The sequence below is a fragment of the Pelodiscus sinensis genome, chromosome 4 (assembly GCF_049634645.1).
Source record: "Pelodiscus sinensis isolate JC-2024 chromosome 4, ASM4963464v1, whole genome shotgun sequence".
In the NCBI taxonomy this organism is placed as follows: Eukaryota; Metazoa; Chordata; order Testudines; family Trionychidae; genus Pelodiscus; species Pelodiscus sinensis.
The window spans coordinates 108,217,100-108,361,278 of record NC_134714.1 but is presented as its reverse complement, the minus strand read 5'-3'; the positions used below and the strand labels follow the sequence as shown (position 1 = coordinate 108,361,278).

Below are 144,179 nucleotides of genomic sequence, written 5' to 3'. Positions count from 1 at the left end.
TTATTGGCAATACCACAAAAGGAGGGAAAACAATAGTTTTGGTTCCAACCCAAACAGATTAAAAAAATTCATTGATTCCAAAGAAATTTGAGTTTGAATAAAACCTTTTGTTTGACAAGCCGGAAACATTCTGTTTAGAGGTTGACTTTTAAAATACTCCTTTTCAATAAGCAATGGGAAATTTTGAAACAAAAAGTTTTGAATCAAAATATTTTGCTTCAAAACTGTCAGAATAAATGAAATGCTTTGATTTTTTCCCCATCTGAAACAATTCTGCAAAATGAACATGAAACTGTGAAACATCTCCAATGTAATCAAATCTCACTTTTTCTTCAAAAAACAGTTTTAGCTAAAAAATAATTCTCACCCCTATTTAGGAGCACACAACCCATGGAAAGTTATCAGCGAGGAGCTGCTAGTTCCTTAGCTCTTTTGAAGATCTAGCCTTGGTTCTCAGCTCTATTTTGCAATCTGGTCCAAAACCTTTCAATAAAATTTATGTTAAAGGCAGGGAAACCACACACAAAATGTAATAGTAACCAAGAAAAATCCCATACTGATGAGTTAATGTAAGAACAGAACTCTAATCCAATTGCAGTATTTTAAAATTATGAATCCCCACTGTGATTTTATGATGGATTTGGATAATATAATATATTACGGTATAAAATTACCAGTGGCACTAATGTGTGTTCCAGTTACATTATGGTATGTGTTACAGTGGCAAATAGTTTCAATACATCCAGAGTTAGTCAAAAACCAAACCACTTTATCAGAAATGACGATATACTGCTGTAGAACAACATCAACAATGAAATTAAATATAAATCTTCCTTCAACAGCAATTCAATTTTCATGGCTTTAAGTCAGATGTGAATGTTAATTTGAAGGCATTCTTTATGTTAACTAATAGACTGGTTGGAAAGAAATGTTAAAAACAGGTATAATATTCTCCTCATACAATACTTGTGCCATTGGACAATAGAAATCTATGGACAAGCACAGTCAATCGGCAGACTTTTGCCAGAAAGGATTACTGTTTCAAAATCGGCACAAGGGGAATACAAAGGAACAAGCAAGAAACAACCATAGAGACACCTAGCTATACACTAAAATGTCTGGCTTTTCTTTGGAGGTGGGGGCTAGATATTTCTTGTCTTTAACTAAAGCAAAATGGAAAGGATTGTGGTTCTTGTATGAGTGAGTGGCCAATAGCCTTGTCAGAGGAAAGGCATTGCATAGGCATGTGTTGCACAGTTCAGAGAGGACAGTGAAAGAATAGACAAGTTATCTTTAGTTCCTTGGAATGTTCAAGGCGCTAGTAGGGTCTGATCCAAATGCCACTCATGTCAAGGGAAGTTTTCCCATTGACTTCAATAGGCACAGGAACAGATTCTAATCTGGGCCCCATTCAGCGAAGTATTTAAGCACATGAGCCATTCACTGTAGTAAAGAGACCTATCCACATGCTTAAAGTTAAGAATGTACTTAAGGTTTTGTTGGATTGGGCCAGCATACTCAGCCCTTTGAGGAACAAGATGGTACAGAACAAGAATGGGAAACCACGACATTGCTTCACGTATCCATAAAACCTGGTTGTTGTATGATCAGAGGACAGATGACAAACTGGTAAAAGAAAAGAGTTGAGGGCCAGATAGGTGGCCCCAGTATTTCAAAGGGACTCACATTCATGACCGCTTGAGGTTCCTTCCTCTTCTAGATTGCACGACACTTACACCCATAACCATTAAGATCAGTGAAACTTCAGTCAGCTGTAACGATTTATCTATATCGCACCTCTGGCTAAATCAGGCCTTACTTCTTTAAGGAAGTAGCTTATAATAGTTATGATGATCTCACAATGTTTTCTAACATGTGTGGTGACAATTCAACCCCTGGCCATCTAGCTACTTACATGTGTCCATCACCACAGGAACTAAGCACCTGCCAAGTACATAAAAATCTCAATAAAAATAACAGTCATTTTTCTTGTTTCCTTTTTGGCATGTAAGAAAATAGCTGGATTACTGTATATTTTTTCTCTTTGTTTGGCATGTGTGTAGGAGTGTTGTATGTCTGGTCTCTGTATGTAGAGAAATTACTGAGGCATAGCTGAAAAAGAAATTAATTTGCATTTACTTCTGAAAGTGGATAGTTCCATGAATATCTTACCTCCTGTAGCTATGAGTTCCATAGAATAGGTGAAAGTTCTTGTGAAAATTCTATCGGCTACAACCCCTATTGGGTCAGCAGCTTTGTTTTTATCTCTGAGGAATATAATTGCTCTTGGTGGCCATGGAGAGGGAAGCAAACTCTTGGGCAGTCAGGGCCAGTCCCCGTAAGGGCTTTGAATTTTAGGCCAAGGACTTTGAATTGTGTATTGTCATTCTGCAGTGGGGACTGGCACAGAGTACCAGGGTGACATGTCCCCAGCAGCATGCTAAGCTATGGCCTTCTGCTGTTTTGTACCAGTTGAGCTTTGTCAGCATTTGTAGCTTTACTCTGATATACAAAGAGTTGAAATAAGCCTGAACCGGTCACAAATGCATGTATCACAATGGTTAGAGGTACCTGATAAAATTGGGTGTAATAATCTGGAATGGAAATGGAAGGTGTTTTTGATTTTTAGATGCCATTGCTATTTGGACTCTTGCTTCCTGCTGGATGCATTCTCCTAGTGCAGGCCAGGTTATATACATAAACATACACACTTCCATATTTAAAGAGATGCTTTGTTGCTTCATTTAAGATAGCTTCATCCTCTCTTTTGTGTTGTTGCTGCTGGAAGGAAGAAAATGACATTTCAGAGCCTGTATAACCAGTCTTGCTTGGCCCAATCAGAGTTTGAAGCTGGAGCCTGACAGTGCTAAAAGTGGGAACTGCTGTTGGTTGAGATAAGACCTAAGCCCGTTTGCTAAAAATAGTAGCAGATTCATAACCATCTAACATGAACAGCTGCTATTTGGCAACAAAGATCCACAATGGTCTTAGCAACGGTTCACCTGCATGGACTCTTAGGATCTGCTCAGGATATGGTGATGCTTTCTCTGTTTCTCTGTTTCTGGGGGAAGGGCCTTTCCTATCTGTGATTGCGGCCTGAAGCAAAGATAATTAGATCCCCTGTGACAGAATGTGCAGAGAAAAAAAAAGGAGGTGATGTAATGGAATAAATTCCCCAACTGCTTCACTGTTTGCTGGTTTTTCCTATCAATGGACCATAACTGAAGCAATGGACTGGCATGTTACATTGCAGAGTGAAATCCTGTACCTAAATGATTCTGTGTCTGTTTTACAAAACTGTTGTAATTTTATCAGATTTCTACTGAGACAGAGGGACGCCTGAGTAAAAACACACAAACTTTTATCTGAAAGAATTAAAATGAGCACACCTATCTAATAAAAAAAAGAAAGTTACTCATCTTGTGCAGTTATGACGGTTCTTCAAGATGTGTGTCCTGTTACCCCTGGGGCCTGGATAACACTCAAATATAGCCTGTTAGTGAACTCCCATTCAATACACCTCCCCCAAGGTCTATCTCCTATTAATTAGGCTGATAAAGAAAAACAGAGTCAAATTAAGAGTGAAAACAAAAGGAAACTGTATTAGGGATTGTTATACACTATCAAGGGGTAAACAGGGAAGAAATCTGATGCAAACTAATAATCTTTAACCAAACAGTGGAAGTGAACAGTAAAACCCTTAATGTCCCAACTGGACCGCGTGAAAAAAAATGGTAAGTTATACTCCAAATACAAATGGTTATTTTACTCTTCTGACCGGTGTGACTGAGCCAGAGGTGTGTTGCCCAGGACCTGCACTCTTTGGGCTGATTGAGAGCCCACAGGGAGGAACACTGGGGAGTCCCTCGCAGATGGTACAGGAACCCTGGAGAGGACCTCAGACAGATGACACTGGAACTGATGGCAAGCAGCAGATGGGATGTCCTCTTCTCTCCCTCTGGCTGGTTTGCAGCTGGATTGGATCCCTTCATGGTTTCAGGAGAGAGCTGACGACCTGCACAACCACTGCCACTCAGATAGACAGCATCCCTTATGGGCTGTGTCTGGACTTATCAAGCCTCAAGGGCAGAAAACCCCTGAGGTGATTTTTACCATGTGTCCCTTCAGTGGGGACTGGTTCTGAGGTAAATGGAGAAAGGCAGGGAACTCCAGTCTATGCCGGTTCTTGTTTAACATTCTGAGAAGGAGAACCCCTCCCTGCTCTGAGGTAACCAGGTATACAGACTCCATTTTGTTTTTCATGAACTGCCCAGAAATGTCGTTTAACATCAAATAAACATAAAATTTTTATAATTAACATATTCATATGACTGAATATGAGGTCAGATTGCAGTCCCCATGGGTGTTCCACTGTTGGTGTCGGACTTGTCCTGGTGCCGCAGATTGGAGTCTTTTTTTCTAGCAGTATCCAGTTGGGCTGTGCATGCATGGGGGAGGGATTGAGTGCCATTCGCACCTTTGCAGATCGTGTGTGTGGCCTGACTCTCCTCGGTTACTTCATGTACGCCCTCTACCACAGTCAACAGAAAAACAGAGTAGGAGGGACGGTCGTGGGACACCCACAGGGACGCACATCTTGAAGAACCATCATTACTGCACAGGGTGAGTAACTTTCTTTTCTTCTTCAAGTGATGTCTACATGCGTGCTCCACTGTTGGTGACTACACAGCAGTACTCCAAGATGGCAGGTGGGCTTCAGCTATGTCTTGAACACAGATGAATGGACTGCATCTGCTATGGCAGAACTAGTGTCTGCTCATGTGGCAATTGCATAGTGCCTCATAAAAGTTAGTTTGGAAGACTAGGTAGTAACTCAGTAGACATCTTTGAGTGGTACTCCCTTGAGAAAGGCTGTTGATGCTGCCCATCACTCAAGTGGAATGTGCTTTGGGGTGCGTAGGGAGAGGTTTACCTTGAAGTGAGTTACATTGAATGATGCAGGATGTTATCAATTTTGAGAAATGTTGTGATGAGAGTAGCATTCCTCTGGCATGCTCTGCTAGTGATACGAATAGAGTCTATGATTTTCGGAACAGTTGGGTATGGTCTGTGTAGAATGATAGTGCCCTTCTGACATCTAGTGTAGGTAAAATAGCTTCCTCTTGGAAAGTGTGATAGCTTCTCTTTGGGCAGAAGGTAGGGAGAACAATAGGTTAATTAATATGGAAATCCAAACAGACTTTAGGCAGGAAGAAAGGGTTGGAGGACGACTTTATCTTTGTGAATGTGGTGTATGGTGGTGATGCTGGGAGTGAAGCAAGTTCACTAACTTGCCTTGCAGATGTGATAGCCAGAAGAATCACCATCTTTACTGTTAACTATTGGGCGTACATTTGGCCATGGGCTCAGATGGAAATCTGGAAAGCATTTTAAGAACTAATTCCAAATCCCAGGTGGGTATAGGTCTATGCGGCTGATTGAGATTATGTGGGCCTTTGAGAAATCTCTTAGAGATCAGGTGAGCAAATATAGAAAACCTGTCAATTGGGAGGTGAAACACTGCGATTGCAGCCAAGTGCACCCTGAGTGATGAAACTGAAAAACCATGTTCTTTCAGGGACATGATGTAGTCAAGGACCCTGTGAAGAGGTGCAAAGGTTGGCTAGGTTCCATTAATCACACACCAGGCTGTAAAGCGGTTCCACTTATATAGGTAAGTATTGCGAGTGGTCTAACATCTACTGTGAAGTAAGACATTCTTTACTTGTTGCAAACATCTCTGCTCTGCCTCTGAGAATCAGAGAGAAACCATGCTGTTAAATGTAGTATTGTGGCTACAGGTGGAGAAGAGTGCCCCTGTTTTGTGATAGGAGATCTGGAAGGTTTGGGAGTGGGACAGGAGGTTGGAAAGACATTTGATAGAGATAGGGAAAGCAGGTCTGCTTGGCCCGTGCTGGGGCTATGAGGATGCCAAAGGCATTGTCCGACTGTATCTTGTATAGGACTCTGAGGATGAGTGGGATGGGAGGAAAGGTTTAAAGAAGGTAAGTATTCCATGAGATAAGGAAGGCATCTCCTAGTGATCTGGAGAAGGTGTGAATACGTGGTGTTTCGGCAAGTTGCAAAGAAATCTACGGACAGCGAATCCCATTGGTGGAAGATGTTCTGTAGGAACCAGGTTTGGGTTTCCCACTTATGGGCCACTGCAAACTGGCTACTGGGGGTATCTGCAATAGTCTTCTTGACTCCAGGTAAGTATGATGCAGTGATGTTGATGTTGTGTATACACCAGTTCTGCAGATGCACCACTTCTCCACAAAGGAATCGAGATTGGACACCTCCCTACCAGTTGATGTAAAACATGGTAGTTACATTGTCAGAGTGGATGTGTACCGTGGAACCCTGGATATGATGGAGAAAGTGTTTGCGGACCACACGGAGTTCCAGGAGATCAATATGGAGCGCGGACTCATGAGTGGACCATTTGACCTGGAAACAGTAATGATTGCAATGAGCACCGCAGCCAAGGTGCAAGGCATCTGTGGTAATATGAATGGATGGCTGCACCCAATGGAATGGGACACCAGCAAGAAGTTTCTGAGGATCAGTTCACCAACGTAACAATGATAGAATCCTCTGGGGCATGGATACGTGTCTGTGCACATGGGGTTGGGTCAGTGTGTACACCGAGGCAAGCCAGTGTTGCAGGCAGCGGAAGTGCAGGTGTGGGACCACATACGTGGTAGTGGCTGTGTGGTGATGAGACGGAGGCAAGTTAGCATTGAGACAGTTGGACTCAACATTATGACTGAGATTAAACTTTTTATGGCATCAAAGCACTGATTCATCAGGTTTGCTCGTGCTGTTGTGGAATCTAGATGAACTCCTATAAACTCTGTGGATTGGGTAGGACAAGGTGTAGACTTCTGTTCACTGATAACGAGGCCGAGGGATTTGAAAACCCCTTTAATGAAAAGAAGCATATCCCTTGTGATTTGCTGCAAAGGGCCTTGAATGACGCAGTCCTCCAGGTAAGGAAAAATCATGACTCCTTTGTGGCGCAGGTATGCTGCAACTATTGCCAGGATCTTGGAAAAAGACTTGGGGAAGACAAAAGACTGAAAGGAAGAACTCTGTATTGGAAATGGTCTGAAGCCACCATAAAGCAGAGGAAGCATCTGTGTTCCGGGTGTATGGTTACATGAAAATAAGCATCCTGGAGGTCAAGGGTTGCAAACCAGTCTCTCTCATCCAGGGCCGGGATGATTGTTGCCAATGTGACCATCTTGAATCGCTCTTTGCAGAGGTATTTGTTTAGATGATGAAGGTTAAAGATGGGCCTCTAACTGCCTGTCCGCTTTTCTGTGAGGAAGTAATCTGAGTAAAATCCCCTGCCCTGATATTGCTTGGATACCCTCTCTATGGCTGCTATGTGAAGGAGGTGGTGTACCCCTTGATGAAGTAACTGTTCATGAGAGGGGTACCTGAAGAGGGACAGGGAAGGGGGGAGGTTGGTGGAACTGAAACCAGGGAGATAGAAACTTGACAATTTCTAGAACCCAACGGTCTGTGTTAACTACTGCCCATTGATTGTAGTAAGGGCACAAATGGTGATGGAATGTGGCAAATTGTAAGGGACTGGTGAAGTAGAGAGGTCATGAAAACACCTGGGCAAAGTATCAAACCTGCTGTGTAAAGGCCTGTTTGTTGGATAAGTGGGTGTTAGTAGCCCACCAGTGTTGGTTCCTTGTCCTGAAATGGTTTTGATAGAATGGTCTTTGCTGTTGCTGTCAGACAAATGAGAAATCTCTCTGCCTCTGATAGGGAGTGTACTGTCTCCTACGGTTCGAGAATGCATACATCCCTAAAGTTTGCAAGGTGGTCCAGGAATCTTTGCTGGAATGAAGCACTTCATTAGTTTGCACTGCAAAGAGTTAGTCCATATCAAATGATAGATCTTCAACCTTAGTTTGCAGCTCTTTGGAGACACTTGCTGCTTGCAACCACGATGAACGCCTCATTACTATCCAAGCAGCAGCAGCCCTTGCAGTGGTATCAGCGGAGTCTAGCACCATTTGCAGTGCTGTGTAAATTTCCTGCACTACAGATTTTAATATTGGCCTTTTATCATATGGGAGATGTTGTATTAGCACCGTAAATTTTGCATAATTATCAAAATCATGACTGGCTAATAATTCCGTGTAATTGGCTATTCAAAGCTGCTAGGTCGAGGAGGAATATTTGGGGTCTTTATCATGAGTGGTCTTTATCATGAGTGGTGGATCTAAATTGCGGGGTCTTGGACATATACGGTGCAGCATCTACAACTACTGAGTTCGGCTGAGGGTGAAGAAACAGAAAATCCATGTGCTTGGAGGGAATAAAGTACTTTCCATCAGCCCTCTTATTGGTTGGCGGGGCTGTAGCTGGTGTCTGCCAAACCTCATCTGCTGCTTCCATAATTGCTTCATCTATGGGGAGAGCAATTTTGGATTTTGTGGCAGGTTGGAGGTTCTTTAAAAGCTTATGTTGTTTTTCTAGCACATCTGATAATACCACCTCTTGGCTGGGTAGCGACTCTTTTAAATAAGTTCTGGAATGATTTTAAATCATCAGTCAGTGATGGGTCATCAGGAATAACCAACCACCTTCTCTGGTGAGGAGAAAGATTTATCCATCGGTGAAACGTCAGGTAGTTCAGCATCAGGATCATCAATAATTTGCCCCTCCTCTGTCTCTGGGTCCTCTGTTGGCAAGGGAGAAGTAAGAGGATGGGAGGGGGGAACTGACATCTGGGCAGGGGTTGACGGTGCCATTGCTGGTGCCATGGAGGTGCTCAGTGTTGGTATGGAGCCAGCAAGGTGGGTAATGAGGGTGGTACCATTCTGGATACCACAGAGGATGTTGAGAGTATTATGGTTGCTGTCTTTCATATGATGTGTGAGCCCATATTGCAGAGGAGTGTTGGAAAGAGAAAACACTCCTGCAATCCTCATCATAATCGCTGTAATGAGGAAAGTACAGGTGATCGTGGTGGATGAGGAGGGCCACGGGGTAATAAAGGAGATTGAAAACGATGCCTCCAAGAGTGGCCGTATGGAGATCTAGGTCTCAGTTCCAAACCCCGCACTGGCACACTGTGGCCTTGAGAGTGAGCAGAAGGATGATGATGGCTTGATGGAGGCTCTTGTGGTGCTGGTGAATGCAGTGCCGGTGACAGTGGCATTGGTGCTGGAAAGGATGGCATCAACTCCGGGGTCAGGACGTGAGGCAAGGGTTTGGTGGATTTAGACCTGGCCTTCATTGGCACTGAGGTCTTAGTTGGAGCTGGTGGTGATAGAGACTTGTCTGGTTTCATGGCCACCATGGTCTTCGGTGCTGGGGTCCTCAGTGCTGTTGTCTGATTAGGCCATGATTTTGATTCTGTTACCGATGCAGTGCAGGGAGGTCCAGTGCTGGAGGTGCCCAGCCTGTCTCCCACACTAACTCATGGTAGTAGAGAGCGAGCAGGAGAAACCCTTTTCTTAGCCAGGGGCTTAGGCAAAGGGGTGCTTGGGGTCTTCTTCTGCATTGTCCTGCAGTTTGGTGCCCTCCTCGTTTGACTGGGGCTTGAGTGCTTTGTCAAATAATATGTGTAGGCTCAGCTCACTATCTTTTTGAGCCTTGGCTGTGAGGCTATGGCAATGCACACACTTCTGGGGAACCTGTCTCTTCTAGGCAGCCCCATGGCCAACAGAGGCAGGCACGGGGTCACAGCATTTTCCACTTTTGAATCTGGGGGAGCCCAGCATTCTGTTGAGTTCTTCTCTTCCTTTTTTTTTTAATGACAGAGCTGAAGATCGTGGCTGGCGATGCTGGTGGCACACTGTGCCTCAGGAATTGCATCACAACAATAAACTATATAGTTAAACTTTACTGTTTACAACAATAAACTACACACACACACACACACACAGTGCTTTCTTTATGACAATACGCACCGGTACGTCATCCCCGAGCCAGCCCTGGGAGCACTCGCACTGCATCAGACTGAAACCTTCTCAGGACACGCAGCAATTAAAGGGGCTGTGACTCCCCCCTTTTTTAAAAACCATCTGGCAACCTTAGTACTGGCACTTGCTTTTTTTTTAAACACACACACACACACACACACACACACACACACACACACACACACACACACAAAAAGCACTCTCTCTCTCTCTCTCTCTTTAGTAAAAAAACCCCAAACCTAACTACTACTAACTATGAAAAGGAAACAACTTTTGAACTAATTTTAACTCTATTCCTGTCTAGAGATGACTGAAAAGGAGGAGAAGCTCAAGCTTCGTCTGCAGCTGAGGGCGGCAACGAAGGAACGGAGGGGAGTCATGCCATGTGCACAATTTCCAAAGGCAAGAACAGCACCTCTCCTACACCCTGCGCATGCGCAGTTTGACTGGATACTGCTAGAAAAAGACTCTGATCTGTAGCACTGGGACAAGGCCAACACTAACAGTAGAGAACCCACAGGGAATCACTCAAAGAAGAATTGCTCACTTACAAAGGCTGGAGTTGTGTTACCACAGTTTATTTGCAGGCGAGTTAAAATATTTTTTTAAAGGCATTAACTCACATACATCTGCACATACCAATCTGCAACATATGGTAATTATTGTATTACACAACCGACAGATTTTTTTTCCAGACGGGCAGTGAAGAGAGGTGAAGGATCCCCACTTGTTTCAGGGAAAATGTCCAGTAGCTCCCGCCGAAAAACTATGTCTAGATGTAATTGTCCTCCTGACCAGCCCCATCCTCTTTTGTGTATGAGGCACAGATGTATAATTTAGGCTTTTTTCCAGATTAATTTCTCATCAAATGAGGCACACAGCACTGGTGACACTAAACAGGGTCCTTCTGTTTGTAACAATGCCACCAGCAATAGAGAAAAATATGCTGTGAATGAATGGTTGGCAACTCAGGTGTATTTAGGCTTACCTATTCAAAGCCCATGTCATTGCTTAATATGCCAAACCATCCGCTATAGCATCTGTAGACCTTTCGGCATGGAGTTGGTCTGTCTCTGATAGACGAGATGAATGAATTTGCCTGAGTAGTCAGCTTTCATCTACAGGGATGATGACAAAATGCCCAAACTATGTATATCAACAATTTTTTGTTCTTGTCAAAATGAATGTATTCCAATTAGTGAAATTTTCATTCCCTCATGTTCCAGGAAGTTATTCTGTGTCAGGTGGCCTGTAAGCTAGAAAACAGGATGATGATGGCTGATGTTTTATGCATTTCTATCTTGTGCATACAGGCTCAGTGATTTACTGGTGAAATTATCTATTCTGCAGCCTATAAGCAGGTTACTATACTGTATGCATGAGCTGGATGTATGGCTTTAGGCTGGGCATGGAGCAGTCAATGTGATCAGTACATCTGTTCTCTTTCAGCAGGTTGCTGATTCTGGAGCCCCAAGGGCTGATGAGAATGTAGGGCCAAAGTTCCCATGGCATCCCCTTGTTTACCTCCAGTTTTGGATGACCAGTTTAAGACACTTTGTGCCTGATTTGCTGGGTGCTGAGCAGAACTTGATGCTCTTCAGCATCGTTGATAAGCAAGCATAAGGGACCAGATTCTCAGATGATGTAACTCAGCATAGATCCACTGATTGCAGTGGATCTACACTGATTTACACAAAGGGTATGTCTAGACTACATGCTCCGTCGATGTGAAACGAGGTTTATAGGATCGGTTGGCAAAGGCTTCCCCAGCCGACAGATCCGCATCTAGACTGCCGCACTGTGCCGCATCAGCTGATCGTCAGCATAGCGCAGTGGCCATGTTTATTTTAATGAAGCAGGGATTATTTAAATCCCTGCTGCTTTGCCTATGCCGGGTAAACTAGTTTACATGGCTCTGTTGATGGAGCCACGTAGTCTAGACATACCCAAAGTGAGAAGGGAGGGGGCAGCTGTCTCAACCCAAGTAAGTAATTCAAAATTAGGCTGCCAGGTTTTTCTGCTGGTGTAAATGTAATATTGGCTCATAGTCAGTCTAGGTAAAAACACTGCACAAGAATAATGACATAGCTCAAGCTCCTGACTACTGCTGACCTCCTGTGTAGCCAGCTCAAATGGGCAAAGTAGCTAATGTGCTAACTAGCTGTCTAAGCTAAAGGCACTCAAATTCCTGCCAGTAGAGGTGAGGATACCTGTCTTAGGCCTGCTACTACAACAAGCACAGACCTTTTTAGTTCTTCTAAAACCCTCTTAAGCACATCATTGTCCTATAATTTGTCCCATTGTTACTGACTTGGAAAGGGATACATATCCAGTGAGGGCTCAGGCTTTTTCTAGCTGCTCAGCCTAAGGGGGGCTAGACTGCAGGGGTTTTTCAGAAAAATGGACAGTTTTCCAAAAAAAACTTCACTTACGTCCACCCTGCTATTGCATTCTTTCCAAAGAAAATTGAAAGAATGCAGGGGGGGTTCTGACATTGGTAAACCTCATTCGACGAGGAAGAACGTCTTTTCCGAAAGAGCTCGTTTGGAAAAAGGTATGTGTGGAAGAGAAAGTGTTTTTGAAAGAAGAGGAAAAAGCACAAGTGCCCTAGTGGACACTCCATCCACACTAATCACAGCTCTATAGTTCATGTCTCCTGCCAGCTCTTAAAGCTGCAGGCACCCTGGACTAGCCTTGCGGCAGCAGCACCCTGAGTGCACGGCTCTGAGTGCTAAAGGCCTGCTGACCCATGGCACAGCCACAAGCCCCATTGAAACCTCCTGGCCCGAACAGGGAGCAGCACCAGGGTTCCAAGGACCCACCCAGGGGCACCAAACGCCAGGCACCCTTCTGGTCCAGGGCGGAGATGCTGTCCCTCCTGGAGCTGTGGGAGGAGAAGGAAACAGTGCAGGATCTCCACTCCCGGAAGTGAAATGCCGACATCTACGGCTGGATGGCCGAGGCTCTGACCCCAAGGGGACACCACCCCCACATCTTGGACCAAGTACAGAGCAAGGTGAAGGAGCTCTGGCAAGGGTACGTTGGGCCAGAGAGCACAGCTCTCGCTCTGGGGCAGGATCCCGCTCCTGCCTCTACTACAAAGAGCAGTACCCGATCCTTGGGGGTGGGGAATCCCTTTCCCTACTCGTGCTGGTAGACTCGGGTGTGGAGACAACTGTACTTACCCACCTGGAGCGTCTTGAGGAGGATGGCAATGACAACAAGAACAACAGCTGCAGGAGGAGGACGACACCGGCAGCATCGTCACCCTCAGCCTGGAGCCGGAACCTCAGGCCCTGGAGATCTCCCAGGCATCATCTGAGGGGGGGGGTCATCTGGTGAATGCTCTCAGTTTGTCACACACACCGGGTGGGAGAGGCAGGCTCAGAAGGGATGGGGTGTGATAGTCGCTCGGCATGCTTGGCCTGGACAGCGTGCAGCTGTGTGCACCACGTGGTCTCCAGAGCCAGCCCTGGAGCACATAAGGGCTGCTGCTCACAGCCTGGGGGGAGGGCCCACACATGTCCGACCCCTGGGAGGGACGTCCTCCGCCCACCAGCCACTACTGGAAGCAGGCTGGGCACAAGGGCACACGCATAACCCCTCACAAACCAAGGAGTGTCACATATAGCACACGCTTATGCCTGCATGTGCGAGGCACCACCCACTCCTGCGGGCAGCGCTGCCAGGTGCAGGTGTGTGTGCAGGCCCCAGGGAGGGCCAGGCCTCTCCAGACCCCTCTCCCGCACATGGAATCCCACCGTGGCAGGACACTTCCCTGGCCTGCTTGTCCGTGGGTGGGGGGGAGTGGGCAGCATGGTTCCCTGGACACCGTGGGTCCCTGTGTGGCAGGGCCTGCTGTGCAGGCCACCCGTGGCCTTGCTCTCAGGACATCACCGTCCCCTGCTCCAAGGACAGTTGCTTGCTGCTCACAGAGGAGGGCATGCCCTCAGGACCAGTGTCTGCATGGATGACTGACCGCCTCTCCCTCTTGTTCTCCACAGCCAGACCAGCTCTCGCTGAGGGGCAAGCTACGCCATCACATGCAGCTGCCTGAAGCCAGGGGAGCCACAAGCACTGGAGGGCCCATGAGGACCTCATGAGAGAGCATGTTGCAGTCCTGCGTGATATGCAGCAAACCATGGCCCAAAAGGACTACGATGAGGCCAAGCAGTGCAATTGCATGTGGAACCAGCTTGTGCGGCAGGGTGAAAACATGTGTGCCACAATCTGGGAAGTGATGGCACACCCGGGTGCTGTCCCCACTCTAGCCCTCCCTCTTCCCATTCCTCCCACTCCCCCTGCCCTGCCCAGGTCCCCTCCCCCTGCCAGAACTGATCCTGAAGCCCCCCTCCTGCCTGCCCCCCTGTTGTCCCAGGCCCCACTCAACCCTGAGTTCATCGAGGTCCCTGGACCCGAGGCGGCACTTGCAGCCGCACCACTCACTGCCCTGATCTCCCCTCTTCACTCCCCCATCCAGGTTCTCAGCCCCCCTCCTCCCCAGTTACTTTTTGTTTAAAAAATATACAAAGTTTTCGTTGTTCAAAGCACAACTGTTGTTTTTATTGATTGTACAGGGAAGGGGGGCAGGAAGGGGTTGTGGTGGGAAAGGTATAGGGGTGCAAAGCACAGGCCCCTAGTGGGGAGGCCCTGGGGAAAGTTACTGGGGTCCTTCAGAGAAACTTTCCTTCAGGGCCTCCTGGACGCAAACCCCCCAACTGATGAGCCTGGCAGATGGCAGCTGTCCGGAGCTGTTTGAAGGCCCTTCCCTCCCGGAGAGCCTCTGCCTCCCATACCGGGAGGAAGGCCTTCCCTTTGCTCTCCACTACGTTGTGGAGAACATAACATGCCGCGACTACCTTGGGGATGCTGTGCTCTACCACGTTGAGGTGGGTCAGGAGGCACCTGAACCTGGCCTTGAGATGCCTGAAGGCTTATTCGACCTGCATGCAGGCCCAGTTGAGATGTGCATTGAATTGTTCCTTGGTGGGGTCCAGGTGTCCAGTGTACAGCTTCATGAGCCACAGCATTAGTGGGTAGGTCACATCCCCAATGATGCATGGTGGCATCTGTAAGTCTCCCATGCGAAAGTTCCGCTGGGGGAAGAATGTGCCAACCTCCAGCTTGCGGTAGAGGCTAGAGTTCCTAAATATGCAGGCATTGTGTGCCCTGCCCGAACCCCTACAAAAATGTCCAGAAACTGTCCACAGTGGTAGACCAGATCCTGTGCACCATGGAGAAATAGCCTTTCCTGTTAATGTACTGGGTGGCTCGATGCTGTGGTGCGCGGATGGGAATGTGGATCCTATCCATCGCTCCTCCGCAGTTTGGGAAGCCCAGAGCAGAAAATCCAGCCACGATCGAGTCCAGGTGTCCCAGATGACCCTGTGCAGCAGGATGGAGTTGATGACCCTCATCACCTGCAGAAGGAGACAAAACAGAAAAAAGAGAATGAGAGCGTACCTGAATCCTTGAGAGGTGCCCAGACCCCTCCTCCCCGCCTCGAACACCCCAGGAGCTACCCCTATAAGGCCTCCCACCCAGGAGCAGGGCTGTGTGAGGGTGGGATGGCACAACCCTACAGGGGTGGGCCTTCCTCTCTCACCCCCACACTCCTTTTCTGAGGGTCCCCCTTTTCCAGGACTCCCTCACTGCCGTGGGGGCTGCAGCCCGAGAGCTCCTTACCTCCATGACGATGGCTCCGACGGTGGACTTCCCCATGCCAAACTGGTTGCCCACCAACTGGGGGTGGCGAGCTTCCAGACGGCAATAGCGACCTGCTTCTCTAGGGGGATGGCGGGCCACAGGTGGGTGGCCTGTCGTCGGAGGGCAGGGGCGAGCCAGGCACACAGCTCCAGGAAGGTGGCCTTCTGCATGCGGAAGTTGTTGAGCCCCTGCTGGTTGTCCCACTGCTCCATCACCTGCCAGTCCCACCAGTCCGAACTGGTGTCCAGCCTCCAGAATCGACTCTCAACCATGGAGTGAGGGGGCAAGGGCCTGCTCCCGCATCCAGGCAGAGGCACTCACAGATGAGCTCTGAGTCGAGCTGGGGCAGGATCATCAAGACTGTCTGCCGAAACTGCTGCAGAACCTGCAGCATGGCTGTGTGGGGCCATTGCATGCCAGGGGCAGCTCCAGCTCCATAGCCAAAAAGAAAATAATGCTGTGGCATCCAACAAAGCTGGGCAACCAGAGCACGCACTGCTAAAGCTTTGCTGTTCCTCAGAGAGGTAGCAAGCATGCAGCAGAACCTGAAAAACAGCTGTCTAGGGAGGTCCCTTTAAGCACAGGTCTCCAATAGCCTTAGGCAACAGTACTGGGAAGAACTGCTGACCTAATGCCCTGCCAGAAATGGTCCCGGGTGGCCTTTTATGCAAGAGAGCATTCAATCAGTCTGGACGCTCTCTTTCGAAAAAGCAGACAGCTTTTTCAATGCACTTTTGTGTGCGGATGCTCTCTTTCAAAAGAAGTTTTTCAGAAGATCTCTGCCGAGAAAGATTCTTTCAAAAAAAGCCTGCAGTCCAGATGTACCCTAAAGCAATAGATACTCTATGTCCACTAGCAGTACACACTCGACTTACGTTTTCTGCATCATAATTTTCACAAAGCATATGCAATAGACTATAATTTGATATATACTCTGTGTGAGTTTCTGTAAAACCTTGCTCTACATAAATCATGCATGTGGTATATCGCCTAAACTTATTTCCTTGTTATGGATATGAATTTAATAGGAACTTAAAAGACAAAGCCATAAAATTCAGCCTAAGTTTTCTCCTCAAGATTGTCATGGTTTGAGTTTTCTACTCCTCTGTCTCTGTCCTTATTACCCTTTGCCACAGCTAGATGCTCCAGCCCCTATTTCAGTTTGTCTAGATCTAACAAGTTCCATCTACCAGTATGAACCAGAAAAAATTATTGTGTGCCTAGATACAGGTTTCTACCGTCTGAGTTTAGTGGGACTCCATAGAAGATTAAACCATTCTGTCAAGTCCTAGAACCAGCAATCCTGTTATATCCTGTTTGGTATCATGAACCCAGTATACAGAAATTTGTGCATGAGCCACACTTCAAATGTGTACTGCATTTCCTGATGCATAGTGTTGTCTAGGGTACTTTCCAAAATACTTCTGTGTAACCTGATTACACTGAAGCAGTTCCACTGTGTTTGCATAACATAAATAGGTGACTATGGATGATGAGATGAACCCAATCCTCTTCTCAGCTCATTTTAGCTAAAGTGTTAGATTCTGTGCACATAAATCTGTGCAATATCATTTTTAAAAGAAGAAAATCCAAGAAGGAATGTGCGAGCAGAGTCAATTTGTTGAATGGTTTGTTGGACAGTATATTCCATGGCAGTATCCATGCACAGATTTCCTCTTTAATGTTTTTACTGCAAATATACAGATGGCTCATTCACTGTGGGCTTCATTTCCACAGCCAATATTTCATGCTGGTTTGTTTGTCTTGGACTAAGGCTGCTCAGTCACAGTAAGGCCTCAAAAATGTGTATGTTGCTCATGCAATGAACCAAAATGCACCTTCTAGGGCAGGGCTGGGCAAAATATGGCCCAGGGGTTGCATCTGGCCTGCCAAGCCACCAGATCCAGCTGTGGACCACCCTTCTGGACCCTCAGCCATGCAGCTGCTGTGCTTCAAAGTGCAGTCCGTACAGCTCTCTACTCTGCAGGGAAGGGGAGGCTTCGTGTGATCTCCTGGCCTGCAGCCCAATCCTCAGCTCCTATAGGCTGGAAACAACCAGCCAATAAGAGCTGAGAGATTGGCCTGGATGATGGGGACAGCGCAAGTCTCTTTCCCTTCCCAGAGCTGAGACCTAGGTGGAGGGAGCAGCCTGCAGTTTAAAGTGATCTGGGGCTGCAGCAGGCAGGGAGCCCAGCCTGGCTTGGGGGTGCTGCAGGACTGCTGGCGTAGGTAAGAGACTACCTCTGGCACACCAGTCCCTCCGACACCCCAACTCCCTCCCCCAGGTCACCATCAAAACCCTCTGCACCCCCCGCACAGGTCACAGTTCCCTCCCAGACTTTGAGATTTCCCTCCTCCTAGAGCCCCTCCCACAGGCCAGAGTTCTCTTCTGCACCCACGCTCCCTCCCTGACCCTTCATCCCAATCGCTTGACCCAGGTCACAACTCCCTCCTTCACCCAAACTCCCTCTCAGACCTCACACCATCTCCTGCACCCCAGTCCCTCACCCCATGCTCCCTTCTGTACCAAACCTCCACTCTAGACCCCGGATTTCCTCCATGGGGACACATATGCTCATGGAAATCTGTAAGCTAATTTCGAGATTCTCAACCTTTCATCTTCCACAATCCTGAAAATTAGAAGTTAAATTAGAAAATTAGACAGGCTGTCAGGAACATCCCTAATGCTGCACATCTGGTTCCTGAGCTCTGTGACTTTGTCCTCACTCACAACTATTTCCAGTTTGGCGACAATTTATATCTTGAAGGTAACGGCACAGCTATGGGCACCCACATGGCCCCACAATGTGCCAACGTCTTTATGGCTGACCTGGAATGTTTCCTTAGCTCTTGCCCCCTAGCACACTTACTCTATTTACGTTATATTGATGATATCTTCATCAGATGGACCCACAGGAAGGAGACCCTTGAAGAATTCCACAGAGATTTTAACAACTTCTATCCCACCACCAACCTCAGCCTCAGGGCCGGCGTTAGGAAATGCAGGGACCAATTCGAACAATTTTGATGGGGCCCCACAGCAATTTTGGTTGAGCAAAAAGAAAAAAAAAAAGGGCACACAAGTTTCAATGGAGGGCCCCAGGAATTTTTTTGATTGAGCAAAAAATCCCTCCCCCCCAAAAAGTGGCACACAAAAAATGCCCCACCAACACACACACACACATCCTACTGTGGCACAGGAAAACCCCGCGCTAAACGCACACCTCCTGCAGTGTAAGCAGCCGACGCACTCCTCCTCCGGGGCCGACGCCCCCTCCCACAGAGCACCAGGCAGGGGCTGCAGGTTTGTATAATTTTTGGTGGTGTCCCATTAGCCACACCCTCTGACCCCTGTTAACCACACCCCAACTCCCATTAGCCACACACCTAACCCCATCAACCACACCCTGACCCCCATTAACCAGGCCTCTGGAGCTAACACGCTCGGGGCAAGATGGACACATGACCAGAAGAAAAAGGTGTCATGTCACCCCTCTCGAAGGACTTTTCTCACCATCCTCTTACCAACAGGGATTAGTTTGGCCCCCACCAAACCCCCCTCATGCAAACTATCCTGCAATTGCATTAACCCAGTGTGTGTGACATTAACTCAGGGGCAGAAAGGCTGGGGGAAGTGTTCCCTCTAAGTCTATGTCTACACTCGCAACTTCTTGCGCAAGAACAGCTGTTCTTGCACAAGAACCCACAGAGTAGCCACACTGCCCGCCTGCTCTTGCGCAAGGAAATTTACAGTATGGCGTGGGAAGAGAGGGTGTCTTGCGCAAGAGCTACGCTCTTTTCTAACAGGTGTAAGCTCTCCTGCTCAAGAGGGCAGTGTGGATGCTCGACAGGAATTTCTTGCATAAGAAACCCCTATGGCTAAAATGGCCATTGGAGCTTTCTTGCACGAGAGAGCTTCCACACTACCATGGATGCTCTTGCGCAAAAGCACAGCTTACACATGGCAGTGTGGATGTGTTCTTGCGCAAGACTTCTTGCATAAGAACCTATGTGAAAGATGTTCTTGCGCAAGAAGCCACCAGTGTAGACATAGCCTAAGAGTTTCCTCCCATCAGCAGAATGGATTTTGTGTTGTACACCAGTACTGAGTTCATGTGGCTTGTTTGGATGTGCCACTGTGGCACCCAAGTTATTAATAAATATTTTATAAATCTTTACCTTTTCTCTGCTGCCACTTCTCCGTTTCCTCCCCTTGATCCATCAGCTCCCCTGGTGCCTGCTGCCCCCCAACTCCTCACCTTCCTCTGCTGTCCTGACTCCTGCCCTTCTCACTGCCCTCAGCCCTCCTGTGACCTGCCCCCCTCCACCAGCCCTTCTCTTCCCCCTGTGCCCACTCCTCCCGTAGCCCCACTCTGATCATGTGAGCTAACTGTTCTCATCCCCTCTTCTAACACCTCCCTCTACACACCTGCCCTGCCTCTCTCCTCTGGTACTGGTCCCTCCCCTGCAGGTGTCTGCCCTTCTGCTTCATCCCTAGAATCCCCTGACACCTGCACCTTCCCTTAGCCCTGCACCTTCCTGGTGCCCCCCCTTCCCTCACTGCCCCTACCCCCTTTGCCCTCTTTTTTCCTGATGCCCACCCCCTCCCCACTCTCTGCTCCCATGCCCCTCCTGCCTCTCTGTGCTCTCACACATGACTTGCTCCATCCCCACCCCTTCTTTCAAGCCTTCTCCCAGCACCTCTCCCTTCCCCCTTTTGCCCCCAATGCCCTTCCCCTCTCCTCTCCTCTCCCAGCATCACCCTGTCCCCCCTCCCACTGACAACTCTCCTCCTGCCCTTTTCCTCATTGTCTGCACTTGGCCCCCTGGCATTTGTCTCTCCTCCACGCTGGCCCTTAGTGCCTTCCCCTTTCTTCCCCCTCCGCACAAGCCCCTTCCTCTCTCACTCCTTCCCCCTAGTTTCCCCCCTCCCCTACCTTCTGCCTTCCACTTTGCGGGGCCAGAGTCTGCACTCGGCCCCTGGACTCCAAACCCAGAGCTAGGCCGAATGGTGCAATGTGGCGCCAAGCAGTTTTAAAATCCTGGGCCGTGACATCACGTCACACCCGGGCGTCTCCCTGCTCACCTGGGAATGCTGCACATGGCAGCAACAGCAGCTGGCAGCGCACACTGGCGATGGGGAGACGCACTGAAAGCTACACACGGCAGAGACGGGACGGGGCCGAGGGGAACGCTCTGGGGTCGGGGTGGGAGAACGTGCGTGGGGGCTGGGGACCGCTCCAGGCAGAGCTAGGGGAGAGACCCAGCTCCAAATATTGCTGGATATTTCTGAATATTGGTGGAGCATGGGCATCATGAGCCCATATAACTCGCCGCACATACGCCCGGCACACTACCGGGTTTAAGGTGTGGGGCCCCTTTAGGCACGGGGCCCTATTTGGGGGAATCGGGTGAATCGGCCTAAGGTCGGCCCTGCTCAGCCTGGACCAGTCCACAAAAGAGATCCACTTCCTTGACACTACAGTATAATTAAACGACGGCCACATTTCCACCATTTTACACTGGAAACCTACCGTCCACTACACTTACATACCTCTAGCTTCCATCCAAGATGCATTTCCCAATCAATTGTTTACAGAGAGGCCCTAAAATACAAACAGATTTGTGCCGATCCCATAGACAGACAAACACCTACAGGATCTCTATCAGGCATTCTTAAAACAGATTGACAGAGCCAGACAATACTCAGGCATCAGCTTCTTCAAGATAGGTCCAACAAAGAAAACACCAGAACACCACTGGTCATCACCTACAGCCCCAACTTAAACCTCTCCAGTGCATCATTAACAATCTAAAACCTATCCCGGAAATTGACCCCTCACTCTCACAGGCCTTGCGGGACAGGCCAATCCTCGCCTACAGACAACCCCCTAACCTGAAACAAATTTTTTCCAGCAACCACACAACACACCTCCATCATACTCATCCAGGAACCTACCTCTGCAGTCAACCCTCACATCTACAGAAGTGACATCATCACAGGACCTAACCATATTAGCCACCACATCAGAGGCTCATGCACCAAAGAGACCTATGCCATCAAGTGCCAGTAATGCCCCTCTGCCATGACTATTAGTCAGACTGGCCAGTCTCTGTGACAAAGGATTAATGGACACAAATCAGATATCTGAAATGGTAACACACAGAACCCTGTTGGGGAACATTTTAACCTGCCCAGGCACTCACTAATGGATTGAAAAGTCTCTCTACTATTACAAAGCAATTTCAAAAACCAGCTAGAGACAGAAGCTGTGGAACTTGGTTTCATTTACAAGTTTGAAACCTGTAATCAAGGTTTGAACAAAGACCTGACCTGGATGGGCTGCTACCCTAATGACATAAAAAGCTAAGCACTGGGTACCTACAGCCCACTCCATTAGCCTCATTTAGCATGGACACTCTAGATTACAATATTTTTTTCCTTCTCTTTCCCTCCCTATCCCCTCTCTTTCTCTGCCATTTATTTGTACCCTGGACTCCTTACTCTGGTCATCTGAAGAAATGGGCTGTGCCCACGAAAGCTCGTGATACCATCTACATGTTTTGTTAATCTCTAAGGTGCTGCAGCACTACTTGTTTTTTAAGTTTTTTCTGAAAATTGGAACCTGTAGTGTCAAAAGCCACGTCAACTGGAAAATGCAGCATGTGAGAAAGCAGCTTAATTGGCCCATTTTAACCGCACAATTTGAAACACTGTTTCCCCCTTAATGTGGAGAAGGACAGCTGTGTTTAAAAACATTAGGTGGTTCCTGATGTGGCATCCTTTCACATCCCATGGAGCTTCAGGGGATAGCCAAGTTAGTCTGTTATAGAAAAAAAACAGCAAGCAAATGGTCTGGTAGCACTTTATAGACTAACAAAACCTGTAGATGATATCGTGAGCTTTGGTGGGCACAGCCCACTTCTTCAGATGACCAGAGTTATGATTAGAGGATAAGGAAACTCGAAATAAATAGGAGAAGGGAAGGGGGGAGGGGAGGAGGAAAGAAAGATGTTCTGTCACCCATTCCCCTACCTCTATGCATAAAGTATCAGGTTTAGCACCCTTTCTCCTGATAAAACTGTACCTTGACAAAACTCTGAACTAAAAAGTCATGGTTCCCCAGGTCTGCTGATGGTGGGGGGGAGGAGAGAAGGGTAAAGGGGGCTTCTCCCCTCAGGTCTCATTGATTCTAAAGGGCCTGGGGCTTTTGGCTGCTGCTTCTGTGGCAGCCAGTGCCCCGGGCCCTTTAAATTGCCACTTGAATGCTATGCAGTGCTCTTCGGGTGGCTCTGAGGGCTGACTAACGCAATTGGTTCAAACATTTGCATGTCTCTGTGTCTACGCTTACAGAGTAGCTGTGGTGGAGCTATACCATGTGCTGCTGACTCAGTGCTTTTTTCTAGTGTAGACAAAACCTGGGGTACAGTAAGTCTTGGCAGCCTCCTCTCCAGTCTTCTCACTCTGCCTCAGGCTACGTCTAGACTGCATTGCTTTTTCGGGCTACTGGAGATATCCCAGAAAAGCAACACCATGTCCAAAGAATGTGTCCCCCTTTTCACATTTTTTGGAAAAAGTGGATGCGCTCTTTTGCCTTCCCTGAAAACCTTGTTCTACCTGGACTAAGGGATGTGTCGAAAGAGCACTTTCTTTTGACCTTTGGCGCCGTGTAGATGTGCCAAATTTTAAAAGAGCCTCTTTCGAAAGCAAATTGGAAAAAGATACGCAATTTGCATCCCTCAAATTATGTTTCTTTTTTTGATTTAACATTGCAGCGTAGACCTAGGCTCAGTGATTCTCCCCCATCCCTTCACTAAACTTCATATTTGGTTTTCCCAAGTTACTCTCATCTCAGCTTCTTTAACCTTCTTCGCATCTTTTTCAAAACTCATTTTGGATGGAAGAATAAGAGCATGGATGTTATAATGCACAGCGACAATAGGTATAGTATAATACATGCACATTCTTTAGTACTAATTGTCTTTACAGCGGGACCTATCCAGGAAAAGTATCCTGCCCAGGCTATGCAATGGCTGCTGTTTGCTGAACACAGATAGTTTCATAGCAAGCAAAAGAAACTTATCGAGCAGGTATATATCTATGCAAGATAAGCACTCTCCACCAAACCCTACACAGTTCTTCCAAAAAATTGGCAGGCTTCCTGTTGAATTTTTTGTATGCTACATATTTTTAGGATGTTTCCTTCCACTTAGACTATGTCTAGACTGCAGGCTTCTTTCAGAAGAAGCTTTTCCAGAAGAGATCTACTTTTTCAAAAGATAGCGTCCACACTGAATGGACAAGCACTTAAGCTGTGATTACTATGGATGGAGTGGCCACCAGAGCACCTGTGCTTTTTCCTCCGTCCTCTTCTTTTGAAAGAACTCCCTCTTCCCTGTCCACACGCACCTTTTCCCAAAAGAACTCTTTCGGGAAAAGGCTTCTTCCTTGTAGAATGAAGATTACCAATGGCAGAAAAACTCCTCTGTTCTTTCAATTATTTTTTTGAATAACGCAATTGCAGTGTGGATGTAATTCAAGTTTTTTCGGGAAAAACTCTATAGTGTAGATGTACCCTAACAAGTGACAGTAAGCCCTTTCTTCTGTACAGAACTTCCTCCCTCAGGGAAAAACAAATTCAGCCGATTTTACATTTAATTAAAATGTACACATTTTAGCATCTTTTAATAGGTTGCCTGCCTCTTTATGGAATGCTTACTGGTAGAGTGAAGAACTCAGAAGAATTAGGAAACCAAATTGAGAGCTAATAAGTAACATCTGTAGGTTAGTTTTGTGTTAAGCATCTATATTCAAGCAGATCAACCAAACTACCCAACTCAATAATTGGAGGTTAACTATAAAGGAAGTCAAATAGAGGGTTTATTCATGGGTACGTGGGTGTTATCTTCAGAGCCATGTAAATATTCCCTGATAGGTTATGGCTCATGTTTACTTACAATTGACAGAGAATCTGGAAGTATGCTGGACAACTTTGGATCTTGTCATCTTTGTACAGTACCTTTACCTTACCATGCATCTTATTTTCCTTGTTAGGTTTATATGTGTGGTTTGAATTACTTGCCAAGGGCTAAACTCACTCCCAGACCAGACTCCTGCATAATAGCACAATGTGCTATCGCTAAATATCCTGTTGATTCTCATTTATTCCTCCTGGAATGAGAAACCCAACCAGCAGTTATTGCTGTACATATTTTAGATAAAAATAAAATCTATTTGCAGAGGAAAATAGTTAGATTAATAACATTCTCATGCAGCAGTCAAAGCATTTTATCAAGTGAAAACAAAACAGAGGAAAGTCCTGTGATGTCCGTATTTCAGCCTTGTGCATAATCCTAATCCTAACATTGCTACACCGCTCTATGTAAGCAGGTTCTGTTTGTTTTAGCTAGTCAGTACAGTTGGTTAGGAGTACTCTGCTGCATTTTGTATTGGGTAATTACCTATTTAACCTTTATTTTTGCATTGGAGCTAACTGCCACTAACATGACTCAACTGGTAAAAAATGTTTTTGCCTTGTAAACATCTAGCTCTGTTTTCTAAGGGACATAGTTCTTTGAGATATAAGGCTGGGATTTTCAAAAAGATGCCTACATTTATTAGAGCTCAACTTTAATCGAATTCCCATGGGAGCTGGGTGCCTAACTGCTCTAGGCAGCTTTGAAAATCCCAACTTTTTCTTTGGAAAAATCTCTAAATTTTCATTGAAAATCTGTAAAGCTTTTTATTGGAAATTGTGACACCACGCCTCCCCCCCCCCCCATGTTCTACGAGTATACCCAATTTGCAGCAGTCCTTTCTAATTATTCAGCTTTCTAAGCAGAACACATTCCTCTCTCAGAAAAATAACAGTTACCAAACTTAAAGAAGTTATAAGAACATGTTCAAACCACTGGGGGAGAGAACATATATATTCATGAGACAGGACTATGTAGCACTTTAAAGACTAACAAGATGGTTTCTACACTTGAAAGAGAATCCTCTGAACTGTCATTCATGCTTAAATTCGACACTTTACGCCTAAGTTTGAATAAAGACTCTAATTAAGACTCTCATTTTAAGAGGGATAAGGGATCTTTCGGAAAAGGCTTTATTTTCTGAAAGATCCGCGTCTAGACTGCCGCTTTTTTCTGGCAAAGCTCCGAGCAGGAAAAAAGCGGCAGCCATTTTTATGCTAATGAAGCGGGGAGGATTTAAATCCCCACTTCATTTGCAATTGCGATATGTCTAATTTGCATCCCTTTTCCGTAAAAGGGATGCAGTCTAGACACAGCCATTAAGTACAGTAGAGCCTCAGAATTATCAACACCAACGTTCTACATTGATCGGTCAGCCGCACACCTTGTTTGGAACTGGAAGTCCACAATCAAGCAGCTGCAGACACACACCGCCACCACTAAAAAGGCAAACACAGCTCAGTTCTGTGTTAAACATAAACAACTAAAAATAAAGGGAAAAGCAGCAAAGTAAAGTTTCAAAGCTGTATTAGGCCAATGTTCAGTTGTAAACTTCTAAAAGCACATAATATTTTGTTCACAGTTACGAACAACCTCCAACAGCTATCTATACAACTAGAATACAAGCTCTACTGTATTTACTATAACTTGTTTTTTTAACCTGTCAACAGGTGCCAAACCTTCAATAGATTATTGAAATCAGCTGTTGGATGTTGGATTTCTTCATAATTCCAATTAATTGGTGTCATTGTCCTTTCACATCTGGCACTACAAGTTAATCACATGACAGAAACAACAAAATATAGGGCACCAATAAGACAAAAATACAAGAGTTTAGTTTATATGGGGGGAGTGGGATTTTTTTGAAGAAAGCGACAGATGCCATGGAGCACTCTGGTCAAACTAAGACATCTTCCAGGGATGTCACTGATAAATATTTCTGTTTCTAGTAGTAAAGACTAGGAAAGAAATTACAGCTGAATTGATAGGATAAGCTGGGATCACAGAGATACTTTCTAAAAATAATATTGTGTTGGACAGATTAATTAAATAGGTACATAATCAAAAATAGAAGCTGTAAATGTCAGACAACTGTGGGAAACTTAAGTGCAAAAGTAGGTAACTAACATTCGTAACACTAGAAAAGGACCTCGACATAAAAGGCATTTCTGAAACATGGTGGAGTGACAATCAATAGAGCACTGCATTATCTAGATCAGGGGTTGGCAAAAGGGCCTCTGCAGGCTGGATCCAAACAGGGCCTGAGGGCAGGGGGAGTGCACAAAGTCTCCTCCCACCCTGCAAGGAGTGGGCGGTGCTTAGAAGCATTGTGAGCTCCTGGCAGGGTGCGAGGAGATTTCATGCACTACCCCTACCCCTAAGCTCTAATTGGCCTGAGGGCGGGAGGAACAAGGAAAATCTCTTCCCACCCTGCAGGGAATGTGTGGTGCTTAGAAGCACCTCACCCCTGGCAGGGCAGGAGATTTCGCACGCTCCCCACTGCCTCCAGGCCAATCAGGGCTTGGGCACTTCTGGCAGGGTGAGGGCAGAGGAGACTCTGCATGCTCCCTCCACCCCCAGGCCAATCAGGACTCAGGGTATGTCTACACTATAAAGTTAATTCGAACTAACAGACTTTAGTTCGAATTAACTTTGATAGGCGCCACACATACAAACCGCTAGTTCGAACTTAATTCGAACTAGTGGAGCACTTAATTCGAACTAGGTAAACCTCATTTTACGAGGATTAAGCCTAGTTCGAACTAGCTAGTTCGAATTAAGGGCTGTGTAGCCACTTAATTCGAACTAGTGGGAGGCTAGCCCTCCCCAGCTTTCCATGGTGGCCACTCTGGGCACCACCAGGGAAACTCGTCTGCTCCCCTCCCGGCCCCGGAGCCCTTAAAGGGGCACGGGCTGGCTATGGTGCCCGTGCCAGGTGCAAGCCTGCAAGCACCCAGCCAGCAGACACTGCACCTGGCACGGCACGAGCCAGCCACCCGCTGCCACCCAGCCCTCCGCCTCTTCCCGGGACCAGGCTGGCGGCTCCCAGGAGCCTGCCCGGGTCCGCAAGAGGCGGGCGCCCACCTGGTCTAGTGCGGACATCGTGGACCTCATCCACGGCCGCCGCACTAGGCACAGGAAAGTAACCGTCTAGGGCAGGATAGCTGCCAGCCTGGCCACCCAGGAGCAGGTCTGCATGAAAATCAGGGTGGTCCAGTGAGACCCCCGACTCTGAGCCCTGAGCTTAGAATGTCCTTACTGGGTCAGACCAAAGGTCCATCTAGCCCAGTAGCCTGTCTGCCGATAGCGGCCAACACTAGGGACCCAGGAGGGGATGGACCAAAACAATGACCAAGCCATTTGTCTCGTGCCATCCATCTCCAGCCTTCCACAATCAGAGGCCAGGGACACCATTTCTACCCCCTGGCTAATAGCACTCCATGGACTCAGCCTCCATGACTTTATCTAACTTCTCTTTAAACTCTGTTCTAGTTGTAGCCTTCACAGCCTCCTGCAGCAAGGAGTTCCACAGGTTGACTATTTGCTTTGTGAAGAAGAACTTTCTGTTATTAGTTTGAAGCCTGCTACCCATTCATTTCATTTGGTGTCCTCTAGTCCTTCTATTACGGGAACTAATGAAGAACTTTTCTTTATGCACCCTCTCCACACCACTCATGCTTTTATAGACCTCTGTCATATCCCCCCTCAGTCTCCTCTTTTCTAAGCTGAAAAGTCCCAGTCTCTTTAGCCTCTCTTCATATGGGACCTGTTCCAAACCCCTGATCATTTTGGTTGCCCTCCCCTCTCCCACCCTCTCTCTTCCCCTCTCCCACCTCCTTTCCCCAGTCTCCCCGAGTTTTGTTCAATAAAGAGAGTTTCTATTTTTGAACACACGTCTCCTTTATTTTGTACATCAGGAAGGGGGGCTAGGGAGAGGTAAGTGGAAGGAGGTGAGGGAGGAATGGGGTACGAGCCCCCAATGGGGAGGGCTGGGGTGGCTCTGCGGGCTCCTCGGGGTAGAAGCTCTCCTGAAGCCCCTTGATTGACCCCCCCCTCCGGATGGCAGCCTGCGGCAAGTGCAGCCGGGCTGATGGCTGAGTGCTGTGATGTGCCGAGTGTGGGCACTCAGGGCACTCCAAGCCAGGACTGCTTTGCAAGCGGTGAACCCCTGAGAACTGTCTGTCCGGGGTGGGGGTTGGGTCCCTTTAAGCACAGCCCTCGGCTAGCCTTTGGCAGCAGCTCCACGCCCTAAGTCCTAATCTGATGCCCTGCCGGCACTGCTTCCGGCCAGCCTTAACCTCTGTTCAGGGTCTACTCAATGTGGACATGCTAGTTCAAATTAGCAAAATGCTAATTCGAACTAGTTTTTAGGTCTAGATGCACTAGTTCGAATTAGCTTAGTTCGAATTAACTAATTTGAATTAAGTTAGTTCGAATTAGTGCTGTAGCGTAGACATACCCTTAGGGACTGAGGGAGCACATGAAGTCTCCTCCCACCCTGCGAGGGGTTCAGCATTTAAAGTCAACTGCCAGCTGCTTTTCAGCTGGCAGTTCACTTTAAGCGTGGTGCTCCCTTGCAGGGCGGGGGCAGGGAGCAAGAGACTTCTTGTGCTCCCCCTCCCCAGGCCCTGATGGACCTGGGGGCAGCAGGAGGGAGCACGTGAAGTCTCCTTCCACCACCAGGGGCACAGGAACCTGAAGGGAATCGCTAGCTGTTTAGTACAGCTAGCAGGTCTCTCCGGGGGGGACAAAGACTTGTGTGCTCCCCCATCCCCAGACCAATCAGGTGCTCCCCCATCCCCAGACCAATCCCCAGACCAAGTGTCCTGGCCCCGCCCCTTCCACTTGAGACCCTGCCCCTTCCGGGGAAGCTGGGGACACTTAAAAAATTTCTGAAGTGGCCCCCCAGTCAAAAATTATTGCCCCCCCCATTTAGATATGCACACTAGAGGGAGGTCAGAGTGGGAAAAAGCAGTAGTCTGAAAGGGTCCATAGAAACGAATGAGATAAAATTGTTGCATGGAGTGGACCACACATATCTGTATTTGTATCCACATGGATACAGATCTCAAGTACTGCCACACTAATAAAGTTATACCACTGTCCTCCATGTCAAGAAAAATATATTGAGTGAAATCAAAAAGGCAACTGAATCTAATAAAGAAGTAATAATGGATGAATTCACCTACCCACATATAAACTTGTCATGTGTCACATCAGGACGATTTTTATAGAGGCAATTTCTTGACATCTCAAATGATTGCTTCTTGAAACAACTACTTCTTGACCAGACGGAGAGGCTATGCACCACTGAGTCCTATGTCACCCAAAAAGTTAGTCTAAAAAGTAACTTATTTAGCCACTAATTTATTGTGATCACTTGGGTGCGTCTACACTCCACCATTATTCCGGAATAACAAAGTGAGCATCTACACAGCAATAAATACATTTTGAATTTATTTCAAAATAACTGACTTATTCCAGGTTTGGTAAAGAATAATGCCTCTTCCAAAATAGCTATTTCAGAAGAGGGTGTGTGTGGACGTGGCACAGGGAGCTATTTCGAAATAAGGGGCCTCCAGCAAATCCCACAGGTGTGTTGCTGGCCACTGTCTACACTCCTCAGAACTCTATAGTTCCTCTTCCCCTGCATCTCTTAAAGCTGTAGACACAGGAGAAAGGGCTTGAGGCAGGAAGCTGGCCCTCTTAGCATCCAGCCACACTGCTGCAGTCCACAGCCATCTGGCTAGCATGGCTGACTGTTGAGCCCCCCAAGAGCCCTCCATCCAGGGAGTGATCTGATGGCTCCCAGGAACCTGCCAGGAGCTGCAAGAGGTGTGTGCCGTCCTGGTGTGGGATGGAGATCCTGGACCTCATTGAGGTTTGGGGTGAGGAAGAAAATCTCCATCATCTCTGCTCCAGACAATGTGACACCAATATGGATGGCCGATAGCCTGTCCAGTAAAGGACACATCCAGACCCAGAAGCAGGTCCGGATGAAAGTGCAGGAGCTCTGCCAGGCCTACTCCGGAGCAAGGAGAAGGACCTCGGAGTCCTGGTTGATTATAGAATGACTATGAGCCGCCATTGTGACATGGCCATGAAAAAGGCTAATACAGTCTTGGGATGTATTAGGCGAGGTATTTCCAGTAGGGATAAGGAGGTGTTAGTGCCATTATATAAGACATTGGTGAGACCCCATTTGGAATACTGTGTGCAGTTCTGGTCTCCCATGTTTAAGAAGGATGAATTCAAACTGGAACAGGTACAAAGAAGGGCCACTAGGATGATCCGAGGAATGGAAAACCTGTCTTATGAAAGGAGACTCAAGGAGCTTGGCTTGTGTACCTTAACCAAAAGAAGGCTGAGGGGGGACATGATTGCACTTTTTAAATATATTAGAGGGATAAATACCAGGGAAGGAGAGGAATTATTTAAGCTTAATACCAATGTGGACACAAGAACAAATGGATATAAGCTGGCTAGTAGGAAGTTTAGACTTGAGATTAGACGAAGGTTTCTAACCATTAGAGGAGTGAGGTTCTGGAAAAGCCTTCCAAGGGAAGTAGTGGGGGCAAAAGATCTATCTGGCTTCAAGATTAAACTAGATGGGTTTATGAAGGGGATGGTTTGATGAGATAACATGATCTTGGCAACTAATTGACCATTCATTATCAGTGGGAAATAGGTCAATGGAGGGATGATAGGAGTTACTATAGAGAACTTTCTGGGTGTCTGGCTGGTGAGTCTTGCCCACATGCTCAGGGTTTAGCTGATCGCCATATTTGGGGTCGGGAAGGAATTTTCCTCCAGGGTAGATTAGCAGAGGCCCTGGAGGTTTTTCGCCTTCCTCTGTAGCATGGGGTACAGATCACAGCTGGAGGATTCTCTGCATCTTGGGGTCTTCAAACTATTTGAAGGCTTCAATATCTGAGATATAGGTGACAGGATTATTCTAGGAGGGGGTGGGTGAGATTCTGTGGCCTGCACTGTGCAGGGGGTCAGACTAGATGATCATAATGGTCCCTTCTGACCTTAAAGTCTATGAGCTCACGCTCTGAGGCAGAACCTACTCCTAGCCCTATTATGAAGATCTGCACCACATCCTGGGAGGTGGTACAGACCCTTCTCCACCCCTGGTAGTGGATTCACCCATCATCACTTGCCTGCGGGTCAGAGCCAGGGATGAGGAGAAGCAGCTGGAGGAGAAGGACTCTGATGTGGCCAGCATCATGACCTTGCTGACCCTTGAGTCAACACCCCATAGCCTGGATGTGTCCCAGGCATTCTCTGAGACTGGGGAAGGAACATCAGGTGAGTGACCTTAGTTTCCTCACACTGACAGGGTGGAGATGGCAGGCGGTGAGGAGCTGAGGTGCGCACCTCTCTCGGCCTTCTCAGCCTGGGAATCGTGCTGCAATCCAAGCACGTGGATGCATGTGCAGTGCCAGCCTGCATCACACAGCCCCAGGAGGCAGGACGAGAGAACCCCTGGGTTTCTGCTCACAGAGTCTGGGGAAGCCACCCACACTTCAGACCCCCGGGGGGGCACCCTCCCACCACAATTCACCACTAGAAGGAGGCTGGAGACAAGGACACACGCACACACACACACAGACTCTGGAGTGCCACACACGGCACATGGGCATGCCTGCACGCTCAAAGCATGCTCCCAAGGACAGCACTGCGAGGCGCGGATGTGTGTGCTGCTCACACCCCTCTCTCCCCCTACAGCCTCACCTCCTATCCCCCAGCAGCCAGGGAAACAAATTCTCTCTCCTTGGGATGCCACCACTGCTGGACCTGGCATGTGTGCAGCACTTAGGCAAGCCCAGCCAGCCTGAGCCCCGCCCCTCTAGTCATTGGATGCCAGTGTGGCCAGCAACTTCCCATATCTACTTGTCCCCAGGGTGTGGAGGAGGAAGCATGCTCCCCTGGAGACGTCCAGGCCCCTGTAAGAAAGGGCCCGCTATCCAGCCCACATGTGGCCTTGCTCCCAGGACATCACCTTCCTCTGACCCGGGAACTGTCGGTCTCAGCTCGTTGATGAGGGCAAGACCTCTGGGACAGTGCCTCCAGGGATGACTGACCATCTTTCTATTCTCCCCAGCCAGACCAGCTGGGGGTGGGCAACACCGCCCAAGCCAGCTGCCTGATACCAAGGGAGCCGCAGACAATGGAGGCCCCAGGAAGACCTGATGCGGGAGCACATCTCCATATTCCAGGCCCTACACGGGATGCTGGCCCAGAAGGTCCAGGAGGATTTGCAGTGGCAGAGAGCGAGACATGGATGGAGTTGCTGCAGCAGGGACACAACATGTGTGCAACTGTGCATGCTCTCCTGATCCACCTGGAGCCAGCTCTTGCTCCTGCCCCACTCCCTGTTCCTGGTCCTACTCTCCCTCTCATGCCAGACCCTTCTCCCCCTTTCATGACTGCCCCAGCCCTCCTCCCATGCCTGACCCTGCTCCAGCCCACCCTCTTGCTTCCCCCTAGTGTCCCTGCCCCACCCAACCCCGTGGTCACAGAGATCTCTGCAAACAAGTCGGAGGAACCCAAGCTAGGTGCCACTCCCACCTGAGTCTCTCCTCCCCACTCCTCCCCTTTTCAGCTCCCTCCCCCCTCCAAGTTTTTCCTCCCTCTCCTCTCCCCTCCCCATTTCCAGATTCTTTCCCCAGTTGCTCCCCTGTTACTTCTATTCCAAATAAATAAGCAAATGGTTCTTTTTTTTTTTCAAAACAAAATAGTTTTTTATTGTCTCTGCAGGGGAGAGGGGCGGAGGGGTGAAGAGAGGGGCTGTTGGAAGAACAGCAGAGAGGGGCATAGCCCAAGTGGGGAGGCCCTGGATAGAGTTACTGGGGTCCTTGTGAGAAAGTCTCCCTCAGGGCCTCCTGGATGCGTACTCCTGCCTGATGGGCCTGGCAGATGGCAGCTGTGCATGGCTACTCAAAGGCCCTTCTCTCCCAGCTGGCCTCTGTCCCCCAACCTGGAAGGAAGACCTTCCCCTTCCTCTCCACAATGTTGTGGAGCACACAACACGCAGACATCACTTGTGCTCCCCCACATCCAGGTGGGTCAGGAGGCATCTGAACTGCACCTTGAGACACCCAAAGGTGCACCTCATCTGCATGTGGGCCCTGCCCAGGTGGGCATTGAAGCAGCCCTTGCTGGGGTCAAGGTGTCCAGTATACGGCTTCATAAGCCATGGTATGAGAAGGTAGGCTGCGTCCTCCACGATGCACAGTGGCATGTCTAAGTCCCTGACTCTGATGGTGCACTCAGGGAAGAAAGTGCTGGCCTCTACATTCTGGAAGGGGTTGGAGGCCAATGAAGATGTCTGAAAACTGTCTGTGGTGGTCAACCAGGGCCTGCAGGACCATGGAAAAATACCCCTTGAGGTTAATGTACAGAGATGCCTAGTGGTTAGGGGCCTGGATGAGGATGTGGGTGCAGTTAATAGCCTCCCGCAGTTCGGGAAGCTCATGGCTGCACAGCCAGCGATGATGGGGTTCACTTCGCTGAGGTGGATGACCCTGCACAGCAGGACAGTATTGATGGCCCTCAGAATCTGCAGGAGACAAACAAACCAACCAAACAGATAAGCCCTCTCCCTCTTCCTTCCTCCTCCAAACACACCAGGAGCCACTCCTTATGTAGCCTGCTCCGCCCCTCAGCACAAGTGTGTGAGGGCGGCACTGGAGAACCACCCGGGGACAGGGGTTAGCCTCCCTACCCTCTTTTCCAAGGGTTTCCCTTTCCAGCATGGTACCGCTCCCCTTGGGACTGCAGCCTGAGAGCACCATACCTGCATGACGAGGGCCCCGATGGTTGACTTCCCCACATCAAACTGGTTCCTGACGGATCTGTAACTCTCCGGTGTGGCAAGCTTTAAGATCACAATGGCGACCTGCTTCTCCGGGGGGTGGCAGATCTCATTTGCTTGTCCTGTTGTGTGAGGGCAGGGGTGAGCCAGGCACACAGTTCCAGGTATATCTCCATCTTCATGTGGAAGTTCTGGAGCCACTGCTGGTCGTCCCACCAGTCGGAACTGGTTTCCAGCTGCCAGAAGCATCACTCCACAGTATGGTGCATATGAAAGAGCTGCGCTCCCAGACACAGGTTGAGGGTCTCCTCAAACAGCTCAGGGTCATTTTCCTGCAGGGTCTAGAGGGCAGCCTGCAGAAACTGCTCAGAAACTGCAGCACAGCAGGGTGGCACCATCATGTGCCCAGAGGCAGCTCTGGCTCCATAGCTGGTAGTGCTGTGGTGTCCAAAAACAGGGCAACCAAAGCACACAATGGAAATGCTTTGCTGTCCCTCAGAGAGGTAGGCAAGCAGGAGAAGAATGAGAAACAGCTGTCTGGGGGGGGGGGGGGTCACTTTAAGCTCACGTCTCAAATAGCCTCAGGCAGCAGCTCCAGGAAGTCACTGCTGACCTGATGCCCTGCCTAAAGGAGCTCCGGGTGGCCTTAAATACGAGTTAGCATGCCCACACAGATTGGATGCTATTTCAAATAGCCAAGATATCTTCCGGAATAGCTTATTCTGAAATAAGTGCACAGTGTAGACGGCGCCTTTGTAATTAAGTTTAACATTCTGAGAGAAGAGACTATTAGACTGAAAAACACCGTACATTAAAAAGGGTAATTAAATAACATTGGGATGTAGGTAAAAGAATGTAAAGTCAAATGTGTGGAAATTAAAATTCCCAGAATCACCGCTGAGACTACGTAAACAGACGACTTCCTTATAAAAAGCTGTATGTTAAGTTGTAACTGCTGGCAATTACAGCTGTTCATAGCTTTCCAGAGAGAACTGACATGGAAATTTGCCCCAATATATGCCAATAAAAAAGGGTCATAGACACTGAGGCTGTGTCTACACTGGCAAGTTATTCCGGAAAATCAGCCACTTTTCCCGAAAAACTTGCCAGCTGTCTACACTGGCCGCTTGAATTTCCGGAAAAGCACTGACGATCTAATTAAAATCATCAGTGCTTTTCCGGAAAAACTATGCTGCTCCTGTTTGGGCAAAAGTCTTTTTCCGGAAAACTGTTCCGGAAAAGGGCCAGTGTAGACAGCACAGTAGAGTTTTCCGCAAAAAAGCCCCGATCACGAAAATGACGATCGGGGCTTTTTTGTGGAAAAGCGCGTCTAGATTGGCCACGGACGCTTTTCCGGAAAAAGCATTTCCGGAAAATCATGCCAGTGTAGACATAGCCTGAAAGTAAAATCTAAGATCAAAATCCTACTTTATTTCCAAGACCCAAGATGTGAGAATAAAAGTGAAATTATTTATATATACACACACATCAGAAACTGAACATCTGCAAGAGAATCTGTAGATTTGCTGGAGCACCAGGCACTAATTTCTTTGCATCAGTCTTTGCCACAAAGGATGTTAGGGAGATGTCTGCTCTAGACTGTTGCTCTTTAGATCTGTAAAGATGAGGTAACCAGAGACTGAAATGTCAAGAGAGAGAGAACTGGGACAAATTAAAAACTAAGGAGTAATTCATCAACATGACCAGGTATTGTATAGCCAGATGTTTTGAAGGAATTTAAGAATACTGTGGCAGAAATGAAAAAACACCCTCACATCAATCCCTCACTAACATAGAATATTTGATTGAAGGGCTATTGTGGTACCTATATTAAAATGTTATACCTACCTTTAAAAAAGGTGTAGAGGTGATTACTTTAAGATCTTTTCTCCTACACTGAATAGTGTGTTTAAAATAATAATTAAAGATGGAGCTCTCAAGCATTCAGATGTGAGAAACACATCTTGTCCTTCAGTTTGAAAAGGAAAATTGTGCCTCTCCAATCTACTAGAGTTCCATTATTTTCAGACCTCATTCTAATCTTGGCTATATGTTTCTGGTGGCTATGTTATACCATTCTAACTAGAATTTAGGATATCACATTACATATTAGTTAGGATATACATTACATTGCACCAATATGACATAAGCAAAAAGACAATGGGCTAAATTTTGGTCCCATATACAGCAAATGTGTACAACATGGATAGAAGTAAATGGAAACTGTACAAATAGATCTAAGAGCATAATTTGACCCAGTACTTTATTGCTACACTAGAACCAGTTTATTTACAAGCTGTCAAATTTTGTAAAATATTTGGGATTCTATATTATTTATTAATTATTCGCTTCCTTCCAAGAGGAGGTTACAAAATCAGTATTGCTCTCTTCTCCTATAAGTAGGTTTTTTTCCTCCCCTGGTGGTACAGAAATCTGGAGTTGTTTAGCAGCACACAGCCGCTCTACGCTGTTGTTCAGGACAGGAAGAAAAATGGTGTCCAGATGGAACCCAAAGGGGCAACATTTACATTCTCTGAAGAATGTAATTATCTAATCCAGAATTTGGTCACAGGCCAGTACTCACATGAGCCAGAGTTAGAACATCTTCTGAAACATGGCAACATAATTCCCCCTAACAATATGCTGGGGCATGGGTTTATTACAAACTCATGGGGATGCTTGCCACATACTGAAACACAACGTTTCCTTCAGCACTTTTTCCTTGTGAGAGGTTTCCCACCCAAGTACTCCTCAAACCTGACCCTCCCTCGTATAAGATCTCATGAGATCATTGCCCAAGGTGGTACAGCCTTAAAGTCTGAGAATAATTTTCACATTTGTACCTCTTATAATGCTAAGAATAAGGATCACCATGAAAACTGCATTTCAATGTTTGGTTTGACTGAGCTCTTCGCTTTCCCTTTTCTCTTCCAAGAATTTGCAGTGAAAAGACAGACACTTCCTTTGCCCACAGATAAATCTCAGAAAATTTTAATGCCTAAGATGAAGAATAGCATGAAAGCACTATATAAATGCTGCAGGAATCTGTTGATATTAGAAATGTCTGCTGTTGTACCCATATGTCTACTTATTTCCATACTAAAGACATTTACTGTATATGTTTGCCACAAGGGAAAACTACTGTCTACAATTCAGCTATATTACTGGAAGCGCAGTACTGTGTTTGTATTTTTCTGAATCTTACATTTCCAGGATCTGTACAGATCCGCATTTTATAGCTCTTATCTTTGAAAGACTCCTCCAATCTGTGTTTCACCTCCCAGCCAATTAGTGAACATGCCTCATTATGATTACTCTGTCTATACGTAACTTGCTATAGCCTGGGAGAAGATGCATTCTACGCACTGCTCTCAGCAAACTGAATGATCATTATGGCACGGGGGAGGGGATTATGTCTAATAACTGAATGGAAGAGGGTTGGGATGCAAATACAGCATTTCTTGTAAAGTAAATTAAGCTAACAACAAGGTAACAAACTGCTGTTAATATTAGATTAACTTGCCTGGCAAGATATGAAATCAGGAGAGCTGCATTGTCAATAGCCAAGCGTTCAATAAAGCTAATGCAGCTCAGGAAAGTGGAGCATCTATCTGACATACAGAGCTAAAAAAACTATCAGATTTGAGGGAGAGCCAGAACCAGCACAATTATTCCAGCATTAAAGGTTAAATGTAAAGGACGCTCAATTTGGTTGTTCTTATCTCAAAATCACACTGAGTTACCACCAGCCATTAAACCAGGAAAAACCCCAGAACACAGCACACCCCAGATATTTTTACATGTGGAATCTAGAGTCTAAATGCCACCTCAAGCTCAGAGTAAGTAGGCAAATAGTTCAGAAGTTCAAGCAAGTGGCATGCTTTTTTCACCAGCATCACGCAGCAGTGATTCTGCTAGATTTTGAGTAAAAATCATTAAGACCCAAGCAGAGGACATTGGCAGTAGCATTCTGAGGGTATGTCTAGACTACAGGCTTGTCGTTGACAGAAGTTTTGTCGACAGATACTGTCAACAAAGCTTCTGTCGACAAAGAGCATCTAGACTACATCCAGTTCTGTCGACAAAGCAAGCCACTTTGTCGACATGACAGTGTAAACGCAAAGGACAGTGTAGATGCAATAACGCCTCCTGTCGACAGAACTCTGTCGACAAAAGGTGTTATTCCTCATAGAATGAGGCTTACAGCCGTCGACAAAACTGCTGAGTTCTGTTGACGTTTTGTCAACAGAACTCAGCGGCAGTGTAGATGCAGGTATAATTTTGTCAACAAAAGTCCACTTTTGTCAACAAAACCCTGTAGTCTAGACACGCCCTGAATGTAGGGATTGAGACGAGCTGAAATGTTAAACTTCATGCCAGTGGCCACTAACCAGATTAAGCAGTGGTTATCTTGAGCAATTAAAAAATAAGTGGCTAGCTGCTAATAGTAAAATGATTAAAGTCTAAAATGTCATTCACTCTGGTGTGATTTCTTGAATGAATATTTATACTAAGTGATAACTGTAACATGCAATCAAAAAAAATTCTGATCATCAGAGTGTTAGTGATTATTCAACAGCGGGTCTGTGCTTCAGCACTTGTTTCTATTAAGCAAATTTGCAGTGTTCAGACAAAAATTCAGGATTGCATTTTCCTTCTGTGGTTTTTTTTTTTTTTTTTTTTTTTTTTAAAGAAATCACATTCTATTCCATCAGAAGGATGTGGGTCACGGCAGGTGGCCCTTTTCCAATACATAAATATGAAAGTGGTTATTTAGACACTGAGCAATTTCCCTCTTGTATTTTATATGAAACTGCTGGACATTTGCTGTACTGTATTTAAAAGGAGAAACCACAATTCATGCAGTGCTTTTCTCTCATTTGCCCAGGCTGAATTTCTGCATGCAATACAGAAATCTGGGCAAGACAGGAGAAAAACCAGAAATCATCACAGTCCAGAATGCTTCTTACTAGGCATTCAGAATCAGATTTATAGTCAGTCACTTGGCAGGGGCAGAATAATAATTCTGACTATCTGGCATTAAATCTAGATTTACTGGCGTGATTAACCACAATTTTCATGCAACTGACACCTGATAACATATGTTATGCCCATGGTAGGATATGGTAACTTGGTAACTCATTGGAAACCTTGATGATCAGACATGTGTTAACCTATGATACTATTCCTATAGCTCCATCTTCTCTCCTAAATGAAATTGCCTCCAGCCTCTTAATAATGACATTAATGCCACTTTGCAATCTGTAACACCTTCTACTCGAGGACCTCAAAGTACCTCACTAGCACTATTGAATTTATTCACATTGTGCCCTAACAATATAGGCATTCTCTACAGCAGGGCTACTCAACATGCAGCCCATGGCCCATTTGTTTGTTATGTGGGGCTCTACACATGGCCCATGGGTGGGATTCTTTGAACATGGCCTCCACTGGGAACACGCTCCACAATGGCGAGGCATCTACCAGGTAAGGCGAGCATTGAAAGATGCATAGGGTTGCCAGGTGTCCGGTATTGACCTGGACAGTCTGGTATTTTTGCCTCCTGTCCCGTATAATAATCAGAAAATATCAGACACCTAAGATGTCCGATATTTTCTGATTTTTTTCCCTGCCAGGAGGCGAAAATGCCTGACACCTGGTAACCCTATAACACTCAGCTACTGGGCCCAGCCCCTGGACCCCTCTCGAACTCCCCCACAGATCTCCCTCTCCCCGCTGCCTACCTGGTTCCACAGGGAAGCTGTGGCACGGAGGAAGAAAACAAGGTTTTTTTTTTTGGCTCAACAACTTTGGTCTCCCCCTTTTTTTCCCCTCTCAACAGTGGGTTTTTTTTGGGGGGGGTCGTTATTTTTCATTAAACCATCTGGCAACTTAAAGATGCAAGTGGATGGGCTGGCTGGAACAGACGGGTACAGGGTGGGAGCACCGGGGCATTGTGGGAAGTGCTGGCTGCTTAGCCTTGTGGGCGGAGCCTGAGAGGTGCTGACTGGCTCACACTGGCCACGTTTGGACTTAATCTTTGTATTCCTGCCCATCACTGTGAAAAAAAACTATTGGCATATATTTGCATGTATATGCAACCACACTTCAGCTGCGGCCCTTGGCATATGCTGAGAGAATCATTGTGGCCCCTGGGGCTTCCAAAGGTGAGTAGCCCTGCTCTACATTTTAAGATGGACCTAAGGAAAGTGAGGCACAGGGGCCGAGTGACTTGCATAAGTTCTTACATGAAGTCAATGGCAGACTGGGAATAGGACCCAGCTCTCACGAATCACAGTTCCAGCTTGCACCATAAGAGCATCTTTCATTTGGTGCTAGGATGTCAGAGCCTGATGTACATGGCCAAATGTATTTTACCTCATCACTAGTGTTGACGTTTAGGACATATCAATGTCAGGGATTCATGAAAAAATTAAATGATGCAAGACAAATGTGAACCAAAGCTATATACAAGAGTTGAGTGGAACAGAGCAGAGCTCAGCCCTGTGGTTTTAGGGTATGTATGATACCTGGAAAAATACCCTGGTGAGAAGGGAAGCATGGTTGAAGACAACATGCCAAAACTGAAGGGACATACTTCTACCAGGAGCTGGCTTGATGAGGCCACCTGCATGCCCCCTTCTCCACCAATTCAAGACTAACTCCTTGGGGGATTTTTTGGTAGGCAACTATCTGCCTATAAAAATCTAGACAATGGTTCAGCAGCTGGTGGTCTGAGACACTGTTGCACAGGCTAACCAGTATTGTCTTGTTTCCTTGTGCTCCTCCCAGGCTATATCTACACTACAAAGATAAATAGGAGAAAGAAACAATTTGCGGTATGCAAATTGTGTATCTTTTTCCAATTTACTTCCAAAAGAGGCTTTTCCGAAATTTGGCACATTTACACGGGGCCAAATTTCAGAAAAAAGCCCTCTTTTGGAACATCCTTTCTTCCTCGTAAAACAAGGTTTACAGGGATGCCGACAAAATGCGTCAGCTTTTCCAACTTTTTTTCGGAAAAGCAGATGCATTCCTTGGAAGTGTAAGAGCTTTCCTGGGATACCTCCAGCATTCTGGGAAAGCTCTGCAATCTAGACATAGCCCCGGGTGTTTGTTGTATCCACCTGTTGTCTCATCTTAGACTTTGATCACAAACACCTCGGTGCCTCTGTCTGTACAGCACTTACAACGGATCTCTGAAGGAACTCTAGGTGATACCATTGCTCAAGTAAGTAAAATAAATGTAAGCTTTGTAGAAAGCAAACCATTTCCACTATGGGTGCAAGTTGTCATTCTTGCACAAAGTTTTGCAATAGTTTGTAATAACTCGCATGGCTGGAGATGATCCTTTTTACTGAGAGGTCCTCTCCCCAAACAGTGTACAAAAAGAGGCAGGATGAAAATGAGGACTTGGACTTCTTGCTCCCTAAACCTGCATCCTGGAACATGCTATTCCAGACGGTCAGAGACCATTTGTTCTATTGTCATAGTTATTTTGCTCCCCGACTTGGACTGGGAAGGGTGGAGCCAAGGAGACTAGAACTAAGGAAGGGAACAGGAAAGGAGGCCCAAAGAAATGGAATTTTTTTTTTTAAACATTAACCTTGACCGATTTTTGCAAAGGAAAAAAAATCATTAAGCTTTTTTAGCAAGCAGAGCTGGTTTCAGACTGCCCAGTCATGCCCACATTAAAGAGTGCCTCATTAAACACGCTACACAGTTATCTTCAATCAAGCCTTTCACCCCCCTTTCTATGTACTATTCTTTCATAATGGGATACTCAGAATTCTGAACACTGCTCCAGCTGAATTTGCACTCACCTCTTGTACAGCACCAAATGATCTTGATTGACTCAAGAGATCTGTTTTAGAACAATTAAGGTCGGAGCCACTAAGGTCTATGTCTATGTATTTCCTTTAGTTCCTGCTTTTGGCCAAACTGGAAAACTTACAGGAACAGGCAGGATGAAAAACCACTAATATGTTTTTACTCATGCAGTGTATTTTTGGGGCCCTACTAAAGAAAGAAACAAAATATAATTTCAGACTTCCCCATAAAACCAGGAAGCAAAGAGGTACCTCAGGTTAGCAAGGTTCACTGCAAGGCTTCAAGGAAACTCAGTTCTTTTATCAGAACGTGTTGACCAGGCTGCAAGTACAGATGGTCTGATCTTTTCTTTCTATTGCCAAATAACTTATGCCTGTTAGCTTCCCCCTCCCCCCGCGGCAAATGTTTTAATGTTACCGTCCACTTTACTTCTATCCCAGGTCACTATCATGGCCAGCATCTTGCAATTTGTAACTATTCAGGCCCAGACTCTACTGCAGTTCTTTAAGTCTCTTAGCATGGTTTTTTGGTTAACAATTTACATGAAACCTAAGCCATTCATCAGTCCATGACCTATTTTGTCCAGGTCCTCAAACAGAGACATAGTAATACTTCTGCTCTATTCTGGACTGATTAGACCTCAGAGTATTGTGTTCCGTTCTGGGCACATTTCAAGAAAGATGGAGACATCGGAAAAGAGCAACAAAAATGATTAGAAGTCTAGAGAACAAGACCTATGAAGGAAGACTGAAAGAATTGGGCTTGTTTAGTTTAGAAAAGAGAAGACTGAGAGGGGACATGATAGCAGTATAGGACAAGAAGCAATGGTCTTTAATTTCAGCAAGGGAAGTTTAGGTTGGACATTAGGAAAAACTTCCTAACTGTCAGGGTGGCTAAACGCTGGAATAAATTGCCTACAGAGGTTGTGGAATCTCCATCACTGGAGATATTTAAAAGCAGGTTAGACAGACACCTGTCAGGGATGATATAGACTGTGCTTGGTCCTGCTGTGAGGGCAGGGGACTGGACTTGATGACCTCTCGAGGTCCCTTCCAATTCTATGATTAGCCTCTCTGCCAGTCTCCCAGTTCTTGCTGATTTCCGTTGGTTGTGCCCGGCCCACTGTGCCATTGAACAAGATTATGCCAAAAATCCATTTGAGATATTACACATGCTAATTTCCGTCCCTTTCTCCATCTGCTACCTTTGGACAACTCTTACCAAGTCACTTAAAAATGAGAAATGCCACTTCCTTTATGGTAAGGAAAGAACTTCAGAGTCAGTACACCTTAGTTAAATTAAATCTGTGCCACGAGTTTTGAAAAACAGCCATAGCACATTGTAATGCTCCTTACATATCTCAAGGCTGTCTGAGCACTGTTGGAACTGTGATTCAGTAGAAAAATGTTCTAATATGTCCAGAGAGAACTTTCTTCTTTTTGTTTGTGTGCCTGTTAAGACTGCATGGCTCTCACATAGAAAAACCAAGAGACATTCCAGATGTAGCTCAGCAGAAAAGGTAACTGCAATATTGTCAGCTTAAGGAAGCTGACAGGTGGTTCAATTACACACAAGCAACCTGCCTAAACAGACCACAAAGCCACTTTATAAATCCAAGGTTCTTAAGAACCACTTCTCTACAAGCTACTGGATAGATTTCTCCCCTCTGAACTTTGCACTAGTACTTCAACTGCATTGTCAGTACGGCATGTGAATGGGTGATAATAGAACTGGTTGGTGGCCAGTTTGTCTAGGCAAATTTTTCCAGTGAAAAGGATAAAGAAGTTATATGACCTTGAAAGAGCATTCCTTGGACATCTAAAGTAAGTATCAGTGCTCTAAAAATATTTTTTTAACTGGCACCAAAACACTTCTTTCTAACTTTAAATAAGCCAGACGGGGGAGCTAGCAAAGCTGGCTTCCCCATCATCACTATGGGAAGATACCCATATCATCCCAACAGTCATCATTTTACCGTATAGAAGGAAATTATGGATCTGCAGATGCCCATTTTTGGGTTTTGAATTTAGGGCACATAAAAGGTGGCAGAATGATAGTACTGGATATGGTCACCTATTTAAAATCAAGAGCATAGACACCGTTTGGGTAGGGAAAATGAAGACTCTCCTATGCTGTTACAAGCAGTCTAAACTATGACCTAATTTGATAGCCTCTAGTACCAGAAGGCTCTTTAATCAATGTTCCCTCCTCCACCCCTAATGAAATTGCTAAAGGGAAGCAATTAGGTCACCCCTCCAATTGTACTATTGAAAAAAGACTCCTGGAGACCACCAGAAACAGACTGGAGACCAAACAACTCATTTCGCATCAGCGTCCCAACCCTGAAGTATCTACCTTTGTGTTCAAGAGAAGGAATGCTCAAGAGATGCAATGAGATATTACAGCCTATTAGTGATATCTAGCGCTTCTCTTGCTTGTCAAGTGTTCTGCTGTTTTTCTTTCAGTTTGCTCAGATTGAGTTTTGCATGTACTGTGAAACAGAGCAAATGGATAAGAGACCCCAAGATAAAACTTTATATAGCATTTGCAATGCAGAGGAAACAAGCAATATGAGATTCAAGATCCATAGCTGGCTATTAATTCATGCTGGAAAAAAATGAAATTAAACAAAAAGCAGGGAGACACCATACATAGAGAATCCAAGTAATTTTATACAGTGAAGCCAGCACTTCTAAAATAAGTGTTTTGGAAGCAAGTACAATTATTTGGTGTAGTCTCATGCCCTGCACATAGTGTGATACTGAAAACTGCCACAAAATACAGTAGCATGAACATAATTTAGAGCTTTTATATAGGAATCTTTTTAAACTGATCTAGATTAATTGAAATCTGTCAGTTTGTTGTGTAGGAGGTCAAAACAACTGACAAATGACAAGCAAAGGGCTGTAAAACAGGTGATGTGGGTTCAGTACCAGGCTTCGTTTGAAGTCTCTGGCATCAGCTGTTTTGGGGCCTGACATGTGGACAACTGATGCCCTGTATAACACAAGTATGCCATGCCAAAGCCCTGAAATGAATATTCTGATCGGTAACTAGCCACCTGTTGAGAAGGCTAGATAGAGTCTATTCATTAGGGTTCATACTGAAGAGATGTTGCATTAGCTGGTCAGCAGGATTCTTGATCACAAGTTGCTCACTTTGAACTGACGTGCACGTACTTTAAAAGAGGCTTGTGTCCACAGATACCATTCATGGCAAAGTTGTTTACCACAGGCCTCATGGGGACTGACTAGTGATGCTGTGAAGATTCCCAGCTATTACCCACACAGAGCTCATTTGCTTTGTTTCTCCACAATAGTAATTATGGAGACGATATATGATGTGGTTCAGAGAGGCTGAATTTCAGAGCAGAACTTCCTCCCCCAATTTCTTTTGTTTTTGTAGTTGTTTAAACTCTTGCCCATTATTTTATTTCATATGACTTCCAGGGATCTGTGAATTTTTTAAAAAAAATTCTGGTTAGCATCAAGTGCAGGAAACACAAGTCCCAACTGTATTATGAATAAACCACAACTTAAAAAGACCAAGAAACATTCATAATTTTTAATTCACACCAGTAATAAAATTGCATTACATTTTTCATAAAATAAATGTTCCAGTTTATATACAGAAAACAGACTGTACAGAGCCCTCCCCCGACCCCAAAAAACTCACAAACATACAGGCAATGCAGTGCTCAGCTAAGCAGGCACAACTGTACATCTAAAATTGTAACTGCTTTGTGTTGGGGGCGGGAAAAAAGTACTACAATGTATATAGTCCTTTCTGGACCAAGAATTAAAAAAATATTGCAGGCAAGCTGACAGACGCCCCTCACTGCTTGTGTGGGTGAACGTCCATCCCACAGTGCTTCAGCAAAGCAGGGTTTGTTATTGAACTTGGGACTCAAAACTTCCATTCAGCTGCCCTTCCTCATAGTCCATCTGACACAAGATCATGTTGTTCTTCAGGAAAAATTTGTCTCCCACGCAAAATCTGAAAGGGTAAAAAAAAATCATGCATGTCTAAATGTTAGTTGGCATTAAAAAAGTGGAAGAGCACAGAAGAAAAAATGACAGAGGGTTAAGTCTAGAGATAGTTAAACAACAACAAACAGTCTATCAACGGCACCTTAAAGTCTAACAAAACATATAGATGGTATCATGAGCTTTTGGGGGCACAGCCCACTTCTTCAGACTAAAAGGAAAAGTTACCTTCATTATGAACTATGCTTACCGGATTAGAATTCAGGGAGGCAGGATGCAGCAGATAGGGCACTTGGCTGGGAACCAGGAGACCAGAGTTCTATTTCTGACCCTGCCACTGACCTCAAACACCTGGGCAAGGCACTTCACCACCCTGTTTCTCTTACCTTTTGTCTGCTTTGCCTATTTACACTATAAGCTCTTCGGTGCAGAGGTTCTTTCAAACTATACATTTATAGAGTGTCTAGCACACGGAGCCCTTATCGGCTGTACACCTATAGAGGTTACTGTAACAATAATCCAACAGGGAAAGTGATAGAATATATCCCCAAATAGACATGAGCTTTTAGATAGCTCTGAAGTCAGGAAAGCAAACAGGTTATGTTACACAAAATATTTGAAATGCTCTATGAGATTCAAATTTCCAGAGCCCCTTCAGTGAGGCGGTGTTTACACTAATTTATAGGCACAGAATGGCTATTAAGCGCATCCTCACCCCTTATGAACAATTCTGAACAATAAATAGAAGTTTCTAGATGACTGGCTGGACTCTGTTAACCTTTGGCTTCATTGAGTGGAATTTAAAGTTCTCTATCTACCATATACATTCTTCTGTTTGTATAGAAGTTGACAGAGACTTATGCTATTTAACAATATTATTTGATCATTAAGATAAAAAAGTTGCACATGTACTACCTGCAGGGTGCAATTTGACAGCCACTAGCCTCCTCAGATCTCCTGTTTGCTATTGTAGAAATTAATCTACCATTTTAGGGTAACACACACAGTACTCTTCACTGGTCTGCTATTCAAGGTCAGAGTGCCTCAGCACATGCTAATGACGTGGCACAAAGCAAGGCATAGGAGTAACAGCCTCAGGTGGCCTAAGCAAGTGCCACTACTTCAGGGCAGGCACAGGGAAAGCTGGTAGTGATGCCGATGGCCATCTGAAATGCAGATCTATATGGTGCACACATGCCTAGCCAGTCAGGAACTGGCAGATGCGAGCTATAAAGAGGCAAACACATTAGCTAGGAATACAGGAAGGAAATACTCGGCGTGTACAACATGAAGCCCATGAATAGAAGACTCAGCAGATTCACCAAGCCTCCAAAGCCTGCCCATACTACTCTAGTCCCGAGCTGGATGGTGACAGTCTGGGGACAGAAGATTTTCAGCCTCTAGCTACCAGGCCTGAGAGTCTGAATGATAAGAGTAAAAACGAGGAATCCTGTGTTCAACTGTATGAACCCTACCACATCCCATCCTCTCATACAAGTTTCCCTCTAATGGATGCCTGTATGCCAGCTGATGCCTTGCTTATTTTGGCAGTTGGATCTGGAAAAAATGTGCGGCTTCTACAGTGCACGTGATTAGGATGCTTTGTGTGATTTAGTGAAGCACCTAGATACTCCTCTTCTAGTCTGTGCCTCTTTAGGACAGCTCTGAAATTCAGCCAGCTAACTTTTAGCCTGTATTCCAGAAAAGAAACAAAAGCTGCTTCTTTAAGAAGAGATGCAAGTTAAAGCAGCATTGCACACATTCTCCTAAAAGCCGCAGCCTCACCAATCAGTTTGCTGAATATACAAAGCTCCATTAGCCAAGTTTTCCAGACTGCAACTTAAGACACAGCTGCTGACTTTCTGCTACTTAATGTTACTTAAACTGTGACTCTAAAATCCCCAAGGAGTGGGAATACAAAACAAAGTCACTCCACCAGCCCAGTCAACAGCTGCCTTTGCCAAATCTGGTTGGGGTCTAGCGGGAGAGCTAGAAAGCAATTTCTAGGGTGTGGTTCTTTGAAAAAAAATCAGGTAAAAACTAGGCATACTGGGGTCCCATGTTTGTTTCTAACATTGTGTTCAAGTTAGAAGACAGAAGAGGTTTTCCCTAACTGCCAACCTTGTAAACCCAGCATGGATTCAGCAGGGAGCCGAGTTCTTTCTTTTTCATGTAGCACTATCAACAAGAATAATATCAAACGATGTAGCAGGCCTATGTCATACCCAAAGTGTTCCACCTGTGCAAACCCAGGAGTTTTCCTGAGAGCGATGTGCAAGGAAAAGGATCTCAGCCTTTGAGTGCCAAACTGCAAGAAAAGCCAATCTTACGGAGTGAGTCGCAGTAGGAATCCGTGAGACACAAACATTGAACCCATGATGCCATTGTTATAAAGTGACTTGCAGACTAGAATGCATCATGTGAAATCAAGGTAGGAGAGCTGCTTGAAACATCTTAAAATCCTGCTATGCCAGCAGAATATAGTGGCATAAAGGTGATTTAGCAGTTTGACAACAGCTATTTACCTTAAAAATGTACTATGAGTTAGACCCAAGAAATATTAAAACACAACAACAGTCCTGTAGCACCTTAGAGACTGACCAAAAATATACAGCAATAGTAGCATGAGCTTTCGTGGGCACTCACGCTGCTATCTATATATATTTTTTGTTACTCTCTAAGGTGCTACAGGACCATTGTTGTTGTTTAAGGGTTTTTTTTGTTTTTTTTTTTAAGTTACTGACAAACATGGTTACCCCTCTGAGACCCAAAAAATGTGTTTGGAAACAGTGTTTTGTTGCTGTGTTTTATGAGAAGACAGTAGATGGAAATACTTCATACATAGCACTATTAAATAAAGTATCATTTTGCCTTAAAAACCCAGTGGGCTAATCATGGAGCCTGAGGCTCTGAAAAAGAACAGGGTCATACCAATGGATCCCCAAAAACCCTAATTCAGGACTTTGCCTGTGCAACATGGTTCATTATTATGAGATTTGTCACGTGGGAGGGAGGTGCTGAATTCCTGCTAACATCATCAAACAGATAGCTCTTCCAATGCTTTCTGGAGAGCAAGAAGGTATATCAGAAGCATATTAAACACAAAATTAGAAATAGGATTACACACCAAAACAGTAAGAAATACAGTTTGTCTGTAAGACGAGCTAGGTTCTCTGTCCAACACACCAGCCACTAGATGTCACTATAACCTCAGTGGAGTAACACTATTAAACTGGACAGTTTGATTTATTGCAGCTGCCATAGGAAGGCATTCTAGCCCCAAACAAATACTACCAGCTTTGTGTTTGATACAGTGCCTTCAATTAAAGCCACCCAAACTACATAGAGTATGTCATTCTCCTCACACATTCACTGGTGGGAGTCAGTCATAACTCCGCTGACTTCAGCCAAGTTGTACGGCTATAAAACAAGCGTGAGAGGAAAGTAGTTCCGTGTATTTGTGGAATGTTCTCACACATCTAACACGAAATATAGAAAGGTGCTGTTAACACACACGTGAGTGTAAGCTTACACACACAGCCCAGTACTGACTGAAATTCCAGAGCAAATTAATGTGATGCATCTTACTTTCAAGTTAAAAATCAGGTATGTTAACTTGGCTTTGAAGTAACATCCTTTTCTCCCACTGAGCTTAATCATACTTCTTTTCCTCCTCTTTCACCACATGCCCCATCCCCAGTAGTAATTTGTGGTTCAATGGGCAGCCTGCGCAAGCAATGGGAAGTTTTAAAAATGAACACATACTTCAAAAAGGGAGAATATATGCATTGAACAAACTCAGCTTCCAAAAGCAAAATACCATCTTTTTAAACTGCACCGAAATCAAGAAAAGCATGCCCTAAAGTCTTGCACAAAAGAGACCCCCAAAACTCAGTCTTTTATATATACACCAATGAATCAGGATGAATTCACACATCCTTTCATGGGTATATGATTTTCTCTGCACCTTCAGTTAGGTGTGGTACAACCCCATTTCCAGCTATTTCTCCATGCAGGCCCTAGCAAATATGCAGCAAACTAAAGAGATCACTTTGTAGTGAAGCAGCAAACATCAAGCAGATTTCCTTGGGCCAGGAGCAAAAATAAAAAATAGTTTGTGGGGGTTTTGTTGTTTTCTATAATAACCGTGTCCTCACCTCTGGTTGCACAGTTGGCAGGCAAAGCAGTCCAAATGGTAAACATTATCTCTGGCTCTCATCACCATCTCAAAGGCAGGGATCAGTTTACTGCAGGCAGCGCAATTCCCCGTGGTACCAAAGAGCCTGCCAAAGAAGCACAATCATTAGAAGCCATTTTAATTAAATGGTGGAAGCACTAATTAAGTGTAATTAGCAGTATCAAATACTGTATTGCACCAATAAATAGGCATTGCAGTCTTCATTTCGCTGACCAACCTGTGTGCAGGAACTTGGGATAAAACTGCCTGGTGAGCAAACGCCGTTTGTCGAGATGAAACTTCACTTGGCTTGTGAGCCGTGGGCTATTTTACTGTCTAATGGAGAAAAGTGCTAAAAACACTGACAGTGCTATTTGGGGGCTCACAACATTTTCATCAAAGCAAAACTATTTGCAGGGTTTGTTCTCTGAACATCTTGCTTCCTTCCCCATCCCCCTTACTCTTCATTGTTGCCTAATGGAGAAATCTAAACAGATGACAATGAACCAACTATAATGGGGGAAACACAGAAGACTCGCTAATTTTGCCAACTCTGGCAGGCAAAGCTGCAGCTGGATAAGAGTCTAACTTACCCCTCATCTGAAGACAACAGGCAATAATGTTTTATAAAGCCACTTCTTAACTTTTCCAAGACCTCCACCTCCACCCTCCTGGGAGCCAGCTACACTTCTTACACCAAGGCACAAGCAGCACATTCAGCTGTTCTCTTCCGCTTCCCAGTCCTTGAGGGCAGCACTTCGGCACTAGAAGCTTCGTTGTTTGTTTCATGGCTTCTGCCTTCTCAGACATCTGCTGCTGTGACAGCTCTCACAGGGCCAAGAGTAGGGCTTTATCCCCCTGCCCTCAGAGAAGTCCCGGAAGACAAACCAGCGCCACTCCCCGGCAATGGGCGTGGCAGCACGTCTAAGTTAAGACTATAGGAACCATTGCGGATGCATGCAACGAACTGAAGATTTTCATCCTAACCTGCGAATAGTCACTGTAGACGGAGTTACTTTCTGCTGCAGAGAACACACGTGATTTCATTGTTCCTGGAGCTAGGGGGAAGGCCCCTTCTTGATTGTTAGCTCAGTGTGCATGTACACACATCTACGTGCATATCCCCCTAAACATACGTGGGGTCTAAGTACCATTTCAAATCTTGGGAGCTGCATCCTACTGATTCTTGCTGGGTCCACCAGTACAAAGAGGCAAAAAGCACAGAACAGAACCACTTGTAGCCCAGCAAAGGAACATCTAAGTTTGATTTCTGAGCCTACAATTTCCTGAACCAATCAGTGCTGCTGATCAGTGGACAGTAATCACCAAAGTGAGATAACATCCTCAAGATAACCATTCCCCTCTTCGGCTCCTGAGCTAGGTTATCAGCTTCTTTTCCATATGTCTGTAAGGTCTTACTTCTTGTGTCAGATGTCAGAAGAGACACCCATTACTTTTCTGGTACTCTGGGCCCAAAGGCCGCTGTACTGGTTTTATTAGGCAGGGAGTAGACATTTATGCTGCCACTTTCCCCCCTCCCCCTCCCCCTCCCTCTCCCTCCCTACCAAACCAAACCCTTTTACAGTGGGCAAGGCAGCAACAATACCAGAAATATAGAGTGATGTAAGATCTAAATACTCTTGCTCTCAGAAAGAACACCAAATGGTCTGGTAGCACTTTACAAACTAATGATACGTTTCATTAGTTTATAAAGTTCTACCAGACCATTTGTTGTTTTTTTCTGTAACAGACTAACTAGACTACCCCCCTGAAGCTCTTGCGCTCAGAGTTCAGTATGGAACTGGAAGTTCAGGGCACTGAGAAAAATGCACCGAGAAAAATGGCAAAGCGTTTAAATAAGTCTTACAAATGAACATGAAGCAAATGCAACTTGGTCTGTAAGGGCAGGATGCGTATCAGCCCGCCCCTTCACTTCCCTGCAAGGGCTCTCCACATCATGGATGGGAACAGGAAAGTAGTTTTCAGAAGGCTCATGACTCTATATATTTGTTAGCCTCCAAGATGCCCCAGGACAACTTGTTTTTAAAGTGATAGACTCACATGGCTACTCCTCTGAGACTTTCCAAAGGCTCCCTGTCCGTTAGAGATGCTCAGAGAGACTTTAAGAAAGGGCACGCTCACTATGGACCCATAGCAGACAAGGGGCATGGTGCCAGCAGCAGTCTTGGGACGCCCCCGGGCCAGCATAGCTACACAGTGCCCCTCATTCTGGATGAATTGTAAATTTATAATCTAGCCTCAAATGTGTGTTTTTGATTCATACAGATGTAATTTCTTCCACTGTCTGAACAGAATGCCATTAGTACAGGAGCAACCATCATTAGTTTCAATTTCTCTGTTTGATAGAGAAGCAGCAGATTAGGAGAAGAGTGATGCTTGCATTTTTAAAACATCCAAATCATAGAAAATGTTTAAAAAAAAATCACTTAACCTCCCTTCCCCTGAAAACAAAAGACCAAGCAAAGCAGTCTGGTACATTAAGTAAGGAGAACAGTGGAAGTTAATCCTAGATTTGTTCCGTGCACGATGCCACTATACTAGCAAGCGCAAAATATCCATTATTCATTAGCATCACAGTTGTGTGGAGCTCAATCTAGATTAAATAAAATAAAGGGGCCCCAGACAGCACTATTTGCATTGTTAAACAGGCATTTTTCTTCACCCTTCAAATAGGATACTTCTCTAAATGGAAATGACGGGGAAGTTTGGACAGATGTTCACTTAACTGTTTAAACAGTTCGCTTAAGAAACATGAAAATGTATGTGGCACTGGATTCACCTGTCTTTTTAGGAGGCTTGGGGTAAATCAAGGATTACACAACTTTAAATGTTTGTGTAAGAGCTAAAATTTATATTTTGTCCAGCTGAAATTATGTTGCCTTTTAATGTCTACCTAAATGTAGCTCCCAGTTTGTCAGTGTACTAATCTTGCTCTCTCCGTTAAGTTTTAGAAAGTCCCCTGGTCTCCCTTTTTTAACATATGAACACTTTCTAATTTTAAACACTTTTCAGGGAATGGTTTAAAGCTCTATCAGTAACTATAATTCTCAAGTAGGCCCAACATGTAGCTTTTTGCTGTTGGAAGTGCACATTGAGGTAAAAAAGAAATGCTGCCTTCATGTCAGAATTTGTTTATTTTTTGGCATGTCCAGCTGTCATGTTCAATACCTCTTCACTTGGGAGAGCATACAAGAAGAAGTCTGAGTTTGTTTTTTGAAATTTGGGGGAAGAATTCTCTTCCATCCTAATACATCTCAGTTTGAAAAGAAGCCACAAAAAAGGAGAGACATAATCCATCCTCTGGATGCATTCTCTATAGCAAACCCAATCTTGACACACACACACACACACACACACACACACACACGGAAAGCTCAAGCATATCAGGGAAATATACCATAAGATCCTCAATATTCTCCCTGGCACGACACCACAGGGGAGGAGGGTGGGAAGAGTCAGAGACAAGAAAGGTTTTTTTTTTGTGATCACTTTTAAAAACTCTTAAAAGTTAGACAACAGCAATTTTTAAGTACAGATTTATTCTCTCTTATGTAACTGAGGATCTCACCGCTAGTAAATAAGATTAGACAATGCAGATTTAAAATTTAACACAATTAAACTTTTACCCCATGGTAGTGATTATACTTAATGACACTTACTCTGAACTTATCCATGTCTATTGTTGTCAGCCAATCTGAAAGCAGGAATGTAGCCAAGGACATTTTTCTGTAGTTTATAGGCACACTAAAATCCAGCTATTCTATATTCCGATTAGCTGTTGATGTCATTGTGCATAGTAAAAATTAAAGCTAATTGGCACACAGGAACAGCAGTGAATATGAATTAATTGAGAGGAAAGGAAGGGGATGAAAGATAAAAGAAAGGACACTTTTTCCATACAAAACATAATCAGATGTTGATAATTGTCATCAAAGAACACTGTTGAGGCCATAATTTAGCAACATTCAAGAAGTGATTAGACATTTGTATGGATGCCAACTATATCCAGTTATAATAGTTAATGCTAGCAAATTTTGGAAGAGATTGTGAAACTCATGCTTAAACCAATTGTTAATTTTGGGAGATTAAGTAGTTTCAGTATGAGACTATTGCTTACCATGCTGACCAGTAAGTTATTTTTAACTTGTCCTCCCCTATCTGTTTTGTAACCATTTGGTATCATTTACATTTAGATCATCTCCTCTTTGGGCAGAGACAATTTTCATTCTTGCTTGTACAGAGTTTCACAAAGAATCTGTGAGTAGGGCTCATTGGCACTTCTACAAGTGAGGACACCAATTATAATAAAATTCTTACACCTTCCTCTGAAGCACTTCCTACTGACACTGTCAAGAGACTGGATATGGGACTAGATGCACCATGGGTCTCATTCAGCATGGAAGAGACTACGTCCATTCCTCATACTTTGAGCTCATAGTCACGACAGATAAGCTTGCCCCTACCGCTTCAGAAATAACCTTCCAACAAGCTCGACTCAACTAGCTTACATCAGTATTAACTTCACGTGGCTGATATGGTTCAAACACCACATATGTTTAATGTGAGCACACAAAACACTGAGTATCAGGGCTGACCTTACCATGAGGTGAACTGAGGTGGCTGCCAGACTGGGGGGGGGGAGGCGCCACTAGGACCCAGAGTGTAGAAAATTGTGTCTGCTGCTAGTGCATTCTCTCTGCTCTGAAAGTTAAGTGTTACTTAAAATTTTTGAACAAGGCATTTTAAGTTGTTAGTTCTCCTTTATTGGGGTAGGTAGCAGAGCAGTACCATGAGAGGAGCAGAACAGGATGAAGGCAGAATTAAGACCTTTCAAAGTTTTGGCCAAAGTGAGGGGGACATGGAGGCGTCATTTGAGCTCCCTGCCTCAGGTGCCAGAATGTTGTGGGTCGGCTCTGCTGAGTATGCAATTAACTGTAGAAAAAGAGCTGAACAGCCACTTATAATAGAAATGTAAAACTGGTTCTAAAACAGAGTCAAGGCTGCACAATGTTTCTAATCTATTTTAGGGTAATATCCATGCATAACCTATTCCTGAGTTCTATTTCTCTTGGCTCCCACAAAAACTGCATACAGCAAAAATCAGATCAATATCGCTCCTTCCATAATCAACGTTTGGCACGTGGCTGGCACACTCCTCACTAAAGTCATCAGTGCTCCAGTAGAAAGTTGTCAACGGCAGGAAAGGACACATTTTGACATTAATGAAGTCGGTCAAGTTGTCCTTTCATGATGGTTTCTAGTTCAGTTCCAGAGAATGTACATTTAATGCCAGCGGGTTTATTACCCATGGATAGCTAAACAGAAGGAACTGGACCAGCATAGCATAAAAAGTCTTCAGTGTGGGTGGCCAACTAGCAGAGACGACTTGGCATAAATGTCAGGGTTGCTTGAGGTCACATGTCTTCAGTTGAACAATCCACATGACAGGTGTTTATTTTGGGTCTTTTGGTCCCTTTCCTCCATGTTTTAGAGAGTAAGAGATTTACATTTGGTATGAAGCTCTCCCACCCTCTGTCAAAATATAAGCACCAGCTTCCTCAAATGCTCCATTCTTCTACAGCGGAACTTCTCCAATTGACATTAAAATGAATCTCTGCTTTCACAGATGCTGTATAAACATATGTGGAGCCAGGTTTTCTTACAATAGTTTAAAACAGTGATGGGCAACCAAACCTAGTGAGTGGGCCACATAAGTGGCCCTCCTCCACTTCAGTGGGCCATAAAATTGAAATCCAGTGGTGGGCAACCTTTGGCTTCATGTGGATTCCACCTGTGGCCCATGTGCCCGACTCTGTCCCCTTCACCACACTCCTCTTGCGTACTGGAGCACTGCAGCCCCACATTTATCTGCTCCTCCCTCTCCTTCCCTGTACTTTCAAAGCACCATTTGATTCATGCCATGGGCCACAGGTAGAACCAGTGGGCAAAACAGGCTGCAGGTTGCCCACGACTGGTATTAATAGAGATATGCAAGTTTGAAAGTGTTAGAAGCAGGTTAGTACAGCAAAGCGTACAAGAATTAGTCCACCCACATTAGGTGGTTTTGAAAAATAAAATCAAAATCAACAAACTGAAGTGCAACTGATTACCCTAGAACGTGCTGGTTTGTTTACATTCAATAGCCTTCCTATCAGCTATCGAATAGGAAATAGCTGCTGTGACAGTACCAAGAGTGACAATGTGGCAGAGATGCATCATGCTTTGCACATAAAGCCCAGTAGTTTTCACTGCCAGTTTCTCAAGGTGCACAGTTTAAAGGTAAGGAAATCCCATGCCCCTTAACCTTAAAGTGGTTAAAAATAAAAGCAAATAAAAGTTAGTTTAACAAATCCTAAACCAAATGTAAATGACATCCTTTCCAGCCATTGAGCCTCTTTTTTAACAGAAGGTTCATTTCTGGATATAAGCAGGCTACCTGTGTCCATTTAATAACAGATCACGGCCTAATATCTGCTGCTGCCACCACCTCATACCATGTATTTACTGAAAAAAACAAACAATACCTTCCTTGGAAGACTTTCCAGGTTATCGGGTTCTTTCTGTAGATTACTATTACTGAATGTAGCTTCAATGACACTTGACATGGAGCTCAAGTTTTGCTAGCTTTGGCACACACACTGGAACTTTAAAAGATTGTGTTTGAAATGTGTAACTGTGGTTTGGCCATTTGATTTGGTGCCACCATCATTACTGACACATGGAAGTCTACAGAAAGCCAGGCACTGCTGTGCATGCTTCCTTGCCAGGCAAAACCATCACATCATTTTAAAAGACAAAGGCTCGCTTTTATTAAATTACTACTAAAAATTCTGTACACTTACTGACAGCAATTACTTTCATCCCAAAGCTCTTTATCCAAGAAACTGGGGCAGAAGACAGCAATGCTGTACAAAAAGCTGGAGACCAGAAAAGGTGAACGTTGAATTCATCTGAGAGTAGGAATCTTTAGGCAGGAAGAAGGCACCATAGCTACGTAAATTGAAATTTGGTTAAGACAGAGTCAAAACCTCTCTCTCTCTGGCAAATATGGTATTGGGATCATTAACCATCAGATAAGCCGAAACCCCCAGTTTGAGCTCCCATTCAAAGTTGCAATAAGTAGATCACACCTCTAATGTATGATGAGATGCATACCCAGGGCCTAATCAAAGCACAGTGAAGCCAGTGAAAAAAGTCCCATTAACTGCACTGGGAGGTGGATCAGACCCTAAGGGCATGTGTACACTGCAGAGAAAATCGATCCTCCGGAGGTTGATCTTTCAGAGTTCGATTTAGTGGGTCTAGTGTAGACCCCCCCACCCAATAGGAATGTGAACGACTAGTTGACTATCTGATAAACAAATGCTTTTAGGATCGTTGACAGGTTTGTTGACTAGTCGCTTCCCGCCCCCGCTTGCTGCTTCTATCAGAGGTGGGAGGGGGAGGAGGAGGGGGAGGAGGAGGAGGAGGAAAAGGGGTACTTCAAAGCAGCAGCACTGAGTGGAGCCTGGGGCCAGACTCCGGGCTCCACAGGGCACTGCTGCTTCAAAATGCCGCATGCAGCCTGGGGCCAGCTGGGGTGTCCCCAGGCTGCATGGTGGCGTTTCAAAGTGGCAGCGCGGCATGGAGCCTGGGATCAACTGGGAACTCCCTCACTGCTCCTGGGCTCTGAGTGGCACTGCCATTTTGGAATGCTGCATGGAGCCTGACACCGAGGTCTCGGTAGTGTTTCAAAGTAGCAGCATCGCATGGAGCCCAGGATCAGTGGGGGAGTCCCCAGCTGACCCCGGACTTCATGTAGCACTTTCACTTTTGAAGTGTGGCAACAGCCCTAGGTCTGTTGCTACACTTCAAAGGTGGAGGTGCCCTATCAACTAATCGAATAGTCAGTTCAAAGTGCATGACTATTTGATTAGTCAATTACTCGATATTTAACATGCCTACACCCCAAATCGAACACTAAAGGCAGCCCCCACCAGCATTTTGTATTCCTCTGTCTATGAGTAAGGGAAGCAGAAAGGAACGTCTGCTCCCACTGGCCTCCCACAATATAGACACTGCAACAACACGTTTGCTTAAGGTAAGCTGAATGCAGCTATGCATTTTGCGTAGCTGGATGGCATACCTTACGCTGACCTGCCTGGTCTAGTGTAGACCAGGCCTTAGAAAGAAACATGCCCTCTTATTTACCATTATCTCTTCATGCACTATTTGAGCTCCCTTTGGAGATACCCTCATTTAGGTCCTGACCAGGCAGTAGCAGGCTAAGTAGCAGTTCTGCAGAAAAGGACCTGGGGATTACAGTGGATGAGAAGCTGGATATGAATCAGTGTGCCTTTGTAGCCAAGAAGGCTAATGGCATATTAAGATGCATTAGGAGGAGCATTGCCAGCAGATCAAGATAAGTGCTTATTCCCCTTTATTCGGCTTTGGTGAGGCCACATCTGGAGTAGTGTGTCCAGCTCTGGGCCCCGCACTACAGAAAGGATGTGGATGCATTGGAGAGGGTCCAGTGGAGGGAGACCAAAATGATTAGGGGGCTGGAGCGCATGACCTATGAGGAGAGACTGAGGGTATGTCTACACTACCACCCTAGGTCGAACTAGAGTAGTTAATGTAGTCATTCGAAGTTGCAAATGAAGCCCGGGATTTAAATATCCCGGGCTTCATTTGCATCTTGCCGGGCGCCGCCATTTTTAAATCCTGGTTAGTGCGGACTCTGTGCCCGTGGCTACACGCGGCACGGAGTAGGTAGTTCAAATTAGGTTAATTCGAATTACCAGTACACCTCATTCCACAAGGAGTAATGGTAGTTCGAATTAGAAAGCCTAATTCGAACTACCTACTCTGGGCCGCGTGTAGCTGCGGGAATGGAGTTCACACTAACGGGGATTTAAAAATGGTGGCGCCTGGCAAGATGCAACTGAAGGCCGGGATATTTAAATCCTGGGCTTCATTTGCAACTTCGAATGACTACATTAACCACCCTAGTTTGAACTAGGGTGGTAGTGTAGACATACCTTGAGGTATTTCGGTCTGTTTAGTCTACAGAAGAGAAGAGTGAGGGGGGATTTGATAGCAGCCTTCAACTTCCTGAAGGGAGGTTCCAAAGAGGATGGAGAGAGGCTGTTCTCAGTAGACAGATGGCAAAACAAGGAACAATGGTCTCAAGTTACAGTGGGAGAGGTCTAGGTTGGATATTAGGAAAAAATATTTCACTAGGAGGGTGGTGCAGCACTGGAATGGGTTACGTAGGGAGGGGGTGGAATCTCCAACCCTAGAGGTTTTTAAGTCTTGGCTTGACAAAGCCCTGGTTGGGTTGATTTAGTTGGGATTGTTCTTGCCTTGGGCAGGGGGCTGGACTTGATGACCTCCTCAGGTGTCTTCCAGCTCTATGATTTTAACAGCTTTGTTTATCAAAGTGTGACTAGTGCTGGTACATATGAAACAGACAGAAGTCATTTGGTCTGATTCTGTCATACTGAGTCTCATTTTCCTGTGAATTACATGGGTATAATTCAGGAAGAGCTCTGTGTAAGTCAACAGAGTTGCACTGGTGTAAGACGAGAGAATCAAAACATCTTCAAAAAAGCACCCTGGTGAAAATGCTGAATGAAGATGGCAGTTCCACCCAGACAATCGGACAAGGGCACACAGACTGCTTGGGTGCTTCAGGTTGGTGGACCTTCAATTATGCCCGCAGATCAATAAAACAACTTGTTTTGCATTAATCAAGCAGTTTATGTAGCACAGTGTAAGGATTTTTATATCAGGATCAGTGGTTTCCAACAGAATTTGCCTATCCAAAATACACAGCTAAATTTAAGAAGGAAAAGGAAAAGCAAGATATTGTGACTATCATCCACATGGCAAATACATTTACTTAGGCAAAAAAAAAAAAAAAAAAAAAAAAAAAAAAAAAAAACCTGGAACTATCTCTGCATGTAGCTGGAGACTGTGATAAGACTGTAAGGCTAGCAAATTTAAAACAAAAGATCTGATTTCATCTTTTATAATCGAAGAAGAAAGTGCTTTAAGAAACGGGAAGGTTAACAAATGTTTTCACAAGCAATGCCGAATTTATCATTTCAAATAAATTATTTGGATATGGTCTGGTACCAGTTCCTGAACCACGTATGAAAGTGGTCCTCAGCAGCTCATGGGGAATGTATTTAGTGCAGAAATCTCATTGCCTTATCTGACACATTGGACAGCAAGCAGCCTTCTCCAAAGCAACTCAGACTTTCACAATGGGCAGTACTCCTCTCAGAAGAAGAGAAAACATCTGTACTAGAAGGAGCTAGTTCTCATGCCAGTTCCGTGTGCTCATCACAGCTGCCCAGTTAACAGGAAAGGGCCTCTTCAATGAAAGATCTATGCATTACATTTATTCCTGTAGAAGGCTCTAAAACAACTGAAGAGCCCAGAAGCTGCAGTTGAGTTCTGAGGTGCACCTTTGGAAGTTTTCATTAAATGACGAGCAGTAATGCACCTGAAGCAACTTGCAGTAAAGGCATCTAGTGTTTCTTTAAACATATGCACAGTTAAGCACCACTGCCAAAGACTATGGAAAATGCACCTTTTGTTTCATATTCGTTGGCCAGAATGGTAGGGGTCTTTGGTGCCAACTACAACAAACAACCCCCATTGGAAGTTAATAGATTTGAGCGCCAACAAAAAAAGGAGAGTCACTTACTAAGCACGAGACAGGGCAGTCTCAAACAACTCAGAAGATTTCCATTGTTACAGTTCCACATGGACCAATATGCATTCAAAGAGGCCCTCTGTCCTTTATGTAAAGCCTACAGGATACCAATAGAGAATGTGCTTCTAGTATTATATGCACTATTCCTTTCAGGTTTCATTTACCTTTGTTATGTTCACCTTTGAATTTATAGATTCAAAACTGGTTTTTTTCTTAGTGTTTTAAAGGCTTTTAAACATATTTAGTGTACCAAATTCCATTATTTTACACTGTCCTACTTGGAAACAACGTAATCACATTAAGTGGCCAATGATTAATTCTTATGATAGTCATTGTAATACTTTAAGTCCCTGAGATGAACTTATTTAGTATAAATACAGCTGTAATATGTATAATTCCACTGTAATTTAGCTTTAACTCATTTCTAACTGCTGTAGAAGATGTTACTTTTTTGTCTCACCTACCAGAGCTTGGATATTTGCTCCAAAGCCATTTAAGAAATGAGTCAAGTAAGAAGGGCTTAGATAATTCTCTGAGTGAAGCAAAAAAATATTGGAAGTGAATTAAGGACTGAGGATATGGTATAAAGAAAAAAAGTTATGGATTCACAGATTCTGTGGGCAGAAGGGACTATTGGGACTGGAGTGAAAAGCCTCTACTTGAACAACTGTGGCAAACGGCCTTCAATGCAGGAGGCTAGTCAAGTTGGTTGGAAAAGGTTTCATGTGCACAACCCACTTTTTCAGATGACACAATTGGAAGCAGGACAATGCTGAAAACAAAACAAATGACTGCAAAAATGGATAGAAGTGAACAGAGATAATCAAATACTAGAGAGAATAAACATTAACAAGAGTAATGCAACAAGAAAAAAATCCTATTGGTTGTCTATGAGAGCTACAGAAAAAGAAAACAAATATATTTTTGGGGGGGATCAAATCTGCAGTGGAAGTGTTCTTAAATGAACAAAATGGGTCATCATCTGAGACTGGTATAACACAAAATATATGGTGGAATATGGGTTAAACAGCAGGAGACATACAATTCTTCTGCAAGGAATTCAGTCACAAATTTAGTTAGCATATAATTTTTAAGTGAGTTTCATCAATATGTTTTCTGGAATGGTGATTGAAGCATGAAGGGGCATATGAATGTTTAGCGTATCTGACACATTAATACCTTGCAAAGCTGGCTACAAAATTGCCATGTGAACACCTGGTCTCACTTTTAGGTGACACTAAATAAGGGTCAGGAAGTATTATCTCCCATAAATGTAAACAAACTTGTTTGTCTGAGAAATTGGCTGAACAAGAAGTAGGACTGAGTGGTAGTATTCCCTGGGTGGTCACCCAGGAAACATTCAAATGTTGTCCAGGTGATTAGCAGAGCAGCCACAGCATGGTTTTGTTTCTACTGATGGTTCAAATTCACCATACCTTGTTGTACACAGAAAAAATTATTTCGCATACAGATGGAAAAGATTAGGTGGAACTTTGCTGAGTAGACTCGTAGGCTCTAAATTTAGTTGTACATTGTCTCATTTTTGAGTGTAGTTATACAACAAAAATAATCTACATTTGTAAACTGCACTGTAGTAATTGTTTGTGGTGAACTGAAAAATACTAGGTCTTATTTTTGCTGTGCAAATATTTGTAATCAAATTAATATGTGAGCCCTCTATGCTTTGTATTCTGTGTCATAATAGAAATCACTATATTTCAAAACATCCAATAATATTTAACTTCAATTGGTATTCAATTATTTAACAGTGTGGTTAATATTTTTAATTGCAATTAATTTTGAGTTAGTTGATTAAATTGACAGCCCTAATTTGAACTATAGTCACAAATGCAGCTGGTTTCTGTGCAGGGTTAACAAATGTTGAATGGCTTAACAACAGTCTACTATTTATTACTGAAAATCTATTCAGGGGATGAGGGTACAAGAGGAAATGCTATGGGGACAAGTACTATAAAAATATAATTAAAAGTCAAACACCCTATCAAAGAAAACACATTATACTCTTTTCACAGGATTCCAAAGCCGGAAGGGACTACTGTGATCTTCCAGTCTGACTTCCTGTACAGCATAAGCCATAGAACTTCCCCAAAATAATTCCTAGAGTTGATCTTAGAGAAAAACATCCACTCTTGATTTAAAAGTTGCCCGTGAGAGAGAACCCTCCATGACTTTTGGTGAGCCGTTCCAGTGGTTAACTGCTCTCACTGTCAAAACTTGATGCCTTATTTCCAGTTTGAATTTATCTAGTTTCCTTATTGGATCATGTTATTGCCTTCTCTGCTAGATTAAAGAGCCTATTAAATATGTTTGACCATATAGATACTTATAGACTTATATTCAAATCACCCTTTAACCCTTTCTTTGTTAATATCAATAGATAGTTCTTCAAGTCTATCAATCTAAAGCAGATTTTCTAATTTTTTTAATCATTCTCACAGCTCTTCTCTAAACCCTCTCTCATTTATCAGCATCCTTCTGAATTGTGGGCACCCGAGCTGGATCCAATATTCCAGTAGCGGTCACACCAGAATCAAATACAGAGACAAGCTAACCTCTCCACTCCTTCGAGATTTCCCTGTTTATACATGAAGGTCATATTAGCTTCTTTGGGGCATGTCTATACTATTGAGTCTTGTGTCGACACTCAAAGTCGACAAAACTCACCAGAAGGAGTTTGCACTTGCTCCCCGTCAACACATTCACATTGGAGCAACATCATCGACAGTGTGAGCAATGCACTGTGGGTAGGTATCCCACAGGGCTGTGTTGTGGGAAGGCAGAGTTGGTCACATCTTGAGATTCCTTCCGAGTTCTCCCACAGCATCCTTAGCTGCAGGGAACAGTATCGTGAGTAGCTTTGAGCAGCTCCGTGAGCATTCCTGGCTGAGGAATGTCAAAGCAGTACAGCATCTGTCCCCCACTTGCCTGCTGCTGTGCTCCTAGTGCAGGTCAGAACAGGAGCAGTCCAGTGATTGGTTCTTTGTTTATTCCCCAAAAAGAGCAGTTCACTCGGCTGTCAGCTCCTTCCCAGAGTTCTGAAAGGGGAAAGGTGCCATGCCTGCAAGGGACCCAGAGATCAAAACACCGAGCGGAGCCATCAGATCAGGCACATTGTAAGATTCTGACAGAAGCCAGTTCTGTCCACAAAATAAACAGCCGTGTCTACACTGGCTCTGAAGCTTTAGGGGTTAGCCGAGTTAATCTGTACAGATAAACTTAAACTGTCATGCGCTCCATCTGTAAGTATGGCCTACATTCCTTGTTCTTAAATACTGTATATACATTTCTATTTAACTGTATTTAAACATATTTTTTGCTTGCACCAAATTTACCAAGTGTCCCAGATCGCTGTGAATCAGTTACTCAATCCCCTATTTAGGTATAGTGATAGAAACGTAGCCATGTTAGTCTGGTGTAGCTGAAACAAAAAACAGGACTATGTAGCACTTTAAAGACTAACAAGATGGTTTATTAGGTGATGAGCTTTCGTGGGCCAGACCCACTTCCTCAGATCAAATAGTGGAAGAAAATTGGCATGACCATATATACCAAAGGATACAATTAAAAAAAATGAACATATATGAAAAGGACAAATCAAATTTCTGCTACATAGTCCTATTTAGGTGTGTTCTGAGACTTTTATAGTAGCTAACTTTTAATTCATTTAATGTGTGCAAGGTTGAGTCTCTCTTTGGTTTAAAAATGTGATATGGTAGCAAGTCAAACACCTTACAATAGTCTATGATGTCAACAGAATTACCTTTATCAACCAAATTTGTAATGTCATAAAAAATATGAAGTTAGTTTGACAGGATCTATTTTCCATCAACCCATGTTGAATTGCATTAATTACTTTACTCTCTTTTAATTGCATATTGAGTTATATTTCAACAGCCCCATTATCTTGCTCAGGATTGGCACCAGGTTAGCAGGCTTGTAGTTACCTGGGTCATCCAATTTCCTTTAAAAAAACTGGCACCAGTTTAGCTTTCTTCCAGTCTTCTAGAATTTCCCCAATTCTCCACAACTTATTGAAAATCAACGTTCATGGCCCACTTGACTCCTCAGCCAGCTCTTTCAAAAGTCTGTGTGTCTTGGATGCATGTTAGCTGGATGGGTTAATTAAAAAATGTCTAACTTTAGCAACTTTTGTTTAACATCCTCCAGAGATACCAGTGGAATGGAAAGAACTTCTCCAACACCATATAAGGAAACTACATAATCTGTTTTCCCCGTTGAATACCTCACAGAAATATTTACTGAACATTTCTGCCTCTTCTGCATTGATAATGACCAATACTATTATCTGTATCAATACTATTACTCTTTTTGTTCCCAATATATTTTAAAAACTACTTATTGTCTTAACTCTGCTGGCCATGATTGCTCCTTGTGCTTCTTTACTTCCCTTATTAGTTTTCCATTTTTCCTAACTTCTGATTGATAGTAATGACTTACCGACTTTCCCTTTCTTCTATTTAATAGACAGTGGACTTGTTCACATCCTCTCTCATTTGCACTAGGTCACATTATTTGGGAAAGTACATAATAGCTACCATCTTGTTAAGACTCATTTGAGATTATATATATATATATATATATATATATATATATATATATATATATATATATATATACATAGACATATATTCAATTTTTAAAAACTACCATTCTCTGGAGTATCAGGTTTATTCACCACAAATGCATTGACTACCTGAATGAAGTGTCACTGCTGGCCAAAATTTCCTGAAGGAAAACTTTTATAAAACAAATCTCTTATTTTGATACACTATTTTGCTTTGTGGAGTCTACAGAAAACACAGCTAAATGTATTTAAAAGCTGCCACTAAAAGGCAAAATGGGGTGGTCCCTTAGCTGCTTTGTATCCACATCACACTGATGTCAGTAAGCGACACCAGTTTACACCAGCTGATGATTTTTAACACAAACATTCCTTTCCCTTGTAAGCTCATAATTAAAGCCCCCCCACAAACCATGCTCTCCCCTTACTACCACAGCTTACACAAACAGTTGCATCAAATATAAACCAGCAAAAAGGCACCCTTAAAAAGGGGAAAGCTATGGATCTTGTACTTAAAGCAATGCTGGAACCCCAGAATGCGTCTTATTTACCTCAGGTAATCTCTGCGGCAGAGAATGAGATTTGCTTTTGTGTAAAGAGTTGATCCAACCTCTCCAAGGCGGCAGTCACAGCAGGCACATTTTAGACAGTCTTCATGCCAATATTTATCCAAGGCCTTCAGAAGGTAGCGGTCCTTGATCTTTCGGTTGCAGCCAGCACAGCCTTTCTGTTTCCCTTTTGGTTGTACAGATAACATCGGCACACCTACAAACAAAAACAAAGCATTACCGTTCATGAGACGTTTGCAGACAGTCAATATTTTAAGCAGAGTTGTATTGCTACACTGTTGGTGACTTTCAGTCACCAATGTCCAAGCGCTGCAGGTTTTGGGGAATTCATGTTCTAAATGGCTTTAGCAAGAGAGATGCAAGGAACAAGTCTCGTCTTGGGAGGAATGTTCATCTACAAGTATGTGATAGCTGTTTCCCAAATAACCTGACATGAGTACTAAGCTGTTTGTTTAAAATTTTCCAGCAAATAAATGGGTTGCAATTTCAACATTATTCTCTCTCTTACTTAGCATTAAACAGGTAATTAATGAGGCAGTTAAAGGCAATCATGTAGATTTGAATGGCACTCACTGTATATACACCAAGGCCCTCATGCTGATCTGCAGTTCAGCTGAGTTTGGTGGAAGGGGAGGAAAGTGAGGGCAAAAAGAGCGATATGCCCCAGTTGTGGCTCTTTGCACCCTCCTCTCTTGCAAAGATCCTGTGAGAACTAGCACAATCATCAGGCTGCTCTAACTTATGTTGACCAAGTGCACTGAGAATAGCCAGAGCACAGAGATTCTCTCCCTGGCAGTACTCCTTGGGTCAAGGGCTATGAATGGTCTGTCACCTTACGGGTATTGTCAGGTGAATCTGGGCTTTCCCTTTGCTTTGTGCCAGCAGAGCTGTTACCACTCCGGGCCTCATTCTGATTGTGGAAATCCCTACTAGCTAGCAGAGATGAATGCTAGTGTGTCAGGGAGATAACCGGCAGGGAGCAGCAGCTAGGTTCTCAACCAGGGAGTCCTGGGGGAAAGCAGCTGTTTGGCCTCCAAATCCCTGGATGGTGTTAGGGCACCAAGAGACTATTCAAGTCCCCAGGCTGTCAGAGTCCCCTGGCCTGTTAGTACACTGACTCTTATGGGCTCCTCCTCCCTCTTATGGGCTCCAGCTTTCCAGTTAGCTGCCCTTCCTTACTGCCTACAGCAGTGGTTCCCAAACTTTTCGGCATCATACCCCCTTCTTGATTTTTAAAAAAAACCCCACGCTCCCCTTACCCGCCCCCCCCCCAAAGAAGCAAAACGTATTGAGAAAAAAAAGGAACTGAGTGGAGCAGCAAAACTTGAGGGGGGGGGGGGGAGGAGGAGGCTGGGTCGCTTCACGCCCCCCCCAGGGGGGCACACACCCTAGTTTGGGAACCCATGGCCTACAGCTTCTCTCCAGGCCTCCTCTCCCTTCCAGGTACGCAGTCACTGCAGGACACCTCTCCTCTGAGCTCTGTGCCCAGGAGTTGTGGCAAGAAGGTGCTTGCCTGCTGTTTTGGAAGAATGAGCCTGTGTCATACCACTTCCAGTTTCCTGACAGGGAAAAGGGTGGGATTCACTCTGCAGCACAAGCATGATCTATGGCTGACTCGCTCCATATTACACCCACACTGAAGTGAGAGAGCTTGGCCTCCAGAACATGACCACTGTGGCCTACACGAAGCCAGGGAGATGAGGTGAGGCTGCTGCTTGCAACCTTGTGCTAAAATCGGTGCCGCTGCGGGAGGCAAGTGGTGGAGGATCTGCTCTTACATAGGATTTTAGGACACAGTTATAGGTTCTAGGAAGCAGCAGCTTGATACTGGAATTATTAACAGCCCCTTACCTAGAAGGGCACTACTTGGTGCCACTGTAATAAGTGATATTTGCTGCTTTCCTTAAAAGCCTGGGGGCCTCAGGGTGGCTAATGCTTGGCACATGCAGAACCCACCATTCTTACAGTAATTGCTCTGTCAGAGGGCAACAGCACTTAAGACACTTCTGCACAAAAAGTGTGCAATTGATCCATTTGTTATCAAAGTGGTCTCAGTCCTGTGGAGATAAGTCAAGTAACATTCAACAATTCTTAAGGTTTAAAGAGCCCTCCTGCTCTAGGTTGCTAGAGGCTCAAAATCCACTTGCAGAGTAATATCAGCAAACCTTTGAGACTGGCGACAATGATGTAATAATTAGTAAGTGAAAATCTAGGCTTATGCTTCAACACCACCCACAAATCAACAACGCTATTCTAAAACATATGTTGCCATCAGGGTTTTTGAGCAAGTACAGTAGGGTTTCCTAAAGAAAACCCATGAACAAACACTGAGAACCTAACATATTCTATGGGAAAAGGTACGGATGTTTCAGGCTTGGAGAGCCTAAGCACAGAACACTAGTGGTAAGATTGAAGCAGTCGTGATACTGCAAGACTAGGGATGCCAGATGGTTGAAACAAAAATACTGACCCAACCCCCACCCCCTCCGAAAAAAAAAATGGGAAAAAATTCTGTTGAAAGGGGGGAAAAAAAGAGGGGGTAAGCCAAAAAAAATAAAAATAAAAACAGCATTAAAACAGCATGTCCCCTTTAAGAGTGAGTGCAGGGATAGGAACAGAGGAGCGGTTGAGCATTAAGATCCAGGGGAAAGCATTGCTTCCCCTAGGTCTTTTGGCCGGCAGCCATTTTGTGCCGGCAGCCTTGGAGAACCAGGTAAGCATAAGGGATGGGGTGTCTGGGGGTGTTGGGAGCCGGGGGGGGGGGGGGGCGGAGAGGGTTTGGAGGTGGTGGGGGAGGCCGGGTTCTGAGTGTTTGTAGAGTTGCCAGGTGCCCGGCATTTTCGCCTCTTGGCTGGGGAAAAATTCAGAAAATGCCGGACATTTTAGGTGTCCGGTATTCTCTGAATTTTTTTTTACTGTACAGGAGCCGAAAATACCGGAATACTGTCTGGGTGAATGCTGGACACCTGGTAACCCTATGCAAGACATTCCCACAAGAAGAGACAGGGAAAGTGGCTCATATGTTCTGCAGGCTATGTTTTTTACTGGGGCATTTTGGGGGCTGATCTCTTCTTCAGAATATATTCCTTTAAGAGATAATCACATGGCACACCTCAAACCCCACACCAACAGACTAACTTCACAGGCAAAGGATTGCATTATCTTGCCAGAATGGAGACTCATGCATTGGTTGTATAGGTAAATTGCAGTAGCAACATTAAAGAAATACAATTCCTTTCTTAGCTTAATGAAACTACCAGACAATCCCAAGTTTAAGAATCATATTGAAAGATTATCCCAAGACACTGAAGAAGGGAAGAGAAAACTCTCTCTCTTATCCACTAACTACGTTATCCAAAATGTTGTATAAAACTGGCTTGACATACAAAATCCAAGACTCTCTCTACACACCACTGGATGGGATTTATTGACTAGTCATGTATTTAAATCACATATATGTACATGGATTACGGGGTGGGCTAAGGGATTTCTACTCCTTTTTATTAGTGCAGTTATTCTGGCCACAAATTGTATAACTTCAATCTTGTCTGTCAAAAAAACCTATAATCTTATTTGTCATTCAAAAGTGAACTGAAAGATTGATTTTTGCACAGCAAATCTGTGTTTCCAATATCTCATACAGATGCTCTTCAAATGGCTACCTTAAAATCCTCTGATGTCAACTCTGCCAATCAACGCAAGGGAGAAAACACAACTGAAGTCTGTATGTGTCAACATAAGAAAAAAAATTTAAGTTTCTGATCAGAAGTGCTTGAAATTCTGATGCAGGTGATCACAAATCATGTACCAGGTGTTCAGCTGCCACATCAAGAAAGGGATCCAGAAAAACTGAACTCACAACATGTGTTTAGCTCAATACTCTGGGATATTGTAGGAGAAAACCTTGCTTAACCAGCCTTTTATCCTCTTCAGCACTGGGTATGCTTGGCTGTGACAAACATTAGTAATTTGAGTTCAAACGCTCACTGTTCAAGAGACTTAAAATATCCTGCTAACAGAACATGCTATCAGCAACTTTATATATAAACAAGATTTTAAACAGGAGCTTTTTGTGCATCAGTCTCTAATTTTTTTATTCTCTGCCAGCTGCATATGAATTTACCGTACATAAATCAGAGCTCAAAAAATAGCCAATAGGTGCCTATGCATTTTACCAGTATTTCTCTAAAAGCTATCATCTCCAAGGGCATGTCCACATAGCATTTTGGAGCAAGCCTCTAAGACTGGGCCACCAAACAGGTTTGCATAGTGTTCTAAAAATAGCAGTACAGACAGCACTTTGAGGTTGCAACTTGGTTTTCAGAACACACATTCTGAATCCTAGGTTGAAGATCTGAGAGGCACGAACTGTCCCATTTGTCTCAACGGAGGGTTCAATCCTCATCCCTAGCCATCTGATTTAAGCGTCTACTATTTCATTCATCATGCAAGGCCATATCTATACCTACGCTCTGCAGCTGTACTGATCCAGTGGTGCATCTGCAGCACATCTGGTGAAGACACTATGTCGATGGGAGAGAGCTCTCCCGCAAGCATAAATAAAGCACTTTTGTGAGTAGCACAAGCTGTGTGGGTGGGACAAGCTCTCTTACCGAGGTAGCACTGTGCACACAAGCGCTTATGTCAGTCTGAGGTACAGCTCTTCCTTCCCAGCCCTGAGCAACATAGCTGGGTCTAGACTGCATCCCTTTTTCGTAGAAGGGATGCAAATTAGACGTATCGCAATTGCAAATGAAGCGGAGGGATAAGGGATAAGGGATCTTTGGAAAATAAAGCCTTTTCCGAAAAGATCCACGTCTAGACTGGCGCTTTTTTCCGGCAAAGCTCTGTGCCGAAAAAAAGCGGCAGCCATTTTTATGCTAATGAAGCGGGGGGGATTTAAATCCCCGCTTCATTTGCAATTGCGATACGTCTAATTTGCATCCCTTCTACGAAAAAGGGATGCAATTTAGACGTAGCCCATAAGTTTCACCAACATGGGCGGTAGCATAGGAGCCAAAAATGCATACAATCTACTATGAGCAGTATCTCATTCCGGATTTCAGGGGGTCGAGCCTGTCATCTTGTGGACAGAGTTTGGAAGAACACTATCACAGGGCTGGGCAAAATATGATCCACAGGCCAGATCTGGCCTGCCAAGCTGCCAGATCTGGCCTGAGAGTGCCTCAGCTGGCTCCCTGCCTGCTGCGTCCCCACTTGGCACTCAGGAAAGACGGCTGCAGGGCTATGTGTGTGTCTCTGAATGCTGAGAGTCCAGAGGGAAGGGGTGAGAGGCTTCTCATGCTGCCCCCGCCAGGTTTCTGGCCAATAGCAGTTGCCTGTTTGCAGGACAGGCAGTATGTGAAGTGCTCCTCCTCCCTCATTACTCCGGCTTACAGCATTCAGTTCAGAGCAGTAACTATGGCCCCTGCAGCTGCCCTGAGCAGATACATGGCCTGGAAGGCTAGGACCCTGCTAGACTAGGACCCTGCTTGGTTGCTGGCTAGGGGCCAGGCACTCCAGGCCCTCCCTCCCCCAACCCTCTGCCCCCCCAGCACCTGTACCCCAAGTAACCCAAAGCTTCTGCACCCCTGTTCCAGACCCAGACCCTGCTTCCCCTCCTACAGCTCTCCACAGGTCACAACCTTGCACCCCAATCCGCTGTCCCAGGTCACAACCCAAACCCCTGCACCCCTACCTTAGGTCAAACTCCCCTCCCAGACCCTGCACCCCCTTCTGCATTCCATTCCATTGCCCCAGGTCACAATCCCCTCCTTCACCCAAAAACTCCCTCCCAGATCCCACACCTCAACCTGTTACCCCAAGCTCCCTTCTGCACACAATCTCCATCCCAGACCTCCGCACCTCCTCCATTAATATCATGGACTTACAAAAATCTTGACTATTTACAAAAATCTTGGAGTGACCTCCCCTCCTCCCCCAACACTCTTGTATCCTGAGGCATACTGTCAGGCCATCTATACAAGTCTGTTTCATATTGGGACAAGTTTCAAGAGGAAGACTTGAGGTTCCATTTTTCAATACAATATAAATAAATGAGTTTAATTTACCCAAACTCATCCAGGAAGTGCAAGAAACGCCATACATGGCAGAATGAGCTCAAATCAATGTGGAGCAGTCAGCCCCACCTGTAGCTGCCTCTACTCCCTATAGGCAGAGTTTTCTAAAGATCCCAAATACAAGAATTTCCATGTGACTCGTGTTTCCAATTCCTCCCCCCACACCTCCTCCCTATCACAATGACATCTGCCTTCACTCAGGAAGTTGGGTTCTTAATAAGTGGGGTAAGAGCTGGCTTCTGCTGAGGCTGAGCACGATGGAAGGAAAAATCAAGTTCACTTGCTTAAAATATTTTCCAAAGTTAGTTCAATTAAGAAAGGAAGGAAACTTCCCTTGATAAAAGTTAAGCAGGACTTGAACTAAATTGTAAGGGGGTCACAAGTACACTGTGTTCAAATGATTATTCGTGGGCCACGGTATGGTTTGTTGTCTCACATGTGGCCTGTACGCACATGACTCTCTCAAATCTCTACAGGCTCCATTCTGTGCACATCATTGTCTTAGGAGAGGCTCGCATGAACAGGAGAAGAGCAACGCTTTCCAATTTTCTTCTAATAACTAGCAGCAAAGGAGTGAAGATCTTTTTTACAGTACCTTAGCAAGGAAAGGAACGCCACACACTTGGTCAGTTTTCAGCAGGGGGTTTTCTAATGAAAAAAGCCAGCATTTCAGAAATCATATGATGTTCAAAGCTGCTATTCCCACTCAGATAATAACGAGCAAGGTCAACCTGTGCCGGTCAGGTTCAGCGTTTTGAAATTACATTTTGGTCTAGAATACTCCCCACCCCCCAACACCTTAACCTGCCTGGATGGAGCACAAATAGAACGATAAAAAGTTTTGACTGCAATTAACTGGCACAGTGACATGGCAGGTGAGGTGTGAAACAAATTTCAAAACTGCCAAAGTTTATCAGCATGGATTCACAGTGCATTTGCCATTTCATTTCCAAACAATGAGTGAGCACAGTCTCCAAAGCACTGTAACTTTACAGTCCAAGCCCTTCAGGAAAATCTCAGGAGACAGAGCCAGTATAACACCCCAAACCTCATTCTCCTCCCACCCCTCCAAAAAAAACCCCTCAAAACCATAGCTGCAAGAGTGCCAGCATTCAGAGCCTTAATTTCTATTAGAAAGTCACTTTTCTACTTTAACATCATGAAATGCCAGTGGAGTATTATTCATTTACTAGAACTTATGAAAGGCTTTAAAGCAAGAAATGCACTTCATTTATTACTGGCAAAATGTGGTGTTGGCATGGGTTGGAGCAAGAAACAAAACAAAACAAAAAAAAAATGCACACCACACAACTATAGACCACCTCAGGCATAGTCCCATGTGCACTGGCCAAGCTAACATTAGAAAGGAGCATACATCTGTGGAGCTGGGAAAAGTAAACAATGGTTAGTTACCATATGGTAACTGTTGTTCTTCGAGATGTGTTGCTCATGTCCATTCCATGTAGGTGTGTGTGTGGATTGTTGGAAGGTTCTTCTCTCAGTGGTACCCTGGGGTGGCGCCTGCATATGTACCCCTGCCAGCCCACCACCCCCTGTTCCTTCTTGCCAGAACACTCTGACGAAGGGGAGGTGGGTGGGATTTGGAATGGACATGAGCAACACATCTCAAAGAACAACAGTTACGAGATGGTAAACCACCGTTTTCTCTTCTTAGAGTGATTGTTCATGTCCATTTCATGTAGGTGATTCCCAAGCCAAATCCTAGGTGGCGGGGTCGGAGACTAAATGGAGATAGACTGAACTGCTACATGCACTTGCAGAGCAAGCAAAGAGGATTCCAACAACCTCTAAGAAGGAACTGGTGGCAAGAAGGAACTGGGGGCTGGTGGACTGGCAGGGGTATAATATGCATGCATATGCAGGTGCCACACCAGGGGACTCTGCTGCCAACCCAATGGGTACCACTGAGGGAAAAACCCTTTGACAATCGGTGCACACATCATGTGCACACCTGCTTGTTTAAATATATAATCAAATAAAGTTTTAGAAGTGATATATCAAAATTTCTCCACTCTTTCTCTCCCATTGCTCATTATCTATGGTACCTTTTCTTGGAAACAGCAGATGAAGCCTTTCTATTTTTGGCTCTCTCTACTCCTTTCCTTGCCCTTTACAATGTAATAGACTTGCTGCTGGTAAATACAAAACAAAACCTATACTGAGCACTCACAGCTCCAACACACATTAAAAAAATTACAGACACTACCTCTGGTCATACTGAAATTTATGACTGTGTCTAAAGAGATTGTTATTATACGGGGTAAGCTAAACTTTACCTCTATTCCAGGGATGACTAAAGCCAGTTTATCAGCCTATATGTTCTCTGTCAAGGGTCTTTTCAAGAAAATTATTCAACAGGCTTAGACCACAAGTAGCAACTCAATATACCCTAAATGTTTCTAAATCATTCCTCTGATATTTTATTCATGGGGCAGACCAGCTCAGGGTACTCCTCAGAGCTTCATTTTCAGGAGACTGGAAAACTTTTATAAAGGGTGGGCCATACATTTAAATAATGGGTGCTGTGATGTATGTCTCTACAGCGCTCTGTTCCGCAAGAGGGCTACTGGTTCTGTCTGAAAGCATGGAAGTTCACCACCTAATTTCTTTAATGCAACTCTAAAGGTTAATTGGTCTGAAAGAGTAATGGGGACTGCTGGCTAATGATATATGCCTCAAGGCTTCCTGGCTTTCTTGTGTTTTATACAATCAAGTCCAGAGTATAATATGCAGCTGAGATCACCGTGACTTTTCAAGCCCTCCCTCTTTCCCAACAAGCCTCCAACCTACCAATACATCTAAAATGCTTCGTATTAAAGCAGCAGTAGCTGAAGGCAGTTCTGTTCCACCTGCATTTCATGCCTTGTTAGAGGGGGCTCAGTTAAGAGCAGCAACTGCACTCCTCATTACCACGGCAAAGAACTAAAAACAAGCCTAATGAGGGAAGTGTGTGAGCATACAGTATGGGCTGGGAGGAGGAAAATCCTCCCACATTCCCTAAGGAATCTGGCCCAAATCTTCAATTTGCCATTTATGACAGCTAATTAGTTATTCTATTCAAAATCTTTGCTTTTATTTAAAGAACTAATTATACACAAAGGTCACTCCCCCACCTCCTGTGAAGCACACATAATTGGCTTATTTCCCCAACATTGTGTGTATGTTTTACACAATGCTTTCAGGCAGATGGCTTTAACTCTTTCCTTCTTCAACTTCTTTTTAAAAACTTTCCCACAGATTAGCTGCTTTTACCATCATAATAACTTCTCACAACAACAGACTGCATGCTAACCTCCCTCCCTTCCCCCAAAACGGACTAGCAGACTGCCACTTTCCAGGACAAGGACTACATCCGTACAACACCCAGCACACAGGCATCTGGGACCACTGTGATAATGTTTTGCTCAGCCATGAACTATTGCTTAAATGGCTGCCCACTGCTTCCAACATAATTAGCCAACATGTTTCAGGTTGGAAGCCAGAGGCTACAATTCTTCTCAATGTATCAGCTACATTAATTGCAAAAACAAATATAAAAAGGGGGTAGACGGAACACTGAATTCCTAAAGCAATAAGGCCTTAAAGCAATTTATGCTTAGAGGTCACAGTTTGGGAAGCTGAGAGATACAGAAGCAATTTAACCTGGTAGTTCAGATCACTTATTTCCAATATCTAATAGCTTCATTTAAAAAACTGGCCTTCCAGTAACAAGCTAGTATTTGAAACAAAATACAGGACTATGTAGCACTTTAAAGACTAACAAGATGGTTTATTAGATGATGAGCTTATCATCATCTAATAAACCATCTTGTTAGTCTTTAAAGTGCTACATAGTCCTGTATTTTGTTTCAGCTACACCAGACTAACACGGCTACGTTTCTATCACTAAGCTAGTATTTGGCTGCAAAAAACAAAATGGCATCTGAAGAGCATAGTAATCTTATTAACTTTTTGTCAACACAGTAAAAAAGCAGCACTCTTCTGGTGTCTTTCAGCAGAGGATATGACATTTTAGTCTCAATACCAAATGTAAGCGGAGCTGGGCAAATATTTACAGAAGATTTACAAAATTTTTGGTGTTATTTTTAAAACAAGTTCAACTTTGTGCTATACTATTGTGTTTATCTTCTATGAACATTCTAGCCAACAAGTATACTAAACAGGAAACTAACAAGCCAAGCAGGATATTTTCAGTATTTGCAAACTTGAATATTTGCTGATCTAAAGAGATGGCATCCAATGAATGAGCTAGACCTTACCGTGTGATGTGTGTACAATCAAAATATTCAATGTATTCATCAAACTGCTTATGAACCAATTATAGAACAAGTCATATTCTTCAAAATTATTCACTGAATAATTTCAAATATATTACAGAAAGCTATGATCATTTCACAATTCTAGTTTTATGCTGCAATATTCAGTAAATTATTTTTCCGTGACTTTGGGGAATTCATTTGGTGGCATTCTTTCCTATGCATTACTATTGAACGAATTCCTTAAGGAACACTGTTGTTGCAGGGTGCAGTTTTTAAAGAGATATAAAAACTCTCAGCTCAGAGCAGCTCAGATATCCCAAGTCCTGCCTTTGTGTGTGTGTGTGATAAATAGGGCTATTTTTTCAGAAGTGTAATGATTTTGGGTATTGAACATACAACACTTTAGAACAGGTAAGACAGAGTCCTAACTTTCAAAGTGTGCTGATTGAACCTGGGTATCCAAAAAACTGAGATCTAAAGTAATTCTTAATTTTTTTCCAAATATTGCATAGAGGTGGACCCTAATCCACAAAATTTGGATTAAGGTTCAGAATCCAAATTTCCTTCCCGAGGGATATTCAGATGCCTAGTTCAGGCCAAGCTCCTTATGCACGAGAGTTTTTCAAATATATATCACATACCACTTACTACATGAAATTCGCAATGGTGAACGTTTTCATATGCTCACAAATAGTAGTTGTAGACTCAGATTTTCCACATTTTCCATCTTTCCAAAGATATACAGCTATATATAGTTTCAGAGGTTCTTAAACATGTTCACAGCATTCATACAAAAATTCTATGTTCTGGAGGATTAACTAAAACCCACGTTTCTTACCTCCCTTGCAGGAGCAGCCCGAGGCTGGCTGCGGCAGCTAGCGCCCCAGGTGGAAAGCGTGATAGGTGCCCTCGCCTGCATGGCCGTCAGTGGCTGTGACGTCATCATCAGGCACCCGGGCGCCCCATGACACCATCAGTGGGCACCTGGGCCGATGGCGCCCTACGCGACTGCCTAGGCTCACAGGCTACCCCCGCTCCCATGCTGAAGTTGCCAGCCCTCCAGGATTGAGTCTTCAAAGGATGTCACATGCTAAAAACTCCAGGAATACATCCAACCAAAATTAGCAACCCCTACGGATCCCACTGGCAGAACTTTCTAATCTCTTTGCCCTAGTCTACACTAGTACTTTATTTCAAAAGAACTCCCCCAAGGTCGAACTTTTAAGCATGCCTGTTATTTCAAAAAAATGCAGAATCTGTACTCTGTACTTCTGCTTTTCATCAGAAGTAATGCTAATTCTGATATTGGTATTTCAAAAGAATAGTAGCATGGATGTACTAGAGCCGCTATTTTGAAATAATTACTCCCCAGTGCTTCCTTGGGCTCTAAGTCCAAGGTATTACATCCACATTAACAAAGCCTGCCTCGGACTAATTTCAAGACTGCCCTGTAACGTGGGTACTCTAGTTTGAGTTTGTTAAATTGGGAGTTAAGTTGAATTTACTAATTTTTAAATAGTTTCCTAGTGTAGACATGGCTGTAAAGAGTTGTCACTATCAATCCACTGAGGCTGGTTTTCTAAAGTGGCTGCCACTAAAACCAGATAGGAGTTGAGCATGTAACTCCTTGTTGCTCCTCTGAAAGTCCTAGCCACACACAATTACTTAGTCGAGTAATGAAGTGTGGAGTAGCATGTGAACTCCTCACTTGCTCTCCAGGGGACAGATTTGTAAATAAAAATGATGCATATTAAACCAGAAATATTTAAAGGATAATAGTGCATATAAATGAAAAAAAATATCCAAATAAACAATCTGCTATTTATTAAGCCAGATATGAATCTTGTCTAATTAGTGTCAGAAATAATTGCACGGGGGAAAACCTCATTACATCAACATTGGGAATTATTTTTAATAGTATTCCTCTACAGATGTTATTTATTGCTAAAACACACCAAAATTACAACCTTATTCTTTTAACATATTAATGATATTTTATATGTAGACAAACAACTGAAAATATCTCTCAGCTACTTTTAAAATACTAGCTTAAATCATCTACACCTGCAAACACTGGCAAATGCAGTTACCACAGCATAAATTAGGGGGGAGGCTCTGAGGATTCAAATCCATCCCACTGATGCTGCTCCCCAGAGCAATTTGAATTAATTACTTCCCAGTGCTTTCTGGGGCTCTAAGTCCGAGGTAGCATGTCCACATTAACGGAGCCTGCCTCAGACTAATTTACAGGCTTCCCCATCGTTTGGATATGCTAGTTAAATTTCATTAAATAAGGAGTTAAGTTGAATTTAGTCATTTCAAAATACTTTCCTAGTGCAGACAAGGCCTCAGAGATACCACTATAGCAAAATCACTTACATTTGAGGAGTAATACCTTTATTCAGTTGTTTGGAAGACGGGAAAAAAAGCAGAAATAAATAAAAAGTTACAAGTGCAAGATCTCACATAAAGCACCTTAGCAGAGACACGAGAAAGTCGCTGGTGGGAAAATATTGCAGATTCAATTATTTCAGATTTGGCTGGAGGTCTTTCCATATGCTACACATTTGTAAGTTAACATTAAAATTAAGTTTCTTGGTTCTTCTATGCAGAATATATCTGCTAAAGCAAATAGTAGCAAAACAAAATTGTCTCCATCCCAAAACACAAAAAAAGTGAACTCTCCCTTCTCTTAGGGTAACTAATATACCAACATTGAAACAAAGCCAACTTCTTTTCTCTATTTTTAAAAATTAAATTACATTTTTTACTTTTAATTTCCTTTAAGTCGGTACAGTTAAAATGAATCCAAAAAGCCTGGGGAATAAGAACTAAAATCAACTCTCATAAGTAGAAAATTAGGAGTACAAAATATTATTTAATCATATGGCTTAATATGTTACTATTTAAGTTGCAAGAAGTAAACAAACAAGGATATCAAATATGTCTAAACTCAGATTCAACAGTGAGTCTAATGCCGTTTTTATGCAAGTCCTTCTTTTAAAATTAGCGAGTACTTTGTAAGATCATCATAATTTCTTTTTCTTTTTTGCAGACAAACACGTCAGCTTAAGCTTTCGGCAACCTTAATAGAATTTCAGTATCCATTGCCAAATGGCCATTTGATGTTCTGCTCTGTGTACACAGATGAAGCAATCTGTCACAAACCCTAATACAGGCAATAACGACACTCTAATTTAAAGCTTCCACAGGCCTACTGAGGTTTCTCAAGAATTTTGGAGAATATAAAAATTTGTGCACGGCTACAAAGAAATTTAACACCAGCCAAAATATGGATATATGCTTTTCAAATTTTTTAAAATAAATATTGAAGCCATAGGCAATATTTGAAACCATTAACAGCTAGAAAGTTATTTTAAAAAAACCATTAAAACCTACAGAGATGGCAAATCATCCCTACATGTTAGAAGGAAGGCCCCCAAAAAGCTTACAACCGATCCACACTGTGAAATACACTAGTTCTATGCAAGGGGTGTATTTCACAGTCAACTCTTCACCTGCATCTCTAAGGATCTAATTGCATTTCCTCTGGGTTTTTCAAAAGATGAGCAAGAATTCACTTTTAAAGAGTGCAGACAGAGTCTTTCCACTTAATTCAATCCATGTAACAGGTACAATTGCTATTGACCTTCTAGTGTCATGAAACATATCTCTCTAATGATTCATAAAGATGCAGTTATCCTGAAAAAACCCTAGCCTCTTTTTACCTTTCCAAGGAACCACAAGTCTATTTGCTATTAAAAGTTGGAAAAGCTTTGGGGAGTGGAGAGGGAGAGTCATTTCCCTCCTCTTTATTGAAAGAAAAAAGCCATCCCACTTCAATAAGTACAGACCATTTGCATGCTTAACTGTCAGACCATGCACTTTCCATTAAAGAGATAGCATCCCCTTTCATAAGTCCATTTGGGATCCATTTTAGTGTTATCTAAAAATCAAATCTACATGGTAATCCTTTTAATGTACTCTTGACTTTTAAAAACAGCTTTCTGTTCCTTCAGGAAATGTTTTAAGCCATTACTCAGTAATTACTATTCACCCATGAAAACACTGATCTTTTACTATATATAATCAGTTTGCTGACTTAAAAATAAGGCAGGCTGGAAATTGTGTCTCATGAAAATAGTGGCAGAAAACCCATGTTACCAAAGGTACATTTTCTGCTTGCCAGTATATTCCAAAATGCATGTTGCTCTAGCATGTAAAGAAATTGTGTCCCTGGTACTCCCTCAAATTTATTTCAAGTCTCCAGATGAAAAATAACCAGACAACAATTACCAATTCTTCTCAGTTTAATAGGGGAAACTGTGCTGTCTCAGATAACAACTATGCTTTGACTGTTTGCAAGTGCTACATTTTTAAACTGGCAACATGGGTGAGGTACCATCTTTTATTGGACCAACTTCTCATGGTGAGAGAAGCAAACTTTCAAGCTTATACAGGGAAGAAGTCTTCCGTCACCCTACCTACCACAGTTTGGAGAGGAATGTAGGTAGCTGATCACCTACATCAGTGGAAAACCTCTTCATAGACCTAGGAAAAGGTCTGCATTTGGCATAGCCAAACCCTTGCCATCGCTGATGTGCCTCTTTAGAGTTTATTGCATAGACACCCCAGAGGAAACATAAGGGTTAAGTGAGAGGCTGGAACTACAGGCAGTCCTCAGGTTACATACAAGATAGGGACTATAGGTTTGTTCTTAAGTTGAATTTGTATGTAAGTCGGAACTGGTACATATTGTAGGGAAAACTCTAGCCAAACATTTCTCCGGAGCTCACTTTTATTCTCCCACACCTCACTTCCCTCAGTCCTTTATTCTCAAGCTGAGGTGTCTGCTGAGAAAAGCCGTTCCGCGTCTCCCTGGTCTGCTGGGGGGGGCGGGGGGGGAGAGGACGCTAGCTTCGTGTCTCCTTGGTCTGCTGGGGGGAAGCAGCTAGTGCGGGGTTGCCTCACCCCGTTTGTAAGTAGGGATCCGATGTAAGTCGGATCCATGTAACCCGGGGACTGCCTGTACTTACTTTGTACTCACATGGGTAAGAAACTGATTTGCTAATGTGTACAGTTAAGAAGGAAAGAATTTTATATTTGGGGGCAGTGAGAACATTTTGTTGTAGTGAGTCTTGATCAACCACAGCAATCAGGAAACTTGAAGCAACAATACTGCACCGGCAGAAACAAAGTGAAGGATCATATTGAAAACCCTCCTTACTACTCCCTGTCACCACCACCCTGCCTAAGCACCCCAATTCTCAAGAAAATTCCCCACTGCACCTGCCTTGGGGGAAGTTTAGCATGGTTTGAAAATTCATACTTGGCAATATGCTCAGCATTCCAGAATGGAATAAACACTCAGGGTTCGGGACAAACGATTCTGATTTTTAGTTTGCTGCCCCCAAGAAAGCAGGTAAAATGGACTGCTCTACAGTATATTCTACCAGGTACAGCATTGACTAGTGTCATAGTGCTCAGAAAACGAGGAGACAATCATGAGACTCTACTTGTTTTACGGCTGACCACTAAGCTACATTCCAGCTTAGCCCAAGCGAGCCATTTTCATTAACCTAGAGCTCTCAAACTTCCCTGCACCATGACCCTCTTCAGGCAACAAAAATCACATACAACACCTGAGGGGGGAACAAAGCCTGATCCTGTAATTGGAGCTGTGATGCCCAGAGCTAAAGTCCTCAGGCTTTGGCCCAGCGTGATGGCACTCATACTTTAGTCTCAGCAAGTCAAAGCCATCCCTGGCAACTCCATTAAAATGGGGCTGCAGCAGCCCACTTTGAGGTCCTGCCCCACACTTTGAGAAGCAATTTCTAATCCCTTCTTTGGGCCCCAGACCTCACCAGCACAAAGTCATCTGACTTTCTGCCCACACATTGTATGTAGTCCACCACTTGGTTATTTTCTTCACTACATCCTACCACTCTGGGTCATCACAAATGCTCTGAGCAACAACACCTCCTCTTTGAGAGAAAGTCTGCTCCAAAGACCACTTACTAATTCTCCACTTAGTTCTCACTGACACATTCAAAATATTAAACTGTAAAATTAGCAGGTTTCTTCCCCTGCCCGCCAAAATAGAGGAGCACAAACCAAAAATCCAGGTTTGAAAGCATCTGAAACTTGGGATGTTCTGGAATCTGGACTGAGCCCACATCAGTTTGTACTTAATGGCTCTTGTGTTTATTGCAGTGTTTCAGGGGATTCCAGAACATTTCCAGCTGCTTCAAATGGACAGTAAATGTTAAGTTTCACCTCCAAACGTTTGATGAAGCAGGACAAAGCAGGACAAGAAATTCCAATTAGTGTACTTTTGCCTTCCTTCCATTTTGGCGGTCAAGTCCCAACTGCTTGATTTAGTCTGTGTTTTTAGTGGACAACTCATCATAACATTCCTGGCTACTGAAACGAACTGCTCTCACCTTACTAATGAAACAGGGAGTCTTAAGTGCCCGGCAATCTCTTTAGAGAAGTTTGACTTTCCAGTTGAGTCTATTTCACAGCATCAGGGAACTATGTGCCAATGCACTGAACCAGAACACTTGAGACTAGCAGGAATTAGACACACATCGCTAACATCAGGGTTATTTTAGATGAGAGCTCTTCAAAATCATTTTTTTTTGGATTCAAACTTTTAAATGCACTCTCAGGAATAATGGGGAAGAATTTGCCCCCAGTGGATATTTTCATGGCTAATTTTCAACTGGTTGGGTGCAATTCCTTATCAAAGGAAAGGATGCAAGTGACCGTTGTTACTGCAGTACCAGAGCAGGGTCACGTGAAAAATTATGCAGACATCAACAGTCCTAAAAAGGAACAACATACTTAGGGTATTACTTCTCAAACTTAGATACAAAAACATACTGCAGAGGTTCACTGGAAGCTTGTTTTAACCAAACTTTCAAGTCGCCAAGACACTTATGGCCAGAAACAGCCATCATCTTTACAGTTGTACTTTTCTGCACTAGTAGCTCCATTTTTACTCCTGGAGTAAGGCACTATTCAGCATAGTCCAGGATGATGTAATGTTGCCCCAAAGAAAGTAATCATATTGTAGTGATAGAGAGTGAGCAAGATGTGCAAATTTTAGCCTTTGAAAGATCATCCCAGAGACTAAAGAAAATCTGTACAGTTACGATAGAGGGACGGGCGGGAGGTTCTCTTGCCTTTGTTTTTAAATCCCTTTTCCAGGACAGCAGCGATGGTTGGTGATGGGTCTGCTGTTGTTACCTGCACAGCGTGTGCCATGTTTGTCTTCCTCCCGGAAGAAAGAACAGATTTCATCTGCACCAAGTGCAAGCTGGTCGACATTTTGGAAGAAAAAATTAGAGGACTGGAGGCCCAAGTGTCGACCCTACGCTTGATCAGAGAGGATGAAGACTTCCTCGATAGAAGGCAGCATTCAATCCTTCAAGCACGGCAGGCAGAAGAGCCAGAGAGGGCAGTACGTGACCAAGAAGAGAACTGGCAGCATGTAACTTCTAGAAGGGGAAAAAGGCCAGCACGGGAATCCCCCAATGCTATAGAGGTAAGCAATCGATTTCATGCTCTCTCCACAGGCTCTGCAGTGCTGAAAGCTCTGGAAGGGACCTCACAAGGAAGAAACCAGAAGGGAACACCATCTACTGGAAGGCATGGGATGCGTAGGACTACGCATGGGGGTTGCACGGCCACCATGCCCAAAAGGAAACGACGGGTTGTGGTGGTCGGGGACTCCCTCCTAAGAGGGACTGAGCCATCCCTCTGCCGTCCGGACATGGAATCTCGAGAGGTGTGCTGCTTACCGGGAGCTCGCATTCAGGATGTCACTGAGAGGCTTACCAAGTTGATCAAACCTTCGGATCACTACCCCTTTCTGCTTCTCCACGTGGGAACTAATGATATGGCCAAGAATGATCTTGAGCGTGTTACTGCGGATTATGTAGCGCTAGGAAGAAGGATCCAAGAATTTGGAGCGCAAGTGGTATTCTCCTCCATCCTCCCTGTTGAAGGGAAAGGACTGGGCAGGGATCGTCGAATTGAGGACGTAAATGCGTGGTTGCGCAGATGGTGTCGCAGAGAGGGCTTTGGTTTCTTCAACCACGGGACTCTGTTCCGGGCACAAGGATTGTTAGGAAGAGATGGGATCCACCTAACGAAGAGAGGAAGGAGCATCTTCGCGGGCAGGCTTGCAAACCTAGTGAGGAGGGCTTTAAACTAGGTTCGTCGGGGGACGGTGACCAAAACCCTCTGGGGAGTGGGAAAGTCAGATACCGGGAAGAAATGCAGAGAGGAAGGGGCAAGAAAGGAGGACCCATGTTTCGAATGGAGAAGATAGGATGATCAACTGGTTACCTGAAGTGTTTGTACACTAATGCGAGAAGCCTGGGCAACAAACAGGAAGAACTGGAGGTCCTGGCCCAGACCAAGAAATATGATTTAACTGGGATAACAGAGACTTGGTGGGATGACTCGCATGACTGGAGCGCTGTCACAGAAAGGTATAGACTGTTCAGGAACAACAGGCAGGGGAGAAAAGGAGGAGTTGCACTATATGTAAGAGAGCCCTACGATTGCTCTGAACTCCAGTATAAAGAGGGAGAAAAACCTGTTGAGAGTCTATGGGTTAAGTTTAAAGGAGCAAACAACAGCAGTGATGTTGTGGTTGGTGTTTGCTACAGGCCACCGAATCAGGTGGATGAGGTAGATGAGGCTTTCTTCGGACAACTGAGTGAAGCTTCCAGATCGCAGGCCCTGGTTCTTGTGGGGGACTTTAATCCCCTGACATCTGTTGGGAAACCAATACGGCAGTACACAGGCAATCCAGGAAGTTTTTGGAGAATGTTGGGGATAACTTCTTGACACAGGTGCTGAAGGATCCGACCAGAGGCTGTGCGCAGCTTGACCTTCTGCTCACAAACAGGGAGGAACTAATAGGGGAAGTGGAAGTGGGTGACAACCTGGGAAGCAGTGATCATGAGATGGTAGATTTCAGGATCCTGACCAAAGGAAGAAAAGAGAGTAGTAAAATACACACTTTGGACTTCAAAAAAGCAGATTTTGATTCCCTCCGAGATCTGATGGGCAGAATCCCCTAGGATGTTAACATGAAGGGGAAAGGAGTCCAGGACAGCTGGCAGGATTTTAAAGAAGCCTTATTGAAGGCACAGAAAGAAACCATCCCGACGCGTAGCAAGAGAGGCAAACATGGTAGGAGACCGGACTGGCTTACAGGGGAAATCCTTGGTGAACTTAAGCACAAAAAGGAAGCTTACAAAGAGTGGAAACTTGGACAAATGACCAGGGAGGAGTTTAAAGGTATAGCTAGAGAATGCCGGGGGGTTATCAGGAAGGCGTAAGCGCAAATGGAATTGCGACTGGCTAAGGATGTGAAGGATAACAAGAAAGGTTTCTACAGGCATGTTAACAAGAAGAAGGTGATCAGAGAGGGTGTGCGGCCCCTAATGGATGAAGGAGGTAACCTAGTGACAGATATGGGGAAAGCTGAAGTACTCAATGCTTTCTTTGCCTCTGTATTCACGGACAAGGTCGGCTCCTGGACTTGTGCGTTAAGTGACACAAGATGGGATGAAGATGGACAGTCCGTGGTGGATAAAGAACAGGTTAGGAACTATTTAGAAAAGCTAAACGTACATAAATCCATGGGTCCAGACTTAGTGCATCCGAGGGTACTGAGGGAGTTGGCAAATGTCATTGTGGAGCCTTTGGCTATTATCTTTGAAAAAGTCGTGGAGATCGGGAGAAATCCCAGATGACTGGAAAAAGGCAAATATAGTGCCCATCTTCAAAAAAGGGAAGAAGGATGATCCAGGGAACTATAGGCTTACAGTCTTACCTCGGTTCCTGGAAAAATCATGGAAGGGATCCTTAAGGAATCCATATTGAGGCACTTGGATGAGAGTAAAGTGATTAGGAATAGTCAGCATGGATTCACAAAGGGCAAGTCGTGCCTGACCAATCCGATTAGCTTCTATGATGAGGTAACTGGCTCTGTGGATATGGGAAAGTCAGTGGATGTTATATACCTTGACTTCAGCAAGGCTTTTGATACGGTCTCCCACAATATTCTTGCCAGCAAGTTAAGGGATTGTGGATTGGATAAATGGACAGTAAGGTGGATAGAAAGCTGGCTAGAAGGCTGGGCCCAGCGGGTAGTGATCAATGGCTCGATGTTAGGATGGCGGTCGGTTTCTAGCGGAATGCCCCAAGGTTCGGTTCTAGGACCGGTTGTTCAATATCTTTATTAATGATCTGGATGAGGGGATGGATTGCACCCTCAGCAAGTTTGCGGATGACACTAAGCTGGGGGGAGAGGTAGATACGCTTAAGGGCAGAGATAGGATACAGAATGACTTAGACAAATTGAAGGATTGGGCCACAAGAAATCTGAGGAGGTTCAACAAGGACAAGTGTAGAGTCCTGCACTTGGGACGGAAGAATCCCAAGCAGAGTTACAAGCTGGGGACCAACCGGTTAAGTAGTAGTTCTGCAGAAAAGGACCTGGGGGTTACAGTGGATGAGAAGCTAGATATGAGTCAACAGTGTGCCCTTGTAACCAAGAAGGCTAATGGCATATTAGGTTGCATTAAGAGGAGCATTGCCAGCAGATCCAGAGATGTCATCATTCCCCTTTATTCGGCTTTGGTGAGGCCGCATCTGGAGTATTGTGTCCAGTTCTGGGCCCCCCACTACAAAAAGGATGTGGATGCATTGGAGAGGGTCCAGCGGAGGGCAACCAAAATGATTAGGGGGCTGGAGCATATGACTTATGAGGAGAGGCTGATGGACTTGGGTCTGTTTAGTCTGCAGAAGCAGAGTGAGGGGGGATTTGATAGCAGCCTTCAACTTCCTGAAGGGAGGTTCCAAAGAGGATGGAGAGAGGCCGTTCTCAGTAGTGACAGATGGTAGAACAAGGAGCAATGGTCTCAAGTTGTGGTGGGAGAGGTCCAGGTTGGATATTAGGAAAAACTATTTCACTGGGAGGGTGGTGAAGCACTGGAATGGGTTACCTAGGGAAGTAGTGGAGTCTCCATCCCTAGAGGTGTTTAAGTCTCAGCTTGACAAAGTCCTGGCCGGGTTGATTTAGTTGGAATTGGTCCTGCATAGAGCAGGGGGCTGGACTTGATGACCTTCTGAGGTCTCTTCCAGTTCTGATTCTATGAGTCTATGATCTATAAAGTACAACTAAAAAAGTTCTTGTGACCAAGCAAGGGAATTTGTAAGACACAAATAGGACAGATATGGGCAAAGTTCAAACCAAAAGCAATTAAGACAGGTAAGAGTGCTCTACAACTTGACACAGGTTTCTTTTGTATTCAGAACTTTTCACTAGCATTAAGCATCTTAACTTGGGCATAAAGACATTATAATTAAAACCTGTCAAGTTTAAAATAGTCATTTATAACAAGTGCCCAAGAAAGCTTTTAAGCCAGACTAAAAGTCTCTATTAAAATGGAAGACAAATCAGAGACATTTTCAGTATTTTTCCCCAACTAGATAACTTGAGAGATTAAACTAGTTTAACTAACAAAAAAAGTTTTAAGGAAGTCTGAAGCCTCTGAAAGAAGGAAAAGAGTGTGGCAATTAGAAATCCCTTTTAAAAACATTAAACAGCCCACAATTCTTTGTATGAACTCGAGCACTTCAGAAATCCTATAAAAAGGCCCAATTTCCCCTCAGAATTATGAGCACATCAGGGAGTGCTCTACTATGCTCCCTAGGGATAGGGGGAATTATGTCAATCTGCCACTAGAAGCCAGTCAGGCAGCTAGCAGGCTTTTAGAATCCCAGGCTGATTAAAGTAGGGTATATAGTGCTTACCCCATGCCAGCTATTCAGATTAATTCCAATGCTTTTCTGTTACACACACTCCTCCCATGAATTCAAGAGCCCAGAAGAAGAAAAGCAACTTGGCTCTTTACTTAACAAAAAGGAATTTATCCACCACATGTTGAATGGCACCATGGACTAATCAGTCAACCTGCAGAAAAGCTCAGCTACAGATATTTTGAGATTTCAAGAAATGTTCATGGATTATAAAAACAGGAAACCAGGTTTGAGAGGGGGAAAAAAAGTCTCGAAGGTAGGGTATATTACTTATAAATCATATTAGGTCTTCTCTCCCCACTTCTAATACAGTGAATTTGGTGCCTGGGAATGTGCTCCCATTGGAAACATTATGGGTACAACAGCAGTTGTGGGTTCCCAGATTCACTCCCATCAGTATAACCAAACCAAACCAAACCAAACTTTGCAGGGTGAGAAAGGGATTCTAACTCTAATGCTTGCCACACCTCTCAGCAAACAAGCACAGCTTTTCTAAACCATGAACAAACATTGGCATATTAAATTAAGAGTTTCCAAATTGCCCAAGACAATCTTATTACGATTCTAGTTTGTAAACGCTACAAAATAAAATGCTTCATATATGGCAAATCCAGCACAGGATTCCAGTAATGGAAACAAAAGTACCATTCTATCTTTCAGTTCCTTTACCACAGCTGGATGCATTTATCAAGAAAAATAGGTGATTCTGGAACAGGGGTGGGCAATAACCGATTAAATGGGGGTGGGCTGGAATGGCCCCCTGACCCTCAGTTTGAGCTACTCAGGACAGGGTGGAGGGCCCCCATGCCTGTCGTGGGTCCTGTGTGGTTGGAGCAGCCCCCTGCCCATGGCAGGTGGGGGACTGCTTCAGGTCCTGCCAATTAACTGTAACCAGTAGCATCCCCAGTAAGGGTAACCATTCACATCCCTGCTGTGAAGATTCAGTAAATAAATTGGCCTGTGACCTATGCGCTGCTTATTGCCCAGCTCTGTCCTAGAACCATGTATGAATGGGAAGAGGGTGGCAAGCTGCAGGAGGAAAGAATGCACAAGTCCCATGTGCAAATGCTGTACACTTAGTCAGGAGCACAGCAAATCTTTGCAAGAGCAGACAACTTGTCCCTGAAAATCAAGCTGCGGCCCAGTCATCTCTCTCTAAACCCGTCCCATTCATCCCAAGGCAACATTTATTGCTTCCACCTGCAAAACGTAATGCCCTTTGCCAAGCAAACTCAACTCAGCAGCACCCTGAATGGTACCTCGTTCCAGAAAAACGTGGGTAAATTACCTACAACCCAGGAATAAAAAGTTACTCTAAGGCAAGCCTGGGCTACTACAGCAAAGGTTATGATAAGCAGTTTGTTTACTTTTAGCGCTGTAATGTTTATAAACTACCTACCACATTTTAAGTGCTAACAAGCATATGGAAAACAATTTATTTTGCTTCATCTTTATATACCATGGTTGCACCTAAAATCAGTTTGTAGGAGGAGTAACTCAGTGAGGAAGAAGAGGACATTTGCTCAAGCGCCAAGAGCTGATCAATACATTACAGCAAATATTTCCCAATTTAAGGAACCCTTGTTAATTGAAAGGCTAACAACTTCTATTTTGGTCCTCCAGGGCATCACCACTCCCTGTAAGTAACCAGCAAAGAAGAGTATAAAAAGGACCTTGAATTCTGAACCGCTTTGAATTTCAAGGGGGCAGGAGTTAAGCCACCAGCATAAAACCACCCCACTTTTAGTCAATGATGGAGGAAAACTTGCAAAAGAACAGCTAATTGTATAATTTCTCCCTTTTGGGGGATAAAGTATCACAAGAACCCCTCAGAAAAAAGTTTGTTCTTCCCTGAAATGCTCAGTCCTCAACCCAAACCAGAGTTTGAGTCTAACCTAGATCCCAAGCACAAAATTCTCAGCCCATATCTAATGAACAATGTATTTCTACTGTGAGTGAGCATGGCCCAGCACGCAGAACCAAGAACTGACAAAAAGCTAGGCTCTATTTCCTGCAGTATGAACTTGTGAGAATCACTTCATCTCATTGTCTGTTTCTCTTCTCTCCCAGTTTCTCAACCACTGAGATTGTTGCTTAGGGTATGTCTACACTGCAACATTATTTCAAAATAATGAGCTTTATTCCGAAATAACTTAGTCCCCACCTACACAGCCGGCAGTTATTTCAAAATAATGTCAAAATACTGTCAAGCTGGAGGCCCTCTTACTCAGACTCCTGTAATCCTCATTGTACCAGGAGTAAGGAAAGTCAAAGGAAGAGTTCTCTATTTCAAAATAAGCGCTGTGTAGATGCTCCCAATTTCAAAAGAAGCTATTTTGAAATAAGCTACACAATTGACGTAGCTCAATTTGCGTAGTTTATTTCAAGTTCAGCCCTGCTGTGTAGCATTTGCTGGGTGCCTAGAATGATGGGGACCCTTTCTCTCAGGCTATGTCTACACTGCGTTATTTTTCCGGAAAAAGATGCACAAATTGCAAACCGCAATGTACGCACATTTTTCCACTTTTTTTTTTTTGGAAGAGGTTTTTCTGACATTTGGCCCGTCTACATGGGGCCAAATGTAGGACAAACCTCTTTCAGAAGAGCCCTCATTCCTCGTACAATGAGGAATACAGGGCTTCTGAAAGAATGCGCTTGCTTTTTTGAAAACTGTTCAAAAACAGGGCAGACATGGCAGAGATTTTCTGGGATACCGGTATCCCAAAAAAACTCTGCAGTGTAGACATACCCTCAGCTGAAGCCACTGGGCACTCTTGTAATGTAAACACACACAGGCTGGTTACTCAAGCATTTGTAGGTGGAAGCCACTTTCATAGAATTCAAAGGTTACAGCTCTGAGCTGCTTTAACTGACAGACTGATCTCCCGAAAATGAAAAAATGGCAATTTCATATGACAGTGCCAAAGAAATGAAAGCAGCACCACAGAAAATACTCAGTTGCCTCAGCGAGGTTACTTCAGTTAGCACTGTTGATTTCTAGATGCTGGCCATTCTAGAAACTTCATTTTTAATACACTTGCCTGCACTGTGAGCACATTTTATGTTTACATAAAGCCTTTCAGGTTGAAGAATTCCAAAACACTTCACAAGCTACATGGTGCTAGCAGGACTGAGATGCTGACAGGTGGCATGAAGCAAAGTATGCACGGATGTGCCAGAGAGATCAGGAAACCCTGAGCTCTCTAAAGAATGCAAAGGGGTCTCCAAGTGACTATGAAGAGTAGCCATAAAAATACACACAAGAAAAAGGAGTACAGGTTCGACCACTATAGTTTGGACTTCTGGCAACATTTGTGGTGCGGCACCCCATGGGTGCTCCTGGGCTGAAGCACTCAGGGAAAAGCTGGCCCTATGATCAGCAAGTCCTCTCCTACCCTCCCAGAGCACCACAAATAGCTCATTTGTGGTGCTCAAGCTCAGGGAGAGAGAGGTAGGACTGGGGGTTACTCAGGGGGAAGAGGCAGGATGGTGCAGAGCCAGAAGCCTCGCACCTGGTGGCAGGGGCCGAGAGCACAGCTGTGCAGCCACAGGGCTCAGTAGTCACTCTGCCAGCAGCAGTAGAGAGGCTGGCATTGACCTCCTCTGGTCTGTCAGATCCCAAGCACACGGAACCAGGGAGGGACAACTTGCAGAAGAGTGCCAATCAACAAAATGGTAACTAGTGGTTCCAGTCGGTGACTATCAAACCTATGACTTGATAGACACACCCTCCCAGTGCTCCCTAGAAGCTGAGCACTTGTGTGGCCACTCAGGAGAGATTCAAATGCTGTGCAGATGATTAGCAGAGCATCCACAGCCAGAAGCATGTTTCTCTCCTGGTGGCGTACATCCCTGCACGCTTCAGTATACGTACATTTAATTCTGCACATGGATGGGAAAAATCAGAGGGAACATTAACCTTCATCCCAACATCTAGTTTTCAATTTTCTTTCTTTTTCCAGAATCAAGAGACACTTGGACTATAACACAAGATTGCACAGACATCACAATAATACCTTCTCTCAAACCTTTTCATAGAGAGACACACACACAGACAGAGATTTTTCATGCAAAATGTAACGTTAAAGCATCTGTGGAGCTCCTAGTTTCCTCATGTAGCATACAAATGTGATGAATCTCAGCCTAATTATAAATATTATATCAACAGCAGTACACAGAAGCATTTTGAAAGTTGGCTCCTAATGGTGAAATGAAGAAATCTTGGAAAGCTGGGGAGAGATAGAATGCGTAAGTCTTTAGCCACACTCTGAACAGAAACCACACAATAGATTAGCATACAGAGTTGTGCAACCTGAATCTTTAAAATGTACAACTCATAGAAATTGGCAGCTAGAACAAAAGTAAAGTTTTAGGAGAGGAAGGGGGAGGAGGTCTGATGATTAGCTGCAACTTGAGGGACAAGTTTCTTAGCTGCAACTCGGGGGACAAGGAGCAAGGGTTCAATTCCTTGCTCCACCACAGACTTTCTGGGTGACCTTGGACAAATTAGTCTCCTGGGTTTCAGTTCTCCATTTGTAAAATGGGGAAAACACCATTGCTCTTCGTAGGAGGGGCGTTGTGAGAATAAGTCCATTAATGACTGTGGTAACAGGTGTCCATAAATACCTAAGACAGATAAGAATACACAATTTTTTTGTTTTGATTAACCCTTTTTGTCCCAGTTCATGAATTATCACAAAATTTCCTTCTCTTCTAAGCCTGAGACCATTCCATAATTAGTACAAAATAGGGATGTTAAAATGTAGGGGTTTTTGTAAACATGTAACTGCTGAAATTTTCAGCAGCTACACTTTTATATATGGTGTGTGGGGGGAGGGGCGGCTGCAAGGGAACCGGCTTTTAAGCCCCTCTGCGTGTACCAGGAGCCACCGTGAAGGCTCATCAGTTAACGGTTTAAAGGTGTACACTGTAATTTCCTCATTACTGAAATCATCCCTTCTGTTCAGTAGAAAGCATCTCTACATATGTTCATTTTATATTTTCACTCTTGCATGAGTCTGGAAAGAAATGAGATCCCTCAGCTCTGCCATCACATCTTCAAGGAGACTTTCCTATAGTTTCTGCTCTTGCGCTACTTCTTTGCTATTCACTACTGCCTTCTTTTGTTACTTCTACTGCTAATATGACTCTGTCTCTTGCTTTCTTAGAGGTTCTGACTTCAGATTTCCTAGTTCAGGCTGTTCTTCCATCCTCATTCTCTGCTCAAATAGCCAAAATCATGCCAATTGCTCTTCACGTGCCACGGTGGGCCAATGAAACAGCTATACCACTGCTAGATGTTTCTCCATCTCTCTCGCATATTCATACCATTTCTCCTTCCACTGCAACTTAAAAAATGATAAGGGGAAGGAGAGGATGAAAAAAAATCTATTAAGAGTGTATCTTATGGAGACTGTCTATCTCCTAGAACTGGAAGGGACCTTGAAAGGTCATCGAGTCCAGTCCCCTGCCTTCACAGCAGGACCAAGTACCATCCCTGACAAATTTTTGCCCCAAATGGCCTCTGCAAGGATTGAACTCACAACCCTGGGTTTAGCAGGCCAACGCTCAAACCACTCAGGGGAGGGAGAGCATGATTCGGCTTGCTTAATTCAGGATTTTTTACCCCTCTTCTAGCCCTGCAATGCTGCAAAATAGGGATGTTAGATAGTGTGAAATTGAATAGTCGTGTGACCGCATGAAATTTTAGCGGTAACATGACTATTTGATAGTCCTCCAAGGTAGGGCCGGGAGCCAGCGTGCTCCCGGCCCCACTCCTGAGGGGCCCCATTCCTGAGGGGCCCCATCGGCCTGCACTGCTGCCTCTCTAAGGGAGGCAGCAGTGCTGGGTGGCCTGAAGGAGCCAGACTGCGAGGGGAGCCAGTTTAAAAACTGGCTCCCTGCATAGACCAGCTCTACCACAGCTCCCCATGGACAGAAGCTGCTCCGTGGGATGCCAGAGCAGCCTCTGTCCATGGGGAGCTCATGGCAGCTTTCCCTGCCTCCCCCACTGCCTTTCATAGAGGCAGCAGCGCAGAGGGGAGGGGAGGGGCAGGCGGCACCATGGAGTTGGCGGGAACTGGTTTTAAAACAGCTCTCCCCAGCACCGGCTCCTGCCTCTTTCCCCCTGCTGCCTCTGGAGGATGCAGCAAAGGGGGGGCAGGCAGGTCCATGAAGCCGGCTTCTCACATGTATTGGCTTCCCTCGTCCGCCACACAGCTATAAGAGACAGAAGGGCAGGGGTGGGGGCAGGCTAATTCGGTGCTCATGGGGAGCCTGCTTTTGAGTCAGCTCCTCATGGGCACTGGCTCCCACTCTCACCCCTCCCCCTGCTGCCTCTGTATCAGAGACAGCGGGGAGGGGGAGTACATGTACTTGACCAGATTAACCGATAAGCCCAGGGTTATCGGTTAATCGTGTAGTCGTCTGTCTACACGTTGACCCTTCTGCTGTAAGGACGTCATCATATTTCTTACCCATGAAACCAGATATCATGGCCATCAGAGAAACACTTTCTCTAGAGGGTGTCTGCTTCGCTAAGGTAACACTAGTCCCCAAAGTTGTCTAACTTAAGCTTCCACCTGTGCCCTCTAAGCAGCTGAGTCACATTCCCTTTTCCTTTACCATACATGCTGGTCATGGATTCTAGCTCTCTCTATACACCTGCCACTTAGCTCCTCTCCGCCACCATTAGTTCATGGAAATCACATTTTGGCAGAGAAGGGCTGTATTTGAATACCATACTATTCAAAATGTAAGGTATGGCATAGGCTATTGCAACACTGAACTCTGATAGAGAGAGTTGTATCAAATGCTGCTGCAAGTGCTGAAATTTTTATGCTTTCAAGGAATAAAAACCTTCAGGAGAAGGTATAAAAAGAATTACCTCCCTATAAAAGACATTGCATGTAAAGGGGCATTATTCTCAATTAATGGCATCTTGAGAGATATATTTAAATAATGCCTGAGAATCAGATTTAGCAAAGAACGAAATGGCTGAAGGCCTCCCTTTTTGGCTACAAAGAAACTATACAAGAATCTCAAGTGTAATTTGACAGTGCAGTTCAAAGTAAGCCAGGTTTTGTAGAAGGTACACACCTAACATCAGACAATCTTTTGTATCTTGTTTCACAATGGTAAGGAAAACGTAGTGCATCTCTGAAAGTACAGATTAATACATCTACAGAGTCAGGCTTCAGCTTTTTTACAAAATTCAGTGATGTTCACATTCTATCATATCAGGCCTTGATCACATCTTCCCATAGATTATTAGGAAAACCTAATGCGGCAGAACATAATACAGTAGGTGTCTGGAAAAACAAAGAACGGTAAATCTTAGAAACATACTTTACAAGCATAATGACTTGGATTTTAGACTTTCTGGCATATCAAGATATGTAATAAAAAAAGGAGTGACAAAATACCAATTTATATCCTTTGTCCTAATGAGAACTATTTCCTTTGAACAGAATCTAAGAGTGGCAAACATTTATGTAGCTTAAAGGCCAATAAGCTCATGTATGCAAGTCTACATATTACCAACACGGTATATATGAGGCAAAAATTGACATTTCAGATGTCCTCACTCTTGAACAAGGGCAAAGGGATATAATTTTAACAGACTCAAGCATGAACAAATACAACTCTGATTTATATCAGAGAGTTTAAAACCACAAGAACAAGAAAACAAAAGCTTGCACAGGTTAAGAGAATGTTAGCAGACCTCTCACTCCCCCCAATTAATTATTGGAGGTTACAGAGCTCTTCCTGATAGCATAAAGGAAAATAAAAAACAGGCAAACTACCCTTCAAAAGGTACAGTATCTGTGATTCTTAGGAACACACGCTGGCAAAAACAACAACCTTTTAAACTTGTTTTAGTTCTCTTCCTCCCCACAAATTGTTCAAAATACTTAAAGTTTCAGAACAACTAAGGGTATGTCTACACAGCAAAGTTATTTTGAAATAACGGCCATTATTTTGAAATAACTTTCCTACCGTCTACACAAGCCAACCGCTATTTCTAAATTAATTCAAAATAGCGGAGGACTTATTTTGAAATTGGTAAAACTCATTCCATGAGGAACAGCGCCAATTCCTTCCCAGGGTGCAATGCTGGCCGCCCTGGCCACAAGGTATAATTTCTGACCTGATGCCCTGCTGGAACCAGTTCCAGCTGGCCTTAAATGAGATTCAGCATCCAATCAGTGTGGATGCACTATTTCAAAATAGCAAAAAGCTATTTTGAAATTCATTTCGTGTGTGGATGTGTTATTTCGAAATTAGATATTTTGAAGTAACGCTGTAGTGTAGATATACCCTAAAATAAATTCTAGTAGTCAATACACTTCCACAGAGCCCCGTGAAGGCAGCTCATAAGGGAGAGGGATTTTAGAAGTTGAAAGGCACGGTGAAGAATTGACAATGGTGTCTAGCCCACTGTGGACCGGACTTGTTGACACCTAGATGCCACACTGTGTTATGAATGGCAGGTTACAAAGTGCAGCAAATTGTTTCAGACAAGGGATGTAATTGACTAGTTGACTATCAAATAAGCAAAAGCTTATCGGATAGTCAACACAGTAGTTGACTAATCGCTCTCCCCACCCTTGCTGCCTCTATCAGAGGAGGTGCTGGGAACAGCCTGCTTAAAAGCTGGTTCCCCACTAACAGGGACTCTTGTACATTCCAAAGTTGGAACTTGAGTGGAGCCCTGGGCCAGCTGGGATGTGCTAGTCTTTATCGACTAATCGGATAGTCGACGGAAATCCCATTGACTATTCAATTAGTTAATCAATATTTAACATCCCTATTTCAGACATGTTCAGTGATGACACCCATGTGATCCTTGCTTCTACTCATAATTTATCTCCCTCTTCTATTTTTCTTTACATCCTGTTGCACTCTTGTAGCTGCACTCAAGGATGCCATATGCATCCTCCCACCTCTCTCCTCTTATTATACATACAGCATAACCACTATGTTGGCTCTCTCATCATGGATATAAAAAAGCAACTTTTTCATTCATATCCTCTATTCCTCTTACCCACTCCACTCCCTTTTAGAAAGGGCATAGTATTGTCTGCTTCCTCAGATGTTTCATTGCAAATTAAGCCTCCCTATCAGTTACCCGATGTTTCACACAATTTAAAGGATTGTAGTGTTGAAATGAACGAAAAAAGTACGAAAGCAAGACAACTCAAATCACCTGCTCTATAAATGAATAACTATGCCACCTAGTTTCTTTTGGGATATTCCTGCCAGGCCAACTGTACCATCTTGGTACATCAAGCTAGGCTTGTAAATCCATATTTAGGCACCCAAATAAAAATGACATCCTTTCTAACACCCACTGACATTGGCTGGAGCTGCAGCTGCTCTCTCTGTAGCTCTGGAAATCTCAGGCCCATTTATTTAGGTACTTAAATATAGATTTGAAAGACTAATTCTAAAGTACCCAAATCTGAATACTTAGGTCATTATTCTTTTGTTTGGATTAAAATGGGAAGGATGAGCCTTTATGGACTGGGGGTTTCTTTGCACCTTCACACACAGCACAATAAGTGTGCAAGCCTTCCAAAAATATCCAACTCTCTAGTCACATTAAAAGACCCCCCTGGTGAAGCGTTTGGCTATCAGTAAATCCCTTGCTTTGGACACAAGGCAGAAACAAGGGACTGGAATTCCTAAATTATGCCTTATTTTTGCCATTGACTTGCTGTGTGAACTTGGGTCAGTTTCCTCGTCTGGGAGACAAAAATATTTGGCTCCCTAGCAGAGGTGTGCAGTGCTTTGAAGCTTACAAAGCACTAACAGTTATTACAGCACGTGAGAGAATATTATCTGCTGAGCTAAACTGGTTTTAAAATTGTTTAATGAGGACTGATGGATTATAGATAAACCCAAGGCTGCTTGAATTAAGTCTTCCCAATAGTTCTACTGAGAACATGGGCTTCAATTCGCACAAGAGTTTTGGAAGACAGGCCTCTCTCAGATGAAAAGAAAATGGAACTATAAGCAGGGAAAAGGCAGCTCTCTCTCTTGTAAGTGATGGAAAGTCAATTTGCATCATAATTACAACCAAGGCAGTGTAACATTACTTTTAGTTAAAGCAGTAAACTACCATAATAAAAATGTACCTGGGGAATATTTAGAGAAAGCACTAATGATTTCTTCCCTAGTGGTTAATAAATTCACTTCCAGATCAATTTGTTCATGATAGAAACTTGAGAGCATAAACAGTTACACAAGCTCTTAGAGTGTGTCTTTCAGTATAAATGATTTATTACAATGATTAGCAGTACATAAACAATTTAAAATACAACTCTAATTAGTTTTTTGGAAGAAAGGGAGAAAAACCTTCCTGACTCTCTCTGCACATTATGTTTTACTTTTCTAAGTGTGTACTTTTTAATTAAATCCAAATGTCACAATAAATTCAAAGTGTTTTATTACCACTTTGGCTAACTAAGCCATTCATGCAAACACCCATTATATTAAACCAGATGCAGGACTGAAAATGGTCGGGAAAGAAAAAAAGGCAATCATTTCTATATTTGACAAGAGACTGTACAAAAGGTTTAAATACCACAAGTTTTTTGGCAAGCATTTTAAATTTTACCCAGAGAAGCTGGTCAGTTAATTGTTGTTTAATACTGTTTCCAAGTCTGAAAGCATCAAACTATGTTCAACTTTTCCATTTAGGGGTGGAGGGGAAAAAAAACCCAACACACACACTTTGTGGAAGCTTATTGTAACTTACTGTAGAAATGCACAAGAGAGTAGCTTTTATATCTAATTTTGCAGTATTTTTTTTAAAAAGTGTTTTAGAACTATAATGTAAGAAGGCTGGCCATGAGTCAATTTAAAATGCAAAGACATCTGGAAAATGCTCTTTTGAAACACTAAGTACCATGACATCTTAAGAACTTTTCAACTGAAGGAGGGCCACATTTTATAATGCAAGGCGGCTTTTTGGCTGTTGATAGTTGACCTCCCTAAAAGGGTCACACACAGTGCTTGTACATTTGGGGTACAGGCAACACAACAGGCAGTAGCTATAAGCTTGGGGTAGGCTGGTAGAAACCAACCATACTGAAGCCCTATACAACATATTCTATGCCCAATATTTTTACAAAAAGGCTCAGTATCCACAATGGGAAGGCAGGGGTAGGTTTGCAGACAAGCTCAGCTCTCACTGTGGCACTGAAGTGGCCAGATTCTCAACATAACCTTATGTTCTTATAATCGGAGTTGATCTCCTGAAAAAGTTGGCTATAGGTATCATGGAAACAGCCAGTCCAGCGCATCTGACCCTTGTTTAAATTTCTATGTGAGAGCAGAGTTCTTTTGAAAGTCTGGGGTGCAGAGTACTTGGGGAAAAATTGGCCTTGTATCTCCTCTAGCTCAGAGTTGGGTGTGGGATCCCACTCACCCCTTCGACAACAGTGTGCTAACGCCGCAGCAGCTTGGCCTACGAAGGGCAGATTTAACCTAGATCAAACAAAAAGCTCCTATTAGAGAAAGCATCTACAGTTATTTGCAGCATTTTTTTCCACAGTGAGATCAGCAGATAGCTCATATCGTCAGCTATTCAACTACATTCATTTACTGGGACTTTAATTCTTTGGTAACAGATATTTTGATTTTTCTCTAGTCTAACTTGTCAGTGCATCTCCACCCTATTAGTACATTTGCCCTCAAACTCCTATTTTAATACTTAAAAAAAGAGACGAGCAAGGCCAACTTCTAAATATCTTTGTATTGAGAGGAGGTCATTTGCCAAAAATGCCACCTGCCAGAGTCCATATTGTTTGAGTGTAAAAGCCTATTGAGAACTGCCAAGGACAGCATATAAAAGATTTCTAAAACAGATTACTTAACACTGGATAGAGACAGAAATACTCTGTATGCAACTAACATCTTTCAGATGGATTTCCCTTAAATTTTTTTTTTTGCCCTCAAAATGTAACAATTAACACTTTGTTCCCACTTCAATCTCAAAATGGCTCTTTGTGAGCTTCCTTAGAGCAACTCTGAAAGAGCACAGTGGGAAAGAAGAGACTGTCTACTGTTTTGAACTATATCTAAAAATGAACTATTCTCTAGGTCTTCCATTGATGCTACCAGCTACCATAGGTTAGGTGAAGATCTAGGTTCAAATCCTGTTTAGGTCCCACTTTATGCTTAGGTACCTGAAAGCTTGTGATTTTTTTTTTATTATATATGAATATTTGGGAGAAAATGGAATGGAGGGGTGAGGAAGCAAGAACGAACTTTCAAAAAATACTTTCCAAATTTAAGGAGTACAGATGAATAGCAGTATCATCTTTGTCATAGTTATGAAAATGGGGGGATGCAACTCATGAGTTATTTCAGCTTATTTTTACTGGGACACCTAACTAAGGCTATGTATTACATCCTCTGAGCAGTTTTTGTGACACAAAAAAGAATACTGTGATGAAAGCATGGTAGAGATCAAGTCAAATGATACAGGAACTCAAGTACCTTAGCTATTCAGAAAGGGTGGGAGACAATGGTTAGTATTCTTTGAAAGACCAGGGTCATTGATCACACAGAGTTAAAAAGAAAATAGGACAGATGCTACAAAGCAGTATGGGTGTGTATAAACTACACAGCTCTGTCGGCAGAGGGATGTAAATTAGACATGTCGAAAGTGCAAATGAAGCCAGGATTTAAATATCACGTGCTTCATTTGCATAATGGTGGACACCGTTTTTCCAAAACGAGACTTTAGAAAAGTTTGGAAAAGCCCCGTTTAAAAAAACGGCAGCTGCCATTATGCAAATGAAGTGCGGGATATTTAAATCCCGGCTTCATTTGCACTTTTGATGTGTCTAATTTACATCCCTCTGCCAACAGAGGGGTGTAGTTTAGAAACACCCTATGTGTCCATCAGCTGCAGGAACATGGGGAAGACAACGTAGGATATAAATAATGGTTGGCTCTTTTAAAGTACAGTTTTAATGTAACTTGCTTAAAAGAGGTTTTTTTGGGGGGGGAGGAGGAGGGTGGAACTCTGCTTAAGTTTTAAGGTTTTGGGAAAGAGACTTATGTTTATGGATAGCACCTAACACACCAGGGCCCAAATTTCAGTTCAGGCCTGTAGGTGCTACAAAAGTACAAAATAATGATGTGACCTTAGGACCTGTAGTTTCCATATAAAGTCCCAATAATGTCTTTCAGGATACACATAATATTCTGGATTTTCATTTCATCAAAACGTTTGTTAAGTCGTCAAAGTTATGAAGTGCAAAATTCAACCTTACCTCTCCCCTTTGTACTTATGCCTTACTATGGTATCTAAGTTTATCAGCTCCAAAACAAACTCCTACAGTAAGTTTATGTGCTGTCTTGGTTTCAGTCACAATCAGATCTATAAAAACAAATTCAGTTAAACCAAGTTGGATCATTATCTTTAAGTGTATGGACATTGTACATTTAAATAGGAAAAAAATAAGACTTATTCTAAGCCATTCTAACTGAACTAATTAAGCTTCAGGGGGTAGCCGGGTTAGTCTGTTACAGAAAAAACAACAGCAAATGGTCTGGTAGTGCTTTATGAACTAACAAAACATGTAGAGGGTATCATGAGCTTTCGTAGTCATCTGAGAAGTGGACTGTGCCCACGAAAGCTCATGATACCATCTACATTTTGTTAGTCTGTAAAGTGCTACCAAACCATCTGTTGTTTTTTGAACTAATTAAGTATGTAAAGGGTTAACCAGTTACCTGGTAAGCATTGCATTACTGGCATATTTACCAACTAACCAGTTAACGGGTGCCCGGCCTAGACAGAGCAGCCCTGTCCATTGAGCGCCGTGAGTGGGAGGTTGCTCCAGCCTGGCCGGGCCCACCACACCACGCCAGCAGTCCCCACTGCCCGCAGTGCAACATGGTGAGCTGGTTAACCAGTTAAACACAGACTGGTTAACATTTTAAATGGGATTTTACATCCCTAGGACTAATATAAGAACAGATATTAGAGATTTCTCTTTAGAAGATGCCAACATTATCTATTCAATAAGCCAGCTCTGAAGTTCTGACAGGAACTTAAAACAAGCAAAGTTGGTGTTTTCCTTTATTAGGCACCAGCAAAGTGACTCACATTGGAAATTCTGGGCTTACTCAATCTTGGAGTCGGGAAGAGGTACCCACAAACAGGATGCCCTGAGAAACCTTGAGGACAGATTTACTTGAAGGTTTTTTTAGTGGCATGGAAAACTGGAATAAGGACAGGGTTTTCCAAGCAAGAGAGACAAGATCAAAGGAAGCACAAAATGGAAAGACTACAATACAAGGGTGACATCAGAGCTGGTGTAAACTGTACGGCTGTGTCTACACTACATGCCTCTGTCGGCAGAGCCATGTAGATTAGGGTTGTAGGCAAAGGTAAATGAAGCCGCGATTTAAATGATCGTGGCTTCATTTACATTTACATGGCTGCCGCGCTGAGCCGACAAACAGCTAATCAGCTGTTTGTCGGCTCGCCGCTAGTCTGGACGTTCCCCCTGTTGACATCAAAGCCCTTTGTCGGCAGCCCCGTTATTCCTCGTGGAATGAGGTTTACCGGGGCTGCCGACAAAGGGCTTTGATGTCGACAGGGGGAACGTCCAGACTAGCGGCGAGCCGACAAACAGCTGATCAGCTGTTTGTCGGCTCAGCGCGGCAGCCATGTAAATGTAAATGAAGCCGCGATCATTTAAATCGTGGCTTCATTTACCTTTGCTGAATAAACAAATCTACATGCCTCTGCCGACAGAGGCATGTAGTGTAGACGTACCCCATATGACATCTCAGTTTATTACACTGTATCACTTGATACGATAAAGACAGACCACACGTCAAGCACACAGGGCAGAATTAGGGTTCTATTCATTACACAGAAAAATGTCAGTGTGTTACAACATACAATGGAGAATGACAAAACAGGTGTTTCTTCCCTGGAAAAAAATTACTACTTAGAGGACTAGCAAGTGTCAAGTATATTTTCAAACTCTGTAGGTAGGAGGGAAGTGAACGTAAGAAGGAACTGCTCAGTCTGACTCAACATTCATTGCCAGATTTTTAGACTCATTTACTTTTTCCTTCTTCTCTGCCTAATCTGCACATAGTTTATGCTCTAAATTGCTCAGAATGCTGCCTGAGCCAGTTGTGCTCTTTAGTGTAACTCGGTTTGTGGTGGACCCATGTGTATTGTCTTGGCACAAGAATCCCTTGCTTGCTGCACGGTAACTGTTTCAAGGGAACTCAGAAATCATACTGGGCACAATTCAAGCTGTATCGTATGTTATAGCACTGCCTCTCTGCTCCCCCTCCCCATTCAGAGTCTGTCAGCATTTCCAATAGTACCTCCTCCAAAGCAGAGGTTGTTATAAAATGGTCATAAAAATGTACCTTGGACTTTACTCTGGTGTAGGGTCTTGGCTCACCATTTTTTCCCTTCCCTTATGTCATCTTAACACACCAGGAGGAATCCCAAAGGGAATGAGGGAAGGGAGAACCCAAACCTCAAGTTAATTTAAATGCAGCTACACAGAGCTGCTTCGTCCAACTGCTCTTCACTGGACAGCACTTGGATACCAAGAGGACAGACACCTATAAGACCCCAAGACAGAGGATGCCTAAGTCATGGTGTTACAGCAATACGTCAGAAACCCTAGTGATATCTAGGCATAAAAACACCAAATAAAAAAAAAGAAATTGAAATCTCACCTTTGCTTTGCAATTTTGGCCTAGATTTACTCATGATGAAACTACACTTGCAATAGAGAAGGATTGGTCTAGTAGCAAGGCCCTCGCCAGCATTATTTTGTGCATTCTTCCTGCTTTCTTCAGACAGTTAAAGCACAAGACTCTGGGTTCAGCAGCAGGAATGATAGAAAGAAATACAGGAAGAAGGGCTTCCTCAGGTGCATATATAATCTTAGCTCAGCCAATTTTTTTTCTTCACACCTAATTCTTCTGGGAACTTCAACTTTCCCTACTACGTAGCAGACACTTTGGTGCAAGCACTGGTAGCGTAAGAATTCTTTGGGTCCAACAACGGTGTTGCTGACCACAATCGAAGTGTAAATACAGTCAGGAGTGCACCTATATTAACGTTATTTAAACACCATTCAATGGAAATATGGGAAAGTAACCCTAGAGATTCAGGCAGGATATCACCACAACCTGCAGTAACTTGTGCTAACCAGAAGTGAATGACTACTGGAGTTTGAAGTTGGAAGCTCATGGGATTTCAAGGTAGCAAATTTACATAGGTTAAAAGTTTAGGGCTTCCACCACCAACACCCTCTAAGAGGAGGACATGGGTTGTTTTGGATACTACCCACTTTCCCTGAGCTAGTTCTTCCATGGAGCTAGTGACCTAGTACTATCTTCAACAGGAAACCAGCAATTCAGTCGCACTAATGTTCAAACCTACATGTAAAAGCCATCCAGGTTTGGTAAACCTTTGACCCATACTTAGTAAAGAGCAGCTACACCAGTCAATGGCAGTGTTTTCTACAGTCTACCTGTGTATGTGGTCATATTGATTATGGTTCCCTTTCACTCTACCTTAACTATTTAATGGGGGGAGGAGGATAATTTTTTATCTGGGACCACTTCCGAAATTTTTGAAATGGCCTTGGGCCGCCCCAAAAGGGGTGGGGCCTCAGGTGGAGGGGGCAAGATCAGGACACTTCTGTGCTTCCCTACCCTCAGACCCTGATTGGACTGGGAGTCAGGGAGCACACAAAGTCTTTGCTCCCCCTCTCCCACCTGAGAGAACTGCCAGCTGTTCTGTACAGCTGGCAGTTCTCTCTAGGTACCTGTGCCGCTGGTGGTGGGAGGAGACTTCGCGTGCTGCCCCCAGGTCAAACAGGGCCTGGGGAGGGGGAGCACGTGAAGTCTCTCACTCCCTTCTCCCGCCCTGCAAGAGAGCACCAGGCTTAGAGTCAGTTGCAAGCTGAGCAGCAGCTGGCAGTTGACTAAGTGCTGAGCCCCTTGCAGGGCAGGAGGGGACTTCACATGCCCCTCCCCCCAGCCCTGATTGGCTGGAGGGTGGAGAGCTGGAGGGTGGAGGGGAGCATGCGAAATCTCCTCCCACCCTGCCCCCAGTGCTTAGAAGCACCACACCCCTTGCAGGGCGAGAGGAGACTGTGTGCTTCCCCCAACCTCAGGCCAATCAGGTCTTGGGGGGGGAATATGCAAAGCCTTCTCCCGCCCTGCCCCAGTCCTGCAAGAAGTGTGCAGCACTTAGAAGCACTGTGCACTCCTGGCAGGGTGGGAGGAGACTGTGTGCTTTCTCCTGCCCCAAGCCCTGATTGGCCTGGGGGTAGGGGAGCGGCAGGGCCTCCGCAGGCTGGATCAATTTGCTTGGCGAGCTGGATCTGGCTCGTGGAGGCCTTTTTGCCCACCCCTGATTTAATGCCTACTCAGATACTAGTCACAAGTTACCGTACTCATTCAGCTTTAATATGTATCTACATGGAGTTCTCACACACTATGGTATAAGGTTACTTGTACTTCCATCTGATTGGACAGTAGTCCAGTCAACAACAAACCTACACAGTAGCATTTGAATTAGTGTTAACTTAATTCTTACTAGTTGAAACAGAGAGCATGCTGATCCTTCCATGTCAACCGGGAGCATGGATTCTTTGCAGACAATCCTCAGGACTTTAAAAACCTACTGATTAAATAGATACTGCAACATCAGTTTGTAAACAGATCTCTAGTGGAAACAAAAATTACATCTCAGCTAGCCAATTATGCTATCCCAGAAGATGTATCATAAAGTCATAATGGAATGAACTGTGGAAGGAGATTACATAAGAAAGCAGATAGTGGCAACCTCAAACTTTGACTCAGATATTTGCAGGCAAGTCTACGCAGGACTGGCCCTAGCATGAGGCGAACTGAGGTGTCTGCCTCAGGTGCCAGACTGTGTGTGGGGGGGTGCCTCTAGGACCCAGAGTCTAGAAAATTGTGTCTGCTCCTGGCCCAAGCGAGGGGGCATGGGGGCATCATTTGAGCTCCCCACCTCAAGTGCCAAAATGTTGTGGGCTGGCCCTGGGTCTATGCTCCCTAAAATAGATCAGTTATAGAAATGTATGTTGGCAAATGCCTGTCATGTCATCTAGACCCTTCTCCGGGATCACTCACTGCAACACGTTACATTGTGCGTGCAAAATTATGCGCACATTAAATGGTGCTTATAAGCAGTTCAAGCACATTTGTAATAAGCACGTGGGACACTTAGACCAACAGAACCTTACTCCTTGTAGTGAGCTGTGATGTCAGATACCATTTTATCACATCCTTCTTGCTAAGTGTGCAATGAAGAGCAAAAAATAGACCAATTCTGTTAACAGAAGCATTACGAACTGGCCTTGAAAAAAAAAAAAGTGTTAAGGAACTGGGGATGAAAACGGGATGAAAACGAAAGGAAGAATAAGAGTGTTAGTGAGCTGAGCCCCAAGTGTTAGCCTATCAGGCAGTAACATTAAACACTCAACTGCTGCATTACTTTAAACATTCATTTTAGCATTCAGAGCCATTGCACTCTAATGTAGAGAGATAGAATTGCTTTTTTTTGTTATTTTGTTTGGAGCTATTATAGACTAATGAGTAACAGACATCACAGGATGGGTCATAATGGTTCCAAGGGCCATTATAAACTCAAGGATCAAGACCTACTTGAAGGTGTTAGAAGCCGTGGTTCACTGACACTAACTAGAGCACTGTGGACAACACTTGCACAGCAAGTTGCATGCAAAAAGGCTGTAAAGTTGCCTGAGAAAGACGGCTGCTCATGTATTATAATGCTTGCACTAAAATAAATAGGGAGTCCAGGCCTACCAAAATACTTTGCTAAATAAAGACACTAATTCATCTGTCAAGTAATTTTAGTAAATGTCATTTAGAAAGACCAAAAGTTTCTTCTTTTCCTGCTTCCTTTTTTATTTTGCAAGGAGCTCAAACAGCCAAATGACAGGATGATCAAGATTAAATAAGAAAGAAAAAGGTATCCTCAAGCAAGAGGCATATGGGCAGTCTTTCTATCCCAAATGAAAGTTCATGAAGCAAGGGAGTTTATACGAGCCTCACACGCTCAAGTATACATTCCCCCATTAGACCAGTCAGCCCTCTCAGGACTGTTTCTCAGTCTTGTCAGAAGGATGCAAATTAAAAGCCACAAAGCAAATTATGCCCTGGTCTACTCAGTTATTTGGCCCCCCAAAACCTCGAAAGCCTTTTCAGAGGTGAGGAAAATTTTATCATTCAGTAGTGAGGTTGGGAAAACTACTTTTTAAGCACAGAGTCAAACGGTTAATAAGTTAGAGTCAAACAGAACACATTATAAACACATTTTCTTCAAATGAGATGGTAAATGTTAATTTCTTTTCATCATCCTCACGCCCAAACTGAGAGTCTGCTCCACTTGCAAGAAAGAACAAACTGAAACTCTGAAAGAAGAAAGAACTCAGTTTTAAGAGACCATCCTCTTAAAGGAAGACATGGACCCATACTCAGATCTTGATAGATAAAATATTTATTAAGATGTACTTTCTATTAGTGACTTTCAGATCTTGCCATTTTACTATTAAAAAGAATGTTTAGCTTTTGAAAACCTTCAAGGTATTTGATAAAGGTGGATAGTTGAGAAACAATAAATGGGTTTTCAAAACACAAAGCAGATGGGTCTCTTAGCTACTGTGGAACCCTAACCTAGACATGGCTAGTTCCAATTGTATATTTTATATAAATCTCCTCCGAGTACGACTGGTAAGAATACATCAGAGATTTTTCTTTAATCATATGCAAGATGGAAGCATGGTTACATAATATTAAAGTGTCACAGGTTTAAGCTTTGTATTGGTTTAGTCATTAGTTACCAACAACCACTGATAGACATAAAGCCTCCCTTAAATTATTAAGCATAAAACAGCAGACTGTAATATTTTGTTAAACCAAAGTACAGACACAGACAAAGATGTCATTTCAATATTTGAAACCAGCAAGTTTAATTTAAAATAAGAGCAAGCCAATAAGCTCAGAAAATAGCAATGTGTGAGAGGAAAATTACACTGCTACAGAAAAAAAGGGGAAGGACTTAAGAAAAGTAATCTCCAAGTGGAAATTAGAAATCAACCCCTAGAAACAGAATAACACAAAAGAAATATTACTGTCCACTTTCTAAATCAATATAACACTGCTACACGACGGAATTACCATGGTAACTCAAGTAAAAAGAATAAAGCAATTCTTATTATTTCAAAATAAAATCACAGCCTGAAGCCCAGCTTTTATTACCACTGCTGATAGATCGCTGGCTTGTATTTATCTGAAATATTGCTTTTCAATCAGCTATTTCATGAATGTACAAGTTTCACTGAGCAGCCTACTTAAACACTGCACGTTTATACAACCAAACAAGCTAGCCAATTAATTGTTTTTACCCATTTCTAAAGGTGTCTGTTACTTTTTTGCTTAATCTGAATGAGAGAGACAAGGCAACAAAATATTTAAAAGAAAGTAAGTTAGTGCTTGTTTAATTTAGCCTGAATAAATTTGAGCACCTTGATTCCTAGTACCCCAAAGCTCAAAGGGAAGTACAACACCATACCCTAAGTGTTCTAGTAATCCCACAAGGAAGGTATTATGTATTTTTATTTTGCATAGCGAAGGTTACACGTCTGTTCTCTTATGAAAAATGTATAAGAGAAGACACAGACTCTAGAAAAAAAGTCATTCAAGGATGTTTTGACTTTCCCTGCTGGATACTTAGACAGATAAACCATAGTTTGTACAGTAGAGCAAAATGCATCAAGTGTAGGCTACTAATCAGCACACTGAGGCTAGGTTAAATGCAAAGCTCAGTTAAGGTCTCTCACGTCGCCAATGCCTGTACTTCTTGTGCTAATGTACTTAAAAGGTAGCAAACCAGCAGGTTACCTTCTGCTCCCTCCCCTCAGCTGTTCAAAAGAGCAATCGATCAGGAACTGAAAGTGACTGTCCTCTTAAAAACAGCAACATGTTTTCCCCTTGCTCCAATCGCAGTATAAACTCTTCCAGCTAGTTTAATATGCAGAAGCATTAAACAAGGCAGGGGGCACTGTTTGTTGTGATCCTGGGATAGTTTTACTTTGCTAATGAAGGCACTGATGGTCAAGAAGTCTTTAAGCCCCAACTATAAACAAAATGGTATTGGGGGAGCTCCCTTAGGATTCCAAGTTGCTTTCTAAAATGGTTATAACAGTTTTTCCTTTTCCACAAAGGCATGAATCAACATGTTAGAATGTTGCACCCCAACTGTGGCAGAGAACAACATCCTAGAAGAGATTTTTTTTCTTTGCTGAACGGAGGCCTCTTATCCTTAAGTGGATCTAATTTCCATATGGGGTATGTCTACACTGCACACTAAGCCAAGGCACTGACTCGAGCACGCAGGCCCAGGTCCTGGGGCCCTGCTAAGGACTAGGTCAGAGCTAGAGTCCCTCAGCAACTTAGAGCTGAGCCCTGTCATTTTGCAGTGTGGACACAACTCAGGCCACAAAGCCAAGTTACAATGTGTGCATAGTGCAATATGGACAGGTTTCCATGGCAGCGAGATCTAGTCCAGTGACTGTAAGCCCAGATTTAGAATACAGTGTGGACATGCCCCAGAAGGCCCACAGAAAGCAAGCTGAGGTGCACTTGATTAAGCACACAGGGTTCAAATGCTACACTGCAGTCAGCCCAGAGAAAGGGGCAGTCAGTGTGAAGTTACACGGCCCTCCTCAGCAGCCCAGGAAAGTTGTGACAATGATTATTCCTTCCCTGACTGGTGGTGTAAAGTTCTTCCACCCTTTTTCATGGAATAGCTCCCCCTACCCTGATGCCTCTGGCCAGTGAATGAGAATAGGCAGCCAGCACCTCTTCTTCCCACCTCTGTTCATCTTAACCAGTTTTGTTCAGAACAGCCTCAGGTGAACAGCCTGCACTCTCACACCAGCCAAGGCTGTGGATGCTGTCTGAGCAGCCACAAATTCAGCTGAGCAGAGGTGCAAGATCAGGCCACCCAAGTCAGGAACAAATTAGCACAGGCACTCTCGTCACCTCAACCAATCGTTCCATCAGTCCTCATAGCGTGCAGATCACAACACATTTTTCCTGTTGTTCTAGCTAGTCCTTCAGTATCCCAATGGCCAGGCTGGCAGTGGCACTGGACTCAGCACAGCACACCACAGCCCAGAACCCGAGTCCAAGCAATCTGACAGCCTCCACCTCCCAAACAGCTGGGATTACTGGTGCATGCCTGGTAGGCACTCCACTTACAATTGTAAAACCAACTCCCCATCTCTCTAGGTTTCAGCAAGTCACCAAACCTCTGTATGCCCTGGCTTCAAACTGTACACAGGGGCTAGGAAGAAGTACTTACTAGGAAGAATTACTTAATATTCTTAATTATCAGAGGGTAGCCGTGTTAGTCTATCTGCAAAAATCAACCAGGAGTCCTGTGGCATCTTAAAGACTAACATATTTATTAAGCATAAGCTTTAGTGGGTAAAAACCACTTCATCAGATGCATTGATGTGGAAATGTCAGAGGCAGCATAAATATACTAGCATGTTAAAAGAAGGGAGCTACCTTATCAAGTGGAGGAGCAATATTGCCTAAGCCAATTCATTCAGTGTGGGTGTGGCCCACTCCCAATAGTTGATGAGAAGATGTGAATATCAAGAGAGGGAAAATTACTTTTATAGTGAGCCAGCCATTGTCAGCCCCTTTTCAAACCCAAATTAATAGTGTCAAGTTTGTAAATTAATTGTAGCTTTATATCCAAATAAATCCATTAGATTTTAGACTTCTGGATGTTTTAGTGTTCTTAAAACTTTTGAGGAAGTAAAGCATGAGGGGCATGCAAAGTATCCTAAATTGAAGATAATCACTGAAATAGGAGTGGTAAGCCACCTGGCAGCTTTCTCTTATACTAAAATATTTGTGTCCTTACAGTTCCTCCCTCCCCCATATCCTGTCTTCAAGTCAAGAAGAACTTTGTGGCTTACTAATACCGTGCTACAGCAGTGGCATTGATCATTTTAAAACAGTTAGAAACTGCAGTAATACTAAAGTTAATATAGGAGATGTGCACGCTGCATTTTAAACAAGGTGGCTCTATAAACTTCCAAACTATTGCAACTGCATTTCAAACGCAGTGGTGAAAACAATAAGTGCTTAATTTGAACATGGACTGCTAAAAGGTCACACTCAAATATCCTGTTTTATTATAGTGTGTCTGGTTGTATTTTAGAACATTTTTCTAGAATGTGAACCAGCTGAGGTCTCAATCATATACAGATTAGAGAAAGGACAGGACACGGTTGGGGGGTGGGGGGAGTGAGAGATGGGAAAGAGAGAGTCCTGTTCTGTCTGACTCACTGAAATAGGACACTCTAAACTGCACTTAAAGCGTTTCTTTAAACGAAAATGGCTAAAGTAATAGGATGCAGAGAAACAGAACCAGTAAGTATAGAGGTGGTTAGAGAGTTTTTATTCAAATAAAGTCTTGCCTCAGGAGATGGAAAGAGAATCGTGAAATATGGAAATGTGAATTTACATGTGTTAAAAGCATCAGTGTGACACTTCTTTGAAAAAACCCACCTTCCTTACTATACATGATGAAGGAGCAAGTGAATGTTTGCTTTGATCCCAGCGCATAAAGGGTGAAGCTTTTAGGCAAGGAGCGGCAGGTGATCTCAGCTCTTCTGCAAGTCCTAATGCTCCTAAAAGCCACTCTTCCAGTTTCTGTAATTGGGCATCAGTAGTTAATGTAGTATTGACTGCATTACATGCTCCTGTGCATCCTCTCACTAATGCCAATTGCATCACCTTGTACATTTACCATATTGCTTAGCCAATAGCTGTTAAAAGCAATCCAAATCATGAATCATATAGGAAACTTTTAGCAAGACACGACATCCAAAAGAGACAATTTACAGTTGAGTTAATCTGGGTACATTAGTGAGACATGGATTCAGGAAGACAGACCAATTTATGTTACTTTAGTTTTACCCTTTATTGCTTTGTATAGGCAAATGAATGGAAGGGCATGGAGTAAAAACAGATATAAAGGAGTCCTTTCAAAAACAGAGCTCCAGTCTATGCAGACAGGTCAAAAGGTTTGAGATGATGCCTAGTACAGCCTTTCATATCCAGAGCATGGTACTTGGAGTAGTCATTTTCCACAAAGGAGGGTAAAAATGAATATATAATGGATTCTGAGTAAAGTTAAATATCCTCAGGTATAAACATTAGGCAGAAACTGCATTGCCAAGATCACCTAAAACACACAAGGCCCAGCCTATCTACCGAGACTGGTAGGGTGGGTCTTCAACATCTACAAAGCCATAATGAGCCCACACAAGAGCCTTTATTTATATTTCCAAATATTCTGTGCGCAGTATAAGTTCCCTGAAGCAGAGACTGTTGCTTAGTAGGCAGTAGACAATACAGTGAGGATCTCCAGTCCTGGAAGTTTAGTGGGTTAACCACTTAAGAGGGAAGGAAGGGCAGAGTGTTGCCTTCCCTCACCATGGCTGAGCTGGAGCAGTCCCCTGCCACAGGCAAGGTCAGCTCCAGAAATCCAGAGCAGCCCCTCTCCCTGGCTCACACCGCGGGCTGGATCAGCAGGTGGGGATTTGTTCCAGCCCCCTCTGGTTAACCAGAACCGGTAAGCATCATTCATTAAGGGTCATGCTCACCGGTTAGCCTTTCACATCCCTAGTTCTGAATGGGCTATCTTTGGAATCTACTTGAATGACTGTGTTTTGCTTAACACAAGAAATAAAAGCAACACATTCATCTCAACTTGACAGTGGGATTTTACACTTTTGAGACAGTACCTATTACTATGGGCACATGGGCTATCTAGACTACACGCTTCTTTCTAAAGAGATCATTTAGACCAGTGGTCCCCAACCTTTTGGGGCTGCCCGGCCCCGGGACTGCGCATGCGCCACGTGGCCGGGGCCACACATGCGCCGCGTGCCCAGGGGCGGCATCGCGCATGTGCCGCGCATTCGGGGATCAGGGTGCAAGAATGGCTTGGGTCGGCCCTGGTCACTCGGTGGGCGCGCTTAAATGCATGTTGGGGATCACTGGTTTAGACAGCCACCACTTTTTTTTTTCCCCAAAAAGTCAATCCGCTTTTTCAAAAGAGAGCACCCAGGCAATCTGGATGCTCTCTTTCGAAAAAGCCCTGTTTGCGTTCAAAAACGTTTTTCAAAAGAGCTCTTTTAAAAAAAGACGTTCTTCCTCGTAAAATGAGGTTTACTGCTGTCAGAAAAACTACTGCGTTCTTTCGATTTAATTTTGAAAGAATGCGGTGGCAGTCTAGACGCAAGTGACATTTTTTGATAAAAGGCTACTTTTTTTCGAAAAAAACCTATAGTGTAGACATAGCCTATGAATGCATGGTCTAAATCTTAAACAGTGTTTAAGTTAGTCGCTCAGTTAAAGGGTAAACACAAATCTAGAAACAAACAGACAAACTCCAAACATCTTTTTGTTATATGTTTGTGCAGCGCCTTGTACAAGAGGGTGTTGGCAAATACCTCATAAGATATAAGAGCTAGCATTTTACTGTTCATTCTGTCACCAAGCATTGTATGGAAATTTATGGTACTCCTTTATTTCCCAAGTACCATTTTGCTTTTCTTATTAAGCATGAGTGCGCCAGAAAAAGGAGAGAGACTGGCTTCAGCATCACCCTCTGTCCAGAAGAACACCCTTTAAAATAAGACATTAATCATTTATAAATGGTGGTGTTCGTGGGAGGATAAAACAAATGGGGAACCACTGTGTACCCGAAGCCATTACAAAAGCAGCACACACACTTGTATGCTTAAATAATCCAAAATATTGGAACTCTGGTACACTAAACCCCATTTACGAAGAGATCACAATTCCCCTTTGAAAAGCTTCCAAGGGTCCCTTTGAAATGGTTGCACATGAAGGGGAAAGTGCCAAAACATAACATTTTCACTAGCAGATCAATTTAAACAGCTGTGGTAAAGCTGCAACCACTGGCACCATCATTAACAATTTAAAGCATGGCTGCTTTTGTCTTCCTTCCCAGTTACATTCTCATTATGCTTTTTTTATTTATTAGAAACACAGTCCTTTGGAATACATTCCTCTCTCATATCCATAATGAACCAACTAGGAGCATCTCTGGCCTTGACCCAAATACGTTTACATTAGTGGGGGAGTTTTTAATTGTTTAATTTTGGTTCAAGTTCTCTTAATTCATGAATAATCCTACATTTTCTTTCTTTTAGAAAAAGAGTAGAACAGTTAAATCCAGTAGTTGCAACAAGCAAGCATTACCCTCATTTTGTAATCCCACATATGGGAATGTGATCAGCGAGTGCAGAACTTTGAATACTGCAGTAAAAAATACACAAATGGTCATTTAACCAAAAAAAATGTAAAATGTATTCACTATTACCAGTGATCCTCCGATACCTGGTCTATGGTTTTTTTTGCAAGTACATTTAAAGCAGAAGGCAGTTGTGTGTCTCTGTGTGTAAATATAATTAATTAATTAATTGCTGGAATTCTGGTCATGGCTCAAGACACCATTGTGCTAGATGCTGTACAAACAGAACAAGAAACAGTCTCTGCCCCCAAAGGATGTGCCATCTATTTGTGAAGTAGTTAAAAAAAAAACCACACACACACACACACACACACACACACACACTCACTGACATGGTCCCCAACTGAGAAAGATACTCCCCACATTCTGCTCGCATTCCAGAGCCTAGGGAGCCCCAGGTGAGTCGATTCTGTGTGTTCCAGCCCTGCGGGAGGACAGTGGGGAACTTAGGGCCCCACCACTGCTCTACTTGGCTTGGAAGTCATCCTGTCAGAGAACAGGAAAAATAACCCATACATACAAGCAGAATAGCTGCAGTGAATTGCTCAAAAACCATCTATACGCTGAAATGTGTTAAACAAGATTAACAAAGACAAGCCCCACAGACCTCCCCCCCCCCCAAAAAAAATTGATGACTAGGTGGTACACTCATCGAAAAGGCATTCCCAGTGACTAGTTCACCCACATCACTGAAACTGGGAACAGTGATTTTTGTACTGCTGAAAACTTCTCCATGCACTAAACAAAGACAATTCAGCACAATTTTAAAAACACATAGCCCCATTAGAGCTTTACAGTTCAGCAGTTAGCAATATCTGCAATGTATTTTCTATTCTTAGAATATCACGTTAATGTTTTTTGATACCATTACTCAGATTTGGATGGATTTCAAATACTTTATTTGCCATGAACTGTCATATTCTTAACCCAAGATAAAATGGTTTAAAAATGCACTTAATACTAGTGCTGCAGGCATACCTTCCTTTCATAGATGTTTAGTTACTTCTCACGAAGGCCCAACGCTGTTTTAAGCTTAATTAATTATTTGACCTAGGTTAAACAAAAAGCTTTGAATAGGAAATAGACATTTGCAAATAGTGCAATGTTTTTCTAAAGGTGAACTCTCAAAACCTAAAAAACCCCACCCTTCTCAAGTGAAATCAATTAATCCTCCAACCATGTTAATTTCTTAGCCATTTAAAAACCATGACCCTTTATCTCCAGATCTAATTAATTACTTTATTAATAATGCACTGTTCTTGCAACGACTTTTTTGGGGGAAAGATTCTATACTTCCATGGCTTTATAAGAGCTGCTACAGCAAACTGCTAAATTACACAGTTTTCATGAATACCACAGGAAAATGAACATCTACCTATAGACAGTGCAACAAATTTTAATCTTCCTAACTGTTGAGGTGCCTTCTTATTGCATCCAAATCCAAAATTAAACCTAAATAATTTCCATGATTCAGTTTCTTCTTTTGTCCCTTCCTCCCATCTCCAAAGTTGGAAAAAATGTTTCCTAATTGTTTTAAACACATAATATGCCTAGAAGACAATTGCAGCATATCAGAAGTACCTGGGAATTTAAAAACACTGACACTTTAAAAGGGAAGTGAAGCCTCACATACCTGCAGACTGCAAAATGACCTTGATTGTACAACAGAGGAGTACATAGCCATAAAATACAACTCACTACTATTAGAAATGTTAACTTCATTTCCTTTAGAGATAGGCAAAACCCATTTCATTAAACTAAGAACTCCTCTGAATGATCACCCAAAACCATAACCAGCCTGACCCTTTCTGCAGGATTGAAGAGATCCCATATTTTAGAGTCATCCTTTCAGTCATGCAGCCCATGAACGACTGTTCTTCTAAATGTGGAATCCCGAAACATTTGAAGCAGCAGAGCTTAGGGCAGGGATTCTCAGCCTTTTTCTTTCTGAAGCCCCTCACAGAGCTGCTAACTTTGTAACTGCACAAAACCAGACACCCTTGTCCCTGCCCCTTCCTCGAGGTCCTGTCATCCTCTCCCTCCCTCCCTCCATTGCTCACTCTCCCCCACCCTCCTGGGCTAGGGCAGAAAGTTGAAATGCAGGAGGGGGCATGGGCTCTGACCATATGGCATTTACATCAGTGGCTCCTGGAAGCAGCCAGCAAGACCAGCTCCTAGGTGGAGGGGACAGGGGGCACTTCAGTGAGAGCTACAGAGGTGTTGGCTGCATGGTCACATTTTCAAGTCAACGGCAACTGTGGAGCCAGTGAATTTTCTGGATGCCTCTGCACCTAGGTGCCAGATATGCTGGCTGCTTTCAGGACTTGTGCAGAGTCAGGGCAGGCAAGGAACCTGCCTTAACCTCACTGTGCTGCCAACCAGACTTTTAGTGGCCTGGTCCTGACCAGAGCCACCAGGATCTTTTTTTAAACCAGGCGTTCACTGCAATCTGGATACCTGACAACTCCCTCCTCCCGCCCCCACCCTGCTATAAAAACTTCACATCTCACTTGTGTCATCTGTAGCAACAGGGGGCCCTGTGATGCTAAGTTGCTCAGACTTCAGCTGCAGCTCCAGGTGATGAGGGGGTTTGGTTTCAACTTCCAGCACTGAGCCCCAGTGGATCCAAGCAGGACCCTGGATTATTCTGGTGGATCACCTGAAACCTGCTTACAGCCTGGTTTAAAGTCACTGCTCTGGGGTGTTTATTGGAACTAGTCTGAGGAGTTATCCATCTCAAATCCTGTTCTGTTTATCTAGAATCTTGTTTTTCTGCCTTCTGCTTCCCTCTTCACACACGTTTTTAAATTACTACATCTCATTTTAGTTCATGCACCCACTACACTTCTAGCTATACCCACCAATTTCCCACTTCCTGTGCCAGGTACTGAACTCAAAAGATTTCCTTGCGACACCAAACAGAAGCCACACCAATTACACTTACAGGGCAGGTCGCATGACTGGCCCCTACCCATATATATGTAACCCAACCAATTAAGGAAATAATCCGGTCTCAGCAATAGAAGTTTTTCATTCTGTGAATAGTGTGTTTCTAGAAGGGTAGGTAGAGTGTCTTTATAAGAAAAACAGGAAGCCAGACAAGGACAGGTCTTGGAGAAGGTTCAAGACAGAAGCAGAGAAAGAAGTAGCTTTCAAAAGAAAGCAATTTTCCTGTTTATTCTAACTCTGAATATGGAGCTTTATGAACAAAGTGACTCTCTGCCCTTACCACGTCATCTATTTTCCTCCCTCCTCAACTTCAGCATGTATCTGACGAATTTGCCATTTCTTTTTTTTAATATCAGTCACATATAAGTGGTCTTCGAAGGATTACATTTATATTAGTGAATATCAGTTTCACCATACAAATGCAAATGAAAAATATTAAACCCTAAGTTTACAGATAGGCAAAGTAAGAAAAACATTGCTCATGCACTCACCTGGATTTCAAGCTATTTGTATGTTTTTACATGTGCTCTTGATAATTTGCATGTTCATTTTTCAAAAGTTTTCACTTTTTGAAGTCAGTGTCTACTGTCAGTTATTGCCGTCTGACCTCCTCCATATTTTTGCAGAATTGTAATAATTTAAAAATAAACATTTGTAATTTCTGTTGATTTAACCTCCCCCCACAAATTCTGACAAGCCTCACCACTGAATATTGCTTCTTCCAAAGACAGCATTGCTTCAAGTTTCGGCTTGTGTTCATTCTGAAATGACCTTATTAGATATTTATAATGGTCTTGTCGATGGTTCTATACATTGACTAAAGTGTCATTTCTTGATCTTGTTTTATTTATCTGTGGCATCTGACATGTTTATTTGTAATATGAGCGCAGGGGCCCATCTCATGGCTGGATTCAAATCTCACTGATCATTCTTGTCACTGGCTTTGTGGTTGGAAGAAGAGGGAAAATATCCTTGTTCTCCTGACTTACCATGATCACACAGGATTCTATTTGGAGCCATTGCTTTTATTCACACTTTAGAGCCACCTACCAAGCAACATCTATGGTATTTAATCCATCTTTATCTAGATCTGATCATTATTCTTTTTTTTTCAAGTGGCTTTGCCGTCATTTATCATGTTGCATAAGTGATACTTCTAAGTGGATAAGTGAGAACCCTCTTGCTATTAAATATAGATGAGAGAAATGCTGCTTTGTGGCCCCATTTCATGGAGTGCTGTATTTTGAGGTTAATTCTCCCCATATTACTCCTTTCCCCACAGCCAGATGCATGCAATATTTGATTATTACCTGCTGTTTCAACTCACATCAAATCAGTTAATACAAATCCACTTGCTAAACAACCTTTCAGAAATGCATGGATTAACTGTTCCTAACACTGCAGCCCTGGAGCGCACATTGGTTCTCTCCAACTTAAATTATTTCAACCATCTTCCAACCCATTTTTTTTTCTTTTCTGATGCCTATCATCGCCTCCTTTAGAAGTCTCCATTGTTTACTACTACAGCAGCTGATCTTATTTCAGATTCTCAAATATTCATGCCCCTCAACATTTCATACCGATGTGCGGCTTCTTTTTACAAACTCACAACTGTGTCCATCCTTGATACCCATATTTTTGGGTCACCTCTAAACATCAAGCCTTCATCCAAGATGCCTATAAAAGTAACAATACTTGTTGGAAATCTCCCACCTGGTATTGATATTACCCATTCTTTCACGACATTTAATTGATCCAAGTTCTATTTTTAACACGCTCCATATTTGTATGCACTGTTGGCTGTACCGACTTTGGAGTTACACATTCTGATCAGCACCTTCATACACATGAAGTGTGTTGTAACAATCTCTTCAATAACCTGGGTCTAAGACACTGAATAGTTAACAGCACAAGTTAGGTGAAAAAGTTGCATTTTATGTAATAAAAGAATTGTGATTTCTGGTAATGGGTTTCATGCCATACACATTATTTACTAGGCTGCACTTCATTGTTAGAAAAAGATGATTGCTGGAATAAGCAGCAGCATTTTCCTAATTGCTATTATGAAGATTGAATTTTTGTTTTGCTTTAAGTGTTATTCACACATTACACTTGAAAACGTGATCTCTAAATGATGCTTTTATGCAGGTAACAGAACTTCCTCAATCTAAAGAACTAATTTTGGCTTTTCTGCTCTGTTTGTATTGTTCCATCATCATAGATGATAATTCTGTATGAAAGCATGAACTGAAGAGTTTTAAAATGTGGGAATTATTTTTTAAAGCTTTTAAAAAGTGGCACACAACTTGCTCTACAACAGAAAAAAAGGTCAGCCAGCCAAATATATAATCTTCCTCTGAACAGGACAAAGTAACCTTACAGTCACAAAATAAACTCACTAGATTAAACTTAATTCAACTTGCACATCCAAAAAAAGAAAAGAAAAAGCAATGGAACACTTTTGAGAGTTGAGCTGCTTCAGAGCCTTTGAAATCCAGAAACCTTCATTTGTGTTTTTACAGCATAAGCAATATGCAACCACTTAAAACTACTTTTATCCGCCATCCAGTGGTCTGCAAAGTTGCTGGAGAAGATTTTGACAGATTCTTCTTATCTACTTCATTTTCAAAACTCTAGCATGTTGACAAGGAATCAGAGAACTCAACAGAAATCACGATTTCTATCTTCTGGGTCAGTTTATTTGGAAATTTCAAGAAGCCAACCTGACTGCTATCATATTGGTAAGACTGGTTATACATTCCAGACATTAAATTTGTAAATAAGACATCTCTGAATTGACAATCATGCTAAGACTATGAATTTCATTGAATTGTGCAGAACAGCAGCAATAAGATATTTTTATATTTTTGTAAATAAAAAAGGAAAAAGTCTCATGGAAAAAGAGTCCATCCAGATTTTATTCACCATAACCTGCAGGTCAAGCAAGGGTTAGGCAAAGTGCTTTAATTCTATTCCATAATATTAGACCTAAGGGTCTCTGCACTTGCAAATAAGTTGGAGTGCACTGATTGTGTGGATACCTCAAAAAAGTCCATTATAGCCAAAGCTACAGGTCTGATAATTTTTATCTGTATTCTTTTGGTTATTTTAATGCTAGAAAACCTCAGTATACCAATTATGAAACCTACTGGTTAGAAACCACCAGATGTGGGTTATTTTTTTAATACTCAGGTTCTTCCTATTCTAAATATTTCTCAGTTCATAGAATCCATTTTAACACTACAAAGACAGCATAAAAGGAAATCCTCCCCTTTCAACCCAATATTTGAATTACTTAGTTTTAACTACTGTTAGTGTTATGTGATTAGAACCAATTTTGACAGAGGAAAACAATTCCTCTTTGTCTCGAGAACTGAAACACATCTAATGTAGCAATGTTGCTACTACTGATGTCAAAGCGTTTAACTTCATAGGGTTCCACATGTATTAAAACCCTTCTTTTGGGTTTTCTCTTGTTTGTAAACTGATGGAAATGCAGTACCTCTATTCTGGTTCCTAATGATACCCATGTCTAACTTTACAGCTGTTATAGATCTTTTCACATGCATGGATATGCTGAAATCTACCAGAATCCATTCTAACCAGAAGCACATACCGGTGGAGGCAACACAACAAAGTTAACCATCTAGAAAATGAATAGAAAAGAATGAGCGCTCACACCTTGTTTTTTTTAAAAAGATATTTTGACGTCAAAAAATTGCAATCACAATGTTTATAGGAAAGCTAAACATTATGGTAGTACTCCAAAACACTGCATGTGTCACCCAGTAACAAAGCAACATTTGTTTTCTCATTAGAAAACCTGTGATCAAACTTACTGGTAGTTTCAAGGATGAATATGGTGACAGAGCAGTTAAGATGCTTGCCCAAGGGCAAATGACAACCACATGAGGATGACACAGGCTTCCGGACCCTTGGTCTCATGTACTAACTACTAGGTAACAGTACCTTGGGTAATCCATGACTCTTCCCTAAATTATTGCACTGTTCTCCCGCTCCCCTCTTCCCTGGGACAGCTAGCTTTAAAAATAACAGAAGCACATGCCAGCACCCAAATTTATCAACAGTCACTCTCCCCTTTGGCTTCCTTCATTAAGTTACCTTCCTACAGTTGTACCATCTCTCCCATTTAGAGAGTAGATTATGACAATAAACCAATGATTCTTTGCCAAAGCAGTTTAGCAGGCCTATTAGCTTATTGTGATTATGTTTATAACTATAAAGAAGAGCAGTAAGGTATAGATATTAAACATGAAAATTAAAAAAGATGTGGAAAAGGAAGCCTCAAAATTAAATTCAAAATAAAAGCTATTAAAATAAACAGGTTAAGATGGGCAAAATAGAGTCATGTTGTCATTTGCGAGAGGAAAAAAACACAAATGGATAAAAAAAATGTATCTATCACATGTCCTTCAGCAAACAGAGCCTGAAGTAAAACCCTTTTGGGCTAGCTGACTTGCCAGCAAAGCCAAGGGGAAACAGAGTGTGTTATTGGCAAAGGGGAAAATATCAAAAGGTGAAGGCAGACCACCCAAATGTGCACACCGTGCATACCTGTAAGTAAAAATGGCTCTGACATGTAACAAACATACAGCATACACCGTATATAAGCTTAAGCCATCTCAGCCCACCTACCGTCCTCCTTGTCCAGCACCATCATCTCAAGGATCAAGAGGAGTCCGGATGCAGATGTTCTGTCTCCAGCAGCTTTCACTCTGGGAAGAAGAGAACTAGTCTCTGGGAGCACAGATGAGCCACAGCACAGCTGATCGTCCTTTGAGCCAGTGAGCTCTAATTACCCAGTTGTCCAGCCTTTAACCTAGATTGCACTCAGTTAGAATGACATTCAGGAACGAAGCACTTTGCAGATACAAAAGCAGTCGCACCTACTTTTGTACCTCAGAATTGCAAGGAACTCAAACTGCAATTTAGAAAAAAAAGGGGGGGGGGGGAGAATCAGAGCTGTTTCTTTGGTTCTCACCTTCTAAATGGCTCAATTTGCACAGTATAATCTGTTTTAATGTAATTGCATTTGATAGCTCATAACCCTGGCTGTTGCAACTACACAGCTTTCAACCCTTTACAAAGTGTTTTCCCCTGGATTTAAGATGACTCTAAATCTCAAATTATATTCAGAGAAAGGGGAGTATGTCTAAGCCTGGCTACTGCTGCCTCTGTCTCTCAATTGGTGCGCTTTGCACACTTGCTCCTGAATAAATGCACACATTTCCCAGGGACCCACTCCTATTCTTCTGTCAGGATTTAATGGTGAATGTAAGCTTTTTAGCTCAGCAGCACCATCTGCAGTACTGTCGCTGCACATTTAGTTTTAATAGCAACTGAGTTTCTAACATTACTAACTTTGCCTCTTTATTGCTGTTCATTATCACCAATCAATTTTCACACAAATTGAGTCTCTCAATATTCATCTTTATGGACAGCATCTTGCACAACTGTGATTTGCTTTCACGTCTCTCTGTCTCCAAAGCATTCCCCCTGACTTTCTCATTTAAAGCTTGAAGTGCCATTTGAAACTGTAGCATGGCTTCTAGGGGTAGACTCTCCGTTTCCCCATTAAACAATTTAAGATTCTCTGTATAGATAGATTGTAAGACCATAACTCTGTTATGCTGCCTTCTTCCATTATTAAGTCTATTTCACAGTTGTGTCATGGTTTAGAAGTAACACTTCCTCAACACTCATTTTGACCTGGCATTTCTATGCACACCAAAAATTACCAAAATACTGTACACTTTGTGAAACTCAGTACTTCATGCAGCATTTCATTTTGAACAACAATTTCTACAGATTGAATGCAATAGTAATCCTAGTCCATTTGCTCAACTTGCTCAGACACATTGTGCTTGCAGTTAGTTCCACTAATACTGGAATATAAAGCGACACATTTGGGGCGGAGGGAGGGGGGAAATCTTCCATCTTTTATCACACGAGTAGCCCTTACTTTCACAAAGTAGCCCATTGTCTTCAATCATGTCAATCAAGATTACAGGATGAGGTCCTTCAATGAGAAGTACAATCTGCAATTTCCGGAGTTGTTTTCTTTTTTAAATCCAAGAAAACATTTTATTCTCATTTTAATGATATTTTCTCCCTCCCCTTTACAACTGATACAACAGTACTCTTTTAAAACATGATAGCAGGCTCAAGTTATATATCCTTAATACCTATTTTTAATTAGATTCCTTATCCTCAGCTCAAATAACTTTTCCTTCCCCCTTCATTTTGAATACTTAATCCTAACAGTCCTTGAACATATTTGATGTTAAATATATCATTTTGCATAGAATCATTTTCTTCCAGTACTTAAAACTTCTATTCTCCTTCTAATATAGCTTGCAAGGATTGAAATTGTACTTTAGGGTAAGAGTGCAACAGCTAAGTGATCATTTATTTTAGCTACTGTAGGTTTAAAAAAAGGGGAACTGCAGGCCAAAGATGTGGGAACTAATACCTACTAGTTAAACATTTTTTAACAAACACTAAGAGAAAAGTAGGAATTTCTAACCTACCACAGATAAATATTTTAGCATTCCTCTAATGCATTGCTAACCTTTATTAGAAATCATATTCCAACATTTTTTGGATCACAGCACCTTACTTTTGGTAATCTTTTTTTTCTATCCCACAGCGTCTATTTTGGGGCAATGCTTTATTTTTGTAAAGAGTAGATTTAATGTAGCTGTTTTGATAATTACATGTTTAATCTTCTCATCTACATTAAATAACTGCTGTCTATTACCATGGACTTTTTTGTAAACATGCCTACAGATTGATTGATTATGTGGCTGACAAAAATCTTATGCATTAATATGTAGTGCTGTACCGATATGCACTTCTTTCCTCCATTACTTCTACACATCCAGTAACTTGGATTCTTACATTAAACAGCTCTCTCTCTCTCTCTCTCTCTCTCTCTCTCTCACACACACCCCTTCACTAGCAATTAAACAGAATCAGCTACAATTAAACCAGTCTTGTAAACTAGTCACGATATTTGAGATCTGCTTACTGATGTTATTTTTTTAAAAGCAGAGTTCTGCTCTCCACTATAGAAGCATTAGGCGCAATTAGAGATTTGAGGAATATTTATAATAACCTTGAGCTTTGTAATTATCTAGACACTGGGCTGATCAGTTTGTGCAAGGCAAAACAAGAAACACACAGGGCCAAATTTGGCTGTGGCTAACATACTAGAATTGTATCAAGTGCAAGTCTCTAGCGATTTGGGCTCCGAGTTTTCTTTAATTACAGATCTGAAGATTCCTTTTGGGAAAACACTTACGTAAGTTTCTATTTAATAATATTTGCTACTATCCCATTGGGTTCTATCAGTTGGTTATACTGTGTCACTTCAGACATATGAAGCAATGCTGCCTTACAGACAAAATATGATATGGTGCCACAGTATGTCAGGTCAGGAACTTGACAATTTTTTTTGTCCACTCTCCCTTTACCCACAGTGATATTTATAGAGCCGTTAGGAAAGTGATGCTGCATTTCTCTTGTCCCTATCGACACCAAGAAGAGTTTGAGTCAAGGCAGCTGTCTATTTACGAGGCAGCAAACTGATTATTAGACCCTGTATGATGATGGCAGTATCACCCTAAGGCTTGCATGCTCCCCTGAAGCCATCACTGCAGCATGTACCCTGAGGCTGGGAGAGCAATCTCCACCAAAACAACAATACAGTTGGACAACTAGCTCTCAGGGATGCAAAAGGAAGAAGCACATTACAACTTCTACCTAAGAGGATGTGAGTGCTCTGCAATGCCCCGAGACTGCTGGAGGAATAAGGGACTTAAGCCATTCCTGGTTTCCCACACAGATGCACGCAGCATTCATTAAGCTATCACTGTGCCGCCTTATGTAAAAAAGTTACCTTTTAAGATTAAAAATGACCCTGCAAAATAAGGAAAAAAGTGAATTGTCTCTGTGTCCTGCAATTTTGGGTTTTTTTAGAAGGTTAACCCAAAAAACAAAACGAAAACAAACACAGACTGGTTCCCAGAAGGAGACCCGCTTGCAATAATAAAACAGACCCATTTTCACTAACAAGGTCTTTCAAGACAAGGAACTGGTATAGCTAGTAGTAATCTTTATTTTAGTCCATTTATATATAACCTGTGCAGATTCAGCATCCTTTTTAACATTCACAGATAATCAGGAAACTGGAGCACCATCCGAGTCAGGCAGAAGGAGAAAGGAAAGCATAGAATAACCTCCTCATAATATAGTTTCCTCTCAATCTGTCCCTTCCGTTCCTAATTCCTCTGACACTTAATAGGTATAATTTCACATCTAGCATAACTACACTATCAACAGTTTTGAAGACTCCCAGGCATTACTACAGTTTGTTACTCTGATCTACACATCCGGAATTTCTTACTATTCTTCTTCTTAAGTGTCTTTCATTCTAATTTCCTCCTTCCCTTCACCCTCATCCCCATTAGTTCCTTTTATATCACCATTCACGAGAGCTCCTGGAATGAGGGCTGTTGAGAACTGTCTGGATAATCAATGGTTCTAGTTTCACTTCCTTACACCACCATCATTCCAGCCCTGAGCTCCTTACATTTAACGAGTCCATCTGCAATACTTGAAAGAATCCAAATACTCCCATTAGCAAACCCTCTTTAGATCTCAGTCTTTCCTTATAGCTCACCTGCTTCCCTTACTTCTACAGCAGAGCCAGCATCCCGCTGTTAACCCGTCAATCAGATTTAAACAGATATGGGTTGGCAGGCACCCTTTGGCAGAAAGTTAAGAGAGATTAAGATGTTGCCTAGTTTATTATTATTATTGGAGGACTTTCATGCTGAAAGTAAAAAGCTGACCTTTTCCCCCTCAAGTCAAACAAAATTTGCACTGCAACCATTTAAGTTTCATGGATCAACCATTGTGGCTTACCCACAAAAATGAAATCAGAGGGAAATACAGACCCTATCACATGAGCCAGACTGGAAAAGAATTAACCTTGCTTAACTCTAATGTTATTATTTAGCCCCATGTATCAGGATGCAGATGTGAGAGAGGGGTTTTTTTTTTTTTGTTACTAAACATTTTGTATCATTTATTTAAAATGTAGTGCAAGTTCTCTCCCCTCATTCACAGGTTTACTTTTGACTGCTGGAACATTACAGCCCATTACCATCACTGGATCAGTTTATTTCAGAGGGCTCTGACAAAACTGTGGAATAGTATAAAAGCTTCTAAGTCCACAGATGCAACAACAGAGCATTCAGCTCCCTCCCCACAAGCTGGAGTGTGCATTTAACCTTCTAGCTGTTACAGATGTGACCCCCTCCCACAACAAGTAGGCACACAAGCAGGGATATGATTTTTCCTCATGCCTCAACTCACTCCATTAAAGCTTGTGTGACGCTGGCTCTTACCTGGCAAAGGCAGTTACTCCAAAATTGAGTGGGAAAGGGTGCTTCTGATATTTGCCTTTCCAAATTAACCCCCCCCCCCCATTCCTCAGGAAGAGAAGTTTGATATTTATACAAACATAGCATTCACTACAACACTACCAACTGTAAGGCTTTTCAGTTTGCAATTAACTAAAGTTGGCATGACGGGTGACAAGCCAATGCCACCTGACTTTGTGGCAAGTGACACAGTTATATGCAGCAAGACGGCATGACGTTCTGAAGTGGTGATAGGACTTTGATCATGATGACCAACAACATAATCACCCATCAGTCTCCGCAAAAGACAGCAACCTCTGTAATGCTCCTATTCCCATACACATATATGACTGGCATAGCTTGGTTAGAGATGAGAGGGCTGGAAAGTGATAGCAACAGATAAAGGAGAAGAATTAAGAATTAGTTGTGTTACCTAATATGGGCTTGGAGGAATGGACCATTTTCTGAGCAGCATGGACTTCTTTCCCCAAGTATTGTCTATGCCAATGAAAAGCATATAAAATGACCTTTGACCCAGCAGCCACCCACATGCCAATCCCCAAAGCAAAGGCCACTATTCAAAAACACAGTTGTAGACAAAAATGACCATAAAATACCGCCAGAATCAGTGAAGTCCAGGTATATACATATTAGTTTCTGACAGGCAATGGTGCTGGCTGTGACACAGTCTTTTCAATTATGAAGAAAATGACAAGACTAGAAGGGTCTTAAAAGAGTTTTAAAAAGTCAGTATGATGAGCACGTATTGGGAAAACTGGGAAAGGCCATCACCATGCACAGCAGTAGGTGACCACACTTTCACTACTCGTTGGTGTTTTGTAGATAGATTTGAAATATCTGGGGGGTGAGAGTAGAAATGAAAAGGCCTCAGTAGGATAACCCTGGCAAAAGTTTTGCAGTGTTGTTACAGGATGCCTGTATGGATTGTTTCACTCAGAACCACCACCCCAGCCGTGCACAGCAAATAACCTTTGACAGCCAACTCTGACAGCTAAGAAGTGCAGGCTGGCAGAGGTGGGAGTTATCCTCTCCTTTCACCCCAGCCCCACATTACAAAAACTTCCAGCAGCATCTTATTTCTCACTGGATGTATTTCTCATCTTATTTCTCACTTCTTTAGGATGCAGGAGGCTATTGTGGTGAGTTACCAGTTTCCTTTTTTCTTCAGCCCTTCTTAATACTTTACACGTCAGAATTAATTTCCCTTTCAATTAGCTAACTTAGTCTTTAACTCTGGCCTGCTTCCCCGCTCCCAAGTGGGGCCACATGAATGTCTAGCAAGTCCTGACAATAAGCACATGGTTGAGCCAAAGTTGCCTGCAGTCAGCTCTCTCTCATCGCCACATCCACACATCCCCCTTCTTCCCAGCCTCTTTTAAAAAGTAAATCCTTTCCCACAAGAAGCCGAGGCGCCCTTTGTGAGGCAGTTTAGCAAAGCTGTGAGCTCTTAGGCATTAATAGCGGGTTTAGAGCCGAGGAGGGAGCTGGGGAGGGGTGGGATAGGCGAGAGGGTAAACACGACAATAGGAGGGGACAACAGTCGCCGCGCGGGGAGAAGAGACCACACTGAGGCTGATGGAGTTAGAGGGGCAGAGAAGCGAACCCAGACCAGCAAGCTCCAGGGAGGCGAGCACAGCGCTGGCTGAAGAGACCGCGCTCCGCGTGCCAGGGGCAGCGAACGCCCTGCACCGCACGATGGAGTTTAGCAGCGCAGGCAGGCAGGCGAGCCCGGACCGCCCTGCGCGCGCACCCCAGCGTGCTCCGCTGCGCACGGCATCCGCGACAGGCACTTGCAGCAATGCCCCCGTCTCCGCCGGCCGCGCGCGCGGCCTCTCCGGCCGCGCGCCAAAGGAGCCGGGGCGGGCCCGACCCTCCGGCGTCCCACCTACCGTCCTCCTTGTCCAGCACCATGGTTCTGGGGCTCGCGGGAAACAGCTGCCTCCGCCGCTGGCGTCCGCTCACCCTCCAGCCGCCGCTCCTGTGCGCCAGAGAGGGGAAGGGACGGGGCGCCCGAGAGGGCTTGCAAAGCGCTGCCCGGCGGCACGCGCACCCGGGCCGTCCTCCCTGGGTCTGCTCCCCACCCCAGCCGGCGAGCGGCGGCTGCACGACTTCTAGCCTCGCTTGCGCCGGGCTCGGCTGGGGCGCTCCGCTAGTGCCAAGGCAAGCGCTCAGCCCCTGCCCTCCCGCCACGACTCACAGGCCCGTGCGGAGAGGAGCGCAAGAATTCTGGAAAGATAAAGGAGACCAAATCCAGGGCCGGTTCTCCAGCGCCTTCCCAAGGTGCACAGCCAAAAAATTGGTTTGAATGGAATTGCATATGATAGCTCACAAGCACCCCCCCCCCTCCTCCTTTCTGCTGTTGCTACTGCCGAGCTTCCCAGGCTTCCGAAGTGCTTTTCTCTTTATTTCACTCTAAAGCTAAAATTATATTCAAAGGAAGGGAGGTAGGGGGAGGAAAAATGCGAACCTATCACTGAACGCAAAAGCACTTGCTGCCTGCCTCTCTCAATTTATGTGCTTTGCACTCTCTCTTGCTGCTGAATAAATGCGCACATTTCCCAGGGACCCTCAGATTCCCCTGTTAATTAAATCAATTCATTATGCTCAGATCTGATTAGCAGCCTCTTCCCCCCCTCTTTGAATCAATTATTCAATACACAAACATAATTGCCTGTGCCAGAGGTGTCTAAGTATTAGCTTATTTAACTCCAAGGACACTAATTACCCCTAGGGCAAGGGAACTTTTCTCATTAATTCTGACAAAACACAAAAGCACAGTTAAAGTGTGTGTGTGTGTGTGTATATACGTGTGAGAGAAAATGCAGGAGTCTATAGCAAAGGAAAAGAGGCATTGCTTTAACACACGTGTTACTGTATAAATAAGATCAATTTTCTTTCTACTTCTCACAGATTATTCCCCACATCTCCCCCTGGCTAAACTTTTTAAAAGTAAAGTACAGAACTGCATAGCAATGAATGTAGGTGGCATCACTAGCTTGAAAAGTGTTTTCAGCTACACACACACACACAAAAAGATAAAGAGTTGATGGGGGAAGGGAGAGCAAAACAGAATTTGCAAACTATTTTGTTTACTATGGCAAAAAACTGATAAAACTGTGTAGCAGTCAATTTTCTGTATTTTAAAAAGCTGTGAAAGAAGTAGTCCTATGAAAACAGCAGATAAGATGGCAAATAATGTACCATGTATTGGTAACAGTTCTGAATTGTTTACAATCTGAATTAATGTCAATGCCTACTATTAATGTACTTGCTTCCTATGTTTACCATAATGGGCTTGATTTCCATTAGTTGAAACTGGAACATCATTCATTAGCATTTCCATTAGTTGAAACGGGAACTTGCAGGTTACCCACATTTTAATTCCATGTGAACTTCCATTAAAAAGCATTTATTGATTTCCCCCCAAAATTGGTTTTTACTTACCAAAGACCCTTATTGTTAGTGTCCTCAATCTGCACAGGGGTATTGAAGATTTTGTTTCCCCAGGCAATACATGAGCTGATTCATTATTCCCCTTGCCTATCTAAATCTATCAGGAAACTAATATTAGTTCTGCTCATATACTAAGCTTTATTTCATTTCCCCCCACTGTCTTGATTTTAATTTTTTTTAATCAGGACGGTTTCTGTTGGTGAGACACACAATTTTTGTGATATCTGGAAATTTTTTTAAAATGCCAAAAGATTTGTCTCCTGGGATTTCCTCCCACTTCCACATTACCACATTTCTCATGTTGGGGCTGCCATGATTAGAGTCGTTCATTTGACAACGCTACTCATTATCTTTAAAGCACACATTGTACGTGTCAAATAAAGCCAAGAAGAAAACCTGTTACATTTATTGCTAAGCAAGTTTAACCAAAGTTACTTGCAAATACAACTTACAATATAATATTGTGTTCCATTAGTGCAGTACTTTTTTCTATGAGTATAATGATTTAAAAAAAGCCTGCAGCTTTATAACACAACAAACTCTGTTAATTTTCTGATATTTAATTTCCAGTGTATGGCATATATTGTACCCACATGAAGTTGATCTGTCTAACTTAATGAATCTTTTTGGAAACAACACAAGAAATCTCAAACTTGGAGAAACCTTTAGCTATGTTCATGAACCGCTAATATATATTACATTTTAAAGGCCCAAATGTGCTTCTGCTGTAATCAATTGAAACTTTAACTGCAATGGTAGTAGGATCAAGACCTAAGTATGCAACTTTTTCATTTTACTCTGAGCTTTTTGGAGGTACCAGAGTTTTGTTGAAGGATACTCTTACCAAAGAGGCGTATGTTTGGATACGCTAAGCTGCAGGACACTATGGAAGATGCAAAGGGAGAAGCAGCCAGAAACTGAGTAAAGGGTCTAAACTGTGAAATGAATATTGATTTTGGTATCACGTCTCTAGAAGTGATGTTCACAGTTGAATTCAGGAAGATCGTGGTGTCTGGGGATGAGAAAGAGAAGAAGAGGCAACGGACAAATTGAAGTGAGGTCTCTCAGCCAAAGCCAAGCTATTATAAAACATAAAACATGAAATAATTCTCCATGCAAACATTTTACAGTTTAAATGATACGCACTGATCCCTATCTTTACATTTATGCAGGCTTAATAAAGATCCTAGGATTAACCACTATGTAAAAAGTCTCCACTTCAGAGAAATGCTTTCTACAATATAGTGGCGCATTGCCCTGTGTGCCTTTTACAAATATATTCAGATAATCCATTCAGAAAAGGAAGCATTTGAGTACTTACGCGAATGTCTGGAGTCTAAAAACACTAGACAGGAAATACCATGAGAATGGCCTTCCTTAAGAATTTTCCCATACTAATAAATAAAATGAAATAAATAATACAATATACTACTACTACTATTAAGTAGTGTTGCCATAGCCCCAGTTTACCTGGTACTATATAAATGCACAGTTAGAGTTCCTGTTCAAAGAATTTTCATTCAAAATAGAACAAAGTGTATGAAGAGAAACAGGTTCCGAGATGTGAAAGTGACTTCCCCAAAGTCACACTGTAGGCCAGTGGGAGAGCTGGAAATATGAACCACGTCTCCTGACTCCCAGCCCAATGCTGTAGCACTAGTCTGCATTGCATGCATGCTCAGAACAAGACTAGACATGATTAATATGCCACTCAAGGCTTTATGCACTATTGTTCATATTATGATAGCACCTACAGTGGCTAGGGTCCATTGTGGTGCAGGCTAAACAAAACCACATGTAACAGACAGTCCCTTCATTGAAGTGCTTGCAGTGTAGATAGAAAAAAAAAACCAGACAAAGAGAATGAGGGAAAAGAGAAGTACAGAAAGTTGGAGTGACTTGCCTGGGATCACACATCAGCTGAATTGTAAGCCAAGAGTGAAATCCAGATTTCCTGTGTCTCAAATCAATTCCCAGTTGAATAGATTGCAGTTGCCTTTCTTCTTTTGCTTTGGCCACAAGTAGCAGAAAAGGAAAAGCCTAAAAAATGATGGAGTATAGCAGATGAAGATTTCCTGGGGAGTGAACTTGTGTTGTATCCCAGTCAATGGAAAGACCTCCACAAGTTTTCCTGTGCTTGAATGAGGCAGAGACCCAGTAGAGGAAAAAGTATACAAGTATGCAATTAACTATCATATCATAATGCATACTCAAAGTGGCAGAATTAGATTTCATTAGCCATCTTAATTTTGGCATTTGCTAATGTTTGAGTGCCTGAGTTGTCAACATTATGTGGTGTTGTTTTAACAATTTTTAAATGTAATTTCCTAGGTTTCAACTGCACAGAACAGATTCCTAGCTCATCTGAAGAAGTGGGTTTTGCCCACAAAATGATTTTATACACACACACACACATACACACTTGTTAGTCTCCAAGGTGCAACAGGACTACTCATTTTTAAAGTTACAGACTAACACAGCTACCCTCTGAGACTTCCTTGTACTTGAGTTAGATTTAGCTGATTATTCCTGAAGTGGCATTGTTGAGTGAAACAAAATACAGGACTATGTAGCACTTTAAAGACTAACAGGATGGTTTATTAGATGATGAGCTTTCGTGGGCCAGACCCACTTCCTCAGATCAAATAGTGGAAGAAAATTGTCACGACCATATATACCAAAGGATACAATTAAAAAATGAACACATATGAAAAGGACAAATCAAATTTCAGAACAGAAGGGGGTGGGGGGGAGGTAAATGTCTGTGAGCTACTGATATTAGAGGTGATAATTTGGGGAAGCTATCTTTGTAATGGGTAAGATAACTAGATCCTTTGTTCAGACTCAGGTGTAAAGTGTCGAATTTTAGCATGAATAACAGTTCAGAGGATTCTCTTTCAAGTGCAGTCTTAAAAGGCTTTTGAAGCAGGATGCAGGTAATTAAGTCGTTGAGACAATGTCCTTTCTGGTTGAAATGGCAAGAAACTGTTTTTTCTTTGTGATCCTGTCTAATATCTGTTTTGTGGGCATTGATCCTTTGGCAAAGTGTCTGATACATTTGTCCAATGTACATAGCAGACGGACACTTTTGGCACGATAGCATAAATTATATTTCTGGATGCGCAGGAATATGTGTTCTTGATCTTATAACTCACTTGGTTAGGTCCAATAATGGTATCAGCAGAGTGAATATGTGGACAAAGCTGGCAATGGGGTTTGTTGCAAGGGAAGGTACCAGGGTTGGTATTAGTGTGGTATGTCCTGTGGTTGTTGGTAAGAATCATCTTGAGGTTAGGTGGTTGTCTATAAGAGACTATCGAAAGCTCATCATCTAATAAACCATCTTGTTAGTCTTTAAAGTGCTACATAGTCCTGTATTTTGTTTCAACTACACCTGACTAACCTGGCTACATTTCTATCACTATTGTTGAGTGAGTCAGACTTGCATCTGTCATATTGGTGACCCATGTTTTATTCCTGGCTATTTTAGGGCTTGTTTACATTTATAGCATTGTAGCGGCACTGCTATAGTGCTTAGTGAAGACACCTTCCAGGCCAATGGGAGGGCTTCTTCCATCAGTGTAAGAACTCCACTGTGGGTATGTCTACATTACAGCACTATTTCGAGTTAACTTAATTCGAAATAGTTAATTCTAATGAAGCTAATTCGAAATAACGCATCTATACACAAAAACTATTTCGAAATAGCGTTTTGCTATTTCGAAATAGTGCGTCCACACTGAGTGGAGCCTGAACCAAAGTTAAGGCTGGCCGGAACCAGTGTTGGCAGGACATCAGGTCAGGACTTGAGTGTGTGGGGCTGCTGCCTGAGGCTAACTGAGCTCCGTGCTTAAAGGGACCCTACACCCACCCTGGACAGACCGTTCTCTTGCTTGTCTACCTCAATGAGGGACACCACAGCACTTGGCCACATAGAGCCAGACCTGCCTCTGTGCACGCTGGTGCATCTCGTGGGGTTGTTGCCATCAGCCTGGCTGCACTTGCTGCAGGCTGCCATCCGGGGGGCCCATCAGGGGGCTGTCAGGATCCAGGAAGCCCTGAGGGAGAGCGTCCACCCCAAGGAACTATCAGAGCCTTCCTGGTCCTCCCCACTGGGGGTTCATGCCCCATTCCTCCCTCGTAGAATGAGGTTTACCAAATTCGAAATAAGGGCTCCACTATTTCAAATTTATTTCGAAATAGCAGTTTGCCTGTGTAGACGTTATTAAAGTTAATTTGAAATAACTGCTGTTATTTCGAATTCACTTTGTACTGTAGACATACCCTGAGAGATAGTAGCTATGTTGATGGGCAAAGCCCTGCCGTCAGGGAGCCAACAGACTTGCCAAGCCCCTGGACAAGGTATGTTTGGGGAGTGGGGGATGACAGAGGGAACAGCTCCATGTTCCCAGAAGGAGCAGGGCCTCAGGCAAAAGAGATGGGGCTGGAGGCAGCCAGCCCTCAAAGCTGCCCGGAGAGTGCTGCACAGCGCTCCAATGGTGATTTAAAGGGCCTGGGACTCCGGCTGCCACAGCTGGGAGTCCTGGGCCCTTTTGAAACACTGGGCCCAAGGGCAGTGGGTGCCTTTGCCCTCTCCCCCCTGTTGGTGGGCATGCCTGCTATTGACATAGCAACATCTACACCGGGGGCTCGTCTACACTGGCCCCTTTTCCGGAAGGGGCATGTAAATTTCACCAGTCGTCGTAGGGAAATCCGCGGGGGATTTAAATATCCCCCGCGGCATTTAAATAAAAATGTCCGCCCCTTTTTTCCGGCTTTTAAAAAAGCCGGAAAAGAGCGTCTACACTGGCCCCGATCCTCCGGAAAAAGCGCCCTTTTCCGGAGGCTCTTATTCCTACTTTCAGAGACTATTTCTGTAAAATGGGGTATATGTATGAAGCTTTGCTCAAACTTAAGGGTAACAAAATGCACAAAATCAACACCAATCAGTAGTTGAGAGACTCAGAGCAAAGGGTGCCTTTCCTTAAGGCAGAGCATACTTAGGTAAGCCTAAATGGGAGGGAACCACTTTGTGAAGGTCACATGTATACAGCAGGGCTAAAGTCAGAATAAGCTAAGCAACTTCACCTATGTCTATTGCGTAGCTTAGGTTGAAATAGCTTATTTTGACTTTTGGCACTGTCTACATAGCAGGAAGTCTAAGGAAGAACAGTCTTCCTTCAACTTTCCTTATTCCTTGTGAAATGAGGGTTACAGGAGTCAGAGTAAGAAGTCCTCCAGCTTGACAGTATTTTCATATAAAGGCTTGTAGTATAGACACACTCTTTGTTATTTCAGAATAACTTTAGTTATTCCGAAATAACGCTTCTGTGTAGACATAACCTGATAGACTAGAGATTCATTAGGGGCTGGGCACATGTAAACTACAAATTAAGTCTTCAGAAAATCAGCAGGGAACTCTCACTAGTTTTACTGCAACTCTGCTAAAGTTGATTTCCCAGGGAGTTGTAACTCAGAAAAATCTAGATGGATTTTCATGGGGCCAGAGAAAAAGATCCCTGGCTGACCCCTAAACTATTTCCCCTGTCAAACTTCAAGTTCCTCCTCCAAATCATGGAGACAGTAGAAGAGTTACAAAAGCAGCCACAAGGTTTTTGAATCTGGGTAAAATTAGCGATTTTTCAGAAGCTGCTTTCTTGAATCCTTTTAGATCAAAACTAAAAAAAGGACAATGCCTACTAATGGCAGAGGTCAAAAATGGGGGAAAAATCAACTAAAATAGTTAAAGTTCCCCAAAGTTCTAAGCAATCAAAAACTGGGAGATATCACAAGGGCTGCTGGGCAATCCTGGGGTGTTGGTTTTTCATATTATTTCTATTAAAGCAATACTTTACAAAAAGTTTTGCATTCATTTTGCCACAAATAAAAATATTAACGAAGGCCATTAACTTCAGTAGAGCTGCTAATGGGTGCAAGAATCTACCCATATGGAGCCAATTGCAGAATCAAGGTTTCATTTCTTTCCTACCCCAGGATGTATTTGAGACATCTATTTTGTCTTCTCAGTATCTAGCTTTCTTTAGTTTTATTGCATTGTGTAATACTTTTAGCAAAAAGGCTGTATTTATAGATGTATTTATGCAGCTGAAATAGACTTTCTAACTTAGACCCTGATCTTGTAAACACTTGTGCACATCAATGCCTTTGCACACATGAACAGTCACACTAAATTCAGCATTAGGGCACCAGGGCAGATCCTCAGTTGGGACAAAGAGCCATATTTTTATCTCTGCAATATAGAACAGGCATTTTGTCCATCACCAGCATTGGTTACAATATGTAATAATAATAGAATTTAAAGTGCTAAGTATGGCTGATCAAAATATTTTCTGTCAGAATATTTTCTCATCAGAAAACACCTATAAATAAAAAAAGTTTTGTAGAAATGTGCCACTTTTGACAAAATTTCATTTGAACAAAATCAAACTGAAACAATCCAATAAGATTGAAAACTACACAAAATGGGACATTTCAATTTTCATTTCCAATTCAAAAGGACTTTTCATTTCATTTTTTTAAATAATCAGATTTTTTTTTAAAAAATCATTATATCAGATTTTATATTTTTAATCAGAACTAACAATATGTCTACACTATAGAGTTTTGTTGGCAAAACAGCCATTTTTCCGATACAACCTGAATTACGTCCACACTGCAATTGCGTTCTTCCGAAAGTAAATTGAAAGAACAGAGGGGGTTTTCTGGCATTGATAATCCTCTTTCTATAAGGAAAATGCCTTTTTCTGAAAGAGCTCTTTTGGAAAAAGGCGTGTGTGGACGGGGAAGAGGGAGTTCTTTTGAAAGAAGAGGAAAGAGGAAAAAGCACAGGTGGCCGGGTGGCCACTCCATCCATAATAATCTCATCTTAAATGCAAGATAGTGTACATTCAGTGTGGACGCTATCTTTTAAAAAAGTAGATTGCTTTTTCTATGGGCTTTTGTGTGTGGATGGTCTTTTTCAGAAGACGTTTTTTCTGAAGATCTCTTCCAAAAAAGATTCTTCCAAAAGAAGCCTGTAGTCTAGACATAGCCTAAATGTTTCAATTGATCTGAAATGATTTTATGTTTACTTTTGCAAGACATTTTGTTTACTTTCTTTTGTTTCTTTTTTTATTTCATTCTATTTTGGAACAGAAAAACAATCAAAATTGGAGAATTTGTCACAAAATATAAAAACTGGTTCCCACTCAGCAGCTCTATAACTAAATTAGCTGCAAGACAATTCCTTTCATTTTAGTATCACTGGAGTTTCTTGCATTTTCTTCTAAGTGCCTGACTATCTCGATATCAGACTAGATTGAGAACTGCGCTGATCTAGTACTGCTATTCTATTATCCTGCATGGACAACTTTTTGTAGCCCTTACATTAATTGTTCATGTTCATACAACGTATTGCCCTGATTTGTTTTCAATGAGATCCAAGCACATGCGTACATCCTGGATAGAAATACTTTCTGAATGAGAGGCAGATTTCTTTGCTTGCACTAAGGTTGACTATACTTGAGTGTCTATATGTTGTAAAAATTCTGTTACTATGTTTTGATTCTCAAAATAAAAATTAAATATTTTTGTTGAATGAACACTTTTTCGATTAAAATGATCTGTGTTAAAAATAGAGCAATCCCTCTGATACTGAGAGAATAAAAGCAGAAGGATCTCATAAAAGGGCAGCCTCTAGAGAATGTAAGCACTCTACCCTTGTAATATAAGGCTGACACTTTAGCCATTAGGCTACGCAATCTATGGTGACCTTCTTGGGGAATTTACAGGTATTATATTAGTAACAGGATGCCTTGGCTGCTGTTCTCTGCATAGCAGAAACATGAAGTTACAAGGAAAATATTTTTCCTTTAAATGAAGTAAGAAATCTAGAATTCAAAATCTGTTCTGTACTTTATAACTGAATCCATGTAATTTAGCACAGTGCAAATTTTGCCTCCCATATCAGTGTTTAAGGTCCCATATACACTGGAATCCATATGGTTTCTCTGCTCTGGGGAAATAGGAATTCAAGAGGTTGTCCAATATATAAACCTGTCAATGGCAGGGAAGGCTAAGGGGAGCTGGATTGGATTAATTAGCCATCCTTCTCCCCTCTGGTAAAGTTGGAAAGAAAGGAGGTTTGAGGACCACAGAGCCTGAGGCATCCTGTACAAGTCCAACCACAGAGCCCCATTCAGCTGAAAGAAAGTGAGGAGTTGCTACATTTTAGTTACATTTCACCTTTAATTGGGCATGTCCTGAAATTGCTTGAATATGTCAAGCAAGTGTGATCCAACCCTGCACTGCCTGGCTCAAATATTCCGTAGTCGCAAGTATAGTTGATAATCATGAGCTTGGTTTGAAAATCATTTTACAAAGCCCAGCATTTGTATTCTTTTTATCTGTGTTCCAGTTTTTGAGCTTTTACGGTTGATGTTTTAAGCTTCTCTCTGAAAACATGAGGACTAGATATTTATTTTTTTAAATGATAGCTAGGATTCTTCATTAATATTGCGCCTGCAGGAGCCGGAGCTTTGTGGAAAGCACCAAGTATTGCAAGACTGACCATAAAACTGGAAGAGTTAGCAACACTGCAGGCTTGTACTAAACAAGCCAACCCACCAGTAGGAGCATATGTCACAGCGGTGGCTCAGATTGGCCTTGTACACAGTGATACAGGTGTCATCTCATTCTCTAGAAATTCAGCTTTCATTTTTTGAAAAGTGAATCTTTCACAGTTCAGTTGAAAGAAAAGCTCAAAACTGTGAACTGAGAAACTGCCTGTATGAGTCTGCAGAGAGCCAGACAAGAAGGATGGTCAAAAATTTTCTGTCAGCATTTTTTTCCTATAAAAAACTGAGTTTTCTGTGTAAAGTTTTGTTTAATTGAAAGTATCAGCCTTCCTAGATTTTTTTTAAACATTATAGGAAAACAGAAAAAGCTTCCACTGAAAATTGAATATTTTAATTTTTGTTAGAAAAATTTTAAATTTTTTCCTCTCACCAAACATTAAAATTTTCTGCAGAAAATTTTCAGTGAGAAGACCAATTTTCTGATCAGCTCCACAAAAGTTCTGAGAAGCATTAACTGGCAGTCATCTTAGTGAGGCATTCACTAAGGGCATGTCTACACTAGGAAATTATTTTGAAATAACTACATTCGATATCATAACTCCCGATTTAACAAAATCAAAATAGCGTGTCGCCACTATGGGGAAACCTGCCTCTTAGGCCAGAGAAGTTCCCTGCCAGAGTCTTAGTCCAGGGGTCTCAAACACCCAGCCCACAGGCCAGTCCCAGCCAGAGCAATTGTGATATCTGGTCTGGGACTCCGAGTGGGCAGGGGGACTGTTTGTTACTGGGCCCTAAGCTCCGCCCCTTCCTGACATTGCCCCGTCCTCTCTCCCCATGGGACCTCAACCCCTGAGCATGCAGCTTTGGGGATCACTGAGAAGTCTGATGCCAAACGGCTTGTGGCTGCTAGCATGATAGATGGGAGATATGCCCAAGAGATATGGCCCACATATTGACTACAGAACAGAGCAACTCATCTGTTGCACTGTATGATATTTTGCACATCTTTTCACTGGTATTCAGATTAATCTGAATCTACTGGTGTAGTTCTTCTTGCTTCATTAGTGGTATGTGTTTTTGTGGGATGGCGGGGGTGGAGGGAGGGGAATACACCCCAACAGCAGCAAGGTGTAAGAGCAGCAGAGACAAGTTCAATGCAGATAAAAATGACTGGAAAATAGGTGTTTGAAAGCTAAGTGATGGCATATGGTCTGAGACACATCTTGCCAACATTTCTTAATGAATAGTAGGTGCACTCATGGATGAGAATAAGATTGCTTGAGGTCTATGGGTAAAGGGGAAAGTTCTTTAGGAATGATTTTTATTCTGGGAACAAAGCCCTTTTTAGAAGATTTCGCCTCTCCTCCTTTTGTGTCATCCAAATCCATTGACAGCCCAAAATGAAAAGCTGGCCCTGCATCTGATGTTCCTATCAGATCCAGAGAGGAACTTATATTGCAGTACTAAGAATTTGCTGCACCATTCTTCATAGATGGTAGAGGGCACAGCAGTGTAGATTTAGGTCTGGATTACTTTGACCTACAAAGCAGATGTCCTATAGTAACACTGCCATTTCCTTCTACATTTTCCCAATTATATTTACCAAAACAACTGGCCATCCTGAGTCTAGCATAGCCTTTAACTTTTTCTGTTGTAATGAAAACAGAAAGTCATAATTGGCAATGTACAAGTGTAACCCACACACCTAGGCTATGTCTACACTTGCAGCTTCTTGCGCGAGTAATATGCAAATGAGGCTAAGTGTGGAATATCGCTGAGCCTCATTTGCATACCTAATGCGCCACCATTTTTTTCAGAAGAGGCTCTTGCGCAAGAAGGAGCATCTACACTGCCCCTTCTTGCGCAAGAAAAACCCTCTTGTGCAATGCCGTTCTTCCTCTCAAGTAATAGGTGTAACGACATTGCGCAAGAGGGTTTTTCTTGCGCAAGAAGGGGCAGTGTAGACGCTCCTTCTTGCGCAAGAGCCTCTTCTGAAAAAAATGGTGGCTCATTAGGTATGCAAATGAGGCTCAGCGATATTCCACGCTTAGCCTCATTTGCATATTACTCGCGCAAGAAGCCACGAGTGTAGACATAGCCCTAGTGTGGTTCACTGTCCTATGCAGTGGCACCTAGACCACAGCAACAGCTAAGTTCAAGAGACCTCTATAGCATAGGCTGGGAGCCAGTTGACTTTTAGCTTAGAAGGTAGAGGCTCCTATACTCAGCTTCAGAGGGCTCAGGTTCAAATCTGCCTGGTGACGGTTACACGAGCACATATAGGAAGAAGAAAAGATCTATATACTCTGGCACGTACAGTCAAATTTATTCTTGACTCGGTGGATTTAGACCATACATGAGCATGTTCCATACATTCTACCAGACAGCAGTTCAGATGTGAAGTTGCTAACATTATAACTATAGCAAATGTATATGTGAACATATGCTCACAGTCATGAAAGAATAATGCATCAATCCAAAAAAAGGTGTAGAGGCGATATCCATAGTACATACCATGGCTGCATCTACCTTGTACAACCTATCTATTGTCCCAATACCCACCCCAGTCTCTATGCAAAGGGATTCAGCCCTATGTTAGCCATCACCTACAACAGAGTTTCACCCTCCCAGACAAGCTTCCATCCAGCCAAAGCAGAAATATTTAGATATGCTTCCCCAATCTCATCCTGTCCCTCCCAATTAAATTGAAACCAGAAGACTGCTCTGTAGGTCCTGGTTTAAAACAATGGCCCAGATTGTTGAGTGCAGCCATCCTGAAGTTGGTGCAGCTCAAATGATGAGGTGGCTTTATGTTGCTCTAGGTGGCCTGCAAGAGTTTGGCAGTAGTCTGCTCTAATTTACAACCTGCTGGATCAGCTCTCATTTACATCTGTCTGCCACGCTCTCCAGGGAGTTGTTTGAGCCACACAGAATAGCCATAACATACTCTCTGGACACTCCTTTGCCCCTATCAACATAACCCAACATGGGAGCTGCAAAGAGGCCACTGGGTTCCACTGGCCTGATGGAAACCAAGGAAGCCATCTCACACTCACCACATCAGTAGGAAATTTAGCTGGCGAAGTTGACTCCCACACACTCTACTGGTGTACAAGGGCAGTCGTTAACCCAGAATTGTGGTCAGCGGATCCAGTTTCAGCTCAACAGACACAAACCCCAGAGAGACTAACCATGCTCGCTCTGCTGCAATGGTATCTCTGACATAAGGAATGTCATACACTTCCCTTAGTTAACTGGAGGCAACATCTAACCAAGTCAGTTAACACAGGCTGAGACTGGAGGAGAGGTGGCTGGTGACGTGAAAAATGGCTCAACTCACACCCAGATAATTTCCACACTCATATCTAGCTTGGCCTGGGTTTCAAAGGACAAGTAAGTCCTTATTGTGTCCATAACAAAGTGGATCATCACTCCCCTTCTCTCATAAATAGTGCTCAGTTTTGCTCCTTCCTGGCACCACCCATTGGAAAAAGCAGACACTGTCATAGTTTCAGGGCTAGTTTGGGACGAAGGTAGTGGATTAGATAAGCAAGAGGCTTAGAGTGCATCTATATTGCACCATTATTTCAAGATAACTAACATTATTTTGAAATAACAATTTGAGTGTCTATACAGCCATTCCGTTATTTCAAAATAAATAAATAAATTTTGAAATAACGGACGGCTCATTCCGACTTCTGTAAACCTCATTCCACGAGAAATAATGCCTATTCCGAAATAAGCTATTTTGAAATAAGGCCTGCATAGATGCTCTACTGCTTCTATTTTGAAATAGCCCCTCCCCAGGGCCATTCTAAGTTATTCCTCCCCAGTGCCTCCTGGGGTTCTAAATCGTGATAGAACATCTATGATAGGGAAGCCTGCCTCAGACTAATTTTGAGGCTTTCCTGCAGTGTATACGTGCTATTTCAAAATAAGCTATTTTGGGATAACAATTCCGGAATAGCTTATTTCGAAATAGCCATTCAGTGTAGATATACCCATACTGCTATGCTACTAGGGCTATTTCTTTAGGGATTTTTTGCTTGGCTGCTCTGTTGTAGGGTGACAAAAACATTTAGCAAGTCCCCCTAGGGCCATTCTTGCACAATTTTGATGAAGTCTTCATAGGCTCATAGACACATGAAAGATGGAAAACATAATAGACCACTAAGTCCATTTCTGTGAAAATCAGGGATAGAGACATTGACTGAATTGAGCAGTAATCAGGGTGTACCAGTCTACATAGCTCTATTATTTCTGGTCCATCAGTGAATGGTCAAGGTATGTAAGCTTGTGCCCTAAGACAAGAAAATAGTTTTGAGTAAGATTCTTGGGCCTGCCACTGTTTCTTCAAGGTGAAAAACTTGCTCATGTTAGAGTCTCATAATACTATAAAACTAGCTAAAAAGTGCTAGCATACACACCATCTGAGCCAAAATTGCCAGGGTGAAAGGCGTTAGAGATTTATAAATGTGAGAATATTTGTGCTTTAGCTGGTTCAGATCCCACTCTCTCTCATCTGAAACAGTCTCCCTCTTTCACTCTTCAACCAAAATTCAGGGTTGGGGGAGTCTGGAAAATTATTCTTGCGAATTTCTGTCACCCGTGAGACTTCACTCATCCTGCCACTTGTTTTCTAAATCAATGAGGTCACTTCAGTCAATCCCCCTTTCTTGTTATTTTGTGGTAATTAAAATTAGTCTGGACACTCGTACTACTAGTTTCTAGCATTCAGCTCTCC

At 43.3% G+C, this 144,179-nt stretch overlaps 1 protein-coding gene across 2 annotated transcripts; it reads right to left on the bottom strand.

Moving 5' to 3' along the window:
- Positions 1 to 45,837: 45,837 nt before the first annotated feature.
- Positions 45,838 to 129,586, bottom strand: LMO1 (LIM domain only 1). Of its 2 annotated transcripts, XM_075928004.1 has the most exons (5): positions 129,296 to 129,355; positions 122,593 to 122,878; positions 66,332 to 66,545; positions 50,432 to 50,557; positions 45,838 to 46,284 (listed from the first exon to the last, which is right to left on the bottom strand). In XM_075928004.1, the coding sequence occupies exons 2-5, from the start codon at positions 122,615 to 122,617 to the stop codon at positions 46,179 to 46,181; spliced, it is 471 nt and encodes a 156-aa protein (XP_075784119.1). In that variant the 5' UTR covers positions 122,618 to 122,878; positions 129,296 to 129,355; the 3' UTR covers positions 45,838 to 46,178. The 2 variants fall into 2 exon arrangements, with proteins under 2 accessions (XP_075784119.1, XP_075784120.1); XM_075928005.1 differs by lacking the exon at positions 122,593 to 122,878 and having other exon boundaries at positions 129,296 to 129,586.
- Between the last annotated feature and the right edge of the window lie 14,593 nt (positions 129,587 to 144,179).

Coding starts and splice junctions, on each gene's coding strand:
- LMO1 (XM_075928004.1), bottom strand. CDS start 122,617: ATGATGGTGCTGGACAAGGAGGACG. Junction 50,558..66,331: donor TGCCGCAGAGATTACCTGAG/GTAAATAAGACG, acceptor CTTCTTTGGCAG/GCTCTTTGGTACCACGGGGA. Junction 46,285..50,431: donor TGCCAACTGTGCAACCAGAG/GTGAGGACACGG, acceptor TTACCCTTTCAG/ATTTTGCGTGGGAGACAAAT.